Consider the following 144,179-nt stretch of genomic DNA (forward strand, 5'->3'; position numbering starts at 1 on the left):
CGGGGAATCTTTGTAAAGGCTACGTAGTGATGCCCTGCTGGACCACCTATGTGGCGGAACCGCCCGAATTATTCCAGCTTAAGTGCCCAAGTCGCACCCTTAAGGGCAGCAACACACTTAAACAGGAATAACCCGTCAGTCCCTCGGATCTAGTCCGATAAAGCCACTTACCAGGATCGAATACCACTAGCTCACACGAAGGTGAGGCACAGAGAAATACAATAAAACATAATACCACAAATTTAATAAGTATCATTAGTGATTACATTATCGGAGTTTCAGAAATAATAATCATAAATTTTAATGCAGCGGAAATAACTAACGGAGAAAACCGAGTAACATGGCGAAGCCTGGCCACGCTACTCCTCCTGGTCCTCTCCTGCGGAAGCAGTAACCCACTCTACCGTCTATCCCGGTGGCAGGGATAGAGGCCAAGTCACACCATCAACCAAATCAATGAGTACCTGCAAAAATTGTGCCACAAGCAAGGCTGAGTATACTAATACTCAGCTAGACTTACCCGGTGTGAGGAGTCTACTCCTCTACCTTCAGACATGCAGCTGTTTGGCTGAGGGGTTTGGTTTGCCAAAAGCACTAGCTGAGTCTAAAATCAAGTTTTAGCTTTTCAAGTTTTAGTATGATCCTTTTAAACTAAGTGAGTACCTAGCTACTCATACATGATATCAAACATTTTATCAATCAACAACTTTTTGCCAGTCACCTCATTTCCACTTATTACTCAATGTAGCAGCATGGATCAAGCAGTCTCATTAGCTGCGAGAAACAGATGATTTGAATCGAGTTTTTAAACCTTGCAAGGTAAACCTAAACACACGACGTGGCGAGGCACTCCGTCCCCACACACATCAACCGTCCCCATCGATTCCCCGTCAGCAGATCAGGGCTCACCGCCTTGGCGTACAATGCCTCACTGACCCCGACTGCCGTCGTGCAGTGACCGCACTTGTACCCACCATAACCGGAATGGGAGACCACGTCTCAGGTCGCGTGAGGGGTAAAGTCTACTGCCAGGTTCAATCAGGTACTAGGCTTACCGATTTACCATATTTCTCGGCATGTGTTTAGTACGTTCAAACGCTTGACTCACGGTACCACACCATAATCCTTATTCAAATTTTTATCCCGTAGACAACCAATCCCCATGGATTGTTGTCTACATACCAACATCATTATGATATAAAAATGGATACAACCAATTCCTGACCTCGCGCGAGTGCTAGAAAAATCACTCGACTTCTACCGAGATCCCTAATTAGTAAAGCAGCTACTCGACCTAGCATACTAGTATCCATCTCAAAAGGAATCCTGAGTTCATGCAACTAAGGTTCCAGTCAACTCCTACACTTAAGTGCACAGTACAAGCCTACAAACAATAAGTGTAGTAAAATAGCATATATAAACGGTTATGCATAAAACCGGGGCTTGCCTTCAATTTAACACTTAGATAGTGTTTGCTGGGGTGGCACTCGCTTGGCGAGCATCCACTGGTTAAGTCCATCCTTTCCTTAGGTTGTCCACCAACTGCATCTTGTGGTTGACACCACATCACTTGCACGATCACCATCTCTCGGTCCTAAATGAGATGCAGGATGCATATGTATGAATATAATGAAAAATATCACAAGATATACAAATACACGGTAGCGAACTAAATATTTAATTGTAAGACACCGCAAACAACCACATGTTAGCTTTAGTTATCTACACGTCGTCGGGCATACGTAGTTACTACCATTAGAAAGACGACCGATACTTTCTAGACTTAACCAGCGCAATACGACATCACACGTGCAAGCATTTATCACATTCACTTTAATCATTCATTGGTTACTTAACATTAGGTTAGTTAAGTACTTAAGTTTCCTACGACTGATATGTAGACAGACTTAGTTGAAAAGGAACTAGACACTTAATTGGGCTTTACAATTATTTATTAGGCGAACACGTATTAGACCTTAACCAATTTAGTTCCCTAATTTAGCGAGGCATGTACTAGTTACCTACATACTTATGCTCACTTATATTAGTTATATTATCGTTACTGCGTGTTCAACCAAAATCAAAACGAGGAAACGGTCAACTCAAGACATACGCCACAGAGTAGAGCAATCCACAAAACACAACAAAATTAGGACAGCAGCACAGCAGTGGCTTGTTTTAACCATAACTCTTTAAATATTAATCCAAAACTAGCAAACTAAGATTTTCTGGAAAGCTTAGAAGGTGCTCTACAACTTTGGTATTGTCATCACCGCACGATTAAACACTTAGCAAGGTCAAAAGGTGTTAACACAACAGCGCTGTCCAGATTTGGACAGATTCAGACTTGTGACTTTAAAAATTCATAACTGAAGATTCAGATATCCAAACAAAGTGATCTTAGACTTTCTGGAAAGCTAATTAAATGTTCTACAAATTATTTATAAACATCGCTGGCTGGTTTAACATGTATCAAGGGTGAAATACACTATGAAGGCTGTGCTGTCCAAAACTGGACAGATTCAGTCTTCAGACTTTAAACATCCATAACTTAATCTTCAGACCACCAAAAATAGTGATCCAAGACTTTTTGGAAAGCTTGGCAATTGCACTATATAACTTTTATAATCACCAAGAAGTGATTCTGTGCTTAACTGAATCAAACAACACAGTTTTCAAAATCTGTTCTGACAGAGGACAGAACACAACAACCAGTTTGTAAAATTCATAACTCTTAAACCGTCAGGCCTATAGTTATGAAATTTTAACACAAGCACGATAAGAAAAGCATCTACAACTTTCTTATAACAACCATAAACAGATTGCAACATTAAATTAGGCAAACAATGCAGTTTCTGAAATCTGTACAGAATTTGGACAGATTCAGTTACTGAATTTGTAAAAAGCATAACTCCTAAACCGTCAAACCTATGGCTGTCAAATTTTAACACCAGCAAGATAATAGAGTTATCTACCACTTTTCTATAGCACATATCTACAGAAAACATAATTTGGTTCATCAAACATACAACACAACTAAAACAATGCGTGCAGCCCAAAACAGCAATCAATAAATTCCAGCTTCTATATAAGTCAAGAATTGTCATGTTCTAGAGACTTGAATTATTCTAACACTTTACCGTTTGTTAGAGTTAAAACAATCAAATTAGGATCAACAAGTCGACTTACTAATTTTTATACAAGTTATTACGTGCGTTAGGACTACCATACACAATTAATCAACGCATTTACCACAATCATCAAATCCGACATATATGTATATCAAAGTGTTTTTCACCCACTAGTTCGCATTTTAGCTTAGACACCACATGAGCACTACTAATTTTTACCCGCGATCATAACCATGTGCAATTGGGCGACAACATCCCAAACGGGTGCGAGAACACTAGTTTCTAGTTTTAACCCCATGCTTATTATATTAATCATTTTAACTACTTAAGCGGCATCAACAGACTTAACCTTCATCTCGACGGTCCGAGCACCACAATTCTCGAACGTCTACCTAGACATCTAGCATCACATACGGAGCCTACTACTTCACGTTGCAATTCATACAGAACCACAAGGTGACAATAATAACACACAGGCAATCGACCTTTCTCTACGACCTTCAGTTAGGTCACCAACAGACGACATGATGACTACGAAAGGATGTCATCATTTCATCACACCCATTCATCGCCTATATGCGCACTAATTCTTTTCTTGCGACACATGCACTCACAATCAATCCACACTACACAAAATACACTTATTTGCAAATCACAATTTAAGGAACGCCTAACGCGTATAGACTCGACTTATAATTATAGAGGAAGTGATGACTACTTACGGCATGTCATCACCTCTCTACATAAGCCCAAACAATTTCTACTAACGACTAAGAGTTCTAAGTATTAAACATATTATTACTTTCCACGCGCAAATAAACCTCAACTTAACATCAGTGACACCGATGGATTTTTACTAAACGCATCAGGCACCCAACCCTGTCTCGCATGCAACCATATTGTGGCGTGCACTCGAGGCACTTCAATCATCGTAGCGTAACACTAATATATGAACTCCGACACTCATGTCTTAATAATTCATCCTCTACGCAACTAGCATTTTCTAAATTACTCGTCGCATCAACAAATATACTCCTGATATAATCAAGAATCCCATCGCATTGCATAAAAAAATTATACTTTTCACACAAACACATATCAATGCATTTCCCAAAACATAATCCGCATTTTGTAACTTAGTTTTCGCATCAAACAACACATCGCATATTTTCCTATCAAAATAAAAATACCTGAGTTCTTTTCTATTTCATTTTCTTCCCTACACGCGTCCATTCATACAATTATACTTTCACACACATATAACCACATGCACATCATCGACCAAAACATAATTAGACAACTACAAATCGCGCACATCAATTAACCTCTTGTTCTCCAATCGCAAACGCGATCCTACCAACGTGTATAGCTAAAACATATTACACACATTCACATATATACATGCACTGCCCGACATCAATCAAAGCATACGTATTATAAACTATAAATCAATCAACCTGAATGTAACACCCGGCTTTAAGGAACAAAGCCAGGTGCATCTCATACATGCGCCAAGAAGACAACACATATAATAACAGAGTGTATAGAGATAAATGTCATAAATCATCAGAGTATTTATTACATAGCGGAAGACTTATTACAAAGTAAAAGTGTAAACATAAAACGAACTAAGGATCGTCGGCGCCAATGTCGACTGGAAACGCCACCTAGATCAGATCGAACTCCTCAGTGTTAGGCAGCTCCTCCTGAACCACCTGCTCTTCTCCTGTGGGGGGGGTGTGAGACAGCAAGGGTGAGCTCACACATGATCATCGCTCAACAAGTTGTGGGGAATAATGTGACATGAACTCACCAAAGGTGGGAGCTCATGGAGTGTAAGGCTTATCAAAGAGAATGGTTAAAGCTGAGCATTGCTTTTAATGTTGGTCAAACTTTTATTAGCAATTACTAAGTGTAAGTAAATACCAAACCATAAGTAAAGTAATTGAACAAGATTAATAATAAACCCATGCAATGCAAATGACAAAATTGAATTTAAGTTCCATAATTTAAACATCAGAGAGTCCTGAGCTGCTCATGACCGTGAGCTCGGCTAGTATACCAGTTTTACACTCTGCAGAGGTTGTACCCTTTACCCACAAGTCATGTTACCCATCTGCCAAGGGGTCGCGAATCCCATACACCTCTACCTAGGAAGCGCGGCAGGGCAACACTACGAGGCCTTTACAAAGTTCCACTAGCTTCCGAAAACCCGCTACAGTTTATGGGAAGATCCAGTACAGGGTTCCTGGCTGACCGCCATCGCAGCAAAATCAACCAGGGACCTCCCCGCACTGACCTCTCCCCTACTGCCCTTGCCCCTTTCGGGTAAGGTAGTCTTCCACTAGCTTTCCTAGTTAATCAGCCAAGGGCGTCCCATTAAACCCTTGTGGTGGCACGTGGTTCTCAAGTTAAGCTCTATGTTCCAATTAACATTAATGATAACAACATGAACATAAACAGAATAACAACAAGAATTGGAACATAGAGGTAATAAATGATTATCCCAAAACCATTTAAAGCAATAGCAAACTACCCAAGTGATTCAGGGGTAAACAAGGTAATGAGATAAACAATCTAGGGTGACCTATTGGGTCCCATCAAAATTAACCTATGCATGGATAAGTGATATTAAAGAACATTATTGGGTAAAAAGTGGTCAAGGGCACAACTTGCCTTCAATGAGCTCCTGCTCAGCTACTTCAACCTGCTGCTCACCAGGATCCTCAGTCACGGGCTCTTCTACTCGCCACAATACAAACAAGCACAGTGTATATAGAGAAATTAACATCACACCAAACATGTGAACAAAATACACAGTAATAATCTATATATTAAAATAGAATCCTAGGAACAAGAATCATAATTTTTGGAGTTATAGATTTCAAGTTATGAATTTCCTAAGATTTAATGTGCTTGAAATAGGATTAAATGATAAATTAATTTTCTTACTGTTTTCATGTCAAAACAGAGACACTAAATGATGGAGAATAAAATTACAAAATTTTAGGAACTGGAATGGAGTGATTTGGACTAAAAATGGATTTTCTATGGATTAAATAAGTTCTAGGAATTGTTTTTATATTGAAAATCCATTTCTGATTTTATTTATTTGATTTTCATGAGCTCTGGACTGGGCGACAATATCTGAAGAACTCAGGGGCTCTGGCGCAAGATTACTGAGACTCAGAGGGCTGCAACATTGGATGGCGGGTTATTTTCTAAATTCTATAGGGGTCTTTCTGCAAAGTGGTATGGCGAAGAGGTACCGGCCGATTACGGCCGTCCGATTAGAAACGAACGGCGTCGATTAGATCTGGCGCATGCCAAACCTGCGAGTAAATCAAACCGTCTGATCGGAGATCTGCGGCGTGGATTTAATGTGATGCTAATGCCCCAGAGAACGTCCGATCACGGATCAACGGGCCCTATTCTACCGAGCGAAGGGGTATGCTAACTCCTAATCTGCACCGGTTGCTCCAAAATCAACGGCGCGCAATAATTCTGCGTCCAGCCCCGATCCTAGCCGTTGCTTGATAGATCAACGGATTACGATCTATCCCCTACCTCCGAGCACCCGAGACGGCGGCGCCGCACCACGCTTCACTCCCAGCCGAGCCCCGGTGAGGGCACCAAATCGGAGTTTGCCTAGGCGCTAAGCACCCAATTGAACCGAACGACCCAATGCGGATGACAAGATGAACACTAGCGACAGGATTCTTACCGAGGGAACGCAGCACAGGGGTCCGACCACGGTGACACGCGGCTCCACGGCGGTACAACGAATCCGACGAGAAATCGCCGGCCACCCGGTGGTCTTCTCCCTCTGCGAAGGTCGCCGACAGCTCCACTGAGGCTCGGCGAAGCTCCCAGCCCCAAGCGCACCGATCCTTGCACGACGTCTACACCGATTTGGTAGCGGCGGTGGAGAATCTCGTCTGCAACACGCCGGTGGTGGTGGAGGTCGAGCGGGTGTGGGTAGCTGCGCGCTGGCGACGAAGAGAAAGGGAGTGATGGCTGCGGCCCCGCCCTATTTATGGCCGCCCGGGGTCGGTTCGTGGGGGCTTCAACGGATTTCCGAGGAGCGCGCCATGGTTGCGAGCGCACCTCCGAAGCGTACGGCGATGGAAAGGGAAGACTGACGACTCGGTCCCTTTGTCAGCCACGGAAGGAAGGATGCGCGATCCCGGTCCACGCGCCAGCGGTAGGAAGATCGGTGGGCGCGAGAGGGGCAGCTGACCAGTGGGCCCCGCGAGACAGTCAGCCAACCAGGCTCGCGGTTGGGCCGCGCGGTTGGTTTCCATCGGTGGGCCGAATTGAAGTACTGGGGCCCAAGTTCAGTTTTTTTTTCTTTTTCCTTTTTCTTTCTATTTTCTTTTTCCCTTATTTGTTCCCAAATTCCATTTTAACTTCAAATTTAAATTTAAATCTTGTGCCAAATTATACTCAGAGTATATTGTGAAATTAAAAGTACCAATAATTATATTACTTATATTTCCATATCGTTTCTCTCCTTATTTTCAAAACCCTAATTTCAATTTAGGGTTTAATCCAACTTCTAAAATTGTTATCTCATTGTTGTTATCCTTATTATTTTATTTAATGCACAAACATATAACTCCAACATGATGCATATATTTTTTTTATCATTTGTTTTAATTCATTTCTTAATTATATGTATGCTCTTTTTATGATGCAAATATGGCACATAAAATAAGGAGATCTCTCTATATTCCTTGTATACTATTTTTTTGGGTATTACAAATCCTACCCCCCTTAACAAGAATCTCGTCCTCGAGATTTGAGAAGATCTAGGGAAAAGATGGGAAAAATCTATGCGAAGCTATTCTTCTCTTTTCCATGTTGCTTCATCTTCTCATGGTAACTCCATTGTACTCTGCACATCTTTATCACTTTATTTCTTGTAACACGAGTCAATGTATCAAGAATCTTGACGGGATACTCCGTGTAAGTCAAATCACCTTGAACACTGAGCTCTTCCATGGGTAACTGTTCCTGAGGAACACGGAGACACTTCTTGAGTTGAGATACGTGAAACACATTATGCACATCTGATAGACTAGCAGGTAACTCAAGTTGGTATGCCATCTCCCCAACTCGCCTAAAAACTCAGAATGGTCCAATATAGCGAGGGGACAATCTTCCCTTGACTTTAAACCTCCTCATTCCACGAAGTGGTGACACCTTGAGGTACACCCGATTTCTTTCCTCAAATTCCAGTAGCCTTCTTCTATTATCCGCATAGCTCCTTTGTCTGGTCTGAGCTACCCTCCAATTCTCTTGAATTATACGAACTTGTTCTTCTACCTCTTGAATAAGTTCAGGTCCAAAGAACTATCTTCCTCTAGTCTGGTCCAAAAATAGAGGAGTCCTGCACTTCCTCCCATATAAAGCTTCAAAAGGTGACATCTTCAGACTGGCCTGATAACTATTATTATATGAGAACTCAGCATAAGGTAGACTCTTATCCCAACTTCCTCCATGCTGAAGGGCACATGCTCTCAACATATCTTCCAATACTTGATTAGTCCTTTCAGTCTGTCCATCAGTCTGAGGGTGATAAGCTGTGCTAAAATTCAACTTCGTACTCATATTCTCATGAAAGCTTCTCAAAATCTTGAGGTAAACTGCGAACCTCGATCAGACACGATCTTCTTTGGTACTCCATGTAAACACACAATCCGAGCCATATATAACTCTGCTAGCTGAGAACCTTTATAAGTAGTCTTTACAGGAATAAAGTGAGCCACTTTAGTCAATCTATCCACAATCACCCATATAGCATCATATCCTTTCTGGGTGCGAGGCAATCCAGTAATAAAATCCATACCAATCTCTTCCCATTTCCACTCGGGTATCTTCAGTGGATGCAATAGTCCAGCTGGCCTCTGGTGTTCAGCCTTAACTCCTTGACATACATCGCACATAGCCACATGTGCAGCTACATCTCTTTTCAATCCATACCACCAATACTTCCGCTTCAAATCCTGATACATCTTAGTACTACCAGGATGAATAGAATAATCTGAATCATGGGCCTCCTTTAAAATAGTCTCTCGAAGGCTTTTAATATCAGGAACACACATTCTGTCCTTGAACCATACAGTGCCTTGCTCATCTTCCGTAAATTCCGGAACTCGACCTTCAGTAATCAGATCCTTGATCTCTTTGATTTTAGCATCACCAATTTGTCCTTTGCGGATTTCTTGCTCCAAAGTAGGTTCCACATCAATAGTAACTCCTTCAGTATGAGCGACTATCCCCAGGTTAAGTCTCCTGAAATCCTCAACATTCTCATCGGGTAGCTGGGCAACAATAGCTGAATGAACATGCTCCTTGCGACTCAAGGCATCCGCAACCAAATTTGCCTTGCCCGGGTGATAGTGAATCTCCAAGTCGTAATCCTTAATAAGCTCCAACCAACGGCGTTGCCTAAGGTTGAGATTCTTTTGAGTGAATATATACTTCAAACTCTTATGATCCGTGTATACTTGGCACTTGGTCCCCATGATATAATGTCTCCAAATCTTAAGCGCATGCACAACGGCTGCCAATTCCAAGTCATGAGTGGGGTAGTTCAACTCATGTTTGCGTAACTGACGAGAAGCATAGGCAATCACATGTCCTTCCTGCATGAGCACACATCCCAAGCCTTGGCCACATGCTTCGCAATAAATGTCAAATCCTTCGGTAGATCTGGCATAACCAACACTGGTGGCGACATCAACCTCTTCTTTAATTGATCAAAGCCATCTTGGCACTTCTCATCCCACTTAAACTCTCTTCCTTTCTCCAAAAGCGAAGTCATAGGCTTAGCAATCTTAGAAAATCCTTCAATAAATCTCTGATAATAGCCTGCTAATCCCAAGAAACTTCGAATCTCGGTAACTGTAGTGGGTACTCTTCACTCCATTATCTCCTTAACTTTAGCAGGATCCACTGCTATTCCTCCATTAGAAATAATATGACCAAGAAATGGCACCTCGCCAATCCAAAACTCGCACTTGCTGAACTTGGCATATAGCTGGTTATCTCGTAGCTTCTGTAGCACCATCCTTAGATGTTCCTCGTGATCACTATCACTCTTAGAATAGATAAGAATATCGTCGATGAATACCACGACGAATCTGTCCAAATACTCCATAAACACCTTATTCATCAAGTTCATAAAATAAGCTGGTGCATTGGTTAATCCAAACGACATAACAGTAAACTCATATAATCCATATCGAGTCGAGAAAGCCGTCTTGGGAATATCCGATGGTCTAATCCTCATCTGATGGTAACCGGATCGGAGATCAATCTTCGAGAATATCCTAGCACCTCTCATCTGATCAAATAAATCTTCAATGCGGGGTAATGGATACTTGTTCTTCATAGTGACACCATTAAGGGACCTTTAATCCACGCACATCCCTTGCAATCCATCTTTCTTCTGTACAAATAGAACCGGCGCTCCACAAGGTGAAGAATTCGAACGAATGTACCCAGCCTCTTGTAATTCTGTTAATTGCTTCTTAAGTTCCTTTAACTCCTCTACGGACATCCTATATGGCCGTTTAGAAATAGGGGCGGTTCCAGGTAAGAGATCAATAACAAACTCAACTTCTCTATCAGGTGGCATCTCTGGTAACTCCTCTGGAAAGACATCCGGAAAATCTCTAACCACCCGGATGTTGTCACCCAAAAACTTCTCATCTACTAAGATTGCCGCTAATCTGATGGTGGTAGTTACTGCAACTTCAACTTCAAATCTTTGTCCTTTGGAACTGGTGAGTTCTACGGTTCCCTTAGCACAGTGTATATACTGCCTTTGTCTTTCTTAACCATGACATACCAAGGATCAAATCTATACTGCTTTCTTCTAACAGTATAGGGGTAGCCCATCTGGGGTAGAAACACAGGGAAAGAAGGAAGATTTGTAGACAAGGCGAGTAATTACGAGAAATGTTACTGCGAGGGATTTATTAGCTAAGTAGATTAGTGTGTTATCCACTAAAGCTAATACATTACCTTATGGTGGTACATGCTAAGATGTCCATATATAATATACCAATCAATCAAAGAAGCAAATCAAGCATTGATCATCAGAACAATCAACCAACATTTTTTTAATAGAAAAATAATTTTAATTTTTGTCTTAGGTTTCCTATCTCTTAAAATATCATAAATGTAGGATTCCAAGGTGTGAAATCCATCTCGTCTCAGAGTAGAGAAGGTAAGAGTAATCAGAGTAGGAAAGCAAAAGGTGAGACAAGATCAAGATGAGATGAGTATAGAATGAGTCAGAGTAAGGTAAGTAGGAAAGGTTTGTCCATTTCTATCTAGGTTTCGTCCTACAGTCAACATTTCCTCTGATACCACTTCTGTAACACCCGGCTTTAAGGAACAAAGCCAGGTGCATCTCATACATGCGCCAAGAAGACAACACATATAATAACAGAGTGTATAGAGATAAATGTCATAAATCATCAGAGTATTTATTACATAGCGGAAGACTTATTACAAAGTAAAAGTGTAAACATAAAACGAACTAAGGATCGTCGGCGCCAATGTCGACTGGAAACGCCACCTAGATCAGATCGAACTCCTCAGTGTTAGGCAGCTCCTCCTGAACCACCTGCTCTTCTCCTGTGGGGGGGGTGTGAGACAGCAAGGGTGAGCTCACACATGATCATCGCTCAACAAGTTGTGGGGAATAATGTGACATGAACTCACCAAAGGTGGGAGCTCATGGAGTGTAAGGCTTATCAAAGAGAATGGTTAAAGCTGAGCATTGCTTTTAATGTTGGTCAAACTTTTATTAGCAATTACTAAGTGTAAGTAAATACCAAACCATAAGTAAAGTAATTGAACAAGATTAATAATAAACCCATGCAATGCAAATGACAAAATTGAATTTAAGTTCCATAATTTAAACATCAGAGAGTCCTGAGCTGCTCATGACCGTGAGCTCGGCTAGTATACCAGTTTTACACTCTGCAGAGGTTGTACCCTTTACCCACAAGTCATGTTACCCATCTGCCAAGGGGTCGCGAATCCCATACACCTCTACCTAGGAAGCGCGGCAGGGCAACACTACGAGGCCTTTACAAAGTTCCACTAGCTTCCGAAAACCCGCTACAGTTTATGGGAAGATCCAGTACAGGGTTCCTGGCTGACCGCCATCGCAGCAAAATCAACCAGGGACCTCCCCGCACTGACCTCTCCCCTACTGCCCTTGCCCCTTTCGGGTAAGGTAGTCTTCCACTAGCTTTCCTAGTTAATCAGCCAAGGGCGTCCCATTAAACCCTTGTGGTGGCACGTGGTTCTCAAGTTAAGCTCTATGTTCCAATTAACATTAATGATAACAACATGAACATAAACAGAATAACAACAAGAATTGGAACATAGAGGTAATAAATGATTATCCCAAAACCATTTAAAGCAATAGCAAACTACCCAAGTGATTCAGGGGTAAACAAGGTAATGAGATAAACAATCTAGGGTGACCTATTGGGTCCCATCAAAATTAACCTATGCATGGATAAGTGATATTAAAGAACATTATTGGGTAAAAAGTGGTCAAGGGCACAACTTGCCTTCAATGAGCTCCTGCTCAGCTACTTCAACCTGCTGCTCACCAGGATCCTCAGTCACGGGCTCTTCTACTCGCCACAATACAAACAAGCACAGTGTATATAGAGAAATTAACATCACACCAAACATGTGAACAAAATACACAGTAATAATCTATATATTAAAATAGAATCCTAGGAACAAGAATCATAATTTTTGGAGTTATAGATTTCAAGTTATGAATTTCCTAAGATTTAATGTGCTTGAAATAGGATTAAATGATAAATTAATTTTCTTACTGTTTTCATGTCAAAACAGAGACACTAAATGATGGAGAATAAAATTACAAAATTTTAGGAACTGGAATGGAGTGATTTGGACTAAAAATGGATTTTCTATGGATTAAATAAGTTCTAGGAATTGTTTTTATATTGAAAATCCATTTCTGATTTTATTTATTTGATTTTCATGAGCTCTGGACTGGGCGACAATATCTGAAGAACTCAGGGGCTCTGGCGCAAGATTACTGAGACTCAGAGGGCTGCAACATTGGATGGCGGGTTATTTTCTAAATTCTATAGGGGTCTTTCTGCAAAGTGGTATGGCGAAGAGGTACCGGCCGATTACGGCCGTCCGATTAGAAACGAACGGCGTCGATTAGATCTGGCGCATGCCAAACCTGCGAGTAAATCAAACCGTCTGATCGGAGATCTGCGGCGTGGATTTAATGTGATGCTAATGCCCCAGAGAACGTCCGATCACGGATCAACGGGCCCTATTCTACCGAGCGAAGGGGTATGCTAACTCCTAATCTGCACCGGTTGCTCCAAAATCAACGGCGCGCAATAATTCTGCGTCCAGCCCCGATCCTAGCCGTTGCTTGATAGATCAACGGATTACGATCTATCCCCTACCTCCGAGCACCCGAGACGGCGGCGCCGCACCACGCTTCACTCCCAGCCGAGCCCCGGTGAGGGCACCAAATCGGAGTTTGCCCAGGCGCTAAGCACCCAATTGAACCGAACGACCCAATGCGGATGACAAGATGAACACTAGCGACGGGATTCTTACCGAGGGAACGCAGCACAGGGGTCCGACCACGGTGACACGCGGCTCCACGGCGGTACAACGAATCCGACGAGAAATCGCCGGCCACCCGGTGGTCTTCTCCCTCTGCGAAGGTCGCCGACAGCTCCACGGAGGCTCGGCGAAGCTCCCAGCCCCAAGCGCACCGATCCTTGCACGACGTCTACACCGATTTGGTAGCGGCGGTGGAGAATCTCGTCTGCAACACGCCGGTGGTGGTGGAGGTCGAGCGGGTGTGGGTAGCTGCGCGCTGGCGACGAAGAGAAAGGGAGTGATGGCTGCGGCCCCGCCCTATTTATGGCCGCCCGGGGTCGGTTCGTGGGGGCTTCAACGGATTTCCGAGGAGCGCGCCATGGTTGCGAGCGCACCTCCGAAGCGTACGGCGATGGAAAGGGAAGACTGACGACTCGGTCCCTTTGTCAGCCACGGAAGGAAGGATGCGCGATCCCGGTCCACGCGCCAGCGGTAGGAAGATCGGTGGGCGCGAGAGGGGCAGCTGACCAGTGGGCCCCGCGAGACAGTCAGCCAACCAGGCTCGCGGTTGGGCCGCGCGGTTGGTTTCCATCGGTGGGCCGAATTGAAGTACTGGGGCCCAAGTTCAGTTTTTTTTTTCTTTTTCCTTTTTCTTTCTATTTTCTTTTTCCCTTATTTGTTCCCAAATTCCATTTTAACTTCAAATTTAAATTTAAATCTTGTGCCAAATTATACTCAGAGTATATTGTGAAATTAAAAGTACCAATAATTATATTACTTATATTTCCATATCGTTTCTCTCCTTATTTTCAAAACCCTAATTTCAATTTAGGGTTTAATCCAACTTCTAAAATTGTTATCTCATTGTTGTTATCCTTATTATTTTATTTAATGCACAAACATATAACTCCAACATGATGCATATATTTTTTTTATCATTTGTTTTAATTCATTTCTTAATTATATGTATGCTCTTTTTATGATGCAAATATGGCACATAAAATAAGGAGATCTCTCTATATTCCTTGTATACTATTTTTTTGGGTATTACACTGAACGAGTCGTGACTAGGCGTGTGGGCTGTCCACATGGCTCGACATTTCGTCAAACGGCCAAGGCGCGAAGCGCGGCGTCGACCACTAGCTGCGATAACACACAAAAATTTGTTGGCGGCAGTTCATGGAACATCACCCATGTTGGAAAAATAAACAGCAATGATAGCGGGATGTCTCACCGAGGGTCGACGACGTCGCGAGCGGGTCTGCGCCAAAAACAGCAAACACCCGGCGAGCGTCGATGGGGCTGCAACAACACATCTCCTTCGCAGGCATTAAGTCAAACACCCTGCGCACGGCGAAAAGCGAGCAAGGGGAGGGGCTGCAGCAGTGAAGTGGTGAGCTCGGCCATGGAGATGTGGTTGAGGCGAGCAGCGGCTAGGGCGTCCCGCAGCGAGCTCGCGCAGCCAAGCTGAGCAGCGAGAACACCTGGATGCGGTGGGGGCTTGCTGTTTTGGTGGGGAAGATAGGAGGAGCAGGACCATGTGTCGCAGCCGCGCGCAGGGAAATAGCAGGTTCGGCAGAGCTCGCGCAGAGCGCTCATGAGGAGCACGGCCGTCGGAAGGAAGGATCCCGGTGCCATGGGGAAGAAGACCTCGGGCAGGGCGCCGGCAAGGGTCTTCAACAGGGGAGCGCCATGGGAGGATCTCACGCCATGGAAGGAAAACGACGCTGGTTGTGCTCCCTGCTGGACGCCATGGAAAGGGGAGCAGAGGTGCTGCACGTGGGGAGGAATGAGAGCGCCGTGTGAGGGAGAGCAGAGGCACCGCGCCATGGACAGGAAGCTGCTCGCCATGGAAGCCCACGACCATGGCGTGGAGGAGCTTGGGCGTCGGTTGGGCACGAAGGTGCTGCTGCCCCGCGCTCACTTGAGCTTGGGAAGGGAGGCGTCCATTGCAGCTTCTGCTCCTGCGCGAGGGAAGCCAGGGAGGAGGGCGCCATGGAGGGGAGCGCGCAGAGCTGCTGCACGGCTGGGAGATTTTTCTACGCCATGTACAGGGAAGAAGAGAGAGCTGTGCGTGTGGGGGAGAGGAGGAAGAAGGCTGTGGCGGCTAGGGGGGGGGGAATGGAAAATTTCCAATTTGCAAGGGAGAGAGCTCCTATTTATAGAAGGGCACTAGGGTTAGGGTTCCTTAGTGGGCCAAATGGGCTGGGTTGGGCTGGAATGGGCTTGGCCCAAAACACGTACTCGGGTCGCGCTAAATTATTTTTTCGAATAAAAAAAATGCTCCCGCGGAATTCGTTTGTACGCAAAACAACGTGAACTAGCGTTCGAACGAACGGACGATTGAGCGATTAATTCGGCCGAGAGTTGTATTTGACTTCACTCGGAAATAATTCCTCGCGCACTATTTTAGAAATAAAAGTTTCTCTCAGATTTCTGATCGGCTTTGGATTTTTAGTCGGAGAAAGCGAATCGTGATATTTTAAAATCGTTGTCGATGCTGATTTTGAAATCGGATTAGATACAGAGATATTAAGCCGAATCGGATAGAAATTAATTAGAGGACGACATATTGAGTATTCTGTTTGAGAGTACGGATCCGAATAAAATAGTCGAACATAGATCAAGGTTCGAAAATATTAGACTCGGGCTCAGATCAAATAACAGTCGTCGAGAGTTTGATTTAAAGAGCTTCAGATGAGATTTATATTTCGAGAATGATGTTCGAGTCTGCATTTGTTCCGAGAATTAAAAGTTTTTAACACGCTCCAAAATTGGTTGTTTCTCGCGATCGATTAACTCCGAATTCGGTGAACTTCCAAGAGAAAGCCTGATAGACAGAGATAGACACGATCGAGAAATAGAAATTTTCACTGAGCATTCGCGTTAGGGACAAATCTCCCGACATAACACGAAACTGACACCTGGGGTGTCACAACCTAGGCAGTGGTCAATGGGGAGTAGCTCTCTCCAGGCAGAAAGGGAATCGCGGCTTGTGGGTAAAGTGCACAACCTCTGCAGAGTGTTTGAAAACTGATATATCAGCCGTGCTCGCGGTTATGAGCGGCCAAGGGAGCTCCAGTGATTAGTGGTACTTGATCAGAGACATTTTGGTTTATAGGTGGCAATGAGACTGATGGTTTTGGTTATGACTATGGTGCTGGTAAGTGGTATTCTTTCCGTTTGGAAAGGGTACATCGGGCTAATAACTTGGGTTAATGTTAAAACCTGGCTTTCTACTAGTAAATAATAATCTGACCAACTAAAAGCAACTGCTTGACTTATCCTCACATAAAGCTAGTCCACTACAGCCAAACAGGATACTTGCTGAGTATGTTGATGTGTACTCACCCTTGCTCTACACATCAACCCCCCCATCCCCAGGTTGTCAACATTGCAACCACTGCTCAGGAGAAGATGAAGCCGTGAAAGGAGACTTCCAGGAGTTCCAAGACTATGACGAGTTCTAGGCGTGGGTTAGCGGCAACCCCCAGTCGGCTGCCTGTGAAGGCCGCGTTTATCTACGTTTCGTTTTCGCACTTTGATTTATTGTAAAGACTATGTGGATGTCTCAGATATATGATGTAATCGACTATTATTTCCCTTTTTAATACTATTTGAGCACCGTGTGATGATGTCCATGTTATGTAACTGCTGTGTACGTGAATTGCTGATCCTGGCACGTACATGGTTCGCATTCGGTTTGCCTTCTAAAACCGGGTGTGACATAGGTGGTATCAAAGCTGTGCTGACTGTAGGATCGCTAACCTAGAATAGAATGGTCGTTCTAAGGACTATAGACCTCTGTCCCTGCCTTGACTTTGATATCCCTTCAAAAGTTGGTCATATCGACCAAAACCTATGTTCTACTATATATTATACCTTGCTGAAAAATGTGTTTTATTCTAATCCTTCATTTATTTATGGTTCATTACTTGCTGGTCATATTAATTCTGTTCTCACTTTTTTGCTTGCGGTGTCTTTTGTAGATGGCTCGTATTAGACACACTGCACGAAAGTCCATCATCCCCTTCTTACCCTCTCGTCTTGCTGAGCGTCCGCTTCGCCGTCCCGTGGCCGGTCAGTCCAGCCACTTGGAGAGGCTGCACCACCGCCTGCATGAGGAGCAGGAATGTCGACGACAGGAGCAGCAAGGCTCTTCTTTCTCGCTCCAACAGGAGATAGAGTCTGTGAAGAGCTGCTCCCCTGTGCTTCCCCTGGAGGCGCCCCCTGCACCACCACTGGGCGCCCTAGCCTCTGGAGTAGCTGCTGGAGGAGACCCAGACGACGGAGGTGGCGACGACAGCTCGAGCCACGACACCGACTTCTCTGCTGACCAGGAGCCGGAAGGATGGGTTGCTCGACCCATCACTCGCGACGCTGCTCGCAGGTGTCACTTCCATGATGCGCTCGACACCCTGCTACGTCGGGCACTTAACCGGCATACTTGGTCTATCGAGTATCGCTGTGTGGTCTACCAGCATAGTCGCGGGGTCTACCCGGACCGCTGGGAGGCGACCTGCTTGGTACGTCGTCCGGAGAACAGTCTCCAGGGTGCTGAGGTCTGCTCAGAGCACTATTCCATCTCTGAGCGGGACTCAGCTGAGGCAGCCATGCAAGATGCCGCACGACGTGCGCTTTCGCACTACTGCTCGGTTCTCGGTGGGGTAGCTAACGGTCTCGACCTGAAGTATTACCCCAGTCGTCCATCTGGCAGCACAGGAGGCGTGATTGTCTCACCTGTTGGTGAGGACAATCCTAGGTTGAGCAGCACAGTCAACCTAGCCGCCGTGCTAAACACGGAGCTGGACCATGCATTAGACGAGCTGAGTAGGGCTCGTGTTGAGATCGCCCTGCTGCGGGCTGAGCGCGCGGAACGTCGTCACCTGGATGATGGTTCCCCCGCTCCTGTCGGGACTCAGCACCCGTACCGCTCACCTCGGCGTGGACGCCAGTCTTATGGCAATCCCGACTGCAAGACCAAGATAAATCTAGAACCATAGATCGTTAGAGTTGGATCTTGTAATTAATACAAAATATATACGTAGAAGCTACAGTCTTAGCGTTAGTCTCGCTTTCAGTTAGTCTTAGTTAGACAGGGTAGTTTGCTATATCCTGTGCATTTATGTTTGTCATGATGAACTATGTGTGATTTGGATCTTTGTAATGACTGTCACCAGAGTGTGGGTATCCCCTGCATTTTGGTTTACCTGTTCTGTTAAAGGAGTTAGCTATTTAGTTGGGAAGCCTTTTATTCCACTTTCCTCTTTATCTGAGAAGCTGTGTGGTCTGTGTTGGAGATCAGTGAAGATGCTCATCTATTCAGCGTTGTGGGGAATTCTATACTCTCTTCTTATGCTGCAAGATTTGCAAGATCAGTTCTGATGTGTGGTTGCATTCTGCAGATGTCAGAGAACAGGCGCAGAGGAGGAAGGCGTGCTCAGCAGGAGCAAGCCGCTCAACAGGAAGAGGTACCCCAGCAACAGCAGCTGCCGCCCCCGCCCCCGATGTCCATCGAGCAGATGTTCCTGATGCAGACTCAGGCAGTCCAAGCCATTGGTCAGACTCTGGTCGCCATTCAGCAGCAGCAGCAGCAGGCACCACCTCAGCCTCAGATGTCTCAGATGCCCAGGACAAGCGTGCTGAATTCATGAGAGGTCATCCACCAACGTTCGCTCACTCTTCTGACCCCATGGATGCTGAAGACTGGCTGCGCACTGTGGAGCGGGAGTTGCATACCGCTCAGTGTGATGACAGGGAGAAGGTCATGTATGGTCCCCGTATGTTGAGAGGAGCAGCTCAGTCATGGTGGGAGTCTTATCTCGTCACCCATGCCAACCCCGACACCATCACCTGGGAAGAGTTCAAAGGAAACTTTCGTCAGTACCATGTGCCCGCAGGTCTGATGACAGTGAAGAAGGAGGAGTTCGTGGCTCTCAAGCAAGGGTCATCGTCTGTCAGTGAGTACCGAGACAGGTTTCTGCAGTTGTCTCGCTATGCTCCTGAAGATGTCAACACCGATGCCAAGCGACAATACTGTTTCCTGAGAGGCTTGGTTGACCCTCTTCAGTATCAACTGATGAACCACACCTTCCCGACATTCCAGCACTTGATTGACAGATCAATCATGACAGAGAGGAAGCGCAAAGAGATGGAGGATCGTAAGCACAAGATCAGTGGACCCCAGCCTGGAAGCAGCAATTGTCCTTGTTTCTCAGGCAATCAACCTCAGCAGTTCAGACAGAACCAGCGTCCACCTCAGCACCAGCAGTTCCAAAGGCAGTATCCTCAGCACCAGTATCAGAACCGTTAGAGCAATCAGTCAGGAGTTCAGTTTCAGAGGCAGAATCAGTAGGCACCTCGTCTTCCTGCCCCAGCAGCCCAGCAGAACAGTCAGGCAGCACCAGCTCAGGTTGGAAACAGAGCATGTTTCCACTGTGGAGAGCAAGGCCACTGGGTGATGCAATGTTCGAAGAAGGCAGCCCAGCAGCAGTCAGGCCCCAATGCCCCGACAAAGCAGAATGTGTCTCAGCCTGGAGCAGGCAACCGCTCTCAGCCACGCTACAATCATGGAAGACAGAATCACTTGAAGGCTGAAGCAGTTCAGGAGACCCCCGGCATGATAGTAGGTATGTTCCCAGTCGACTCCCATATTGCAGAAGTGTTATTTGATACTGGAGCAACGCATTCTTTCATTACTGCATCATGGGTAGAAGCACATAATCTTCCAATTACTACCATGTCAACCCCATTCAAATTGACTCAGCCGGTGGTAGAATTCGAGTCGATAGCATATGTTTGAATGTATGTGTGGAAATAAGGGAGATAGCGTTTCCCGCTAACCTCATAGTAATGGGTACTCAGGGAATAGATGTCATCCTAGGGATGAATTGGCTAGATAAGTATCAGGCAGTTATTAGTTGTGATAAGAGGACAATCAAGTTGGTGTCCCCACTAGGAGAAGAAGTGGTGACCGAGTTAGTCCCGCCTGAGCCAAAGAAAGGAAGTTGTTATCAGATGGCTGTCGATAGCAGTGAAGCAGACCCAATTGAGAAGATCAAGATTGTGTCTGAGTTCCTAGATGTGTTTCCAAAGGACTTACCGGGTATGCCACCAGAGCGGAAAGTTGAATTTGCCATAGAGCTTCTTCCTGGAACTGTCCCCATCTTTAAGAGAGCTTACTGAATATCCGGACCAGAGTTGGTTGAACTTAAGGAGCAGATTGATGAGCTGTCAGAGAAAGGTTACATCCGGCCAAGCACCTCGCCTTGGGCCGCCCCTGTCCTATTTGTGGAGAAGAAATATGGCACCAAAAGGATGTGTATCGATTACCGAGCTCTGAATGAGGTCACAATCAAGAACAAGTACCCTTTGCCCAGAATAGAAGATCTGTTCGACCAGTTGAGAGGAGCCAGTGTGTTCTCCAAGATTGATCTGAGGTCAGGTTACCATCAGCTCAGGATCCGACCTTCGGATATTCCGAAGACGGCATTCATTACCAAGTATGGTTTGTATGAGTTCACTGTGATGTCTTTTGGTTTGACAAATGCGCCGGCCTTCTTCATGAACTTGATGAACAGTGTATTCATGGATTACCTTGACAAGTTTGTGGTGGTATTCATTGATGACATTCTGATTTATTCTCAAAGCGAAGAAGAGCATGCAGATTGTTGGGGTGAAGGCAAAGACGCCACCCTTCGCTCGAGGCCTTCGCCGTACTCGCTGCACCAACGGTGACAAGACAACGGGCAGACTTACCCTTCGTCTCATGCGCCGCCGAACAAAGACCTGTAACGAGGTCGTCTCACCTCGCGACCTCGTCCAGAATGGAGGCACGCGTGTGATACGACCCATTGTAACAGGCCCTGCGTGGCCGTTGCGCGTTACGGGCCTAATTTGTAAAGGCCTCCCTGTAATTACGGTCTGTAACCCCGCTTTATGGGAATATTCCGGGGATAATCTAGGTGTCTGAGGGCACATGCGTCCTTAACACGGGACACTGGGCACTCAGATACCTATAAATACCCCCGCACAGTGCCCTTGAGAGGCTAGATTAACAGAGCTATTGCCATCTCGTGCAAAAACCCTGTTTGCGTTGCTACACTCCCCCATTGGATCAACTTGCACCAGTGAGCAAGTTCCAACATTTGGCGCCTACCGTTCGTGCTACGAAAAAGACCACCCGCGATGGCACCCAAGAAAGCTAGCTCGAAGGCTGACGAGGCTGCGAAGGCAGCACTGCTGGCTGCAAAAAAGGGCAAGGCCCTCGCCCTCACCCACTCCACCCACCAAGAGGCTACTGAAGACGACGTTCTCCGCACCTGCGAAGACGACGCTCACCGCACCTGCGGCCCTGAAGGACAGTCGCAACCTCCCCCAGGCTTCGCTCCACCAGAGGGCACGGACTTCACCGAGGACAGCGAAGTCATCGGTGTTTCCGCAGAAGAACAGCTACAGCTGCGCGCCCTGCTCATCAAGAACCGCAATCTCCAGAGGCAAAAAGAGATACTTGAGGCCAAGCGCCAACATGTGTCTGCACAAGCCAAGGTGCGGCAAATGATACGAGACGAGGAGCAGAAGGCCCAGGAGCTCAAGCAAGAGATCGCGCTAATGCAGCGCGAAGGCCACTTCGGCCTGCAACAAGGGCCACCCCTGCAACAGCGCGCACAAGTCGAAGACCTGCACTTTCCCCACCGCGACCACACCATCCCACACGCCGTGGCATTCCAAGGTGTCAACTACCTCGACGAGCGAAGTCCCCTGGCGCCACACCTGCAAGTGACACCCTGGCCTGCCAACTTCCGGGCAGGGACCTATCCCAAGTACAACAGCAGCACTGACCCAGCACAGTACATCATGAGTTATCAGGTCGCCGTTGCATCTTCTGGAGGGGACGACGCCACGATGGCCAAGTCTTTCATCATCGCCCTCAAGGGCCTAGCTCTCACCTGGTTCACCAGGTTGCCCCCGCTGTCCATTGACTCCTGGAGAAGCCTCCGGGACAAATTCCTGCTCAACTTCCAAGGGTACCGCCCAGACACCGACGCCTTAGCCGAACTCTCACTCTGCAAGCAGCTGGAAAAGGAGACTCTGCGAGAGTACTACCGCAAGTTTCTGACACTCAAGTCATAGCTACCCTCGGTCGATGACCAAATCGCTATCCACTACGCCATTAGTGGCCTTCGGGCCGGCGTCCTCTACAGCCACTGCATCAGGGATCCACCCAAAAACCTCCAGGAGTTGTACCAACTATTTGAATAATATGCCAAATCCGAAGAACTCCACCAGCGCAAAATTGAGTCTCAGAGGAAACCCAAGATGCTCCACAGTCCAGTCGCACGTGGACGAGGACTCTGCAGCCAGACTCCGGTCGGGACGGCCGCAATCAGCAGCAGGTACACAACATCGCCAACCAGCACCCCGCTGGTGAGGCCCCTCGCCGCCAGGAATATCCCCCCAGGGCTGCGGAAACGGAACTCGCGGACGGGGCCAGGGACGTGCGCAACCGCCGCGCCGATTTTACTGCCTATTTCACCGCAAAGACTGCGCCCACCAAACCAAAGACTGCCCAGAGACGAAGGCCACCAGAGACAGGATGGCACGGGCGCAACCAGCCGACAACCCTAGAGTTGTCGCACACACATATCAGCAGCCCCCTCCACCATACATCCACGCCCCCGCTCCGCATCCACCGCACCACGCATACCAACACCACCAGGAAGTACAAATCGTACCTCCCCCACCCCCTCTTCCACATCAGCAACAACAAAACATCCACCACCCCCATGCCCCAAAACAAGAGGACTTCGCCGATCAGCCGTATCGCGGAGTCATTCATATGATCACTGGGGGGTCCAGCACCGACTTCGACACGAAGCGGCAGAAGCGGGACCACTACCGCAGCATCAACCATGTCGCCATCACCGGTCCGGTCGTGCAGACAAAGTGGTCCCATGTACCGCTGACCTTCGACGCTTGAGACGTTGATCTGCGCAGCGCCCCCCACATCGACGCCATGGTTATCAACTGCAGCGTGGCAGGCTGGGACCTGCACAAAGTCCTAGTCGACAATGGCAGTCAAGCAGACATCATCTTCCTCCATGCCTTTGACCGCATGGGCATAAGCCACAGCCTGCTAAAGCCTTCGGACAACCCGTTGTATGGTTTCGGCGGCAAGGGCACATTTCCCGTCGGCAAAATAGAATTGCCTCTCTCCTTCGGTGTAGCACCCAATGCCCGAAGTGAGCAAGTGACGTTCGATATCGTGGATATGGTATATCCGTACAACGCCATTATGGGTCGGGGCTCCATCAACAAGTTTGAGGCAGCCATTCACGGACTTTACCGGTGCATGAAGATACTAGGTCCGTTAGGCGCCATCACGGTCTACGGCAACCAGCAGACTGCGCGCAACATAGAGTGGGACTTCGTCCCCGGGCAAAGAAATGTGCACTGCCTCACGGCCCAGCGCGAGGTCCCTGCGTCCGCCAGCCCAACCGACAAAGAACACGACAAGGCACAGCTACAGAGCAACGACGGGACCAAGACTGTTCCCCTCGACCAGGCCACGCCCAAGCAGACAATCACCATCAGCGAAGACCTCACTTCGCATGACGAGGAGAAACTCCTCTGCTGCTTGTCCAAGAACAAAGACGTCTTCGGCTGGTCCGCCCTCGACCTGGTCGGGGTCAGCCGATCCATAATTGAGCACAGCTTGGGAATTGACCCTTCGGTGAGACCGAAAAAACAGCGGCTCCGCAAAATGTCCGACGAGAAGACAGAAGCCGCCAAGGCCGAGGTACATCGCCTCCTGGAAGCCAAATTTATCGAGCCAGTGGCTTACCCCACGTGGCTCTCCAACGTTGTGATGGTGCAGAAAAAGAGCGGCAAGTGGCGAATGTGCATCGACTTCACCAGTCTCAACAAGGCCTGCCCAAAGGACAACTTCCCGCTGCCTCGGATCGACAAAATAGTCGATAGCGCGGCCGGGTGCAAAGTCATGTCACTCCTCGACTGCTTCTCCGGTTACCATCAAATATATATGGAGGAAGACAAGGCCAGCACCAGCTTCATAACACCCTTCGGCACATATTGCTTCATCAGAATGCCGGAGGGACTCAAGAACGTCGGGTCCACCTTCTCCCGACTTACCAAAACAGTGCTCGAGGGGCAAGTCGGTAGAAATATATTCACATATGTGGACGACATCGTCATCGCCAGCAGGAGCAAGGAGGACCATCTTGCTAACCTCGCCGAGACATTCGCGAACATGCGGGACGCACGACTTCGCCTAAACCCCGAAAAGTGCGTCTTCGGCGTTCGCCAGGGGAAAATATTGGGCTACCTGGTATCACACCGCGGCATCGAGGCCAACCCAACCAAAATTCAGGCCATCATCAACATGACGCCCCCGCAGTCAGCCAGAGACGTCCAGCGCCTGACGGGCAGATTGGCCGCCCTCAACAGATTCATCTCCAAATCCGCTGAGCGAAGTCTCCCCTTCCTCAAAACACTCTGCGGCGCAAAAGACTTCGCTTGGGGACCAGAGCAGGTAGCGGCCTTCACCTCATTGAAACAGTACCTGTTGGAATTGGCGGTTCTTACAAGCCCCGACTCTTCGCTACCCCTGTTGCTTTACGTTGCGGCCTCGCCGCACGCGGTCAGCGCGACACTGGTTCAGGAGCAGATAGTAGAGGGCGTGATCAGACAGTGCCCAGTTTATTACGTCTCCGAAGTGCTCACACCATCAAAATGTAATATGACGGAACTGGAAAAGATTGCCTATGCAGTTGTTATGTCTTCGCGCAAATTGCGCCACTATTTTGAAGCATTCAAGGTCTGCGTCACCTCAGATAGGGGACTCGGCGAATTATTCAGAAACCCAGAGGCATCGGTACGGATCGCCAAATGGGCAGCCGAACTCTTCGGCTACCACATCACTTTCGAGCCCAGGACAGCCATCAAGTCACAAGTTCTAGCAGACTTCGTCGTCGACTGGACCGAGCCAATAACACAGCCGGACCCGTCCACAAAGAAGGTTTGGACAATCCACTACGACGGCGCATGGTGCCATGCGGGGGCAGGCGCTGCCGCAGTCATCACCTCACCCACCGGGGTCAAGAACAGATACGCGGCACGCTTAAGCTTCGCTCTGGAATCTGACAGATGCACAAACAACATAGCAGAATACGAAGCTATCATCCTCGGCCTCCGCAAGCTAAGAGCCCTTGGTGTCACCACCTGCATTGTCAGAACAGACTCCAAGGTAGTCGCCGGCCAAGTCGAGAAAGACTATGCAGCAAAGGACCCCGCGCTTATGCAATACCTCGTGGCCATCCGAAGTCTCGAGAGATAATTCAAGGGATTCACCTTGCAGCATGTGGACCGGGCCAAGAATGAAGAAGCCGACGCATTGGCCAAGGCTGCCGCCAGAGGCGAGTCCCTGCCCTCCGACGTGTTCTACCATGTTATCGGCACGCCAGCCGTTCGGAGCCCCGAAGGGCTCCAAATAACCAATGACAGCGAGGGCCACCACATAGTCAACCTTATTATGACCAAAGACTGGCGGGCACCAATAACCCTGTTCCTACAGGGGTACTACCACCCAACCGACATCAACGAGGCCAAGCGCCTCAAACATCGAAGCCGGGACTTCGCACTGATTGAGGGCCAGCTCTACAAGAAGGGGGTCAGTCAGCCAATGCTTAAATGTGTCACCGAGACCGAAGGCATCCAAATCCTGCGCGAAGTCCACAGTGGTACTTGCGGCTCTCACGCAGGGCCAAGGGCCCTAGCCGCAAAGGTGATCCGCCAAGGTTTCTACTGGCCCGCAATGATCTGCGCCGCAAATCGGGTCACAAGATCCTTCGAAGCCTGCCAGAAGTTTTCTCCTCGATCAGGCAGCCCTTCGCAACTCACAAAACTGATCGTCCACACATGGCCTCTCCAGCGCTGGGGCCTGGACATCATCGGCCCCTGCCCACGGCTCAGGGGAACCTCAAGTTCACCTTCATCGCTGTCGAGTATTTTACCAAATGGATCGAGGCGAGGGCTGTTTCCACAATAACATCAAAGACTGCACAGAAATTCTTCTGGCAAAACATTGTTTGCCGCTTCGGAGTACCGTCCGAACTCACAGTTGACAACGGCAAGCAGTTTGACAGCCAAGACTTCAAGGATCTCTGCTTCTCCATTGGCACCAAGCTTGCCTTCGCCTCAGTATATCACCCGCAGTCCAACGGAGTTGTGGAACGCGCCAATGGAAAAATTTTCACAGATGTCAAGAAGATGCTCCTCGACGAAAAAAGGGCAGGTGGGCCGATTTGTTACCTGAAGTGGTCTGGGCGCTAAACACGACTGAGTGCAGGGCGACTAGGTTCACCCCTTTCCGCCTTCTATATGGATCGGAGGCCATGACCCCACAAGAAATAAAACATGGGTCCCCGCGAACAGTTTCGTCAGTTGTCCCCGACGTGGACGAACCCACTTCGAAGGATCTTATCGATGGAGACCGCGTCTTTGCTCTACAGGCTCTAAATAAATACCAAGCACAAACAAAAGCATGGCGCGACCATGCAGTCATCCCGAGGGAATTCAGCGAAGGGGACCTCGTACTCGTCCGAACAGCTCGGACAGAGTCTAGGGGCAAGCTGGAGCCCAAGTGGGAGGGCCCTTTCATTGTCAAGACGAAGGCATCCCCCAGCGCATACAGGCTCGCAACGCCAAACGGTGAAGACTTGGAGCACTCCTGGAACATCGATAATCTCCGCAAATTTTTTGTTTGACTCATCAGGGCCAGCTCGCCCTTGTAATGCGCAAAAACAATTTTATTCTGGCCCGCACTCTTTTCCTCCCGGGGGGTGAGGTTTTTAACGAGGCAGAGTCATGTAATATACAAGTGAAAAATCCCCCGCAAAAATCTACGTCGAAAAAAGACCGCGCCTACGGTCTTCGACATTCGACCAATACAAAGTCACCGCGAGGCCCAGCGCTAGCTACCCTCGCGTGCGACACTCCACACAAAAGTCGCCTAAGGGTGCAGCCGGACTAGCACAACAAGTGCGAAAAATCGAAGTCTTCCGCGAAGAATATCCGCGCAAAAGTCGCCTGAGGGTGCAGCCGGACTAGCACAACAAGTGCGAAAAATCGAAGTCTTCCTCAAAAAAGACTATCCGCGCAAAAGTCGCCTAAGGGTGCAGCCGGACTAGCACAACAAGTGCGAAAAATCGAAGTCTTCCGCGAAGACTATCCGCGCAAAAGTCGCCTAAGGGTGCAGCCGGACTAGCACAACAAGTGCGAAAAATCGAAGTCTTCCGCGAAGAGTATCCGTGCAAAAGACGCCTAAGGGTGCAGCCGGACCAAGCACAACAAGTGCGAAAAAGACTACACCAAACTGTCCGCGCAAAGACCGACTACATGCGCGCCAGACAGACATAACAAATACACCAAACCAAGTGCGCAACGCCTTCGTGAGCATAGCCGAATGTGCGAAGGCACACAACCTCATCATACAAGCCATTAAATATGTACAACGAGGGCATCACACTTTACATCGGCTCAACCTTCGGAATAATTCCCATCTCCCTATAGTTAAATAGCATTATCCTCAGCTCCTCACCCGCAAAAAGACCTCATAGCTCCCCCTCACCTACACTCGCAACGGCCGGCAAGGACAACAGTTCCTGCCTGCCAGCCCTGCCCACACGAAGCCGACCACCGTCCGCCTCACTCACTCTACGCTTCGCAACCGCCCTTCGCCGCTTACGCCCCGCACTTGGACCAGGCACAACTTCAACATCCACAGCACGCAGCGGAGCCTCCGCCGCTGCCACATCCAAGGCCGCAAAGTAATCCAAGTCCTCATCCGACGACTCTTTAGTCCACTCAACCGAACTCCGAGAGTCACCAAAATCAGAAAACTTAGACGCAGATTCATCCGATTCATTCCCATCATCCACGGTCAAAGCCGCCAAAAAATTAGCAGTAGCGGTTGCGTGCGCAGGCCCAAAATCTTGAACCTGTGCAGCAACCAAGGTTCAGCAACATATGCAAAATTCCCTAACTACCCACACCCACTAAGCCACCTGCGAAGACCCAGCCGTCGCGGGATCCTCCGCTGCCGGCTCCGCCGCCATCTTCACAGGATCCTCAGCCCTCGGCGCAGCAGTTGGCGACGAGCCACCGCCGGCCGCAGTGGCTGCGGGGGCATCAGGGGCGCCTTCGACGGTTTCTGGGGGCGGCGCCGGGGCGACCTCGGACACAGCCGCCACCGGGTTCGACTCCGAATCAGGCTGCGCGCTGTTCAAAGCCCCGAAGTCCTCCACTTTCTTGTTACGCGCCGCCTGAGACACAGCACACAGATTCAGCAAGCCCACATATAACCCACATTTAGCAACACTAAACAAGAGTCAAACATTACCTGACCCCTCGCCGTGTCGGACCGCTCCCTGACCACCTCCCGACCGTGGGGACCCCACATCCGGTCGAAGAGGGCTCCCGCGGATTCCTTCACCACAGGGTCCTCAACCTTGTAAATCTCGCGCTCGAAATCCTCATTAGCTTGGTCGAAGACCTCATAGTGCCGGCACCCTTCGCGGGACAGCGTGTTCATCGCCCCTTCGCAGGTGACCAGAGAGGCATAGCACATAAACCCCTCCACAATGGCGGGGAGCGCCAGCAACTCCTCCTGCAGCCACTCGAGGCAGCAAAGTCCGGGCTCTTGGTCTGGCACTTCGAAGTCAGCGGTCCGTGCGCCCAGCTCGTGGTATGAGTTCATAAGCTGTTTGCGCGTCCGCTCAGCCTCCGAGCGCGTCGAAGCCTCGGCCCTCTCCACACGGGTCTGCAGAGCGTTGAACCGCTCCTCCCATTCCTCGGCGCGCTGTCTGGCAAGGCTACCCTCCACCCGCGCCAAATTGGCCTCCGCCTACGCAGACTGCGCCTTGGCGAGGGCCTCATTAGCCTCCCTTCTCTCCTCCGCCAGTTGGCGCCGGAGGTCAGCCCTCTCGCCCTCCAGCGCGGCCACCTTCTCCGCCAGCTTGTGGCACTTGCTGTCGGCGGCCGACTTTTCCCACACGGCGTCAGCATGTTGCGCCCGAAGTCTCTCGACTTCGGCAGACACAACCGCCGTAAGGGTCCCCGACGCCACACGGTCAGCGAAGTCAGCCGCCTACAAGACACACATAAGACCACAATCCCAACGAAACTGGTAAAAACCGAAGTCTAGCTCAACTTACCTGACTCAATGCCTCCTTTAGCCGGCGGGACACAGCGCCCGCCTCGTCCTTGACGGCAGTGAGCGCCGGAATCTCACCACTGGCGCTGGGAGCGCTACCCCTCGCCCTAGGCACCACGGCAGCCGCCGCGGTCACCACCACAGGCGGAACAACAACAAGATGCCCTTCGCCCAACCCTGCAACGCATCAACAGGTAAAATAAAAAAAACCTCGGGCTAACGACTTACCAACGAGATAATCGTCCACGCTAATCTCGGTGGCGAAGTCGGCAACGCGCTTGCCCGGCGGAGGCAATTCTCGGGACTTCGCAGCTCCGGCCGGGTCAGGCTTGGTTCCGCTGGCGCTGGCCGCCTTCACGGCCTCCGGCACCCTGCTGGACCCAGGGGCAGCAGACTTCACCGCCAGCGTCGGCTGGCTGCCGCCGGGGGCAGCAGCCTTCGCAGTCCCCCGCGACCTCTTCGGCCTAGCCTCAGGCAGCCTGACGACCGCCTGGCGCTTCTGCGCAGCTCCCTGACGATCTTTGTCCATCACTGCTGACACAACAACAGCAATATTCCGTCCATAAGGAAACACTCTCCAGTCACGAACCATGCGAGATGTAAAAAATTCTTCGCCGACCGCGCGGGGGATAGGAACATTCTTAGGCCACCAACCCCCGGTAACCTTCAGCATCCGCGCCGAAGACTCCCGGAGCTCGGGCGAAGACATCCTCCCCCTGGGGGCCGCGCATGTCCTCATCAATTCCCTAGCAAAAACATCGGAAACCCCCAGTCCTCCCGTAGCAGTACCTAGCTTCCTCTTCTTAGAGGATGGTGCGGCCGCCGACGCGGGGTCGTCTCCAGTCTCTGCCGCCGGCTTCTTCCCGCGACGATCCACATCGTCTTGCCAGGGATAACCGCCATACGGCAGACGGTTCAACTCGAAGACCCTGTTCAAGCGGTCGTTGGACCCGCGTATATCCCAGCTATGCTGGCCCTCCGTCTTCGGCACGTATCGACCAACAATCCGCACCGCCCCATCCTTCGCCTCACGCACAAATGCGACAGGATCGCGGTTATGCAGATCCAGTGTGAAGGCGGGACTTCGCACCAGCATCCCACCACGGGAAGGCATCTGGCGAGGGCATACTTCACCCAGCGCCCAGCCATGCGCCAAAGGCCACACCCCATACGCCACAAACTCCTCAACCAAATCGCGCCTGCTACTCAGGCCGACCGCGCACCGCAGGGCCCCTTCGTCTGCATCCTCCTCCGTCACTTCAAACTGCGGGTATGCTGAGTAATAATGCGAGCACATCTCGGCCACGGGGAGCCTCGGATGGTCCTCGACTGTGCCCTCCGCAACGTAGAACCAAAACTCATACCAGTTGCCCCATTTATTGCGGGCGCAAGGAACCAACTCAACGACCTCCATCGAAGTCTTGCCGGTCTTCGGCATAAATGTACAGGACCCAAACTGAGCAATCTTATTTCCGATCATCCTTTTCTGCCAGTGCAGACAATAGTACTTCGCTAAGACTTCGACTGATGGCTGTCCGCCGTACGAAGTCGTCGCCCAGAGTCCCAGACATATTTCGACAGGGCCACCACAGCATTCGGCGTCAGCTGGTGGATCTGGACGTTGAATCTGCGCAGGACTTCTCCCACGAATCGATGCGCAGGCAAGCGAAGACCAGCGGCAAAGAACGCCTCGAAGACAACCAACTCGCCTTCTGGCTCGGGGACCTCCTCCGCCCCCGGGACACGAGCGACTCCGCCACCAAAGTAACCAAGCTGCTGCATATCCTGCACGCGAACCGAGGACATCCGCGACACACCGAAATCCACCGTGTTGTTGGCGCGCAACTCCTCCGCCGCCACAGTGCTCAGCGTCTCCTCAGACGATGCGTCGGCCGGCGGCGTAGCGGCAGCAAAAGAAGAAGAGGTCGGCATCGCTACGTACCGTCGGCGGCGGCGGGCGGTCTGCTTCACACGGGCCAGATCTCCGGTGAACAAGAGCAAGGAGGGCAGACGAGCAACGAGAGGTTTGAGAAGGCGGTTAGGGTTTTCGCGGAGCGTGGAAAGCTAAAGTTCAAAACGCGCCGCCCCCCGTCCCCTTTTATACACAGGGCGCGGCGCTTCGGGAAACCCGCAATCCAACAGTACGGCGTCAATCAACGGTCATGTCAAAAAAACCCGCGGAACCACTTCGAGCGAGGGCAGCGTCTCCGCCATCTAGCGACGTCTTCGGCACCAGATGACTTAGTCGAACTGGTCCCTCGGAGGGCAAATGTTGGGGCGAAGGCGTAGACGCCACCCTTCGCTCGAGGCCTTTGCCGTACTCGCTGCACCAACGGTGACAAGACAACGAGCAGACTTACCCTTCGTCTCATGCGCCGCCGGACGAAGACCTGTAACGAGGTCGTCTAACCTCGCGACCTCGTCCAGAATGGAGGCCCGCGTGTGATCCGACCCACTGTAACAGGCCCTGCGTGGCCGTTGCGCGTTACGGGCCTAATTTGTAAAGGCCTCCCTGTAATTACGGTCTGTAACCCCGCTTTATGGGAATATTCCGGGGATAATCTAGGTGTCTGAGGGCACATGCGTCCTTAACACGGGACGCTGGGCACTCAGATACCTATAAATACCCCCGCACAGTGCCCTTGAGAGGCTAGATTAACAAAGCTATTGCCATCTCGTGCAAAAACCCTATTTGCGTTGCTACACTCCCCCGTTTGATCAACTTGCACCAGTGAGCAAGTTCCAACACAGATCATTTGAGGATGGTATTGCAGAGATTGCGAGAGCACCAATTGTATGCAAAGTTGAGCAAGTGTGAATTCTGGATCAATGAAGTCCTGTTCTTGGGTCACATAATCAACAAAGAAGGATTGGCTGTGGATCCGAAGAAAGTGGCAGACATTCTAAACTGGAAAGCGCCAACAGATGCCCGAGGAATCAAGAGCTTCATTGGAATGGTCGGATATTACCGGCGATTCATTGAAGGGTTTTCGAAGATTGCGAAACCAATGACAGCGTTGCTAGGCAACAAGGTTGAGTTCAAGTGGACCTAGAAATGTCAAGAGGCATTTGAAGCGCTGAAAGAGAAGTTGACTACAACGCCTGTCTTAGTCTTGCCTAATGTGCACAAGCCCTTCTCGGTGTTCTGTGATGCTTGTTACACAGGTTTGGGATGCGTGTTGATGCAAGAGGGAAGAGTTGTGGCTTACTCGTCCCGACAGTTGAAGGTTCATGAGAAGAATTACCCAATCCATGATCTAGAGTTGGCAGCAGTGGTTCACGCACTGAAGACATGGAGGCACTATCTGTATGGACAGAAATGTGATGTTTACACAGACCACAAGAGTCTGAAGTACATATTCACTCAGTCAGAGTTGAATATGAGGCAGCGAAGATGGTTAGAGTTGATCAAAGACTATGAGTTGGAGATTCATTACCATCCAGGTAAAGCGAACGTAGTGGCAGATGCTTTGAGCAGAAAGAGTCAAGTCAATCTGGTGGTCGCTCGTCCGATGCCCTATGAGTTGGCCAAGGAGTTCGACAGGTTGAGTCTCGAATTTCTGAACAACACGCGAGGAGTCACAGTTGAGTTGGAACCTACCTTGGAGCGAGAAATCAAAGAAGCACAGAAGAATGATGAGAAGATCAGTGAGATCCGGCGACTGATTCTAGATGGCAGAGGCAAAGACTTTCGAGAAGATGCAGAGGGTGTGGTATGGTTCAAAGACCGCTTGTGCGTTCCCAATGTCCAGCCTATTCGGGAGTTGATTCTCAAGGAAGCTCATGAGACAGCCTATTCGATTCACCCCGGAAGCGAGAAGATGTATCAGGATCTGAAGAAGAAATTCTGGTGGTACGGAATGAAGAGGGAAATCGCAGAGCATGTGGCTATGTGCGATAGTTGTCGAAGAATTAAGGTAGAGCACCAGAGACCAGCCGGATTGCTGCAACCATTGCAAATTTCCCAGTGGAAATGGGATGAAATCGGTATGGACTTCATAGTCGGATTGCCTCGCACTCGAGCCGGCTACGATAACATTTGGGTAGTGGTGGATCGCTTAACCAAGTCAGCCCACTTCATACCCGTCAAGAACAACTACAGCAGTGCAGTGTTGGCAGAGTTGTACATGTCTCAGATCGTTTGTCTTCACGGTGTGCCAAAGAAGATAGTGTCAGACAGAGGAACGCAGTTCACCTCTCATTTCTAGCAGCAGTTGCATGAAGCCTTGGGCACACATCTGAATTTCAGTTCAGCTTATCATCCGCAGACAGATGGTCAGACCGAGAGAACCAATCAAATTCTTGAAGACATGTTGAGAGCCTGTGCGTTGCAAGATCAGTCCGGATGGGACAAGAGATTGCCTTATGCAGAGTTTTCCTACAACAACAGTTACCAAGCCAGTTTGAAGATGTCACCATTTCAGGCGCTCTATGGAAGGAGTTGTAGAACTCCGTTGCAATGGGATCAGCCTGGAGAAAAGCAGGTGTTTGGGCCAGACATTCTGCTTGAAGCCGAAGAGAACATCAAGATGGTCTGAGAGAATCTGAAGATAGCACAGTCAAGACAGCGAAGCTATGCAGACACAAGAAGAAGAGAGCTGAGTTTCGAAGTCGGAGACTTTGTCTATCTGAAAGTGTCACCGATCAGAGGAGTCAGAAGGTTCGGAGTCAAAGGCAAGCTAGCACCCCGCTACATTGGCCCGTACCAAATTCTCGCAAGGCGTGGAGAAGTGGCCTATCAGCTCAGTCTGCCAGAAAATTTGTCTGTTGTGCATGATGTCTTTCATGTGTCTCAGTTGAAGAAGTGCTTGCGTGTGCCGGAAGAGCAGTTGCCAGTGGAGGGTCTTGAGGTCCAAGAGGACTTGACCTACACAGAGAAACCAGCGCAAATCCTTGAGACGGCAGACAGAGTCACCCGAAGGAAGACCACCAGAATGTGCAAAGTCAGATGGGATCACCACTCTGAGGAAGAAGCAACCTGGGAGCGTGAAGATGATCTGATGGCCAAATACCCTGAGCTCTTTGCTAGCCAACCCTGAATCTCGAGGGCAAGATTCTTTTAAGGGAGATAGGTTTGTAACGCCCTGAATTTGGGGGTAGAATTTTTTTTCTTCTTTTCCCTCACCAAATTCGGGCGTTACTCTCTTTTCTCGTCCGGATTCGCTCTTTCTTCCCAATTTCCAACCAGTATAGTGTTGGGGCGAAGGCGAAGACGCCACCCTTCGCTCGAGGCCTTCGCTGAAGTTGTTGGTCCAACAGAGACAAGACAACGGGCAGGGACACCCTTCGCCCGATACGACATCAGACGAAGACCTGCGATGAGGTCGTCCCACCGTGCGGCCTCGTCGAGCATGGAGGCCCACGTGTGATCCGGCCCATTGTAACGGGCCCTGCGTGGCCGTTGCGTGTTACGGGCCTAACTTGTAAAGGCATCCCTGTAATTACATTCTGTAACCCTGCTTTATGGGAATATTCTGGGGATAACCTAGGTGTCTGAGGGCACATGCGTCCTTAACACAAGACGCTGGGCACTCAGATACCTATAAATACCCCCGCACAGTGCCCGTGAGAGGCCAGATTAACAGAGCATTTACCATCTTCCGCGAGAACCCTGTTAACGTCACTGTTCACCCCCGTTGGATCCCCTTGCAACTGAGAGCAAGCACCAACATTTGGCGCCCACCGTTCGTGCTACGAAAAAAAACACCCGCGATGGCACCCAAGAAAGCTAACTCGAAGGCTGACGAGGCCGCGAAGGCAGCACTACTTGCCGCAAGAAAGGGCAAGGCCCTCGCCCTCACCCAATCCACCCACCAAGAGGCCACTGAAGACGATGTTCTCCGCACCTACGAAGACGACACTCTCCGCACCTGCGGCCCTGAAGGACAATCGCAGCCTCCCCCAGGCTTCGCCCCACCGTAGGGCGCGGACCTCACTGAGGACGGTGAAGTCCTCAGCGTCTCAGCGGAAGAACAGCTACAGCTGCGCGCCCTGCGCCTCAAGAACCGCAATCTACAGAGGCAAAAGGAGATACTGGAGGCCAAGCGCCAGCGCGTGTCCGCACTGGCCAAGGTGCGGCAAATGATACGCGACGAAGAGCAGAAGGCCCAGGACCTCGAGCGGGAGATCACACTGATGCAGCGCGAAGGCCACCTCGGCCTGCAGCACGGGCCACCCCTGCAACAGCGCGCACAACTGGAAGACACGCGTGAAGACCACCTCGGCCTGCAGCATGGGCCACCTCTGCAACAGCGCGCACAACCGGAAGACCCGCGTTTCCCTCAGCGCGACCACACCTTCCCGCACACCGCGCCATTCCAAGGGGTCAACTACCTCGACGAGCGAAGTCCCCTGGCACCACATCTGCAAGTGATGCCTTGGCCCGCCAACTTCCGGACAGGGACCTATCCCAAGTACAACGGCAGCACCGACCCAGCACAATACATAATGAGTTATCAGGTCGCCGTTGCATCTTCCGGAGGGCACGACGCCACAATGGCCAAGTCTTTCATCATCGCCCTCGAAGGCCCAGCTCTCACCCGGTTCACCAGGTTGCCTCCGCTGTCCATTGATTCCTGCAGAAGCCTCCGGGACAAGTTCCTGCTCAACTTCCAAGGGTACCGCCCAGACACCGACGCCTTGGCTGAACTCTCGCTCTGCAAGCAGCTGGAAAAGAAGACCCTGCGGGAGTATTACCACAAATTTTTAACACTCAAGTCACAGCTGCCCTCAATCGATGACCAGATCGCCATCCACTACGCCATCAGTGGCCTTCGCGCCGGCGTCCTCTATAGCCACTGCATCAGAGATCCGCCCAAGAACCTCCAGGAATTATATCAGCTATTTGAGAAATACGCCAAATCCGAAGAGCTCCACCAGCGCAAGGTTGAGTCTCAAAGGAAGCCCAAAGATGCTCCACAGTCCAGCCGCATGTGGACGAGGACTCCGCAGCAAGACTCCGGTCGAGACGGCCACAATCAACAGCAAGTGCACAACATCGCCAACCAGCACCCCGCTGCTGACGCCCCTCGCCGCCAGGAATATCCCCCCAGGGCCGCGGAAATGGAACTCGCGGCAGGGGTCGGGGGCGTGCGTAGCCGCCACGCCGATTCTACTGTCTCTTCCATGGCGAAGACTGCGCCCACCAAACCAAAGACTGCCCAGAAATGAAGGCCACCAAAGACAGGATGGCAAGGGCGCAGCCAGCCGACAACCCCAGAGTTGTCGCGCACACTTATCAGCAACCCCCTCCACCCTACATCCACGCCCCCGCCCCGCATCCACCGCACCACGCATACCAACACCACCAGGAAGTACAAATCGTACCTCCTCCCCCGCCACCTCCACACCAGCAACATCAGAACATCCCCCACCCCCACGCCTCAAAACAAGAAGACTTCGCCGATCAGCCGTATCGCGGAGTCATTCATATGATCACTGGGGGGTCCAGCACCGACTTCGACACAAAGCGGCAGAAGCGGGACCACTAACGCAGCATCAACCACGTCGCCATCACCGGCCCAGTCGTGCAGACGAAGTGGTCCCACGTACCGCTAACCTTCGACGCACGAGACGTCGACCTGCGCAGCGCCCCCCACATCGACGCCATGGTTATCAACTGCAGCGTGGCAGGCTGGGATCTGCACAAAGTCCTAGTCGACAATGGCAGTCAAGCAGACATCATTTTCCTCCATGCCTTCGACCGCATGGGCATAAGCCACAGCCTGCTCAAGCCTTCGGACAACCCGTTGTATGGCTTCGGCGGCAAGGGCACCTTTCCTGTCGGCAAAATAGAGCTGCCTCTCTCCTTCGGTGTAGCACCCAATGCCCGAAGTGAGCAAGTGACCTTTGATATTGTGGATATGGTATATCCGTACAACACCATCATGGGCCGGGGCTCCATCAACAAGTTTGAGGCAGCTATTCACGGACTGTACCTGTGCATGAAGATACCAGGTCCGTTAGGCGCCATTGCGGTCTACGGCAATCAACAAACCGCGCGCAACAAAGAGCGGGACTTCGTCCCCGGACAAAGAAACGTGCACTGCCTCACGGCCCAGCGCGAGGTCCCTGCGCCCGTCAGCCCAACCGATAGAGAGCACGACAAGGCACAGCTGCAGAGCAACGACGGGACCAAGACTGTCCCCCTCGACCAGGCCACGCCCAAGCAGACAGTCACTATCAGCGAAGACCTCACTTCGCATGAAGAGGAGAAACTCCTCTGCTGCCTGTCCAAAAACAAAGTTGTCTTCGCCTGGTCAGCCCTCGACCTGGTCGGGGTCAGCTGATCCATAATTGAGCACAGCTTGGGAATTGACCCTTCGGTGAGACCGAAAAAACAGCGGCTTCGCAAAATGTCCGACGAGAAGGCAGAGGCCGCCAAGGCAGAGGTGCACCGCCTCCTGGAAGCCAAATTCATCGAGCCGGTGGCTTACCCCACGTGGCTCTCCAACGTTGTGATGGTGCAGAAAAAGAGCGGGAAGTGGCGAATGTGCATCGACTTCACCAGTCTCAACAAGGCCTGCCCAAAGGACAACTTCTCGTTGCCGCGGATCGACAAGATAGTCGACAGCGCGGCCGGATGCGAAGTCATGTCACTCCTCGACTGCTTCTCCGGTTACCATCAGATATACATGAAGGAGGAAGACAAGGCTAGCACCAGCTTTATAACACCCTTCGGCACATATTGCTTATCAGAATGCCGGAGGGACTCAAGAACGCCGGGTCCACCTTCTCCAGGCTTACCAAGACAGTGCTCGAAGGGCAAGTTGGCAGAAATATATTCACATATGTGGACGACATCGTCGTCGCCAGCAAGAGCAAGGAGGACCATCTCGCTGACCTCGCCGAGACATTCGCAAACATGCGAGACGCACGACTCCGCCTAAACCCGGAAAAGTGCGTCTTCGGCGTTCGCCAAGGCAAAATATTGGGCTACCTGGTATCACACCGCAGCATCGAGGCCAACCCAACTAAAATCCAGGCCATCATAAACATGACGCCTCCGCAGTCCGCCAGAGACGTCCAGCGCCTGACGGGCAGATTGGCCGCCCTCAACAGATTCATCTCCAGATCCGCTGAGCGAAGTCTTCCTTTCCTCAAAACTCTCCGTGGCGCAAAAGACTTCGCTTGGGGACCAGAGCAGGCAGCGGCCTTCGCCTCATTAAAACAGTACCTATCGGAGTTGGCAGTCCTTACAAGCCCCGACTCTTCGCTACCACTGTTGCTCTGTATTGTGGCTTCGCCTCATGCGGTCAGCGCGGCACTGGTGCAGGAGCAGACAGTCGAGGGCGTAATCAGGCAGTGCCCAGTTTATTACGTCTCCGAAGTGCTGACACCATCCAAATGTAACATGACAGAACTAGAGGAGATTGCCTACGCAGTTGTTATGTCTTCGCGCAAATTGCGCCATTATTTTGAAGCATTCAAGGTCCGAGTCACCTCAGACAGGGGACTCGACGAATTGTTCAGAAACCCGGAAGCATCGGTGAGGATTGCCAAGTGGGCGGCCGAACTCTCCGGCTACCACATCAATTTCGAGCCCAGGACAGCCATCAAGTCACAAGTCCTGGCAGACTTGGTCGTCGACTGGACTGGGCCAATAACACAGCCGGACCCGTCCGCAGAGAAGGTTTGGACGATCCACTGCGACGGCGCATGGTGCCATGCGGGGGCAGGCGCCGCTGCAGTCATCACCTCAACAGCCGGGGTCAAGCACAGATATGCAGCACGCCTCAGCTTCGCTCTGGAATCTGACAGATGCACAAATAACATAGCAGAATACGAAGCAGTCATCCTCGGCCTCCGCAAGCTGAGGGCCCTTGGGGTCACCACCTGCATCATCAGAACAGACTCCAAGGTAGTTGCCGGCCAGGTCGAGAAAGACTATGCAGCAAAGGACCCCACACTCATGCAATACCTCGCGGCCATCCGAAGTCTTGAGAGACAATTCAAGGGATTCACCTTGCAGCATGTGGACCGGGCCAAGAATGAAGAGGCCGACGCATTGGCCAAGGCTGCCGCCAGAGGCGAGTCCCTGCCCTCCGACGTGTTCTACCATGTCATTGGCACACCAGCCGTCCGGAGCCTCGAAGGGCTCCAAATAACCAATGACAGCGAGGGCCACCGCATAGTCAACCTTATCATGACCGAAGACTGGCGGGCACCAATAACTCTGTTCCTACAGGGGTACTATCACCCAACCGACATCAACGAGGCCAAGCGCCTCCAATATCAAAGCCGGGACTTCACACTGATAGAGGGCCAACTATACAAGAAGGGGGTCAGTCAGCCAATGCTTAAATGCGTCACCGAAACCGAAGGCGTCCAGATCCTACGCGAAGTCCACAGTGGTACCTGCGGCTCTCACGCAGGGTCAAGGGCCCTGCTGCTAAGGTGATCCGCCAAGGTTTCTACTGTCCCGCAATGATCTGCGCCGCAAATTGGGTCACAAGGTCCTGCGAAGCCTGCCAGAAGTTTTCTCCTCAATCAGGCAGCCCTTCGCAATTTACAAAACTGATCGCCCACACTTGGCCTCTCCAGCGCTGGGGCCTGGACATCGTCGGGCCCCTGCCCACGGCTCAGGGGAACCTTAAGTTCGCCTTCGTCGCTGTCGAATACTTCACCAAATGGATCGAGGCAAGGGCTGTCTCCACAATAACATCAAAGACTGCCCAAAAATTCTTTTGGCAAAACATTGTTTGCCGCTTCAGAGTACCGTCTGAACTAACAGTCGACAACGACAAGCAGTTCGACAGCCAAGACTTCAAGGACTTTTGCTTCTCCATTGGCACCAAGCTTGCCTTCGCCTCGGTATACCACCCGCAGTCCAATGGAGTTGTGGAGCGAGCCAATGGAAAAATTTTCACAGCTGTCAAAAAGATGCTCCTCGACGAAAAAAGGGCAAGTGGGCCGATTTGCTACCTGAGGCGGTCTGGGCGCTAAACACGACTGAGTGCAGGGCGACCGGGTTCACTGCTTTTCGCCTTCTATATGGATCGGAAGCCATGACCCCACAAGAAATAAAACATGGGTCCCCGCGAACAGTTCCGTCAGCCGTCCCCGACGTGGGCGAGCCCACTTCGAAGGATCTCATCGATGGAGACCGAGTCTTCGCTCTACAGGCTCTGAACAAATACCAAGCCCAGACAAAAGCATGGCGCGACCATGCAGTCATCCCGAGAGAGTTCAGCGAAGGGGACCTCGTACTCGTCCAAATAGCTCGGACAGAGTCCAGGGGCAAACTGGAGCCCAAGTGGGAGGGCCCTTTCATTGTCAAGACGAAGGCTTCCCCCAGCGCTTACAGGCTCACAACGCCAAACGGTGAAGACCTGGAGCACTCCTGGAACATCGACAATCTCCGCAAATTTTTTGTTTGACTCATCAGGGCCGATTCGCCCTTGTAATTCGCAAAAACAATGTTATTCTGGCCTCCACTCTTTTCCTCCCGGGGGATGAGGTTTTTAACGAGGCGGAGTCATGTAATATACAAGTGAAAAATCCCCCGCAAAAACACGCGTCGAAAAAAGACCGCGACGACGGTCTTCGACATTCGACTAATACAAAGTCACCGCGAGGCTCAGCGCTAGCCACCCTCGCGTGCGACAAATCCGTGCAGAAGTCGCCTAAGGGTGCAGCCGGACTAGCACAACAAGTGCAAAACATTTAAGTCTACCGCGAAGACTATCCGTGCAGAAGTCGCCTAAGGGTGCAGCCGGACTAGCACAACAAGTGCGAAACATTTAAGTCTACCGCGAAGACTATCCGTGCAGAAGTCGCCTAAGGGTGCAGCCGGACTAGCACAACAAGTGTGAAACATTTAAGTCTACCGCGAAGACTATCCGTGCAGAAGTCGCCTAAGGGTGCAGCCGGACTAGCACAACAAGTGCGAAACATTTAAGTCTACCGCGAAGACTATCCATGCAGAAGTCGCCTAAGGGTGCAGCCGAACTAGCACAACAAGTGCGAAACATTTAAGTCTACAGCGAAGACTATCCGTGCAGAAGTCGCCTAAGGGTGCAGCCGGACTAGTACAACAAGTGCGAAACATTTAAGTCTACCGCGAAGACTATCCGAGCAGAAGTTGCCTACGGGTGCAGCCAGGCTAGCGCAACAAGCGCGAAAAATCGAAGTCCTCCGCGAAGACTATCCGTGCAACAGCTGCCCAAAGGCGCAGCCGGACGAAGCGTAACAAAAGCGAAAACGACTACACCAAACTGCCCGCGCAAAGACCGATCACATGCGCACCAGTCCAGCATAACAAATACACGTGACCAAGTACGTAACGCCTTCGCGAGCATAGCCGAATGTGCGAGGGCACACAACTTCCTCATACAAGACATCACACATGTACAAGCGAGGGCATCACACTCTACATCGGCTCAACCTTCGGAATAATTCCCATCTCCCTATAGTTAAATAACATTATCCTAAGCTCCTCACCCGCAAAAATTGTGACGGAACCTCCCAAGTAATTAGGCCCACCTACAGTTGTCCTTGTCCAACGGACATCAGACAACCCTGTAGGTGCCCCTGAACTACTTGACAAGTTCGGTATCCTTCCTTACCTCACCAGGAACGTCTCACCCATCTTGTAGACATTACAGAACATCGGAGATAAAGAAATGCGGAAGCGAATTACATAATCTTACATTTATTTCAAAAGCAAGCTTGAGTTAGGTTATTACAGACCAGTCTAAAAGTGAGTGCATAGGAGTAATATTATACAAACCAGGGAGGCACAAACTCCTCCCGAGAAGCTAAAAGCAAAAGATTCTTAAGTGGAGGACCGAGTCCTCCCGCACTTCAGTCTTGATTTTCTTCTTTTGGAACCACCTTGGCACAGAAGCAGCAAAAGTCTGCTACTTCCTTACCTAAAAACAACAAAGGGATAAACCCTGAGTATGGAATACTCAGCAAGTCTTACCCGACTAAAGAAAAGACTCTCAAGGGTATGCTGGTTATATGGGAGTCAAGGTAAGGCTTTTCAATATTCAAAGACTCTGTTTTGCAGAAATGCTTACTAAAGTGGATCCTTAAAAATCCAGTTTTAATTTGTCAAGTTAAGTAAAATTACCTGCACTAGAGTTCTTTCTACCCTAGTTCAATCACTGGTCCTGCACTAGCCAATTTCTTAACAAAAACCCATTGTCTTTAGTGGAATGCTACGTGTAGGGCAGTGACCAAGTCTTCATAACCGCGAAGGTACGGCGATCCGAATCGATTATACTCAGCTGAGGATCTCCAATCGCACGACATATGTAGCACTTAACCCTTGCATATGTCAACCCGCCACCGGGGTTCTTAAGACCGGATCAGGTTCACGCAGACCGAGAGCACAGATACACCACCGTCCAGCCTCTTGCCACGGAGGGTACACGCTACTCTCGCCACCGCTCCACGCCCATCTCGTGTTATCTTATTCCGGCCTTAGTCTGCCCGAGGCAAGGCTTACCCATGACGAGGCATGTGACCAGTTAAAGGGTCCTCGATCATCAAGCCTACATCGAGACGGTCCTTAATCGACTCGGACGGAGACACTACACCGAGACTCTCTTCTCGTGCAAGTCACCCGCCCGGTCTCAGCTTAATCATTTCAAACCCAAAGTTGGTACCTGGCAGAGGTACATCTTTTCCGATGTTGAACCTATCAAGGCCTTTGATAGATCCATCATCAAGTTTTATTTTCGAAAACATCCCACCCACTTTTGCCACATCATATTTTGTAAAAACAAAACCTTTTGTTTTTCTAAAGCAAAGCTAAGCATCAAAAGCTTTTGTAAAACAGGTGATCAAGGAAGGTAATCAAATTCAAGGAAGGTAATGCAGGAATGGTTTTATCAAGCAACTCCTATCACCTAATGCAGCAATCAAGTGAGAAAGATTTTGAAATAGCAAGGGAGGTGGCAAATGCATCGGGGCTTGCCTTCGTTTACAGGTGATTCAGGCTCGGATCCACAAATGTCGAGGTAGAAACTATTCCCGGCCTGAGTGTCCAAAGGTGGTTGTACTTGCTCTTCAGTGACTTCTATCTCTTCTTCTCGTTCTAATCATAACCATACATATGTATAAGAATGGATGCCATGGGATGCTCATGAGGATGCAAAGACAACATAAACTTATTATTTATGTCTTGAATACAACTTGCCTTCACGGAGTTCCGGGAACTTAGGGTTTCCGGAGTCGGTAAAGGAGTTCATAGGGCAGGGGGGTGGTTTTGGGGTTTGGTGATCAAACAAGGTCCAAAACAATTCAAACTCTACCCAAGGCTTCTAAATAATGTGGAAAGCTCGCATAAAAAGTTTGGGCAATTTTGGGGTTACCATTTATTTCCTAAAAATCCAGAACTAATGCTTTAAACTACTTTAAATACCTTAAAATTCCTTATTTAACCTAAAAATCATGAAACTATTTTTATTAAATACTATGGAAAATAACAAGCCTAGGAAAATTGGTCTCATAATTTTAGGATTTTTCTACTATTTTCTACCGTTTTTCAAAGTTCTGCTGAAAAAGAAAAAGGAAAAAGAGGAGCAGTACTGGGCCGATTCAGGTCCAGCCGGCCCAAGCCCGAGCGGATTCGCGCGCGCGCGCCCGCGCCCGCGAGGCGACTTTGCGCAGAGGCCCTCGGCTTAACGGCTAAACAGAAATAGGTCCGTTTACTATTGTTTTAAGTCACTGACAGTTCACGAAAAGGTCCCCGGGTTCTTGTCAATTCACAACTCGCAGTCCCCGACGGCGTTCAAGCACGGCCGCGCTCCGGCGAGCAAGCAGTCCGGCCAATTGGGGCAGTGACCGGCGCTCTCGAGCGACATACACGGAATTAAACCCCTAAGGAGCATTTCCCCTAACCTAATTGCCCTAATGGTGGACTAGGGAGCTCCGGCCACGGTGGCCGTAAGCACAACGGCAATGTGATCGTGTTCCCGACGATGGGCGTCGGTCTAGTTCGATTCAATGGTTCGGCAAGCATTACGGAGATGGAAGGGTGCTCAAACGAAATAGCAGAGGACCGGGGCTGACCTGTGGAGGGCTGCCCACGGTGAGCTCGATTCACGGCGGCGGAAAACCGATTTGGGGGCAACGCGAAATTCAGGCGAGCTGGTGGGCGATCGAGTGTGGGGACGGGTGCTAGAGCTTCACAATTTCATGGCGTAACTAGCCCTGCCCTCAATTTATAGGCTCCAAGGACGGTGGCTGGTGAATTTCGAGGAGATGCGCGGCGGTCGGAGGTGACGAAGGTTATCGGCTTCGCGACTACGTGTCTACCGCCGTGGCGGGCTCACCGGCCTTGATGAGACAGCCGTGAGGGGTCACGACGGCACGGAGGAAGAGTTGAGCCACGCGGCACCCGGCCGAGAGGCGGCGGTCGACGGCGAGCGCTTTACCGCGGGCGGTGAGCTAGAGGAGATGTACCGTGGCCGAGCGGGGTGACTTCCAGCTCACCGGTGACGAGGACCTTTACCGCGACAGCCTTATCCGGTGACCGCCGAGCACGAATCTTGGCGAGCGGCGATCGACGGCGGCAGCTACCGGCGACGAGAACGAGTACGATTTCCTTCAGTTAACCGGTCACTGTACCATGGCATTGCCTCATCAGAGCTTCTGGCCGAGCAAGTTTAGCGTCCTTTTTCTCCAGATTTCATGTGACAACAGGTCCAAGTCTCTGCACCAAAGTTGTAGTGCTACATACCAGCTACAACTCAACTATAGGACTTGATCACATTTGAGCACTGGATCCAAATCAAAATCAAGCTCAAAGTTCACCCCATAGCACTGCAACTCTGAAATTCAGCTCCAAACAGTCTGACAGCCAGTTTTGGACTGGGTTTTTCTCCAAATTCTTCATAACAACTATGCTTGCACCCTTTAGCAAAGTTGTTCTCCTATAATGGGTCTTCAACTTTGATGTGGTGACCTAGGGTAAAAACCCTATACTTTGCAAGTTACAAAGCCCCAAAGTTGAGCCCATTCACTGATTTTCAGACTTAGAGCAAAACTCAAATGAGGTCCATTTTGCATTTAAGTCCAAAACTTTGGGTTTTGCTTTCAAGTCCACATTTTTGTGAACCAAAGGACTTAAGAAACCTATTTGGATTGGTTTTTGCACTTTAGCCCAAAAGTGGACTAATTTTGCATATAAGCCCTTGGGGTTTGGTTTTAGGGTTTTCCAGGGTTCCAATTAGGGTTTCTGGTATCTTAGGGGTATAAAAGTGATTCAAGCTTATCCTTAGGGTCATTTTATGACTTTTACCCTAAAGTATTTAGGTTTTCTTAACTTGGGTAAAGTTTTACCCCTATAATCCCCATTTAGGGTTAAGTTCCTTAACCAGGTTCTAGTTGCAAAACACTTAAAACAATACAACTTGTTTGAAATTTTTGCCTAGTGAATGCACCCTAGGTGTGTCAAACATATGCAATGCCAATGCTATGATGCCATGCTCAAGTTTTAGTTACAGTAACACCAGGGGTGTTACATCCTTCCCCCCATAAAAGAATCTCGTCCCGAGATTAAAAATCCTAGGGTAAGTAATGGTAAAGGAAACGCATCACATTTTTATTTCCTTATTTTTGGTACAAGACAGGGGTGATGTGGGGGTTACTTCTTTATTACAACAGCTATACAGGCTTTACAATTTACATGAGGCTAAAAAGCCTGGAAAATTCTTATCTAAGAAGTCTTGGGTTTCCCATGTAGCCTCATCTTCCGAATGTTGGTTCCACTGTATCTTGTAGAACTTGAGAGTCTTTCTTCGAGTGACCCTGTCCTTTTGATCCAGAACTCGAATAGGATGTTCCGAGTATGTTAAATCTGGTTCCAGGACAACATCAGTCACTTCAACGGTTCGATCAGGAACCCGAAGACACTTCTTCAATTGTGACACGTGGAACACATTGTGCACAGCAGACAATGTTTCGGGGAGCTGAAGTCGATACGCCACTGGCCCATATCTTTCTAGAATAAGAAAAGGACCAATATATCGTGGTGCAAGTTTTCCTTTAACTCCGAAACGCGATACGCCCTTCATTGGTGATACCTTCAGGTAGACATAGTCCCCTTCAAGAAAATATAAGGGCATTCGCCGTTTGTCTGCATAACTCTTTTGCCGTGCTTGAGCTTTCTTCATATTATGGATAATTCTATGAACCTTTTCTTCAACCTCTTTCACCATATCAGGTCTAAAGAAGTATCTTTCTCCAGGTTCAGACCAATTTAACGGAGTTCGACACCGACGTCCATATAAAGCTTCAAAGGGTGCCATCTTGATACTTTCTTGGTAGCTATTATTATATGAAAACTCCGCTAAAGGCAGACATTCATCCCATTTCAGTGAGAAATCCAAGACACATGCCCGCAGCATATCTTCAAGTATTTCGTTCACTCTCTCAGTTTGTCCACTGGTTTGAGGATGATAGGCCGAACTGTGGAGCAGTTTAGTACCCAGGGATTTATGAAGTTCTTCCCAAAACTTGGATACGAATTGAGGTCCACGATCCGACACTATGGTCTTTGGAACACCATGCAAACTGAGAATACGGGCAATGTATAACTCCGCAAGGGTAATGACGGGATATTTAACTTTGACAGGGAGGAAATGGGCGATCTTTGTGAGTCGATCAATAATAACCCATATAGAATCATACCCTTTTGCGGTTCTGGGCAATCCCACAACAAAGTCCATACTAATGTCTTCCCATTTCCATGTTGGGATTGGCAAAGATTGCAATGGACCAGCAGTTTTCATGTGTATGGCCTTGACACGTCTGCAAGTGTCACACTTCGCCACATAGCGTGCAATCTCAATCTTCATTTTTGTCCACCAGTAATGTTGCTTTAAATCTTGGTACATCTTAGTGCTTCCGGGGTGAATAGAATAGCGACTAAGATGTGCTTCATCCAGAATTTGCTGGCGGAGCTCTTCGTTCTTTGGCACAACTATGCGGTTTTTAAACCATATCACACCTTGATCGTCTTCTTTGAAACACTTGGCTGTTCCAGCCCTTATCTTTTCTCGTATGTGCTTCATACCCAGATTATCTTTTTGAGCATCAATTATTCTTTGCAAAATGATTGACTCAAGCCTTAACTGATTTAGAGTCCCTTGTTGAATGATCCCCAGGTTTAGCTTTTCCATTTCCTGACACAAAGTGTTCTCGGAAGTCTTCGCCATAAGACAGTGGCAGGCAACCTTACGGCTCAGTGCATCTGCCACCACATTGGCCTTGCCCGGGTGATAATGGATCTCCAGTTCGTAGTCTTTAATGAGCTCAAGCCATCGTCTTTGCCTCATATTTAACTCTGACTGGGTGAAGATGTACTTCAAACTTTTATGATCTGTATATATATGACAGATGTTTCCCAGCAGATAGTGACGCCAAATCTTTAGGGCATGAACCACAGCAGCTAGCTCCAGATCATGAGTTGGATAGTGCTCCTCATGCCGGCGCAACTGCCTTGAAGCATACGCAATCACTCGGCCCTCTTGCATCAGTACACAGCCGAGCCCACTGCCAGATGCATCACAATATATATCAAAAGGTTTAGTGATGTCCGGTTGAGCTAATACCGGAGCAGTGGTCAATAGTGTCTTCAATTGCTCAAAGGCTTCATTGCACTTAGAAGACCAATTGAACTTGATGTCATTTTTCAACAAACTTGTGATTGGCTTCACAAGCTTAGAGAAATCTGGTATGAATCTGCGATAATACCCAGCTAGTCCAAGAAAACTCCGGACTTGGTGAACAGTTGTTGGGGGTTTCCATTCCAGAATATCTTTGACCTTGCTAGGATCTACCGCAATTCCTTTAGCTGATAATACGTGCCCCAAAAATTGAATTTCTTCCAGCCAGAACGCGCACTTGCTGAACTTGGCATATAGCTGATGTTCCCTTAGGCGCGTCAATACAATCCGTAAATGCTGAGCATGGTCTTCTTCATTCTTGGAATATATCAAGATATCATCAATGAAGACTACCACGAACTTGTCCAATTCGGGCATGAATACCGAGTTCATTAGATAAGTGAAATGGGCAGGAGCATTTGTGAGCCCGAACGACATTACCAGGTATTCAAATAATCCATATCGCGTAGTAAACGCGGTCTTCGGTATATCCTCGGGCCGAATACGGATTTGATGATAGCCCGACCTGAGATCAATCTTGGAAAATACCCTCGCCCCAGTCAATTGATCAAATAAGATGTCGATCCGGGGAAGGGGGTACTTATTCTTGATGGTGACCTCATTCAGGGGCCGATAGTCCACGCACATGCGCAAGGTTTGATCCTTCTTCTTCACAAAGATGGCGGGGCAACCCCAAGGGGACGAGCTTGGCCGGATGAATCCTTTATTCAGTAGATCTTGCAATTGAGTCTTCAGTTCCGCCAATTCATTAGGGGGCATGCGGTACGATCTTCGGGAGATGGGAGCCGTACCGAGCTTTAGCTCAATTACGAATTCTACCTCTCTTTCAGGGGGCAGTCCAGGCAAATCTTCCGGAAATACATCTGGAAACTCACGTACTACCGGAATGTTCTTGATCTCCGGTACAATGGCTTCATAGACTCTACCAGAAGCTTTGGCTGGATTGGCTGCGGGGAGAGTCAAGAGAATCTCTTCTTGGTTATAGCTCAACCTGACGGTTCTGAGTTCAGTGTTGAGAATTGCCTTGTGTTGGGTTAGCCAATTCATACCCAAGATTACATCTATATCCTGGCCCTTTAGAACAATCATGTTAGCAGGAAAGTTCCGTCCGGCCATTATTACTGGCACTCCATAGGCCACTTCTTTAGTATAAATGTGTCCCCCAGGTGAATGAATTTTAAATCCCTCCTTTGATTCATGGTATGCAATATGATGTTGTTCCACAAACTTCTTGCTAATAAATGTATGTGAAGCACCAGAATCAAAAAGAATAATTGCTGGGTGACTGGCTACGGGAAACGTACCCATCATCACCGGTTCTCCTTCCGGTGTAGTAGCCACTTGCGTATAATATACTCGCCCCGTTTTCTTGGTATTCTTGCCCGAAGTACTTCCCTTGCCTGGAGCTGAATTTCCCGATCCTTGCTGATTATTAGCCTGATTTTGCCTTGGATAGGGACAATCTTTAATAAAATGCCCAGATTTGCCACAGTTAAAACATCCAGTTGAAGAACTTGGCAGCGCAGGGAATCGAGTGTCTGGGGCACCCGGCTGACTTGAGGCAGTAGGGGCTTTGTTGGAACGAATAATTATAGGCTGCTTGAAAGGGAAAGATGGTGCACTTGCACGGTTCTGGTTAGAGGGCCGGAGAATAAACCGTTGCCTCTTTACCGGGCCCTGATTAGGCCGATCACCACTGAATCCCTTACTTTTCCCAGAATTTGCATATTTGGCCTCCACAGATAAGGCTGTGCTGACAGCCTTTCCATAAGTAAGATCAATACATGCAGCCATTTTTCGCTGCATCCGGTCGTTCAGTCCTCTCATAAAACAATTCTTCTTTTTCAAATCCGTATTCACCTGATCAATTGCGTACTGTGACAGGTGATTGAACTTGTTGAGATACTGATTAACAGTATCTCCCCCTTGCTTCAGTTTCATGAACTCTTCTTGTTTCATGTGCAGCACTCCCTCAGGAATGTAATGCTCGCGGAATGCTGCTTTGAACTCGTTCCATGTAATTTGATGGTTGTCCGGCTGGATGGCCACAAAGTTCCCCCACCAAGTACTGGCAGGTCCTCGGAGTTGCTGTGCTGCAAACAGTGGCTTCTGTACTTCCGAACAGCGTAGAAGGCCAAACTTCTGCTCTATGACCCGTATCCATTCGCCGGCCTCGAGCGGGTCTTCTGCTTTGATGAAGAGAGGCGGACGAGTCTCAGAGAAATCCAGATAAGTGGTCTCACGGGGACCTTGTTGGAATCCTCTTCCTGCTTGTTGTTGAAGCTGTTGCTGACCCGCCATCTCCCTCAGGAAGCGGGTGTTGTCGGCTGTGGCGTTCACCAAGGCAGCAATTGCCTCGGCAAGCGTGGGTGGAACGGGAGGCGGATTCGGGGTAACGTCCCGACCCCCGGATGTTCCGGCTGCATTCTGTGCACGAGTCCTGGTCGGCATCTGAGGCAAAAACATTTGAATAAACATAATATGCCCAAGGAAACCTTCCGTTTTACATTACTATGAAGAGTAATGATACAGACTCAATATTACACAGCAGGATACATTACCCATTTTACAAAAGTTGAACCTATTATACAACAGTACACCCTACAATACACTACTCTACTTCTATTACACCCTTATTCCTGCTTGCCATCAGTCTTGGCGGCTTCATCGTCAGGTGTGGGAGTCCAGACGTCCACCAACCTCAAAGAAGGAGGGGGCTCAAAAAGGTCTAACTCCCCACCCAGCGCACGTCCCGCAACGTGAGATGGTCCAGCTTCTGCCTCAGCAGGTTGTGTAGGCTCACTTGGGTGTAGTTGTGAGTATAGTATATGGACTTCCTCGTGCAATGTATTGCAGTAAACTTGCAGGTCATCGACAGTCGAGCTAAGTTCTTTAATTCGGGCCTGAGCCCTTGCTTCCTTAGCACACATTAGCAAACGAGACTGCACGACCCAGTCAAGAGCTAAGTCTCGATCAGCGAGTTGATCCTGCAAGTGTCGGATGTCCCTTCTCAGTTCGTTGATTCTATCACCGTCAGCGACCCAAGCCTCAGTCCTTTGTTGCAGTGCTGCCTGAAGTCGACTCACACGAGCTTCAAGGTTTCCGATAGGGTCGTTACTTCCACTGCTGCTACTTTCATGTCGGGGAGCCAATTGATGCCGAGGCACCCCAATTGGTCCCGTAGACTTGCGTGCCGTTAGCCTGGTACGTGGCGGCATCTTTTCTAAGGGGGAAAATGCTATTAGTATAGTGCTTAGCATGATGCATGTATAATTACAGAATCAACCTTAGTCGATTCAACCTTCTATACGTTGCACTCTTCCTATCTGGTCTTTAAAATAGACTTCTTCAGAATACTTAGGTAAGAAGAGAAAAGAATTTCTAGGTAAGACTTTTGAAAATTCTTTTGAAGATGCTTCATAATATCTGCCAAGAAGGGCTACGCTCCGATACCAGCTGTGACGGAACCTCCCAAGTAATTAGGCCCACCTACAGTTGTCCTTGTCCAACGGACATCAGACAACCCTGTAGGTGCCCCTGAACTACTTGACAAGTTCGGTATCCTTCCTTACCTCACCAGGAACGTCTCACCCATCTTGTAGACATTACAGAACATCGGAGATAAAGAAATGCGGAAGCGAATTACATAATCTTACATTTATTTCAAAAGCAAGCTTGAGTTAGGTTATTACAGACCAGTCTAAAAGTGAGTGCATAGGAGTAATATTATACAAACCAGGGAGGCACAAACTCCTCCCGAGAAGCTAAAAGCAAAAGATTCTTAAGTGGAGGACCGAGTCCTCCCGCACTTCAGTCTTGATTTTCTTCTTTTGGAACCACCTTGGCACAGAAGCAGCAAAAGTCTGCTACTTCCTTACCTAAAAACAACAAAGGGATAAACCCTGAGTATGGAATACTCAGCAAGTCTTACCCGACTAAAGAAAAGACTCTCAAGGGTATGCTGGTTATATGGGAGTCAAGGTAAGGCTTTTCAATATTCAAAGACTCTGTTTTGCAGAAATGCTTACTAAAGTGGATCCTTAAAAATCCAGTTTTAATTTGTCAAGTTAAGTAAAATTACCTGCACTAGAGTTCTTTCTACCCTAGTTCAATCACTGGTCCTGCACTAGCCAATTTCTTAACAAAAACCCATTGTCTTTAGTGGAATGCTACGTGTAGGGCAGTGACCAAGTCTTCATAACCGCGAAGGTACGGCGATCCGAATCGATTATACTCAGCTGAGGATCTCCAATCACACGACATATGTAGCACTTAACCCTTGCATATGTCAACCCGCCACCGGGGTTCTTAAGACCGGATCAGGTTCACGCAGACCGAGAGCACAGATACACCACCGTCCAGCCTCTTGCCACGGAGGGTACACGCTACTCTCGCCACCGCTCCACGCCCATCTCGTGTTATCTTATTCCGGCCTTAGTCTGCCCGAGGCAAGGCTTACCCATGACGAGGCATGTGACCAGTTAAAGGGTCCTCGATCATCAAGCCTACATCGAGACGGTCCTTAATCGACTCGGACGGAGACACTACACCGAGACTCTCTTCTCGTGCAAGTCACCCGCCCGGTCTCAGCTTAATCATTTCAAACCCAAAGTTGGTACCTGGCAGAGGTACATCTTTTCCGATGTTGAACCTATCAAGGCCTTTGATAGATCCATCATCAAGTTTTATTTTCGAAAACATCCCACCCACTTTTGCCACATCATATTTTGTAAAAACAAAACCTTTTGTTTTTCTAAAGCAAAGCTAAGCATCAAAAGCTTTTGTAAAACAGGTGATCAAGGAAGGTAATCAAATTCAAGGAAGGTAATGCAGGAATGGTTTTATCAAGCAACTCCTATCACCTAATGCAGCAATCAAGTGAGAAAGATTTTGAAATAGCAAGGGAGGTGGCAAATGCACCGGGGCTTGCCTTCGTTTACAGGTGATTCAGGCTCGGATCCACAAATGTCGAAGTAGAAACTATTCCCGGCCTGAGTGTCCAAAGGTGGTTGTACTTGCTCTTCAGTGACTTCTATCTCTTCTTCTCGTTCTAATCATAACCATACATATGTATAAGAATGGATGCCATGGGATGCTCATGAGGATGCAAAGACAACATAAACTTATTATTTATGTCTTGAATACAACTTGCCTTCACGGAGTTCCGGGAACTTAGGGTTTCCGGAGTCGGTAAAGGAGTTCATAGGGCAGGGGGGGTGGTTTTGGGGTTTGGTGATCAAACAAGGTCCAAAACAATTCAAACTCTACCCAAGGCTTCTAAATAATGTGGAAAGCTCGCATAAAAAGTTTGGGCAATTTTGGGGTTACCATTTATTTCCTAAAAATCCAGAACTAATGCTTTAAACTACTTTAAATACCTTAAAATTCCTTATTTAACCTAAAAATCATGAAACTATTTTTATTAAATACTATGGAAAATAACAAGCCTAGGAAAATTGGTCTCATAATTTTAGGATTTTTCTACTATTTTCTACCGTTTTTCAAAGTTCTGCTGAAAAAGAAAAAGGAAAAAGAGGAGCAGTACTGGGCCGATTCAGGTCCAGCCGGCCCAAGCCCGAGCGGATTCGCGCGCGCGCCCGCGCCCGCGAGGCGACTTTGCGCAGAGGCCCTCGGCTTAACGGCTAAACAGAAATAGGTCCGTTTACTATTGTTTTAAGTCACTGACAGTTCACGAAAAGGTCCCCGGGTTCTTGTCAATTCACAACTCGCAGTCCCCGACGGCGTTCAAGCACGGCCGCGCTCCGGCGAGCAAGCAGTCCGGCCAATTGGGGCAGTGACCGGCGCTCTCGAGCGACATACACGGAATTAAACCCCTAAGGAGCATTTCCCCTAACCTAATTGCCCTAATGGTGGACTAGGGAGCTCCGGCCACGGTGGCCGTAAGCACAACGGCAATGTGATCGTGTTCCCGACGATGGGCGTCGGTCTAGTTCGATTCAATGGTTCGGCAAGCATTACGGAGATGGAAGGGTGCTCAAACGAAATAGCAGAGGACCGGGGCTGACCTGTGGAGGGCTGCCCACGGTGAGCTCGATTCACGGCGGCGGAAAACCGATTTGGGGGCAACGCGAAATTCAGGCGAGCTGGTGGGCGATCGAGTGTGGGGACGGGTGCTAGAGCTTCACAATTTCATGGCGTAACTAGCCCTGCCCTCAATTTATAGGCTCCAAGGACGGTGGCTGGTGAATTTCGAGGAGATGCGCGGCGGTCGGAGGTGACGAAGGTTATCGGCTTCGCGACTACGTGTCTACCGCCGTGGCGGGCTCACCGGCCTTGATGAGACAGCCGTGAGGGGTCACGACGGCACGGAGGAAGAGTTGAGCCACGCGGCACCCGGCCGAGAGGCGGCGGTCGACGGCGAGCGCTTTACCGCGGGCGGTGAGCTAGAGGAGATGTACCGTGGCCGAGCGGGGTGACTTCCAGCTCACCGGTGACGAGGACCTTTACCGCGACAGCCTTATCCGGTGACCGCCGAGCACGAATCTTGGCGAGCGGCGATCGACGGCGGCAGCTACCGGCGACGAGAACGAGTACGATTTCCTTCAGTTAACCGGTCACTGTACCATGGCATTGCCTCATCAGAGCTTCTGGCCGAGCAAGTTTAGCGTCCTTTTTCTCCAGATTTCATGTGACAACAGGTCCAAGTCTCTGCACCAAAGTTGTAGTGCTACATACCAGCTACAACTCAACTATAGGACTTGATCACATTTGAGCACTGGATCCAAATCAAAATCAAGCTCAAAGTTCACCCCATAGCACTGCAACTCTGAAATTCAGCTCCAAACAGTCTGACAGCCAGTTTTGGACTGGGTTTTTCTCCAAATTCTTCATAACAACTATGCTTGCACCCTTTAGCAAAGTTGTTCTCCTATAATGGGTCTTCAACTTTGATGTGGTGACCTAGGGTAAAAACCCTATACTTTGCAAGTTACAAAGCCCCAAAGTTGAGCCCATTCACTGATTTTCAGACTTAGAGCAAAACTCAAATGAGGTCCATTTTGCATTTAAGTCCAAAACTTTGGGTTTTGCTTTCAAGTCCACATTTTTGTGAACCAAAGGACTTAAGAAACCTATTTGGCTTGGTTTTTGCACTTTAGCCCAAAAGTGGACTAATTTTGCATATAAGCCCTTGGGGTTTGGTTTTAGGGTTTTCCAGGGTTCCAATTAGGGTTTCTGGTATCTCAGGGGTATAAAAGTGATTCAAGCTTATCCTTAGGGTCATTTTATGACTTTTACCCTAAAATATTTAGGTTTTCTTAACTTGGGTAAAGTTTTACCCCTATAATCCCCATTTAGGGTTAAGTTCCTTAACCAGGGTTCTAGTTGCAAAACACTTAAAACAATACAACTTGTTTGAAATTTTTGCCTAGTGAATGCACCCTAGGTGTGTCAAACATATGCAATGCCAATGCTATGATGCCATGCTCAAGTTTTAGTTACAGTAACACCAGGGGTGTTACAAAAATACTTCGCAATTCCCCCTCACCTGCACTCACGGCGGTCGGCAAGGTCAATAGTTCCTGCCGGCCAGCCCTACTCACACGAAGCCGACCGCCGTCCGCCCCACTCACCCTACGCTTCGCAACTGCCCTTCGCCGCCTACGCCCAGCACTCGGACCAGGCACAGCTTCAGCATCCGCAGCGTGCGGCGAAGCCTCCACCGCTGCCACATCCAAGGCCGCAAAGTAGTCCAAGTCCTCATCCGACGACTCCTCAGTCCACTCAACCGAGCTCCCAGAGTCACCAAAATCAGAAAACTTAGACGCAGACCCATCCGATTTATCACCATCATCCACGGTCGAAGCCGCCAAAAAATTAGTAGTAGCGGTTGCGTGCGCAGGCCCAAAATCTTGAACCTACGCAGCAACCAAAATTCAGCAACATATCCAAAATTCCCTAACTACCCACACCCGCTACGCCACCTGCGAGGACCCAGCCGTCGCGGGAGCCTCCGCTGTCGCCTCCGCCGCCACCATCACAGGATCCTCAGCCCTCGGCGCAGCGGCTGCGGGGGCATCAGGAGTGCCTTCGGCGGTTTCCGGGGGCGGGCCTCCACCGGTCGCAGCGGCCGCGGGGGCATCAGGAGCGCCTTCGGCGGTTTCCGGGGGCGGCCCTAGGGCGGCCTCGGACACAGCCTCCGCTGGGTTCTACTCCGGGTCAGGCAGCGCGCTGTTCAAAGCCCCGAAGTCATCCACCCTCTCGCCACGCGCCGCCTGAGACACAGCACACAAATTCAGCAAACCCATACATAGCCCACATCCAAACAAGCATCAAACAAAAGCCAAACATTACCTGACCCCTCGCCGTCTCAGCCCGCTCCCTGACCACCTCTCGACCGTGTGGGCCCCACATCCGGTCGTAGATGGCTCCGACGGATTCCTTCACTATAGGGTCCTCAACCTTGTAAATATCACGCTCGAAATCCTCATCAGCTTGGTCGAAGACCTAATAGTGCCGGCACCCTTCGCGAGAGAGCGCGTTCATCGCCCCCTCGCAGGTGACCAGGGATGCATAAGACATGAACCCCTCCACGATAGTGGGGAGTGCCTGCAACTCCTTCTGTACCCACTCCAGGCAGCGAAGTCTGGGCTCCCGGTCCGGCACTTCGAAGTCAGCGGTCCGCGCGCCCAGCTCATGGTATGAATCCATAAGCTGTTTGCGCGTCCGCTCAGCCTCCGTGCGCGTCGCGGCCTCGGCCCTCTCCACACGGCTCTACAGGGCGCTGAGCCGCTCCTCCAACTGCTCGGCGCGCTCCCTGGCAAGACTGCCCTCCACCCGTGCCAAATTGGCCACCGCCAGCGCAGCCTGCGCCTTGGCGAGGGCCTCATTGGCCTCCCTCCTCTCCTCCGCCAGTTGGTGCCGGAGGTCAGTCTTCTCCCCCTCCAGCGCGGCCACCTTGTCCGCCAGCTTGCGGCACTTACTTTCGGCGGCCGAGTTTTCCCGGACGGCGTCAGCATGTTGCGTCCGAAGTCTCTCGACTTTGGCAGACACAACTGTCGTAAGGGCCCCCGACGCTGCGCGGTCTGCGAAGTCAGCCGCCTGCAAAACACACGTAAGACCACAGCCCCAACGAAGTCGATAAAAAAAACGAAGCCTAGCCCAATGTACCTGACTTAGTGCCTCCATCACCTCCTTCAGCCGGCGGGACACTTCGCCCGCCTTGTCCCTGACAGCAGCGAGTGTCGGCATCTCGCCGCCGGCACTAAGAGCACCCCCCTCGCGTTTGGCACTACGGCAACCGCCGCGGTCGCCGCGGCAGGCGGAACAACGACAAGTTGGCCTTCGCCCGACCCTGCGACGTATCAACAAATTACAAAAAAAATCGAGCCAACGGCTTACCAACAAAATAGTTGTCCACGCTAATGTCGGTGGCGAAGTCGGCGACGCGCTTGCCCGCCGGCGGCAACTCTCGGGCCTCCTTCGCGACCTCCGGCACCCTGCTGGATGTCGGGGCAGCCTTCGCAGATTTGGAACCACCGATGGCAGCCGCAGCCTCCGGCGCCTTGCCGGATGCAGGGACGGCCGACTTCGCCGCCAGCGGCGGCTTGCCTCCGCCGGGGGCAGTAGCCTTTGTAGCCCCCCGCTGCCTCTTCGGTCTGGCTTCATGAAGCCTGACGACCGCTTGACGCTTCTGTGCGGCTCCCTGGCGATCCTTGTCCATCACTGCCGACACAACAGCAGCAATATTCCGCCCGTAAGGAAACACTTTCCATTCACGAACCATGCGAGATGTAAAAAGGTCTTCGCCGGCCGCGCGGGGGATATGAACATTCTTAGGCCACCAACCCCCGGTAACCCTCAGCATACGCGCCGAAGACTCCCGGAGCTCGGGCGAAGACATCCTTCCCCCCGGGGCCGCGCATGTCCTCATCAATTCTCTAGCAAAACCATCGGGAACCCCAAGTCCCCCTATAGCAGTACCTAGTTTCCTCTTCTTAGAGGACGGGGCGGCCGCCGGCGTGAGGTCGTCTCCAGACTCTACCACCGGTTTCTTCCCGCGACGATCCACATCGTCTTGGCCGGGATAACCCCCATATGGCAGGCGATTCAACTCAAAAACTCTGTTCAAGCAGTCATTCGACCCGCGAATATCCCAGCTACGCTGGCCCTCTGTCCTCGGCACGTACCGACCAACGATCCGCACCGCCCCATCCTCCACCTCACGCACAAAGGCGGCCGGATCACGGCTATGCAGATCAAGCGCGAAGGGTGGACTTCGCACCAGCTTCCCACCATGGGAAGGCATCTGGCGAGGGCACACTTCGCCCAACGCCCAGCCATGCGCCAAAGGCCATACCTCGTACGCCACAAATTCCTCAACCAAATGCGCTCGCTGCTCAGGCCGGCGGCGCACCGAAGGGCCCCTTCGTCCGCATCATCCTCCGCCACTTCAAAAGGCGGGTATGCTGAGTAAAGATGCGAACACATCTCGGACACAAGGAGCCCCGGATGGTCTTCGACGGTACCCTCCGCGACGTAGAACCAAAACTCATTCCAATTGCCCCACTTGTTGCGGGCGCAAGGAACCAACTCAACTACCTCCATCGTGGTCTTGCCGGTCTTCGGCGTAAATGTACAGGACCCAAACTGGGTAACTTCATCTCCAATCATCCTCTTCTGCCAGTGCAGGCAATAGTACTTCGCAAAGACTTCGACTGATGGCTGTCCGCCGTATGAAGTCGTCGCCCAGACATACTTCGACAGAGACACCACGGCATTCGGAGTCAGCTGATGGATCTGAACGTTAAATCTACGCAGGACTTCTCCAACAAATCGGTGCGCAGGCAGGCGAAGACCGGCGGCGAAGAACGCCTCGAACACAACCAACTCGCCTTCCGGCTCGGGGACTTCCTTCGTCCTCGGGACATGAGCGACTCCGCCGCCAAAGTAACCCAGCCGTTGCATATCTTGCACGCGGACCGACGACATCCGCGACACACCAAAATCCACCGTATCGCCGGCGCGCAACTCCTCTGCCGCCAAAGTACTCAGCGTTTCCTCAGACGACGCGTCGGCCGGCGGTGTAGCGACAGCAGAAGAAGAAGAGGTCGGCATCGCTACGTACCGTCGGCGGCGGCGGGCGGTCTGCTTCACTCGAGCCAGATCTCCGGCGAACAAGAGCAAGGAGGGCAGACGAGCAGCAAGACAGTGGAAAAAGCGGCTAGGGTTTTCACGGAGCGCGGAAAGTGAAGTTCAAAACGCGCCGACCCCGCCCCCTTTTATACACAGGGCGCGGCGCTTCGGGAAACCTGCAGTCCAACAGTACGGTGTCAATCAACGGTCATGTCAAAAAACCCCCGCGGAACCACTTCGAGCGAGGGCAGAGTCTCCGCCATCTAGCGACGTCTTCGGCACCAGATGACTTAGTCGAACTGGTCCCTCGATGTTGGGGCGAAGGCGAAGACGCCACCCTTCGCTCGAGGCCTTCGTTGAAGTCGTTGGTCCAACAGAGACAAGACAACGGGCAGGGACACCCTTCGCCCGATACGACATCAGACGAAGACCTGCGACGAGGTCGTCCCACCGTGCGGCCTCGTCGAGCATGGAGGCCCACGTGTGATCCGGCCCATTGTAACGGGCCCTGCGTGGCCGCTGCGTGTTACGGGCCTAACTTGTAAAGGCATCCCTGTAATTACAGTCTGTAACCCTGCTTTATGGGAATATTCTGGGGATAACCTAGGTGTCTGAGGGCACATGCGTCCTTAACACAAGACGCTGGGCACTCAGATACCTATAAATACCCCCGCACAGTGCCCGTGAGAGGCCAGATTAACAGAGCTTTTGCCATCTTCCGCGAGAACCCTGTTAATGTCACTGTTCACCCCCATTGGATCCCCTTGCAACTGAGAGCAAGCACCAACATATAGTGACAAGTGTGTGTGTCGTGTATGAACCAAAACCTAAGTGCCATGGGTGTTGCATCATGCCGACGCACATTTTTTTGTCTGACATTGCGTGTTTGTCTCGTTCTGTCTCGGTTTTCGGTTCGCGATTGGAGCCCGTGTCGTGCGTCTCGGATTGGGTCGTGCGTGTCGTGGGTTTCGATTCGCGAAGTGGCCCGGCCCAACCCAGCCCGGCCCGGTCCGGCCCGCCCCGGCCCCTAGCACCCCCACCCTCCCACACGCCCCCTCCTCCTCTCCCTCTCTCATTTGGATCTCCCGCGCAACAACCTCCCTCTCCCTCTTCCACCTCTCTCTCCCCGTGGTGCCCTAGGGATTGGAGACGGCGATCACCGGAATTTGGACCCCGAGGTGAGCTCCCCTCCCCTTCCCTCCTCCTCTCTCTCCCTCTCCCTCCCCTTCCCTTCCCTACGCGCCCCCTCTCTCTCCCCTACGCGCGGCGCTCGCCCGCCCTTCCCCTGCGCGCGGCGGCGCTCGCCCGCCTCCCCGCCCGGCGGCGGCGCCCGCCCCTGCCCCATCCCGGCGCGGCGGCGGCGCTCGCCCCCACACCGGCCCCTCGCGGCGGCGGCGCCCGCCCCCCACCCCGACCCCGCGCGGCGACGCCCGCCCCGTGCCCTCCCGGCGCGGCGGCACCCGCCCCCCACCCTGGCCCCCCGGTGTGGCCCGCCCGCCCCTGCCCCCGGCGCGGCCCGGCCCCCGGCGCGCAGCTCTCGGCGCGCGGCCTCGGCCCCTGCGCGCGGCGTCCCGACCCTCGACGTGGCTCGCGTGGCCTCGCGTTCCCCGTTTACCCCTAGCGCGTTCCTGCGTGCGCAACCCCACACGCGCGGTGATTATTCTTGTTTTTTTTGTTAGTTTCAAAACTCCGTTAGTTAGCGTGCTGCGTCGAGCGACGATTCCTTTAGTTTATATTTATTAAAGTGATCTATTTTAATTTCAGGTTGTTTAAGGTGCGATGTCGCACGTCCAGACGTGAGACGTTCCACTTTAAACCCAGCTCTGTTGGAGTATGTCGTCGTGCGCTTCGTCGCACGATGCTTACCGTCTATTTATAATTAGTGCAAGCGTCTCGTTGGGCGCTTTGTCGTGCAGCGAGTCGTTTACTTGTTAATGCAATCTAAATGTCGTGTCGTACGTCTCGACGTGCGGCCACTCCCTTTCATTCATCTTCAATTGTTTATAATGATTAAATGTGGAACTTGACTTTACTTTATGCCAAACGTAACATCCAAATTAATTCCTTTCCATTAAGCGAGTAGTTTGATTTACAACCTTGTAACGTGATCGTTTCTCGACTGTCTTTTTCTTTTTCTCTCCTAGCCTTAAGTGCGAACCCGCGTGGAACGTCTGTTTACTTACTACATTCTATTGTATGGTGTACTGTTCTTTTATATTAAATATGTGGATGTATGTATGTTTGTGCTCGCATAGAGAACGATTCGGTCGAGGAGCCCGAAGAACTCGCAGGAGAAGCCCCTGAGCAGCAGTCGGTTGGTGGAGGCAAGTGTCCCTTGACCTATATCTGTCCTATTCATTCTTTAATTCACCTCCCGCATTACACATTTATGCCTAAGGATTGACTAGTTTTGTTATCCATAACCTTGCTTACCTATTTGGGTTGGATTATTATTGTTTAGCTTTATGCTATTGCTCAACTATAATCAATGAACATGATGAGATTATCTATGATACGCTGTTTTCCCTCTTCTTATTATGATGTTCTCCTTGTGGCCTTTAAGGGGGCTCGAGCGGTTTCTCGAGTGCCTCTCCGTAAGGACCTGTTCTTTGGATGACCGCCCGGGAAAACAGTGCAACCATGAGGGTGGAATGGGGTGCCCTTAGCTAAATAATTAGAGGATCCGGGGTGTAGTTCGCTTAGCCATTGTGCCGTCAATGGGGCTCGGTGTATGCGGCTCGCTCTGCCAAGTTTGGGTTCGCCCCTTGGGGAGGAGTGCGGTGCATTTAGGAAACCTAACAGGCGGCTACAGCCCCAGGGAATCTTTGTAAAGGCTACGTAGTGATGCCCTGCTGGACCACCTAGGCAGTGGTCAATGGGGAGTAGCTCTCTCCGGGCAGAAAGGGAATCACGGCTTGTGGGTAAAGTGCACAACCTCTGCAGAGTGTTTGAAAACTGATATATCAGCCGTGCTCGCGGTTATGAGCGGCCAAGGGAGCTCCAGTGATTAGTGGTACTTGATCAGAGACATTTTGGTTTACAGGTGGCAATGAGACTGATGGTTTTGGTTATGACTATGGTGCTGGTAAGTGGTATTCTTTCCGTTTGGAAAGGGTACATCGGGCTGATAACTTGGGTTAATGTTAAAACCTGGCTTTCTACTAGTAAATAATAATCTGACCAACTAAAAGCAACTGCTTGACTTATCCCCACATAAAGCTAGTCCACTACAGCCAAACAGGATACTTGCTGAGTATGTTGATCTGTACTCACCCTTGCTCTACACACCAAACCCCCCCCCCCCATCCCCAGGTTGTCAACATTGCAACCACTGCTCAGGAGAAGATGAAGCCGTGAAAGGAGACTTCCAGGAGTTCCAAGACTATGACGAGTTCTAGGCGTGGGTTAGCGGCAACCCCCAGTCGACTGCCTGTGAAGGCCGCGTTTATCTACGTTTCGTTTTCGCACTTTGATTTATTGTAAAGACTATGTGGATGTCTCAGATATATGATGTAATCGACTATTATTTCCCTTTTTAATACTATTCGAGCACTGTGTGATGATGTCCATGTTATGTAACTGCTGTGTACGTGAATTGCTGATCCTGGCACGTACATGGTTCGCATTTGGTTTGCCTTCTAAAACCGGGTGTGACAGTAGCGCATGTCAGGCAGGGAAGCAAGTTGGTGTTCATCATCCACACAAGAACATCATGACGACTGACAGGCCACTTGAGCTCCTACACATGGACCTATTCAGACCGATAGCTTACATAAGCATCGGCGGGAGTAAGTACTGTCTAGTTATTGTGGATGATTATTCTCGCTTCACTTGGGTGTTCTTTTTGCAGGAAAAATCTCATACCCAAGAGACCTTAAAGGGATTCTTCAGACTGTCACACCCGGTTTTACAAGGCAAACCGAATGCGAACCATGTACGTGCCAGGATCAGTTATTCACGTACACAGCAGTTACATAATATGGACATCATCACACAGTGCTCAAAATAGTATTAATAAGGGAAATAGTCGATTACATCATACGTCTGCGACGTCCATATAGTTCTTACAATAAATCAAAGTGCGGAAAAGAAACGTAGATAACCGCGGCCTTCACAGGCAGCCGACTGGGGGTTGCCGCTAACCCACACCTAGAACTCGTCGTAATCTTGGAACTCCTGGAAGTCTTCTTCCACGGCTTCATCTTCGCCTGAGCAGTGGTTGCAATGCTGACAACCTGGGGATGGGGGGGGAGGTTTGGTGTGTAGAGCAAGGGTGAGTACACATCAACATACTCAGCAAGTATCCTGTTTGGCTGTGGTGGACTAGCTGTATGTGGGGATAAGTCAAGCAGTTGCTTTTAGTTGGTCAAATTATTACTTACTAGTAGAAAGCCAAGTTTTAGCATTAACCCAAGTTATTAACCCAAACGTACTCCTTTCCAAACGGAAAGAGTACCACTTACCAGTACCATAGTCATAACCAGAATCATCGATCTCATAACCACCTGTACCAAAGTATCTCTGATCAAGTACCACTAATCACTGGAGCTCCCTTGGCCGCTCATAACCGTGAGCACGGCTGATATATCAGTTTTTCAAACACTCTGCAGAGGTTGTGCACTTTACCCACAAGCCGTGATTCCCATTCTGCCCGGAGATCATGACTCTCCATTGATCACTACCAAGGTGACCCAGCAGGGCATCACTACGTAGCCTTTACAAAGATTCCCCGGGGCTGTAGCCACCCGTTAGGTTTCCTAAATGCACCGCACTCCTCCCCAAGGGGCGAACCCAAACTTGGCAGAGCGAGCCGCATACACCGAGCCCCATTGACGGCACGACGGCTAAGTGAACTACACCCCGGATCCTCTAATTATTCAGCTAAGGGCATCCCATTCCACCCTCATGGTTGCACTGTTTTCCCGGGCGGTCATCCATAGAACAGGTCCTTACGGAGAGGCACTCGAGAAACCGCTCGAGCCCCCTTGATGACCACAAGCATAACATCGTAATAAGAGAAGGAAAAACAGCGTATCATAGATATTCTCATCATGTTCATTGATTAGAGTTAGGCAATAGCATAAAGCTAAACAGTAATAATCCAACCCAGATAGGTAAACAAGGACATGGATAACAAAAGCTAGTCAATCCTTAGGCATAAATGTGTAAAGCGGGAGGTGAATTAAATAATGAATAGGACATAGATAGGTCAAAGGACACTTGCCTCCACCAACCGACTGCTGCTCAGGGGCTTCTCCTGCGAGTTCCTCGGGCTCTTCAACCGGATCGTTCTCTAAGCGGGTGCAAACATACATACATCCATCCATCGAAATTAGGAAACCAACAGTACACCATACAAGAGAACAAGTAAAGCAAATATGCATAGAATACCACATACGATAATGAATTTACCTTGGTTAGAAAGAAACGAGGGAAAGTTTCGCAGGGGTTGAGGCTTATGCTCGAGGGACACTACGGGTAGACGAAAGACTAGACGTCACGTGCTCTAGTTTTAATTAGTTCTAACAAAAGAATTAGCTACATGCACTAATGTAATCGCAACCACTTTTAGTAGATTAACATTGAACGAGATAGATGATTAGTTATACGAATTAACTAACGTAACCAATTTCCAAATTGAGACTCCTATCTTATTAATATAAACGACGTGATTAGCGCATACAGGAGACGGGGGGGGGGGGTAGACGAGGGGTTAGGGGGGTAGACGAGGCACGACGAGTCGTGCCAAGGCGCGCGCACTACGCGGGCACGCACGCGAGGCCGCACGCACACGCCGCGGACTAACCGTACGCACGTCGGAGCCGTGCGCTAGCCGAGCTCAAAGTCGCGCGCCATAGGCACGCTGGGCCAAGCTCGAGGCCACGCAGGGGCCGACACGACGCGAGCAAGGCACGGCGGGGCGAGCGGGCAAGCACGCCGGGGCCAGCGAGCGCGAGCGAGCGAGGATACGGCCGGACGAGGCCGAACGCGGGGATGGGCGACCGAGCCGGGGCACGGGGGCGGTTGAACCGGGGGGCGGCCGAGCTCGCCGGGAGGCGGCCGAGCTCGCCGGGAGGGGCGGTTGGGCCGGGCCGGGGCGCGAGCGGCCGAGCCGAGGCCGGGGCAGCCGAGGCCGGGTAGGGGCGGGACGCCGGGGGCGCGGGCGGCCGAGCTCGCCGGGCGCGGGGAAGGGCGGGGCGCGGCCGGGCGGGACGCCGGGGGAGCGGGCCGAGGCGGGGTCGCCGGAGCGGGGCCGAGGCGGGGTCACCGGAGCGGGGCCGAGGCGGGGTCGCCGGAGCGGGGCCGAGGCGGGGTCGCCGGAGCGGGCGAGGGCGCGGCTTGGCGGCCGAGCTCGGGGCGCGGGCACCGGGGCGGGCGGGGAGGGCGCGGTCGGGCGGCTCGCCGGCGCGCGCGCGGACGCGGGGCCGGGGACGGGGAGCGCGGGGCCGGGCGCCATGGCTGCGAGCGCCATGGCCGCGAGCGGCCGGGCCGAGCCGAGCGGCGGGGGCGCGACCGGCCGAGCCGGGGGCCAAGGCGGGCGGCGCGGGGAAGGGCGCCGGGGAGAGGAGAGGGAGGAGGGAGAGGGAGGAGGAGGGAGGGGCCTCACCGGAGGGGAGAACGGCGGCGGCGGCGGGGAGCGGCGGCGGCGCGGGACGCGGGGGAGGGCGCGGGGGAGGGCGCCGGTTAGGGTTTGGGGAGAGAGAGGGAGAGGGAATGACGGGCGGGGCCCGCGGGAGGATTTTTGGAAAAAAGAAAAGAGGTGGGGGGCGGCTGGGCCGGCTGGGCCCAAAGGGGGGAGGGAGGGGGGCGCGCGGGTGGGCCGGCCGGGAGGCCCACGCGGGAGGGGAGGGGGGAGGCGGCTTGGGCCGGCCAGGAGGCCCACGCGGGGGGAGAGGGGGCGGCTTGGGCCGAAATGGGAAAGGGAGAGAGAGAAAAAAAGAAAAGGATTTTTCTTTTTCTAAAATCTAAATTTTTGGATGAATGCTTTCACATTTTAATCAATCAAAAAAAAATGCATGGTTCGGCATGGTGCATCACAGAAAATAAAGTGTTTTAAGGTTTTGCTTCACACGAGGTCTAAAGCCAAAACCCGCTGCGACTTTGGAAAAGATCAAGGCTTAGCGAGAAGAAAAGGGAAAATGAAAGAGTAACGCCTGAATTTGGTGACAGAAAAGAAGAAAAAAATCTACCCCCAAATTCAGGGCGTTACAAACCTATCCCCCTTAAAAGAATCTCGCCCTCGAGATTTAGGGTTGGCTAGCAAAGAGCTCAGGGTATTTGGCCATCAGATCATCTTCACGCTCCCAGGTTGCTTCTTCCTCAGAGTGATGATCCCATCTGACTTTGCACATTCTGATGGTCTTCCTTCGGGTGACTCGGTCTGCAACCTCAAGGATTTGCACTGGCTTCTCAACGTAGGTCAAGTCCTCCTGGACTTCAAGACCTTCCACTGGCAACTGCTCTTCTGGCACACGCAAGCACTTCTTCAACTGAGACACGTGAAAGACATCATGCACAGCTGACAAATTCTCGGGCAAACTGAGCTGATAAGCCACTTCTCCACGTCTTGCAAGAACCTGATACGGACCAATGTAGCGGGGTGCTAGCTTGCCTTTCACTCCGAATCTTTTGACTCCTCTGATTGGTGACACTTTCAGATAGACAAAGTCTCCGACTTCGAAACTCAGCTCTCTTCTTCTTGTGTCTGCATAGCTTCGCTGCCTCGATTGCGCTATCTTCAGATTTTCTCGGACCATCTTGATGTTCTCTTCGGCTTCAAGCAAAATGTCTGGCCCAAACACTTGCTTTTCTCCAGGCTGATCCCATTGCAACGGAGTTCTACAACTCTTTCCATAAAGCGCCTGAAATGGTGACATCTTCAAACTGGCCTGGTAACTGTTGTTATAGGAAAACTCTGCATAAGGCAATCTCTTATCCCATCCGGACTGATCTTGCAACGCACAGGCTCTCAACATGTCTTCAAGAATTTGGTTGGTCCTTTCGGTCTGGCCATCTGTCCGCGGGTGATAAGCTGAACTGAAATTCAGATGCGTGCCCAAAGCTTCATGCAACTACTGCCAGAAATGAGAGGTGAACTGCGTTCCTCTGTCTGACACTATCTTCTTTGGCACACCATGAAGACAAACGATCCGAGACATATACAATTCTGCCAATACTGCACTGCTATAGTTGGTCTTGACAGGTATGAAGTGGGCTGACTTGGTCAAGCGGTCCACTACTACCCAAATGGAATCGTAGCCGGCTCGAGTGCGAGGCAATCCGACTATGAAATCCATACCAATTTCATCCCATTTCCACTGAGGGATCTGCAACGGTTGCAACAATCCAGCAGGTCTCTGGTGCTCTGCCTTAATTCTTCGACAACTATCACACATAGCCACATGCTCTGCGATCTCCCTTTTCATTCCGTACCACCAGAATTTCTTCTTCAGATCCTGATACATCTTCTCACTGCCAGGGTGAATCGAATAAGCTGTCTCATGAGCTTCCTTAAGGATCAACTCCCGAATAGACTGGACATTGGGAACACACAAGCGGTCTCTGAACCATATCACGCCTTCTGCGTCTTTTCGAAAATCTTTGCCTTTGCCTTCTAGAATCAGTCGCCGGATCTCACTGATTTTCTCATCATTCTTCTGCGCTTCTTTGATTTCGCGCTCCAAGGTAGGTTCCAACTCGACTGTGACTCCTCGCGAATTGTTCAAGAATCCGAGACTCAACCTGTCAAACTCCTTGGCCAACTCATAAGGCATCGGACGAGCAACCATCAGATTGACTTGACTCTTTCTGCTCAAAGCATCTGCCACTACGTTTGCTTTGCCTGGATGGTAATGAATCTCCAACTCATAATCTTTGATCAACTCTAACCATCTTCGTTGCCTCATGTTCAACTCTGACTGAGTGAATATGTACTTCAGACTCTTATGGTCTGTGTAAACATCGCATCTCTGTCCATACAGATAGTGCCTCCATGTCTTCAGTGCGTGAACCACTGCTGCCAACTCTAGATCGTGGATTGGGTAATTCTTCTCATGAACCTTCAACTGTCGGGACGAGTAAGCCACAACTCTTCCCTCTTGCATCAACACGCATCCCAAACCTGTGTAACAAGCATCGCAATACACCGAAAAGGGCTTGTGCACATCAGGCAAGACTAGGACAGGCGCTGTAGTCAACTTCTCTTGCAGCGCTTCAAAGGCCTCTTGGCATTTCTGGGTCCACTTGAACTCAACTTTGTTGCCTAGCAACGCTGTCATTGGTTTCACAATCTTCGAAAACCCTTCAATGAATCGCCGATAATATCCGGCCATTCCAATGAAACTCTTGATTCCTCTAGCATCTGTTGGCGCTTTCCAGTTCAGAATGTCTGCCACTTTCTTCGGATCCACAGCCAATCCTTCCTTGTTGATTATGTGACCCAAGAACAGGACTTCACTGATCCAAAACTCACACTTGCTCAACTTTGCATACAACTGGTGCTCTCGCAATCTCTGCAATACCATCCTCAAATGATCTGCGTGCTCTTCTTCGCTTTGAGAATAAACCAGAATATCATCAATGAATACCACCACAAACTTATCAAGGTAATCCATGAATACACTGTTCATCAAGTTCATGAAGAATGCTGGTGCATTGGTCAAACCAAAAGACATCACTGTGAACTCATACAAACCATACTTGGAAATGAATGCCGTCTTCGGAATGTCCGAAGGTCGGATCCTGAGCTGATGATAACCTGACCTCAGATCAATCTTGGAGAACACACTGGCTCCTCTCAACTGGTCGAACAGATCTTCTATTCTGGGCAAAGGATACTTGTTCTTGATCGTGACCTCATTCAAAGCTCGATAATCAATACACATCCTCTTGGTGCCATCTTTCTTTTCCACAAATAGGACAGGGGCGGCCCAAGGCGAGGTGCTTGGCCGAATGTAACCTTTCTCTGACAGCTCATCAATTTGCTTCTTAAGTTCAACCAACTCTGGTCCAGATATTCTATAAGCTCTCTTAGAGATAGGGGCGGTTCCAGGAAGAAGCTCTATGGCAAACTCAACTTTTCGCTCTGGTGGCATACCCGGTAAGTCCTTTGGAAACACATCTGGGAACTCAGACACAACCTTGATACTCTCGATTGGGTCTGCTTCACTGCTATCAACAGCAAGCTGATAACAACTTCCTTTCTTTGGCTCAAGCGGGACTAACTCGGTCACCACTTCCTCTCCTAGTGGAGACACCAACTTGATTGTCCGCTTATCACAGCTGATAACTGCCTGATACTTATCTAACCAATTCATCCCTAGGATGACATCTATTCCCTGAGTACCCATTACTATAAGGTTGGCGGGAAACGCTATCCCCCTTATTTCCACACTTATATTCAAACAAATGCTATCGGCTCGAATTCTACCACCGGCTGAGTCGATTTGAATGGGGGTTGACATGGTAGTAATTGGAAGATTATGTGCTTCTACCCATGATGAAGTAATGAAAGAATGCGTTGCTCCGGTATCAAATAACACTTCTGCAATATGGGAGTCGACTGGGAACATACCTACTATCATGTCGGGGGTCTCCTGAATTGCTTCAGCCTCCAAGTGATTCAGCCTTCCATGATTATAGCGCGGCTGAGGGCGATTGCCTGCTCCAGGCTGAGGCACATTCTGCTTTGCTGGGGCATTGGGGCCTGACTGCTGCTGGGCTGCCTTCTTCAGACATTGCATCACCTAGTGGCCTTGCTCTCCACAGTGGAAACACGCTCTGTTTCCAACCTGAGCTGGTGCTGCCTGACTGTTCTGCTGGGCTGCTGGGGCAGGAAGACGAGGCGCCTGCTGATTCTGCCTTTGAAACTGACCTCCTGACTGATTGCTCTGACGGTTCTGATACTGATGCTGAGGATACTGCCTTTGGAAATGCTGATGCTGCTGAGGTGGACGCTGGTTCTGCCTGAACTGCTGAGGTTGATTGCCTGAGAAACGAGGACGATTGCTGCTTCCAGGCTGGGGTCCACTGATCTTGCGCTTACGATCTTCCATCTCCTTACGCTTTCTCTCCGTCATGATTGCTCTGTCAATCAGGTGCTGGAATGTCGGGAAGGTATGATTCATCAGTTGGTACTGCAGAGGGTCAACCAAACCTCTCAGGAAACGGTATTGTCGCTTGGCGTCGATGTTGACATCTTTAGGAGCATAGCGAGACAATTGCAGAAACCTGTCTCGGTACTCACTGACAAACAATGGCCCTTGCTTGAGGGCCAGGAACTCCTCCTTCTTCACTGTCATCAGACCTGCAGGAACATGGTACTGACGAAAGCTACTTCTGAACTCTTCCCAGGTGATGGCGTCAGGATGGGCATGGGTGGCGAGGTAAGACTCCCACCATGACTGGGCTGCTCCTCTCAACAGACGGGGACCATACAGAACTTTCTCCCTGTCATCGCACTGAGCGGTATGCAACTCCTGCTCCACAGTGCGCAGCCAATCTTCAGCATCCATGGGGTCAGAAGAATGAGCAAACGTTGGTGGATGACCTCTCATGAATTCAGCACGCTTGTCTCTGGCATCTGAGGCATCTGAGGCTGAGGTGGGGCCTGCTGCTGTTGCTGCTGCTGCTGCTGAATGGTGGCCAAAGTCTGACCGATGGCTTGAACTGCCTGAGTCTACATCAGGAACATCTGCTCGATCGACATCGGGGGCGGGGGCGGCAGGTGCTGCTGCTGGGGCACCTCCTCCTGTTGAGCGGCTCGCTCCTGTTGAGCACGCCTTCCTCCTCTGCGCCTGTTCTCTGACATTTGCAGAATGCAACCACACATCAGAACTGATCTGGCAAATCTTGCAGCATAAGGAAAGAGAATAGAATTCTTCAACAGCACTGAACAGATGAGCATCTTCACTGATCTCCAACACAGACCACACAGCTGCTCAGAATAAGAGGAAAGTGGAATAAAAGGTTTCCCAACTATGTAACTAACTTTATTAACATAATAGGTAAACCAAAATGCAGGGGATACCCACACTCTGGTGACAATCATTACAAAGATCCAAACCAAACATAGTTCATCATGACAAACATAAATGCACAGGATATAGCAAACTACCCTGTCTAACTAAGACTAACTAAGACCGAAACCAACGCTAAGACTGTAGCTTCTATGTATATATTTCGTATTAATTACAAGATCCAACTCTAACGATCTATGGTTCTAGAGTTATCTTGGTCTTGCAGTCGGGATTGCCATAAGACTGGTGTCCACGCTGAGGTGAGCGGTACGGGTGCTGAGTCCCGACGGGAGCGGGGGAACCACCATCCAAGTGACGACGTTCCGCGCGCTCAGCCCGCAGCAGGGCGATCTCAGCACGAGCCCTACTCAGCTCGTCTAATGCATGGTCCAGCTCCGTGTTTAGCACGGCGGCTAGGTTGACTGTGCTGCTCAACCTAGGATTGCCCTCACCGATAGGTGAGACAATCACGCCTCCTGTGCTGCCAGATGGACGGCGGGGGTAATACTTCAGGTCGAGACCGTCAGCTGCCCCACCGAAAACCGAGCAGTAGTGCGAAAGCGCACGCCGTGCAGCATCTTGCATGGCTGCCTCAGCTGAGTCCCGCTCAGAGATAGAATAGTGCTCTGAGCAGACCTCAGCACCCTGGAGACTGTTCTCCGGATAGCGCACCAAGCAGGTTGCCTCCCAGCGGCCCGGGTGGACCCCGCGACTATGCTGGTAGACCACACAGCGATACTCGACGGACCAAGTATGCCGGTCAAATGCCCGACGTAGCAGGGTGTCGAGCGCATCGTGGAAGTGACACCCGCGAGCAGCGTCGCGAGTGATGGGTCGAGCAACCCATCCTTCCGGCTCAAGGTTAGCAGAGAAGTCGGTGTCGTGGCTCGAGCTGTCGTCGCCATCTCCGTCGTCTGGGTCTCCTCCAGCAGCTACTCCAGAAGCTGGGGCGCCCAGTGGTGGTGCAGGGGGCGGCTCCAGAGGAAGCACAGGGGAGCAGCTCCTCACAGACTCTATCTCCTGGTGGAGTGAGAAGGAAGAGCTCTGTTGCTCCTGTCGTCGACGCTCCTGCTCCTCACGCAGGCGGTGGTGTAGTCTCTCCAAGTGGCTGGACTGTCCGGCCACAGGACGGCGAAGCGGACGCTCAGCATGGCGGGAGGGTAAGAAGGGGATGACTGACTTTCGTGCAGTGTGTCTAAGTCGAGCCATCTACAAAAGACATCGCAAGCAAAAGGGTGAGAACAGAATCAATATGACCAGCAAATAATGAATCATAAGTGAATGAAGGATTAGAATAAAACATGTTTTTCAGCAAGGTATAATATATAGTAGAACATAGGTTTGGTCGGTATGACCAACTTTTGAAGGGATATCAAAGTCAAGGCAGAGACAGAGGTCTATAGTCCTTAGAACGACCATTCTACTCTAGGTTAGCGGTCCTACAGTCAGCACGGCTTTGATACCACTTATGTCACACCCGGTTTTACAAGGCAAACCGAATGCGAACCATGTACGTGTCAGGATCAGTTATTCACGTACACAGCAGTTACATAATATGGACATCATCACACAGTGCTCAAAATAGTATTAATAAGGGAAATAGTCGATTACATCATACGTCTGAGACGTCCATATAGTTCTTACAATAAATCAAAGTGCGGAAAAGAAACGTAGATAACCGCGGCCTTCACAGGCAGCCGACTGGGGGTTGCCGCTAACCCACACCTAGAACTCGTCGTAATCTTGGAACTCCTGGAAGTCTTCTTCCACGGCTTCATCTTCGCCTGAGCAGTGGTTGCAATGCTGACAACCTGGGGATGGGGGGGGGGTTTGGTGTGTAGAGCAAGGGTGAGTACACATCAACATACTCAGCAAGTATCATGTTTGGCTGTGGTGGACTAGCTGTATGTGGGGATAAGTCAAGCAGTTGCTTTTAGTTGGTCAAATTATTACTTACTAGTAGAAAGCCAAGTTTTAGCATTAACCCAAGTTATTAACCCAAACGTACTCCTTTCCAAACGGAAAGAGTACCACTTACCAGTACCATAGTCATAACCAGAATCATTGATCTCATAACCACCTGTACCAAAGTATCTCTGATCAAGTACCACTAATCACTGGAGCTCCCTTGGCCGCTCATAACCGTGAGCACGGCTGATATATCAGTTTTTCAAACACTCTGCAGAGGTTGTGCACTTTACCCACAAGCCGTGATTCCCATTCTGCCCGGAGATCATGACTCTCCATTGATCACTACCAAGGTGACCCAGCAGGGCATCACTACGTAGCCTTTACAAAGATTCCCCGGGGCTGTAGCCACCCGTTAGGTTTCCTAAATGCACCGCACTCCTCCCCAAGGGGCGAACCCAAACTTGGCAGAGCGAGCCGCATACACCGAGCCCCATTGACGGCACGACGGCTAAGTGAACTACACCCCGGATCCTCTAATTATTCAGCTAAGGGCATCCCATTCCACCCTCATGGTTGCACTGTTTTCTCGGGCGGTCATCCATAGAACAGGTCCTTACGGAGAGGCACTCGAGAAACCGCTCGAGCCCCCTTGATGACCACAAGCATAACATCGTAATAAGAGAAGGGAAAACAGCGTATCATAGATATTCTCATCATGTTCATTGATTAGAGTTAGGCAATAGCATAAAGCTAAACAGTAATAATCCAACCCAGATAGGTAAACAAGGACATGGATAACAAAAGCTAGTCAATCCTTAGGCATAAATGTGTAAAGCGGGAGGTGAATTAAATAATGAATAGGACATAGATAGGTCAAAGGACACTTGCCTCCACCAACCGACTGCTGCTCAGGGGCTTCTCCTGCGAGTTCCTCGGGCTCTTCAACCGGATCGTTCTCTAAGCGGGTGCAAACATACATACATCCATCCATCGAAATTAGGAAACCAACAGTACACCATACAAGAGAACAAGTAAAGCAAATATGCATAGAATACCACATACGATAATGAATTTACCTTGGTTAGAAAGAAACGAGGGAAAGTTTCGCAGGGGTTGAGGCTTATGCTCGAGGGACACTACGGGTAGACGAAAGACTAGACGTCACGTGCTCTAGTTTTAATTAGTTCTAACAAAAGAATTAGCTACATGCACTAATGTAATCGCAACCACTTTTAGTAGATTAACATTGAACGAGATAGATGATTAGTTATACGAATTAACTAACGTAACCAATTTCCAAATTGAGACTCCTATCTTATTAATATAAACGACGTGATTAGCGCATACAGGAGACGGGGGGGGGGGGGGTAGACGAGGGGTTAGGGGGGTAGACGAGGCACGACGAGTCGTGCCAAGGCGCGCGCACTACGCGGGCACGCACGCGAGGCCGCACGCACACGCCGCGGACTAACCGTACGCACGTCGGAGCCGTGCGCTAGCCGAGCTCAAAGCCGCGCGCCATAGGCACGCTGGGCCAAGCTCGAGGCCACGCAGGGGCCGACACAACGCGAGCAAGGCACGACGGGGCGAGCGGGCAAGCACGCCGGGGCCAGCGAGCGCGAGCGAGCGAGGATACGGCCGGACGAGGCCGAACGCGGGGATGGGCGGCCGAGCCGGGGCACGGGGGCGGTTGAACCGGGGGGCGGCCGAGCTCGCCGGGAGGTGGCCGAGCTCGCCGGGAGGGGCGGTTGGGCCGGGCCGGGGCGCGAGCGGCCGAGCCGAGGCCGGGGCAGCCGAGGCCGGGTAGGGGCGGGACGCCGGGGGCGCGGGCGGCCGAGCTCGCCGGGCGCGGGCGGCCGAGCTCGCCGGGCGCGGGGAAGGGCGGGGCGCGGCCGGGCGGGACGCCGGGGGAGCGGGCCGAGGCGGGGTCGCCGGAGCGGGGCCGAGGCGGGGTCGCCGGAGCGGGGCCGAGGCAGGGTCGCCGGAGCGGGGCCGAGGCGGGGTCGCCGGAGCGGGCGAGGGCGCGGCTTAGCGGCCGAGCTCGGGGCGCGGGCACCGGGGCGGGGCGGGGAGGGCGCGGTCGGGCGGCTCGCCGGCGCGCGCGCGGACGCGGGGCCGGGGACGGGGAGCGCGGGGCCGGGCGCCATGGCCGCGAGCGCCATGGCCGCGAGCGGCCGGGCCGAGCCGAGCGGCGGGGGCGCGACCGGCCGAGCCGGGGGCCAAGGCGGGCGGCGTGGGGAAGGGCGCCGGGGAGAGGAGAGGGAGGAGGGAGAGGGAGGAGGAGGGAGGGGCCTCACCGGAGGGGAGAACGGCGGCGGCGGCGGGGAGCGGCGGCGGCGCGGGACGCGGGGGAGGGCGCGGGGGAGGGCGCCGGTTAGGGTTTGGGGAGAGAGAGGGAGAGGGAATGACGGGCGGGGCCCGCGGGAGGATTTTTGGAAAAAAGAAAAGAGGTGGGGGGGCGGCTGGGCCGGCTGGGCCCAAAGGGGGGAGGGAGGGGGGCGCGCGGGTGGGCCGGCCGGGAGGCCCACGCGGGAGGGGAGGGGGGAGGCGGCTTGGGCCGGCCAGGAGGCCCACGCGGGGGGAGAGGGGGCGGCTTGGGCCGAAATGGGAAAGGGAGAGAGAGAGAAAAAGAAAAGGATTTTTCTTTTTCTAAAATCTAAATTTTTGGATGAATGCTTTCACATTTTAATCAATCAAAAAAATGCATGGTTCGGCATGGTGCATCACAGAAAATAAAGTGTTTTAAGGTTTTGCTTCACACGAGGTCTAAAGCCAAAACCCGCTGCGACTTTGGAAAAGATCAAGGCTTAGCGAGAAGAAAAGGGAAAAGGAAAGAGTAACGCCTGAATTTGGTGAGAGAAAAGAAGAAAAAAATCTACCCCCAAATTCAGGGCGTTACAGAGACGGGCTCAAAACGAGTTCGGCTTAAGGATCAAGAAAATAAGAAGCGACAACGGAACAAAGTTCAAGAACTCTCAAATAGAAGGCTTCCTTGAGGAGGAGGGCATCAAGCATGAGTTCTCTTCTCCCTACACGCCATAGCAAAATGGTGTAGTGGAGAGGAAGAATAGAACTCTATTGGACATGGCAAGGACCATGATTGATGAGTACAAGACTTCGGATCGGTTTTGGGCGGAGGCGGTCAACACCGCTTGCTACGCCATAAACCGGTTGTATCTACACCGAATCCTCAAGAAGACATCTTATGAACTCCTAACCGGTAAAAAGCCCAATGTTTCATATTTTAGAGTCTTTGGTAGCAAATGCTTTATTCTTGTTAAAAGGGGTAGAAAATCCAAATTTGCTCCTAAGGTTGTAGAAGGCTTTTTACTAGGATATGATTCAAACACAAGGGCATATAGAATCTTTAACAAGTCCTCTGGACAAGTTGAAGTTTCTTGTGACATTGTGTTTGATGAGACTAACGGCTCTCAAGTAGAGCAAGTTGATCTTGATGAGATAGGTGATGAAGAGGCTCCGTGCGTCGCACTAAGAAACATGTCCATTGGGGATGTGTGTCCTAAGGAATCCGAAGAGCCACCACATGCACAAGATCAACCATCTTCCTCCACACAAGCATCTCCACCAACTCAAGATGAGGATAAGGCTCAAAATGATGAAGGAGAAGATCAAGAAGTTGAGCCACCTCAAGAGGAGAGCAATGATCAAGGGGGAGATGCCCATGATCAAGATGAGGAAGATGAACAAGTTCCAAGGCCGCCACACCCAAGAGTCCACCAAGCAATTCAACGAGATCACCCCGTGAACACCATCCTTGGCGATATTCAAAAGGGGCTAACTACTCGATCTCGAGTTGCTCATTTTTGTGAACATTACTCTTTTGTTTCCTCTATTGAGCCACACAGGGTAGAGGAAGCACTACAAGATCCAGATTGGGTGGTGGCGATGCAAGAGGAGCTCAACAACTTCACTAGGAACGAGGTATGGCATTTAGTTCCACATCCTAACCAAAATGTTGTAGGAACCAAGTGGGTTTTCCGCAACAAACAAGATGAGCATGGTGTGGTGACAAGGAACAAAGCCCGACTTGTGGCCAAGGGATATTCACAAGTCAAAGGTTTGGATTTTGGTGAAACCTATGCACCGGTAGCTAGGCTTGAGTCAATTCGCATTCTACTTGCCTATGCTACTTACCATGGCTTTAAGCTTTACCAAATGGACATGAAAAGTGCCTTCCTCAATGGACCAATCAAGGAAGAGGTCTATGTTGAGCAACCTCCCGGCTTTGAAGATAGTGAGTACCCTAACTATGTTTATAAACTCTCTAAGGCACTTTATGGGCTCAAGCAAGCCCCAAGAGCATGGTATGAATGCCTAAGAGATTTTCTTATCACTAATGGCTTCAAAGTCAGAAAGGCTGATCCTACACTCTTTACCAAAACACTTGAAAATGATTTGTTCGTATGCAAAATTTATGTTGATGATATTATAATTGGGTCTACTAACGAATCTACATGTGAAGAGTTCAGTAGGATCATGACACAGAAATTCGAGATGTCTATGATGGGGGAGTTGAAATACTTCTTGGGATTTCAAGTGAGGCAACTCCAAGAGGGCACCTTCATTAGCCAAACAAAGTATATTCAAGACATTCTAAACAAGTTTGGAATGAAGGATGCCAAGCCCATCAAGACACCCATGGGAACCAATGGGCATCTCGACCTCGACACGGGAGGTAAATCCGTAGATCAAAAGGTATACCGATCGATGATAGGTTCTTTACTCTATTTATGTGCTTCACGACCGGATATAATGCTTTCCGTATGCATGTGTGCAAGATTCCAAGCCGACCCTAAGGAAGCTCACCTTACGGCCGTAAAACGAATCTTGAGATATTTAGTTTATACTCCTAAATTTGGGTTTTGGTACCCTCGGGGATCCACATTTGATTTGATTTGTTATTCGGACGCCGATTGGGCGGGGTGTAAAATTAATAGAAAGAGCACATCGGGGACTTGCCAGTTCTTGGGAAGATCCCTGGTGTCTTGGGCTTCAAAGAAGCAAAATTCCATAGCTCTTTCTACCGCCGAAGCCGAGTATATTGCCGTAGGCCATTGTTGCGCGCAATTGCTTTGGATGAGGCAAACCCTTAGGGACTATGGTTACAAATTAACCAAAGTTCCTCTTCTATGTGATAATGAGAGTGCAATCTGCATGGCGGATAATCCCGTTGAACATAGCCGCACTAAACATATAGCCATTCGGTATCATTTTCTAAGGGATCTCCAACAAAAGGGGGATATCGAGATTGCATATATTAACACCAAAGAACAATTAGCTGATATCTTTACCAAGCCATTAGATGAACAAACCTTTAACAAACTTAGGCATGAGCTAAATATTCTTGATTCTTGGAATTTCTTTTGATGTCTTGCATACATAGCTCATTAATATACCTTTGATCATGTCTCTTCTATATGCTATGACTAATGTGTTTTCAAGTGTATCTCAAACCAAGTCATAGATTGAAAGGGAATTGGAGTCTTCGGCGAAGACAAAGGCTTCCACTCAACTCCATCAAAATTACAATCCTTCGCCGTCGCTCCGAGCAACTCACCAACTTTGGTATAATCTTCACACATATTGTGTTCGCCAAAGGGGGAGAAAGTAGATTACTAGGGCTTATATTTCACTCAAAGTATCCGTTTTTGGCGATTCATGCCAAAGGGGGAGAAAGTATTAGCCCAAAGTAAAAGGACCGCACCACCACCAATTTCAAAAATTTAAATTAAGAAAAGGTTTTTCAAAATGGTGATTTTTCCAATTGGTATTTTAAAACCCTCTTGAACTCTAAGAGGAGGATTTTATTGAGGGGAAGTTTTGTTTAAGTCAAAGGAAAAGCATTTGAAACAGGGGAGAAAATTTCAAATCTTGAAAATGCTTCTCAAAATCTTATTCATTTACCTTTGACTATTTGCAAAAGGACTTTGAAAAGAATTTACAAAAGAATTTGCAAAAAAAACATGTGGTGCAATCGTGGTCCAAAATGTTAAAAATAAAGAAACAATCCATGCATATCTTATGAAAATATTTATTGGTTCGATTCTAAGTAATCTTTGAACTTACATTATGCAAACTAGTTCAATTACGCACTTCTATACTTGCTTTGGTTTGTGTTGGCATCAATCACCAAAAAGGGGGAGATTGAAAGGGAATTAGGCTTACACCTTTTTCCCTAATTGATTTTGGTGGTTGAATTGCCCAACACAAATAATTGGACTAACTAGTTTGCTCTAGTCTATAAGTTTTACAGGTGCCAAAGGTTCACAACAAACCAATAAAAAGACCAAAGATGGGTTCAAATAAAGAGAGCAAAAGACAACCCAAAGGCACCCTGGTCTGGCGCACCGGACTGTCCGGTGTGCCACCTGTCCGGTGCACCACCAGACAATGTCCGGTGCACCAGGGGACTGGAAGCTGAACTTGCCACCTTCGGGAAAATGGGAGGTCGCTCCACTATAATTCACTAGACTGTCCGGTGAAGCACCGGACAGTGTCCGGTGTCATACCGGACTGTCCGGTGTACCAGCGGAGCAACGGCTACTTCGCGCCAACGGTCGACTGCAAACGCATTCAATGCGCTACAGTGCGCGCTAGAGTCAGAGCAGCGCCAGACGGCGCACCGGACAGTCTACAGGACCTGTCCGGTGCACCACCGGACAGCCCAGAGGCCCCACCAGTCAGAGCTCCAACGGTCAGAACCCAACGGCCGGCTGACGTGGCTGGCGCACCGGATAGTGTCCGGTGGCGCACCGGACTGTCCGGTGCGCCATGCGACAATAGCCTCCCAACGGCCACTTTTGCTGGTTGGGGCTATAAATACCCCAACCACCCCACATTCAATGAAATCCAAGTTTTCCACCTTCAACACATTACAAGAGCTATAGCATTCAATTCTATACACAACCAAAGAGATCAAATCCTCTCCCAAGTTCGGAATCACTCCAAATCAAATAGTGACTAGAGAGAGCGACATTTGTGTTCATTTGAGCTCTTGCGCTTGGATTGCTTCTTTTCTTTCTCATTCTTTCTTGTGATCAAACTCAATTGTAACCGAGGCAAGAGACACCAATTGTGTGGTGGTCCTTGCGGGAACTTTGTGTTCCGTTTGATTGAGAAGAGAAGCTCACTTGGTCTAGGTGACCGTTTGAGAGAGGGAAAGGGTTGAAAGAGACCCGGTCTTTGTGACCACCTCAACGGGGAGTAGGTTTGCAAGAACCGAACCTCGGTAAAACAAATCCTCGTGTCTCACTCTTTATTTGCTTGCGATTTGTTTTCACCCTCTCTCGCGGACTCGTTTATATTTCTAACGCTAACCCGGCTTGTAGTTGTGGTTAAGTTTATAAATTTCAGATTCGCCCTATTCACCCCCCCCCCTCTAGGCGACTTTCAGCCCGGCTGAAGGCTTGCGGACCCGGTGGTTCGGGCGAGGGGCTCCGATCCTCCTCACTGTCGTAGTGTCCCCCACGCCTAGGGTGGTAGCCTCGGCGCACCTTCTCGTCAAGGCAGGCTCGACGGTGGTGCTCGTTTCCGAGGCGATCCGGGGATGCAGGCGTCGCGTCCCGCGTGCACCCGGTGTGGACCGAGGCCTCTCGCATGAGCCGGGAAGTCGTTGCGCGCTGCTCCGGGGGGCACCCTTGCCTTCGGGAGGCAGAGCTTTCGGCCCGCCGAACCGCAACATCCTCCAGGAGATTCTTGAGTTCTCCCTGGATACGCCGCCCCTCGGTGGTGGATGGCTCCGGCATTGCTCGGAGTAGTATTGCCGCTGCAGCCAAATTCTGGCCGACCCCGCTGGAGGCCGGGGGCAGCCTTGCCCTGGCATCGTCAACGATACGGCGCTGGACGTCCCGGGCCCGATGACACGCTTCTCCAGTGAGTGCTCGGCCTGCCCACTCCTGCTCGATGTTTTGCCGGAGCTGCACAAGTTGCCCTGCTTCCTCGTTGAGCTTGGCCCGCATCTCGCGGATTTGCTCGAGTTGTGTGTCCTGACCCCCCGCAGGGACTGGGACCACAGCTAGCTCCCGCGGGATGTCAACGCGAGAAGCAGGCACAGGGGGGTCGTCATCCTCCGGCATACCGAGGTGGTTGCCTTCGTTGTGACCCCCCAGATCGACGTGGAAACATTCGCGACTCAGGCCACAACCCTCGTCGTCAAGGATGTGGCCGTCATCAGAGCAACCGGAGAGGTAGTAGTCACATGCGGTCATGAGGTCTCGCATGGCACTGGGATCGCTAAGCCCGGAGAAATCCCAACCGGAGTCGGGGTCGCCTTGTTCCTCGGAACCCGGGGGCCCGTAGGTTGAGACGGCCGTCAGTCGGTCCCAAGATGACCACATATGGTACCTCGAGAGGTTAGGGTATGCCTTTACGAAAGCGCTCACCAAAGCGGGGTCGCTTGGTGGATCGAAGCTAAATCTAAAAGGCACAGGGTAGAAAACGGACGGTACCTCTTGGTCGATGGACGGTGAGGAAGTCGCGTCGGGGGCAGACTGCACCGTCATCTCAGGTACGAGGCTAACACCCAGCAAGTCCTTCGCGAGAGTGCTGGCGTCATCAGTCCGCTTGGGGTTGGCACGTCGCGGGGAAACGACATTCGTCGTTGTCTTAGGTGCAAGGACAATGCCCGACATGTCCCCCGCTGGGGTGCCAGCGTCGTCGACTCGCTCGACAGCCAACGAGGTGCCGCCTCCTGCCTGGCCACGGTTGCCCCATCTCCTCCTCCTGCGGCGAGGAGGGCGGCGAGGCAAACCCGGATGCTGCTCTTCCGCCATGGGGGGAAGACATCATCGAGTTCGCTGTCGCCGGGCGAGCTGACGACCGTCGTTGTTGCGGTCGCGCTGCGGGGGGAGGAGTACCATGTCGTAGCTGTCGTCGAGGGACATGAACTCGAGACTCCCGAAGCGGAGCATCGTCCCAGGCTGAAGAGGTTGCTGAAGACTACCCATCTGGAACTCAACGGGAAGGTGTTCGTTAACACGCAGTAGGCCCCTACCTGGCGCGCCAACTGGCGGCGTTTCGGACCCGGGGGGTCCCTGGACCGACGAGTAAATTTGTCGCTACGTGTCCCAGCCCAGATCGGTTGGCGCAAGATGGAACACAAGAAGGAAACGCGACTCGTGTTATCTCGCACCAGGGGGTGTGCTCGTAGTAGGGGTTACAAGCGTTCGCGAGAGAGGGAGAGTGAGCCTGTTCGTTAGCTCGTCCCTCCGCGCGACCCTCCTGCATGAAGGCCCTGGACCTCCCTTTTATAGATGCAAGGAAAAGGTCCAGGTGTACAATGGGGGTGTAGCTATGCGCTAACGTGTTTGGCAGAGAGGTGCCTGAGCCCTGTGTACATGCCAACGTGGCTGTCGGAGAGGTGCTAGAGCCCTATGTATGCGATAACGTGGTCGTCGGAGAAGTGCCTGAGCCCTGTAGAAGCACAGCTAGCGGTGCTGCTGGGATCTTGCTGACATCTCCTTGCTTCCGTAGGGGGCTGAGAACTACCGTCGCCACGGATGCATGCGAGGAGCCATCATTGCCTGTTTCCGGGACGAGCCAGATGGGACGCCGGTCTTGTTCCCTTGTAGCCTGAGCTAGCTAGGGGTAGAGTAATGATGTATCCCCTATGGCGCGGTCGGTCCGAGCCCAAGGTCGGGCGAGAAGGAGACTTCTCCTGAGGCCGAGGCCGGGATCGGGCGAGGATGTGATTCCTCCTGAGGTCGAGGCCGAGGCCGAGTCTTGGGGGTCGGGCGAGGCAGAGACCTCCTCTCGAGGCCGAGGCCCAAGGTCGGGTGAGGCGAAGCTTCATGTTGCGCCCGAGGCTGAACTTGCTGTTGTAAGCCTTGCCTGGGTGGCTGGCACAGCATTCAGAGCGGGGTGAGCGGCGCTGTTTTCCTGTCAGATCGGTCAGTGGAAGGGCGAAGTGACTGCGGTCACTTCGACCTTGCCGACTGAGGCGCGCGTGTCAGGATAAGGTGTCAGGCTATCCTCGCATTGAATGCGCCTGTGATATGATCGGTTGGTGAGGCGATTTGGCCAAGGTTGCTTCTCGACGAAGCCTGCCTGATCTGGGCCTCGGGCGAGCCGAGGGTGTCACACCCGGTTTTAGAAGGCAAACCGAATGCGAACCATGTACGTGCCAGGATCAGCAATTCACGTACACAGTAGTTACATAACATGGACATCATCACACAGTGCTCAAATAGTATTAAAAGGGAAATATTCGATTACATCATAAGTCTGAGACATCCACATAGTCTTTACAATAAATCAAAGTGTGGAAAAGAAACGTAGATAAACGCGGCCTTCACAGGCAACCGACTGGGGGTTGCTGCTAACCCACGCCTAGAACTCGTCGTAGTCTTGGAACTCCTGGAAGTCTCCTTCCACGGCTTCATCTTCTCCTGAGCAGTGGTTGCAATGCTGACAACCTGGGGATGGGGGGGTTTAGTGTGTAGAGCAAGGGTGAGTACACATCAACATACTCAGCAAGTATCCTGTTTGGCTGTAGTGGACTAGCTTTATGTGGGGGGTAAGTCAAGCAGTTGCTTTTAGTTGGTCAGATTATTATTTACTAGTAGAAAGCCAGGTTTTAGCATTAACCCAAGTTATTAGCCCGATGTACCCTTTCCAAACGGAAAGAATACCACTTACCAGCACCATAGTCATAACCAGAACCATCAATCTCATTGCCACCTGTAAACCAAAATGTCTCTGATCAAGTACCACTAATCACTGGAGCTCCCTTGGCCGCTCATAACCGCGAGCACGGCTGATATATCAGTTTACAAACACTCTGCAGAGGTTGTGCACTTTACCCACAAGCCGTGATTCCTTTTCTTCCCGGAGATCATGACTCTCCATTGATCACTACCAAGGTGACCCAGCAGGGCATCACTACGTAGCCTTTACAAAGATTCCCCGGGGCTGTAGCCGGCCGTTAGGTTTCCTAAATGCACCGCACTCCTCCACAAGGGGCGAACCCAAACTTGGCAGAGCGAGCCGCATACACCGAGCCCCATTGACGGCACGACGGCTAAGCGAACTACACCTCGGATCCTCTAATTATTCAGCTAAGGGCACCCCATTACACCCGTATGGTTGCACTGTTTTCCTGGGCGGTCATCCAAAGAACAGGTCCTTACGGAGAGGCACTCCAGAAACCGCTCGAGCCCCCTTAAAGGCCTCAAGTAGAACATCATAAATAGAAGAGGGAAAACAGCGTATCATTGATCATTCTCATCATGTTCATTGATTAGAGTTGAGCAATAGCATAACACTAAGCAATAATAATCCAACCCAAATAGGTAGACAAGGACATGGATAACAAAAGCTAGTCAATCCTTAGGTATAAATGTGTAATGCGGGAGGTGAATTAAAGAATGTATAGGACAGAGATAGGTCAAGGGACACTTGCCTCCACCAATCGACTGCTGCTCAGGGGCTTCTCCTGCGAGTTCTTCGGGCTCCTCAACCAGATCGTTCTCTATGCGAGCGCAAACATACATATATCCACATATTTAATACAAAAGAACAGTACACCATACAATAGAGTGCAGTAAGTAAACAGACGTTCCACGCGGGTTCGCACTTAAGGCTAAGAGGGAAAGAGAAAAAGACAGTCGAGAAACAATCACGTTACATTATTATGAATTAAACCACTCGCTCAATTGAAAGGTGTTAATGTAGACACTATGTTTAGCATAAAGTAAAGTCATGTTTCATGTCTAATCATTGTAAACAATTGAAGGTGAATGAAAGGGAGGGGTCGCACGTCGAGACGTACGACACGGCATTTAGATTAAAATAGGAGGTAAACGACTCGCCACGCGACAGAGCGCACAACGAGACACTTGCACTAATTTTAAAGAGACGGTAAGCATCGCGCGACGAAGCGCACGACGGCATACGCCAACAGGGTTGGGTTTAAAGTGGAGCGTCGCGCGTCTGGACGCGCGACATCGCACCTTAAACAACCTGAAATTAAAATAGATCGTCGCGCGACGAAGCACGCGACACAACACCTTAATATTTATATATTAAAAGGATCGTCGCGCGACGCAGCACGCTAACTAACGGAGTTTGAAATCAACTACAAACCAGAAATAATCACCGCGCGCGTGGGTTTACGCACGCGGGAACGAGTTAGGGGGTAAACGAGGCCACGCGAGTCACGCCGGGAGCTAGGACGCCACATGCAGGGGGCCGAGGCCGCACGCAGGGAGCTGCGCGCCGGGGGGCAGGGGAGCCGCACCGGGGCCGGGGCCGAGCCGGGGCAGGGGAGGCCACGCCGGGGGCAAGGGCGGGCGGACCACGCCGAGGCCAGGGGCGGGCGCCGCCGCACGTGGGAGGGGCAGGGGCGGGCGAGCGCCGCCGCGAGAGGAGGCCGGGGCGGGCGAGCGCCGCCGCTAGGGGCCAGGGCGGGGGCGGGCGAGCGCCGCCGCGAGGGGCCAGGGCGGGGGCGGGCGAGCGCCGCCGCGGGGGAGGCCGGGGCGGGGCGGGCGAGCGCCGCCACACGCAGGGGAGGGGCGGGGGCGGGCGCCGCCGCGCGCAGGGGAGGGGCGGGGGCGGGCGCGCAGGGAAGGGAAGGGGAGGGAGAGGGAGAGAGAGGAGAAGGGAAGGGGAGGGGAGCTCACCTCGGGGTCCAAATTCCGGTGATCGCCGTCTCCAATCTCTAGGGCACCACGGGGAGAGAGAGGTGGAAGAGGGAGAGGGAGGTTGCTGCGCGGGAAATCCAAATGAGAAAGGGAGGAGAGGAGGGGGCGCATGGGAAGGTGTGGGCGCCAGGGGCACGCAGGGTCAGGCCAGGTTGGGCTGGGTTGGGCCGGGCCACTTCGCGGATCGAAACCCACGACACGCACGACCCAAACCAAGACGCACGACACGGCCCCAATCGCGAACCGAAAACCGAGACGGAACGAGACGACCACACAATATTAGACAAAGAAATGTGCTTCGGCATGATGCAACACCCATGCCACTTAGGTTTTGGTTCATACATGATACGGACACTTGTCACTATACTGGTTTGAAATTGGGAAGAAAGAGCGAATCAGGAAGAGAAAAGAGAGTAACGCCCGAATTTGGTGAGAGAAAAGAAGAAAAAAATTCTACCCCCAAATTCAGGGCGTTACAAACCTATCCCCCCTTAAAAGAATCTCGCCCTCGAGATTCAGGGATGGCTAGCAAAAAGCTCAGGGTATTTAGCCATCAGATCATCTTCGCGCTCCCAGGTTGCTTCTTCCTCAGAGTGGTGATTCCATCTGACTTTGCACATTCTGATGGTCTTCCTTCAGGTGACTCTGTCTACCGTCTCAAGGATTTGCGCTGGTTTTTCTGTGTAGGTCAAGTCCTCCTGAACCTCCAGGCCTTCCACTGGCAACTGCTCTTCTGGCACACGCAAGCACTTCTTCAACTGAGACACATGAAAGACATCATGCACCACAGACAAATTTTCTGGTAGGCTGAGCTGATAGGCCACTTCTCCACGCCTTGCGAGAATCTGATACGGGCCAATGTAACGGGGTGCTAGCTTGCCTTTGACTCCGAACCTTCTGACTCCTCTGATCGGTGACACTTTCAGATAGACAAAGTCTCCGACTTCGAAACTCAGCTCTCTTCTTCTTGTGTCTGCATAGCTTCGCTGCCTCGATTGCGCTCTCTTCAGATTCTCTCGGACCATCTTGATGTTCTCTTCGGCTTCAAGCAGAATGTCTGGCCCAAACACTTGCTTTTCTCCAGGCTGATCCCATCGCAACGGAGTTCTACAACTCCTTCCATAGAGCGCTTGAAATGGTGACATCTTCAAACTGGCCTGGTAACTGTTGTTATAGGAAAACTCTGCATAAGGCAATCGCTTGTCCCATCCGGACTGATCTTGCAACGCATAGGCTCTCAACATATCTTCAAGAATTTGATTGGTCCTTTCGGTCTGACCATCTGTCTGCGGATGATACGCTGAACTGAAATTTAGATGTGTGCCCAAGGCTTCATGCAAATGCTGCCAGAAATGAGAGGTGAACTGTGTTCCTCTATCTGACACTATCTTCTTTGGCACACCGTGAAGACAGACGATCCGAGACATGTACAACTCTGCCAATACTGCACTGCTGTAGTTGGTCTTGACTGGTATGAAGTGGGCTGACTTGGTCAAATGGTCCACTACTACCCAAATAGAATCGTAGCCGGCTCGAGTACAAGGCAATCCGACTATGAAATCCATGCCGATTTCATCCCATTTCCACTGAGGGATTTGCAACGATTGCAACAGTCCAGCTGGTCTCTGGTGCTCTGCCTTGATCCTTTGACAACTATCACACTTAGCCACATGCTCTGCGATTTCCCTCTTCATTCCGTACCACCAGAATTTCTTCTTTAGATCTTGATACATTTTCTCACTTCCGGGGTGAATCGAATAAGCTGTCTCATGAGCTTCCTTGAGGATCAACTCCCGAATAGACAGGACATTGGGAACACACAAGCGGTCTTTGAACCATATCACACCTTCTGCATCTTCCCGAAAATCTTTGCCTCTGCCATCTAGAATCAGTCGCCGGATCTCACTGATCTTCTCATCGTTCTTCTGCGCTTCTTTGATTTCCCGCTCCAGGGTAGGTTCCAACTCAATTGTGACTCCTCGCGTGTTGTTCAGAAATCCGAGACTCAACCTGTCAAACTCTTTGGCCAACTCATAAGGCATCGGACGAGCGACCATCAGATTGACTTGACTCTTTCTGCTCAAAGCATCTGCCACTACGTTCGCTTTGTCTGGATGGTAATGGATCTCCAACTCATAGTCTTTGATCAGCTCTAACCATCTTCGTTGCCTCATATTCAACTTTGACTGAGTGAATATGTACTTCAGACTCTTGTGGTCTGTGTAAACATCGCATTTCTGTCCATACAGATAGTGCCTCCATGTCTTCAGTGCGTGAAGCACTGCTACCAACTCTAGGTCATGGATCGGGTAATTCTTCTCATGAACCTTCAGTTGTCGGGACGAGTAAGCCACAACTCTTCCCTCTTGCATCAACACACATCCCAAACCTGTGTAACAAGCATCACAATACACCGAGAAGGGCTTGTGCACATCAGGTAAGACTAAGACAGGCGCTGTTGTCAACTTCTCTTTCAGCGCTTCGAAGGCCTCTTGGCATTTTTGGGTCCACTTGAACTCCACCTTGTTGCCTAGCAACATTGTCATTGGTTTTGCAATCTTCGAAAACCCTTCAATGAATCGCCGATAATATCCGGCCATTACAATGAAACTCTTGATTCCTCGAGCATCTGTTGGCGCCTTCTAGTTCAGAATGTCTGCCACTTTCTTCGGATCCACAGCCAATCCTTCCTTGTTGATTATGTGACCCAAGAACAGGACTTCACTGATCCAGAACTCGCACTTGCTCAACTTTGCATACAACTGGTGCTCTCGCAATCTCTGCAATACCATCTTCAAATGATCTGCATGCTCTTCTTCGCTTTGAGAATAAATCAGAATGTCATCAATGAATACCACCACAAACTTATCAAGATAATCCATGAATACACTGTTCATCAAGTTCATAAAGAAGGCTGGTGCATTTGTTAGGCCGAAAGACATCATAGTGAACTCATACAACCCATACTTGGTAATGAATGTCGTCTTCGGAATGTCTGAAGGTCGGATCCTGAGCTGATGATAACCTGACCTCAGATCAATCTTGGAGAACACACTGGCTCCTCTCAACTGGTCGAACAGATCTTCTATTCTGGGCAAGGGGTACTTGTTCTTGATTGTGACTTCATTCAGAGCTCGATAATCGATACACATCCTTCTGGTGCCATCTTTCTTTTCCACAAATAGGACAGGGGCGACCCAAGGTGAGGTGCTTGGCCGGATGTAACCTTTCTCCGACAGCTCATCGATCTGCTTTTTAAGTTCAACCAACTCCGGTCCTGATACTCTGTAAGCTCTCTTAAAGATGGGGGTGGTTCCAGGAAGAAGCTCTATGGCAAATTCAACTTTCCGCTCTGGTGGCATACCCGGTAAGTCCTTGGGAAACACATCTGGAAACTCAGACACAATCTTGATCCTCTCAATTGGGTCTGCTTCACTGCTATCGACAGCCATCTGATAACAACTTCCTTTCTTCGGCTCAGGCGGGACTAACTCGGTCACCACTTCCTCTCCTAGTGGGGACACCAACTTGATTGTCCTCTTATCACAACTGATAGCTGCCTGATACTTATCTAGTCAATTCATCCCTAGGATGACATCTATTCCCTGAGTACCCATTACTATAAGGTTAGCGGGAAACGTTATCTCCCTTATTTCCACACTTACATTCAAACAAATGCTATCGGCTCGAATTCTACCACCGGCTGAGTCAATTTGAATGGGGGTTGACATGGTAGTAATTGGAAGATTATGTGCTTCTACCCATGATGCAGTAATGAAAGAATGTGTTGCTCCAGTATCAAATAACACCTCTGCAATATGAGAGTCGACTGGGAACATACCTACTATCATGCCGGGGGTCTCCTGAACTGCTTTAGCCTCCAAGTGGTTCAGTCTCCCATGATTATAGCGCGGCTGAGAGCGGTTGCCTGCTCCAGGCTGAGACACGTTCTGCTTTGCTGGGGCATTGGGGCCTGACTACTGCTGGGCTGCCTTCTTCGGACATTGCATCACCCAGTGGCCTTGCTCTCCACAGTGGAAACATGCCCTGTTTCCAACCTGAGCTGGTGCTGCCTGACTGTTCTGCTGGGTTGCTGGGGCAGGAAGACGAGGTGTCTGCTGATTCTGCCTCTGAAACTGGCCTCCTCCTGACTGATTGTTCTGACGATTCTGATACTGGTGCTGAGGATACTGCCTTTGGAACTGCTGATGCTGCTGAGGTGGACGCTAGTACTGCCTGAACTGCTGAGGTTGATTGCTTGAGAAACGAGGCTGATTGTTGCTTCCAGACTAGGGTCCACTGATCTTGCGCTTACGATCCTCCATATCCTTACGCTTCCTCTCTGTCATGATTGCCCTATCAATCAGGTGCTGGAATGTCGGGAAGGTGTGATTTATCAGTTGGTACTGCAGAGGATCAACCAAGCCTCTCAGGAAACGGTACTGTCGCTTGGCGTCGGTGTTGACATCTTCAGGAGCATAACGAGACAACTGCAGAAACCTGTCTCGGTACTCACTGACAGACGATGACCCTTGCTTGAGGGCCAGGAACTCCTCCTTCTTTACTGTCATCACACCTGCAGGAACATGGTACTGACGAAAGCTACCTCTAAACTCTTCCCAGGTGATGGTGTCGGGGTTGGCATGGGTGGTGAGATAAGACTCCCACCATGACTGAGTTGCTCCTCTCAACAGACGAGGACCATACAGGACTTTCTCCCTGTCATCGCACTGAGCGGTATGCAACTCCCGCTCCACAGTGCGCAGCCAGTCTTCAGCATCCATGGGGTCAGAAGAATGAGCAAACGTTGGGGGATGACCTCTCATGAATTCAGCACGCTTGTCTCTGGGCATCTGAGGCATCTGAGGCTGAGGTGGTGGTTGTTGCTGTTGCTGCTGAATGGAGGCCAGAGTCTGACCGATGGCTTGAACTGTCTGAGTCTGCATCAGAAACATCTGCTCGATGGACATCGGGGGCGGGGGCGGCAGTTGCTGTTGCTGGGGTACCTCTTCCTGCTGAGCTGGCCGCTCCTGCTGAGCACGCCTTCCTCCTCTGCGCCTGTTCTCTGACATCTGCAGAATACAACCACACATCAGAACTGATCTTGCAAATCTTGCAGCATAAGAAAAGAGTATAGAATTCTCCACCACACTGAACAGATGAGCATCTTCACTGATCTCCAACACAGACCAACACAGCTTCTTAGATAAAGAGGAAAGTGGAACAAAAGGTTTTTCCCAACTAGATAACTAACTCTATTAATATAATAGGTAAACCAAAATGCAGGGGATACCCACATTCTGGTGACAGTCATTACAAATATCCAAATCAAACATAGTTCATCATGACAAACATAAATGCACAGGATATAGCAAACTACCCTGTCTAACTAAGACTAACTAAGAGCGAGACTAACGCTAAGACTGTAGCTTCTACGTATATATTTTGTATAAATTACAAGATCCGACTCTAGCGATCTATGGTTCTAGATTTATCTTGGTCTTGTAGTCGGGATTGCCATAAGACTGGCGTCCACGCCGAGGTGAGCGGTACGGGTGCTGAGTCCCAACGGGAGCGGGGGAACCATCATCTAGGTGACGACGCTCCGCGCGCTCAGCCCGCAGCAGGGCGATCTCAGCACGAGCCCTACTCAGCTCGTCTAGCGCATGGTCCAGCTCCGTGTTTAGCACGGCGGCTAGGTTGACTGTGCCGCTCAACCTAGGATTGTCCTCACCGACAGGTGAAACAATCACGCCTCCTGTGCTGCTAGATGGACGGCGGGGGTAATACTTCAGGTCGAGACCGTCAGCTACCCCACCGAGAACCGAGCAGTAGTGCGAAAGCGCACGCCGTGTGGCATCTTGCATGGCCGCCTCAACTGAGTCCCGCTCAGAGATAGAATAGTGCTCTGAGCAGGCCTCCGCACCCTGGAGACTGTTCTCCAGACGGCGCACCAAGCAGGTCGCCTCCCAGCGGTCCGGGTAGACCCCGCGACTATGCTGGTAGACCACACAGCGATACTCGATAGACCAAGTACGCCGGTTAAGTGCCCGACGTAGCAGGGTGTCGAGCACATCGTGGAAGTGACACCCGCGAGCAGCGTCGCGAGTGATGGGTCGAGCAACCCATCCTTTCGGCTCCTGGTCAGCAGAGAAGTCGATGTCGTGGCTCGAGCTGTCGTCGCCACCTCCGTCGTCTGGGTCTCCTCCAGCAGCTACTCCAGAGGCTGGGGCATCCGGTGGTGGTGCAGGGGGCGCCTCCAGAGGAAGCACAGGGGAGCAGCTCCTCACAGACTCTATCTCCTGTTGGAGCGAGAAAGAAGAGCCCTGCTGCTCCTGTCGTCGACGTTCCTGCTCCTCATGCAGGCGGTGGTGCAGCCTCTCCAAGCGACTGGACTGACCGGCCACGGGACGGCGAAGCGGACGCTCAGCAAGGCGGGAGGGTAAGAAGGGGATGACGGACTTTCGTGCAGTGTGCCTAAGACGAGCCATCTACAAAAGACACCGCAAGCAAAAGAGTGAGAACATAATTAATATGACCAGCAAATAATGAACCATAAATAAATGAAGGATTAGAATAAAAACATAATTTTCAGCAAGGTATAATATATAGTAGAACATAGGTTTGGTCGGTATGACCAACTTTTGAAGGGATATCAAAGTCAAGCCAGGGACAGAGGTCTATAGTCCTTAGAACGACCATTCTACTCTAGGTTAGCGGTCCTACAGTCAGCATAGCTTTGATACCACTTATGTCACACCCGGTTTTAGAAGGCAAACCGAATGCGACCCATGTACGTGCCAGGATCAGCAATTCACGTACACAGCAGTTACATAACATGGACATCATCACACAGTGCTCAAATAGTATTAAAAGGGAAATATTCGATTACATCATAAGTCTGAGACATCCACATAGTCTTTACAATAAATCAAAGTGCGGAAAAGAAACGTAGATAAACGCGGCCTTCAAAGGCAGCCGACTGGGGGTTGCCGCTAACCCACGCCTAGAACTCGTCGTAGTCTTGGAACTCCTGGAAGTCTCCTTCCACGGCTTCATCTTCTCCTGAGCAGTGGTTGCAATGCTGACAGCCTGGGGATGGGGGGGTTTGGTGTGTAGAGCAAGGGTGAGTACACATCAACATACTCAGCAAGTATCTTGTTTGGCTGTAGTGGACTAGCTTTATGTGGGGGGTAAGTCAAGCAGTTGCTTTTAGTTGGTCAGATTATTATTTACTAGTAGAAAGCCAGGTTTTAGCATTAACCCAAGTTATTAGCCCGATGTACCCTTTCCAAACGGAAAGAATACCACTTACCAGCACCATAGTCATAACCAGAACCATCAATCTCATTGCCACCTGTAAACCAAAATGTCTCTGATCAAGTACCACTAATCACTGGAGCTCCCTTGGCCACTCATAACCGCGAGCATGGCTGATATATCAGTTTTCAAACACTCTTCAGAGGTTGTGCACTTTACCCACAAGCCGTGATTCCCTTTCTGCCCGGAGATCATGACTCTCCATTGATCACTACCAAGGTGACCCAGCAGGGCATCACTACGTAGCCTTTACAAAGATTCCCCAGGGCTATAGTCGGCCGTTAGGTTTCCTAAATGCACCGCACTCCTCCACAAGGGGCGAACCCAAAATTGGCAGAGCGAGCCGCATACACCGAGCCCCATTGACGGCACGACGGCTAAGCGAACTACACCTCGGATCCTCTAATTATTCAGCTAAGGGCACCCCATTCCACCCTCATGGTTGCACTGTTTTCCCGGGCGGTCATCCAAAGAACAGGTCCTTACGGAGAGGCACTCGAGAAACCGCTCGAGCCCCCTTAAAGGCCTCAAGTAGAACATCATAAATAGAAGAGGGAAAACAGCGTATCATTGATCATTCTCATCATATTCATTGATTAGAGTTGAGCAATAGCATAAGACTAAGCAATAATAATCCAACCCAAATAGGTAAACAAGGACATGGATAACAAAAGCTAGTCAATCCTTAGGTATAAATGTGTAATGCGGGAGGTGAATTAAAGAATGTATAGGACAGAGATAGGTCAAGGGACACTTGCCTCCACCAACCGACTGCTGCTCAGGGGCTTCTCCTGCGAGTTCTTCGGGCTCCTCAACCAGATCGTTCTCTATGCGAGCGCAAACATACATACATCCACATATTTAATACAAAAGAACAGTACACCATACAATAGAGTGCAGTAAGTAAACAGACGTTCCACGCGGGTTCGCACTTAAGGCTAAGAGGGAAAGAGAAAAAGACAGTCGAGAAACGATCACGTTACATTATTATGAATTAAACCACTCGCTCAATTGAAAGGCGTTAATGTAGACACTATGTTTAGCATAAAGTAAAGTCATGTTTCATGTCTAATCATTGTAAACAATTGAAGGTGAATGAAAGGGAGGGGTCGCACGTCGAGACGTACGACACGACATTTAGATTAAAATAGGAGGTAAACGACTCGCCACGCGACAGAGCGCACAACGAGACACTTGCACTAATTTTAAAGAGACGGTAAGCATCGCGTGACGAAGCGCACGACGGCATACGCCAACAAGGTTGGGTTTAAAGTGTAGCGTCGCGCGTCTAGACGCGCGACATCGCACCTTAAACAACCTGAAATTAAAATAGATCGTCGAGCGACGAAGCACGCGACACAACAGCTTAATATTTATAGATTAAAAGGATCGTCGCGCGATGAAGCGCGCGACACAGCACGCTAACTAACGGAGTTTGAAATCAACTACAAACCAGAAATAATCTCCGCGCGCGTGGGTTTACGCACGCGGGAACGCGTTAGGGGGTAAACGAGGCCACGCGAGTCACGCCGGGAGCTGGGACGCCACACGCAGGGAGCTGCGTGCCGGGGGGCAGGGGAGCCACGCCGGGGCCGGGGAGGCCGCGCCGGGGGCCGGCCGCGCCGGGGGCAAGTGCAGGCGGACCACGCCGGGGGCGGGCGCCGCCGCGCGGGGGAGGTGCAGGGGCGGGCGAGCGTCGCCGCGAGGGGCCAGGGCGGGGGCGGGCGAGCGCCGCCGTGGGGGAGGTCGGGGCAGGGGCGGGCGCCGCCGCGGAGGGAGGCGGGGGCGGGGCGGGCGCCGCCGCGCGCAGGGGAGAGAGAGGGGGCGCACAGGGAAGGGAAGGGGAGGGAGAGGGAGAGAGAGGAGAAGGGAAGGGGAGGGGAGCTCACCTCGGGGTCCAAATTCCGGTGATCGCCGTCTCCAATCTCTAGGGCACCACGGGGAGAGAGAGGTGGAAGAGGGAGAGGGAGGTTGCTGCGCGGGAAATCCAAATGAGAGAGGGAGGAGAGGAAGGGGCGCATGGGAAGGTGTGGGCGCCAGGGGCGCGCAGGGCCGGGCCGGGTTGGGCTGGGTTGGGCCGGGCCACTTCGCGGATTGAAACCCACGACACGCACGACCCAAACCGAGACGCACGACACGGCCCCAATCGCGAACCGAAAACTGAGACGGAACGAGACGACCATGCAATATTAGACAAAGAAATGTGCTTCGGCATGATGCAACACCCATGACACTTAGGTTTTGGTTCATACATGACACGGACACTTGTCACTATACTGGTTTGAAATTGGGAAGAAAGAGCGAATCAGGGAGAGAAAAGAGAGTAACGCCCGAATTTGGTGAGAGAAAAGAAGAAAAAAAATTTACCCCCAAATTCAGGGCGTTACAGAGGGTGCGCCCGCTGCCTGAAGAGACCCTCGGGCGAGGCGTGAATTCGTCCGGGACTACTGTTCCCGCCCGAGGCTAGGGTCGGGCGAGGCGAGATTGCGTCCCTTGGTAGGCGAGGTCTTGACCTAAACCGTGCCCATCAGTCTCTGCAGCTTGTGCTGATGGTGGTTACCAGCCGTGTTTAGAAGTGTTGGGAGTACCCCTAATTACGGTACCCGACAACAAGTTTGACAAATTTGTGACTACAATTTAGTAATTAACACAAGTCGGCTAGTTGTAACAACATAAAATTCCAGCTACTATCAAATTTTGTACATAATTATATAGAAATATTATCATCTACTATCGGCTTTGTCATACTAAGCTACTATCAAGCTACTCACTGCAGTGTACAAATTTGAGGGCTACTACAGTACTATCAATTTGACAGAGATAGTAGTAATACAGTACTAACAGTTTGACATATATAATAGTAACAGCTACAGTGTACACAATTTACACTTGTTTCTTTGATCCAGCAAACAAAATTAGCCTCAGCTTTCATTGACCACTATCTTTGCATACCAGGTTAGCATCATAGTCACATATCAAACTCGTTAATTATTGTAAGAACAAGAGTATAATATCAGTTCTTAATCATCAATAAGGAAATGCATATAACTCAGGTTAATCTAACTCAGGAAAACATCATTATTCTATACAAGTGTAGCATATATGTTCTCAAATAAGGAAATGCATAGAACTCAGGTTAATCTAACTCAGGAAAACATCATTGTTCTATTCAAGTGTAGCATATCTGTTCTCAAATAAGAAAATACATAGAACTCAGGGAAACATCATTATTCTATAAAAATATAGCATATCTGTTCTTAAGTACCATATAGGATATAGAGAATACAGCAAGTGTAGTACATTTGTTCTTAAACAGCATAAAAGGACGTACATATAGATTCGAGCAAGTGTAGCTTATCTGTTCTTAAGCATTATATAGGATAGGATAGACAAATCAGATCAGATATGGTAGTGTTTGGCTAGAAAAGTCTTGAGCCATAGGTCACGATCATCACGAGTCATGTCCAGGAACACTTGGGATGTGGTCTTGTGCCCCATCATGTGGTTAAAGACATACATGAGAGCCTCCCTAGAGAACCTAGGACAGTTGATTAAAACATTATAGATCTCAGGTGCTACTTCAGCATGGATGTTTTCACGGACGTCTGTTTTTTCAACCCGTCCTTCATCCCCGCGTCCGGCGTCCCTGTCGCCTCGTCTCCCGCACTCGCGTCGCCGTTGTTTCCTTTTCTATCTGGAATCGCAATGTTAGCAAGTCTCTATGTGGTAGTACGAAACTGTGTTTAACAGAAATAAAAATTTCGGCCATATGCCGCCTGGAGCACGTGCGCTAGCTTTGGCACGGCTGCCGTTGCCGTGTGCCCGTGCAGTGCAGCCCGACAACTTAGATGTCTCCACAAATATATCTCTAACGCTTAGATGTCTTCACAATGTCACCGCCCGACAACTTCTTGTGTTGAGACACCATGAGAGTCATGTACTGCCTTCACGCCGTCTCCACGATCGTCTGATCTTCTATCGATAACTCCAACCTCCCAAGACTCTAGAGAAGATTGTGATACCGATTTCTGTCAGTTCAATAAAAAAATATAAAGTAGACCTACTTTTTTTACATACAACTTTAAAAATTAATAACCAACAAACAGAGAATTATTGCGGCGCAAGTTTTTTAATCCTTAAAGTGTTTTAGCAACTTACTAAATCTAAAATTTAAGGTGCTAAATTTACATACTTATTGAAGATGCTCTAATAAATATATCTGAGTTGCCAAGCTATTTTCTACCTGACTCCACACTAACGGGTGGTGGACCGGTTCCGAGTGTCTCATTTTCACCTGGGATTATATTTTGGTTTTGTTGACTAAAATTTAACTTACATATCTTTACATTCTAAACCAAAAAATACATCTTTAAATTCTAAGCCAAAATACACTAAAAATCAGATCGGTTTTTGTTTCCCGGTCAGTAACGAGAATGTAATAATTTTCTGAAAACCGATAAATCCCAAGCGAGAAATTCATCTATGGTTTTCCCATACAAAGATAGAGATGGTAATAGATCATGATCCAAATATTTCTTCACTATTTGTTTAAGTCCTTAAATAGTTTTAGTTAAAAATAAATAGATATAAAGTCTGATCCTAATTTAATCCGATCCTTAAATTTTATGGAGCCTGGGCGTGTTCGGCTGGCTACAAGCCGACACTGTTGCAGTTGTTTGGATTGCTGCAGCTGCAATCCATAGAGAGAAAAATACTGTAGAAGCCGCAGCCGCAGCCGGATTGCAGCCGCAGCAAGCTGCAGCGAACAAGCTGCCTGTTATCACCCTTACACCCAGGTCCAATAGAAATATGTTAAAACGACGCACGTGTGAGGACAATAAGTAGTGATGGTGAACAAAGGCGCTGCGGTATAGTCTCTGCTGGTATGGTATGGCTGATCTATCTAACCCTCTGTTCTTCTATTCAACTCTTAATACCGATCCACGGGCTCACGGGGACCACCGACTATCTCGATGCTGCCTTCAGCGCCAAGGCTGGATGGAATGGACCGCTTCGCTGCTCCACGTCATGTTGGCATGTTCCATTCAGGCAGCTGCGAGCTTCTTCCTTCTTGGCTTCGTCGTCTTACCATTTGCCATGTGTGAAGTATACTTTTAATTTATGCCTTTCTGGTAGATTATAGCACTACTGATTGCAAGTGCCAAATACCCTGCAAAGTGTAAACGGTAGTAGTAGACACCGTCGTCTACAGATAGAGACGCCGTTTTATCTAATCCGTGTCAGTAAAAAAAAAGCAATCAATTTCCTTAGGAGCCAAGCAGAAGTTGAAAATCGACAGCAATCAATAGCTGTCTTAACCCGTCAAAAACTGCCCTCAAACCCTCGAATGAAAGGGATCTAGTACGACCATTTTTGTTCTCAAACCGCTTCTCTTTCCTCCTGTGGCTCGCTGAAGCGTGGGTTCAGTGGAGGTCGTGGTGCTCTGGACAGCCCTTGAGTCGCCGCCGTGCCCGCCGGGCTAGCAGCCGCCACAGGGAGTCGTACCCCACGTCGCACTTGCATTCTCTGTCCGCACACAGGAGAAGATGGGAGTCACGGGAGGGAGAGTGCATAGAAGGAAGAGAGACTTCTTTGTCAATAACACATGGGCCCCAACACATGTGGCCCTGTTTGTTTGAGATTATAATCTATATAGATTATATAATCCAATATAAATAAGCTAGTGAGGAAACAAACAAGCAATTTATCTGATAAGATTATATAATCTAGCACTTGAGATTATGATAATTCTATAAGCTCATCAAAGAATGCTTATTTTAGCTTATTTTTGATGAAAGACCTACTATCCATGACAAGTTGATTAAAATTACTTTCAATTGACATCCACCTGTTCATAGGCGTTCTCACCCACCAGACAAGTAAAACATCTAAGGGTATTGTTGTATTTATATGCATATGAATAATAAGCCGAGTCCAAATAATCTCAGCTAACAAACAGCAGCACCTAGCTTATTTAATCCAGAGCAAATAATCCAGATTATATAATCTAGATTATAATTTAGATTATATAATCTATAAGTTGAAACAAACAGGGGACAGAAACTTCTCCAATCTGGTGGAGCACTTGTCCTCTATAATTATACTAGTAGTCTATAATCTACTAGTATAATTCAGTTTATCTTTTTAGTTGTGTCATGGGGTCTAGCAGCGATGCCTGGGCACTGCAGCTGCAGCTCAAACAGCAGTGGTGGTGTCCATTGAACAAACGTAGCTCTAAGTCCTTCCACAGCGTGGTGGCTGCGCGGTGCGGTGCTACGTCCACATAGCGTGCACGAAAGATGCTTGGAGTGAGATCGATAGGTGTTTTAGACACAAACCCAGTCGATCCACGCAACAAACAAAGAAGAAACGTTACTAAAGGTCGATGGACTTTAATCCCTGCAACACAGAGTCATTAGTTATGAGTCATTAGTTATGCAAGTATGAAGATCGGTGCACTCCCGTGAATAAATTTGTTTAGTAGACGCAAACTCACTGCACATATATATATACACCTGTTGCATTTGATAAGACCAGCCCATCAATATGCTCTATTGCACAATGGCGCATGTGTACCAATGCACCACGCACTGCTAAAGCTGGGGACGGTAGCAACAGGGGCACGTGAAAGAAGATGAAGGTGCGTGCATGATACGGTGGTCAATGGCTCTGGCCGACGACTCGCGGTCTGCTCTCATGCACGTTTCCTAAAGCGTCAGCCCGCACGTCACGGCCGGACCCGGTACCCGTTTCTGCTTCTTCTAGATGTGGACCCGTCTTCCTGGTGCTCCTGCTGGCCCGCTAGCTCTGCTTAGTGCTTGCTTACTGGCAAAACCGAGCTAGCAAATCAGTGAAGTCCAAGACGAAGGAAGCAAGTGGTTAGCTGAAGCTCCAGATCACTGGCGACACTAACACTCTGCTTTCTCCCAGCAGGGAGCACAACCGACAAAAGCGAGGTGGACGTGTTTAGAAACCAGAACCAGGTCCTTAACGTAGATGAATGTAATGCCTGTTACTGTGTTCCAAAACGTTTGCATACTGGCGGTTTGATTCTCTTTTTTTTTTTTGAAGTACCTTGACGAGTTTATTAATTAGCACAGCACGCTTCGGGGTTGTATGTCTCGTTTTTATATAACAGCACGTGCAACGTATCGTCCAGGCATATGTCGACACTTCTGAATGTGTCCGCCGCCACCTTGTCAACAAGACGTGCGTCACTGCGTGCATACGAAGTCACGAAGATATATTTGTCCGGCTAAGACAGTATTATCGTCGTTGATTCCATAACAAAAATCTATTTAGATACTGAGGATTAATTGTTTAGTAGCTAAAAATTAGTTTGCTAGCTAACCGGTAAGGTATTTTTAGCTAAATCTTAGCCCGCCTAAACTAGTTAGGCCTATCTGATTCAGACAACGTCTAAGAAAATTCTAAAGAAATTTTTTCTGGAGAAAACTTTTGTTCACTTGGTTTAGAGGATCTTCAGGAGACTAATCAAATAATTTATCAAGCCAAATTTTAGCTACTTAATAGCAAAATGACTCTCCAAAAAACTAGTCATCCAACTCGTCAAGCTTTTGTCTCTCTAAATTTACCCTATCACTAGCCAAACTAACTTGCATGTTGAAGAGTGTGTTGAAATAAGATAATATATATATATATATATATAAATGAATTATAGTTTAATTCTTATGAAGAGGTAAATAGAGAGTTATAAATGAATTATCCATGCTCACCAGCCTTTGTTGAGGCCTCCATGTATTCAGCTTCAGCCTGGTGGGTCTCAGCTTGACTTGTAGTTGGACATGCATGATGCAAGGCCCTAGCTATAGGCTCCTGGCTAGCATAGGTCAGTTCACCTATTATTTGGCATGTTGACCAGAAAGATGTTTCTCGAGTCATCGGAGTTATTAAAACCTGAAGCCGTTTGGAGCTCTCCCCGCGTTTCGCGGTCGCAGTTTTGCACAAAGATCCTCTGTCTTTTCGCGATTTAGCTCGTGCTCCTCCCTCGACGTGGTCTCCGGAATCCAGGTGCAAATCCCTCCCTCCCTCCCAGTCCCCCTCCCCACCTCCCTCTCCGCGCGGCGGCTGCCGTCAAAGCCGCCGGGGCTGTCCCTCCCTCCCTCCCAGCCCCCCTCCCCACCTCCCTCTCCGCGCGGCGGCTGCCGTCGAAGCCGCCGGGGCCGTCCACCACCAACCCCTACCCGCTCTTCGCCAACCCTCGCCTCCTGCGCCGCCGCCTGGCGCTCTCCGGCGCTGGCGCCGACCAAGCCCCGCGCCGCGCCGCGCCGACCCCAGCCGCCGCGGGTGAGGGCCCCTCCGCCCTCCTCCACCGAGGACCCGGTCCTTGTCCGCGTCGCCGACGAAGGCGTGCCGCTCGAGGGCGTCATCCAGATTGAGAAGCTCGGGGATGCGGCCGCCGAGTCCAAGCTCGTCTCCTACGGGTACGTGCAGCTGGCCGACTCGAAGATCGTAGAGATCTGGTCACAATGGGCGACGAGCAGGCTTGAGATGGGGACGGAGGTTCTTGTCGCGATCACCTCTCGTCGCGTCCCCATCTCCCCACCAACCCCAAATCCCAAGATCTGGTTATCTCCGTCGTCGCCCTCTCGAGGAGGCGACGAGCAGGCTTCTCTCCCCGCACGGCCTCCTCCCCACTAGGCAGCCGGATCCCCACGTGTGGTGCCGCGATTCTGCTTGCGCGTTGAAGCAACAGTTGCCTCCTCCCCACTAGCGCTCGTTCTATGTTCGGTAAATTGTGCAGTGCAGGTCGTAGCATTCAAGTGAAAGTTCCCTTGCATGAGCAACCGTAGCTGCAGTATATGTAGAAATTCCTTGTTTGTACAATCATGATTGCACAATATGGAGATGTTGTATCATCACATTCATATACACAAGAGTTTTGGCAACAGCATGAATCCAAGCATATTAGTTTACCTTGTTATTAAGGTAGGAACTTGGGAAAACAAGATATATAACATTCCTGTGATCTTAAAATGTTTGTTGAGAAGCCTCACTCGCGAACACTTGCCATGATCCAACAATACCATTTTTTCATTTCAACCTTAAAACCTTGTCCCCTCTTTTTCTTTTTTTCTTTTGTTTTGCAATAATCTTGTTCACATTTTGAACCCAAACTGTACCTATATTCAGCTTATCCTGTATCTTGGATTGCAGATCTGTATCACGGGAAGCACATCTGCTGGCCTACACCAGATTCTTCCATGGTTGTATTATCACAATGTCATTGGTGTTTCACATTTCTTTCTATTAGTTGAAGGAGAGGCTGCAAAGCCAGCTGTCACCTCTGTTCTTGAATCTATTCAGGTAAACAAGTAATTTCTATCCCATATCATGTCTTATTTCTTTGCATTATCTAAGCACTGACTTTCTGTGTCTTTAGGGGGTAAAAATTATTTACAGAACTAAAGAACTGAAAGAGAAACAGGATAGAAAGTATGTCGATGACACAACAGTTCCATGAGAACCTTTTCAACCTTAAAATACCCGTTCCAAGCTAAAAATAATTTAACTGAAAATTTGGTTTTCAGCTATTGTTTGATAGTTCTGATTTTGGTAAGCTATGTAACTAAAATGTGTTGATGAGTGCTAAATCATGATAGTACTTGCTTCAAACTATATGGTAGTGGTATGACAAGTTACTTGCTTTCATCGCAACACTGCCATTGAACAATTCTGAATATTGGTTCTGAAGTGTTGCTGATTGGATCATGTATCTCCATGTTCCTGACTTATGTATTTCTGAAGTATCGTGTTAATTGTTCTGTTGTTCACTTGTTCTAAAGCTTCTGTTGCAACCATTTTATAATTTCAGCCGCATTTGGAATGAGACTTGGCTAGCAGGTTTCTTTTACAAGCCGTGTAATTACGAACTATTTGTCAAGCAATCACTAAACATGGAAATGGCTATTATTATGGCAAGGGTATGAACTGTTCCTTCCATATGTTTTTAGCATAGATTTAAACAGTAATCTTGACTTCCATAGCCCTTTCCTAAGTGTTGTAATTGTTGTCCACGCCTATATTCGCAGATACATTGCTCTTCATATTATTTAATTTTCAGCATCGTTTTCCTCACTATTGGGAATTATATTATAATTATGTAGCAGTCTTGTTTCGAGCTCTGCTGTGCAGAAATTGATATATGAAAACAACACTGGAATTCAACATGTTGAGTTATTGATTGTGCGTAGCAGTGTATCTATACAGTTTATAGCAATGAAAGGGGGAGGCTATAATAAAAATAATGTCAAGTTCCGAGCAGTTTATCAACATTTTCCTGCCCCACATCCTTTTCTTACTTCCCTAACACAACTTTTAGGATACAACCTTTTGTATTTAGGGGTGACATTGATGTGAATGTCCCCCGTTTGATTGTCACAGGATGCTAGAATGGATTGGATCATTCACCTCGATACTGATGAGTTGATTCATCCAGCTGGTGCCCGAGAGTACTCCCTGAGGCGATTGCTTTTAGATGTTCCTGACAACGTTGACATGGTTATCTTCCCCAATTATGTGAGTCACAGAAGCAACATTTTGTTGAATATCGTAACGTGTTTCACGTCTGATTATTGTGTATATATTTCTTTTTTTCCAGGAAAGCAGCATTGACTGTATGACATTAAGGATCCTTTTACTGAGGTATAGAACTACTGTTATCTGTAACATATATTCAAAAGAAAGGGAAAAATGCTCTGTATCCTATTGATGATCCACTGGCTTGAGAAACAAAGTGCCACCTGTACGTAACTGGATATAGTTTCACTGTCTAGAAAAAAACTATAGTTTAGCAAACACTACACATAACTACTCTCATTAATGCATTGCAGGAATTGATAGGATTGGTCGGATTATCGTTGGCTGTGTTTGATAGGTTGCATGTTTTATAAATTCTTTTGTGCCTGCAGGTTTCCATGTTTAAGAAATATCTTTACGATTTCATTTTTCACAATATGCATATGGTATCATAACTCTCGAAATGCTCACGGAAATTGTCATGAGTGGAAACGATTTCATTTTTCGCATATGCATGTAGTATCTTTTTTTTAACTGAAATTGTATGACAGGATGTAGTTATGTCTGAATCAGATACAATATTTTACCTTCTTCATGTGCCTTGTACTCATCACAGAAATGTTTCCTCATGGTCCATTCTCCAGCATACAATGTATAGCCAGCCATGCCAGAGAACCATATAGGTGTCTTTTGAATGGCCCCTTTCTTACTGTGCATTGGTGGCTAACTGGATAACTGACTCGGAGAGCTAATGAGTAATGAATCCTCCCGTGTATTGTGTCATGGCAGGCCTTTATAATTGCATCGACAGCAACTGAGGAGGAGATGGGGAACTGGTAACACCCTTAGCCCTCCGTGTACCAAGCATCGACCATTCCTCCCTATCCTACCTGAATTAAGAGAGATCATCACATTGGTCTGATGATTACCTTTGTTCAGGTACCGGGAACATAACTATGCCCCATGGTTAGTCCTGATCTCAATCTTGTAGGCGTGAAAGCTGTTTTTCTTATTGCTGCTACATTTTATGCCCCAAAACTCTGCAGGCTATCATTCGTGGCCTCAAGGAACCCGACGTCTTTACCAATGCAGTAACATCAGCGAAAGCACAGTCGAAAACGAAGCCGTCAAACATGGGTCTCGGAAACAAGGAGGCTATGGCCATCCAACCGAACGTAACTGCTGGTCAGTCCACACTGGAAGGTGGTCACGAGAGGTTACAGGCAACCGTAAGAAAGATCTTGGAAATGGTGGACGCCCAGGAACAGGAAGAAGCAATGCCGCCGAGGCCGTCCCCTGGTTTGCTCGAGCTCTCGGAACGCGCCACTGCTTTGTCATGACGACTTGACGACGCTGTGAGGTTCTGGAGGCGTTATTAAGCATGGACTCGGGTTGTTTAACCATGCTAGGTGATACAGCGCCCGATAGGGCGCTATTTTTTCTAGTTTCTTTAATGTAGCCTGCAGTCTGCACGCTGTGCCATTGTGGATAGATCGATCGAGCCTGGTGCATATGCCCCACCATATATATGTTTAATTAACCTTGCACGTTAAAGAGTCCCTTTCCATAATCAAGGGAAAAAACTTAAAAAATGACGGTCAAATTTTCTACTATTGAGCGTGGGTTTAACTCTGACGGATCTAGAATGTCACATGCCAACGGTGTTTTTTTTTTGAAGTGGTCTAAGAGTTGATAGATTTTATATGTATCCACGATGGCTTTGCCAATCTAAAAAATCTGACGATTCAGTCTATCGGGGTTAATATGCACAAATGTATGTTAGGGCTATATATTCTTTTAGTAAATGGATATCAAGCTCACAATAAGCTGGTCTATTAAGGGCTTGTTTGATTAGCTCTCAATCTATATAGATTGAGTGAGTTTAAATATCAAGTAAGTCAAAAATTTTCTTAATTTTTTTCCAATTCTATTTAATCTATGTGTAATAAGAATAACCGAACAAGACATAAATAGATCTGATTTAGAGCTGTGCAGTGCAGCTAATCTTTATCCTAACTAGGTGGACGTGGATCCAAGCACATCCACCAAGCGGGTCAGTATCGCTACGACAGCTGGGCGATCATGGAATTAGAAAGTTCAACGCCACGAGCGCACCCCACAGCGCGCGGCAAGTGTCCATCGACCGGGGTAATAATGTTTATTAGAGGAGCATGAGACCCGTCGACCGGGGTAATGTAAACACGATCTCCGAGGTGGATCCTGAGAGCGACATGTCCATCGGCCGGTCTCCCCAGAAATGGCATGTGCTGAATTCACCGTCGCCGCTCGATTCTTCCAACCGGACGGACACACACCGACGGAATCGCCGGCGTCCGCCTCCATCCTCCGGCAGTGCGTTGCGTTGCGTTGCGTGGCCCTCAATCTCTTCCGTGGCTTCCGCTGAAGCTTCGTTAACTGCAGGTGCAGCACAAGCTTAGTGCTGGGTTGATCGGATCCGCCGCCGGCTGCCCGCCTCCACATGCTGCGGCTGCGCGGGAGAAAAGACCAGCGTCGCGCGCACGCACGCACGCGAACCGGACGGCCGCATGGGTATTGGGTGGGATGCAATGCGACGCCATGCGGCAGCCGAAATCCCCATCCAGAATCAAGACGCATCGACGTGCTGCAGAGCGACGTGACAGCCCGATGGAGCTGCGGGCCCGGCTGGCTGCCAACCCCGAGCCGAGCACCCGGCGACGACGACGACGCCGCGGCGGTCCCGGAAGGCCGCAGCACAGTGGCGCGGGCCCCACGTGCCCGCTGGTGTGTGGGCCGCCAGTCCACCACCTGTCCCGCGCGCGGGGGAGCGGAGCGGATCAGCGACGCTTCTCGGAAGGTGGGGGGAGCAGATGGGCTACGCTAGGCAGGACCGCGACACGTTGGCCAATCTCGGGCGTTGGCTAGAGGAGCACGTCGATCCGACGGATGGCACAGCCTGGTGGACCGCTGGCTGGGTCACTATAAATGGCCAGGCCCCGCGGCCGTGTCCAACTCCTCTTCCGACACACACACTCGTCGACGAACGACGACGACGAGCACGAGCACGAGCAGCGCCTGACGCTCGGCTCCGACCCGCGCGCGTCGATGGCGATGAGTGACACAGGCTCGAGCTTCGCGCAGTGGGCCGCGCTCTACCACCACCACCACCACGACGCCGGGCCGGTCCTGCTGCCCCCCGACGACGACGCCGGCACCACCGCTGCGGCCGCCGCCGTAGCGAGCCCGACGTCGGGCGGGTCCAGCGGAGGAAGCCCCACCAAGGCCGGGGCCCATCTGCTGCACGGGGTAGAGGGGCCGCGGATCGGGAAGCCGGCGGCGCGGCGGCGGTCCCGCGCGTCGCGGCGCGCGCCCGTGACGCTGCTGAACACGGACACGGCCAACTTCCGTGCCATGGTGCAGCAGTTCACGGGCATCCCCGCGCCCCCCGCGGGGGCGTTCGGGGCCCCGGTCATCAACTTCGCCGCCGACTACGGCTTCCCGCCGTCCTCGGCCGCCGTCATGTCCTTCGACCACCAGCTGCACCGGAGCCAGCACCCCGCGCCGCTCCAGGAGCAGCTCCGCAGGCAGCAGCAGCAGCAGCAGTACGCCGGCGCGGCGTCGCCATTCGGCTATAGCAACGGCGGCGGCGGCGGCCTGCTGCAAGACGGCGGCGACGTCTTCGCCCCCGCCGCCTCCCACGGGTTCGCCGCGTCGGCGGAGGAGAGGATGTTCCTGCAGAGCATCCAGGCGGCCCAGATGCCGCACATGCCCGCCGCTAACACTAGCACTAATGGCTTCTTTGCTTGACCAAGGCTCGACGGGCATCCACGCCACGTGCATGGAATGGAAGCTTGGGAAGGGGAAGCGAAGATTAGCAGCAGCCAAAAAAAAAAGGGTAATCAGAGTCAGTTAAGTTTCTCCTGGTTGTGTGTAGTTAGTTTGCTCCTCCGCTTGCTTAATTCGCGCAGCCTTGTTTCTCCGCTGGCTGCAGAGACGATGTAAATATCTTGTGTTTCTGATGATGTGGTAGTCTGTGTCCTAGCAGCAGCTCATCTAGTCACTTTCACGGAGGTTAATTGCCTGCTACTACTCAGCTCCGATCCTCCGAGATTTAAACGTAGCTTTCGTACGTGTGTCGATCCTTCGGTGTGACGATGTCGATCCTTCGGTGGCGGCGAGGCGAACATATCTACGTCTTGATTGCGCTCGGTTGCCCGGGTCCGGAAGCAAAGGCCGTGGCGGCCGCCACACCCATGGATCACATGTTGTTTTCGCGCGCGTTTCCATTCCATCCGCTGCGCCGTCGTGTTCCTGAGCCGCAGGGGCCCGCGGGGACCCGAGGTGCAAGTGCAACGCACCTCGCAGGCGTGACGTGCGGCTGACCCGAGCGAGGTCAAGGTCAGAGATGTCATGCTGAGGGTTTGTTGCGACACCAGTTAACTAGCATAGTTCGATCTGGATTATGGACTGTGAGAGGTCTGAAACTCTGTGATATGATATCAGCAGGGTTGGTTTGGTTCGTTTCTTACGGTGTTTCTATAATTTCTATGGACTTTGATCAGCTAGAATTATTTCGGATACAATCCCACGCAAACGAAAAAGGCATTCACGTTCTAAGGACATGTCTAACAATAACGTGCATATGGACGTGTTGTTGGCTTCGATCTGGTACCAAACACTAGAATAGAATAAACTATATGGTCGTGATCTCTGCGAGGACGAGAACGGTCCGCGACCTCGTTGTAGGAGCGACTTCTCCATGTGTGCTTGTCGGGCGGTCTGCGCTCTAGCTAGGACGGTTCACGCGTGCACAAAGGTCTTCTTCTCCGCGAAGAAACTGAATCTCGCCTCTCGTGATAGCTCCCATCGGGGAGGAGAAATCCTAGGGTTGTCTTGAGGTCAACAGGCCATCCAAAACGTCTCTAGACAACGTCGAGCCGAAGATGTTGGGGCGAAGGCAAAGACGCCACCCTTCGCTCGAGGCCTTCGCTGCAGTCGCTGGTCTGACAGAGACAAAACGGGCAGAGACACCCTTCGCTCGATTCGGCACCAGACGAAGGCCTGCGACGGCGTCATCCCGCAGTGCGGCCTCGTCCAGCTCAGAGGCCCACGTGTGATCCGACCCATTGTGACGGGCCATGCGTGGCCGCCGCGTGTTACGGGCCTAATTTGTAAAGGCATCCCTGTAATTACAGTCTGTAACCCTGCTTTATGGGAATATTCTGGGATAACCTAGTTAGCTGAGGGCACATGCGTCCTTAGCTCAAGGCGCTGGGCACTCAGGTACCTATAAATACCCCCGCACAGTGCCCGTGGGAGGCCAGATTAACAGAGCTATTGCCATCTAGCGCGTAACCCTGTTAACGTCACTGTTCACCCTTGTTGGCTCCCCTTGCGAGTGAGAGCAAGTTCCAACATTTGGCGCCCACCGTTCGTGCTACGAGAAAACCACCCGCGATGGCACCCAAGAGAGCTAACCCGAAGGCTGACGAGGCTGCGAAGGCAGCACTGCTTGCCGCAAGAAAGGGCAAGGCCCTCGCCCTCACCCAATCCACCCACCAAGAGGCCACTGAAGACAACGTTCCCCGCACCTGCGAAGACGACACTCTCAGCACCTGCGGCCCTGAAGGACAATCGCAGCCACCCTCAGGCTTCGCCCCACTGGAGGGCGCGGACCTCACCGAAGACGGTGAAGCCCTCGGCGTCTCAGCGGAAGAACAGCTACAGCTGCGCGCCCTGCGCCTCAAGAACCGCAATCTCCAGAGGCAGAAAGAGATACTGGAGGCCAAGCGCCAGCGCGTGTCCGCACTAGCCAAAGTGCGGCAAATGATACGCGACGAAGAGCAGAAGGCCCAGGACCTTGAGCGAGAGATCGCGCAGATGCAGCACGAAGGCCACCTTGGCCTGTAGCACGGGCCACCCCTCCAGCAGCAAACACAACTGGAAGACACGCGCGAAGGGCACCTCGGCCTGCAGCATGGGCCACCCCTACAACACCGCGCGCAACCGGAAGACCCACGTTTCCCCAGCGCGACCACACCTTTCCGCACGCCGCACCATTCCAAGGGGTCAACTATCTCGACGAGCGAAGTCCCCTGGCGCCACACCTGCAAGTGACGCCTTAGCCAGCTAACTTCCGGGCAGGGACCTATTCCAAGTACAACGGCAGCACCGACCCGGCACAATACATAATGAGTTATCAGGTCGCTGTTGCATCTTCCGGAGGGGACGACGCCACAATGGCGAAGTCTTTCATCATCGCCCTAGAGGGCCCAGCTCTCACCTGGTTCACCAGGTTGCCTCCGCTGTCCATTGATTCCTGGAGAAGCCTCCGGGACAAGTTCCTGCTCAACTTCCAAGGGTACCGCCCAGACACCGACGCATTGGCCGAACTCTCGCTCTGCAAGCAGCTGGAAAAGGAGACTCTGCGAGAGTATTACCGCAAATTTTTAACACTCAAGTCACAGCTGCCTTCAGTCGATGACCAGATCGCCATCCACTACGCTATCAGTGGTCTTCGCGCCGGCGTCCTTTACAGCCACTGCATCAGAGATCCGCCCAAGAACCTCCAGGAATTATATCAGCTGTTTGAAAAGTACGCCAAATCCGAAGAGCTACACCAGCGCAAGGTTGAGTCCCAAAGGAAGCCAAAAGATGCTCCACAGTCCAGCCGCACGTGGACGAGGACTCCGCAGCCGGACTCTGGTCGAGACGGCCGCAATCAACAGCAAGTGCATAACATCGCCAACCAGCATCCCGCTGCTGACGCCCCTCGTCGCCAGGAGTATCCTCCCCAGGGCCGCAGAAATGGTACTCGCGGTAGGGGTCGGGGGCGGGCGCAGCCGCCGTGCCGATTCTACTGCCTCTTCCATGGCGAAGACTGCGCCCACCAAACCAAAGACTGCCCAGAAACGAAGGCCACCAGAGACAGGATGGCACGGGCGCAGCCTACCGACAACCCCCGAGTTGTCGCACACACTTACCAGCAACCCCCTCCACCATATATCCACGCCCCCGCCCCGCATCCACCGCACCACGCTTACCAACACCATCCGGAAGTACAAATCGTACCTCCCCCACCCCCACCACCACACCAACAACATCAAAACATCCCCCATGCTCCAAAGCAGGAAGACTTCGCCGATCAGCCATATCGCGGAGTCATTCACATGATAACTGGGGGGTCCAGCACTGACTTCGACACAAAGCGGCAGAAGCGGGACCACTACCGCAGCATCAACCACGTCGCCGTCACCGGCCCAGTCGTGCAGACAAAGTGGTCCCACATACCGTTAACCTTCGACGCACGAGACGTCGACCTACGCAGCGCCCCCCACTGCGACGCCATGGTTATCAATTGCAGCGTGGCAGGCTGGGACCTGCACAAAGTTCTAGTGGACAATGGCAGTCAGGCGGACATCATCTTCCTCCACGCCTTTGATCGCATGGGCATAAGTCACAGCCTGCTCAAGCCTTCGGATAACCCGTTGTATGGCTTCGGCGGCAAGGGCACCTTTCCTGTCGGTAAAATAGAGCTGCCTCTCTCCTTCGGTGTAGCACCCAATGCCCGAAGTGAGCAAGTAACCTTTGATATCGTGGACATGGTATATCCATACAATGCCATCATGGGCCGGGGCTCCATCAATAAGTTCGAAGCAGCCATTCACGGACTGTACCTATGTATGAAGATACCAGGTCCGTTAGGCGTCATTACGGTCTACGGCAATCAACAGACTGCGCGCAACATAGAGCGGGACTTCGTGCCCGGTCAGAGAAACGTGCACTGCCTCACGGCACAGCGCGAGGTCCCCGCGCCCGCCAGCCCAACCAATAAGCAGCACGACAAGGCACAGCTGCAGAGCAACGACGGGACCAAGACTGTCCCCCTCGATTAGGCCACGCCCAAGCAGACAGTCACTATCAGCGAAGACCTCACTTCGCATGAAGAGGAGAAACTCCTCTGCTGCCTAACCAAGAATAAGGATGTCTTCGCCTGGTCTGCCCTCGATCTGGTCGGAGTCAGCCGATCCATAATTGAGCACAACTTGGGAATTGACCCTTCGGTGCGACCAAAAAAGCAGAGGCTTCGCAAAATGTCCGACGAGAAGACAGAGGCCGCCAAGGCGGAGGTGCACCGCCTCCTGGAAGCCAAATTCATCGAGCCCGTGGCTTATCCTACGTGGCTCTCCAATGTTGTAATGGTACAGAAAAAAGCGGGAAGTGGCGAATGTGCATCGACTTCACCAGTCTCAACAAGGCCTGCCCAAAGGACAATTTCCCGTTGCCACGGATCGACAAAATAGTCGATAGCGCGGCCGGATGCGAGGTCATGTCTCTCCTCGACTGCTTCTCCGGTTACCTCCAGATATACATGAAAGAGGAAGACAAGGCTAGCACCAGCTTTATAACACCCTTCGGCACATATTGCTTCATCAGAATGCCGGAGGGACTCAAGAACGCCGGGTCCACCTTCTCCAGGCTTACCAAAACAGTGCTTGAAGGGCAAGTTGGCAGAAATATATTCACATATGTGGACGACATTGTCGTCGCCAGCAGGAGCAAGGAGGACCATCTCGCCGACCTCGCCGAGACATTCGCGAACATGCGAGATGCACGACTCCGCCTTAACCCGGAAAAGTGCGTCTTCGGTGTTCGCCAAGGCAAAATATTGGGCTACCTGGTATCACACCGTGGCATCGAGGCCAACCCAACCAAGATTCAGGCCATCATAAGCATGACACCTCCGCAGTCCGCCAGAGACGTCCAGCGCCTGACAGGCAGATTGGCCGCTCTCAACAGATTCATCTCCAGGTCCGCCGAGCGAAGTCTCCCCTTCCTCAAAACACTCTGTGGTGCAAAAGACTTCGCCTGGGGACCAGAGCAGGCGGCGGCCTTCGCCTCATTAAAACAGTACCTGACAGAGTTGGCCGTCCTCACAAGCCCCGACTCCTCGCTCCTCCTGTTGCTCTACGTCGCGGCTTCGCCGCATGCGGTCAGCGCGACACTAGTGCAGGAGCAGACAGTTGAGGGCGTGGTCAGGCAGTGCCCTGTTTACTATGTCTCCGAAGTGCTGACACCGTCCAAGTGCAACATGACAGAGCTGGAGAAGATTGCCTACGCAGTCGTCATGTCTTCGCGCAAATTGCGCCATTACTTCGAAGCATTCAAGGTCCGAGTCACCTCAGACAGGGGACTCGGCGAATTGTTCAGAAACCCGGAGGCATCGGTGAGGATTGCCAAGTGGGCGGCCGAACTCTCCGGCTACCACATCAGCTTCGAGCCCAGGACAGCCATCAAGTCACAAGTCCTGGCAGACTTCATCGTCGACTGGACTGGGCCAACAACACAGCCAGACCCGTCCGCAGAGAAGGTTTGGACGATCCATTGCGACGACGCATGGTGCCATGCGGGGGCAGGCGCCGCTGCAGTCATCACCTCACCAGTCGGGGTCAAGCACAGATATGCAGCACGCCTCAGCTTCAATCTGGAATCCGACAGATGCACAAATAATATAGCAGAATACGAAGCAGTCATCCTCGGCCTCCGCAAGCTAAGGGCCCTCGGAGTCACCACCTGCATCATCAAAACAGACTCCAAGGTAGTTGCCGGCCAAGTCGAGAAAGACTATGCAGCAAAGGACCCCGCGCTCATGCAGTACCTCGCGGCCATCCGAAGTCTCGAGAGACAATTCAAGGGATTCACCTTGCAGCATGTGGATCGGGCCAAGAATGAAGAGACCGATGCATTGGCCAAGGCTGCCGCTAGGGGCGAATCTTTGCCCTCCGACGTGTTCTTTCATGTCATCGGCACACCAGCCGTCCGGAGCCCCGAAGGGCTCCAAATAACCAATGACAGCGAGGGCCACCGCATAGTCAACCTTATCATGAGCGAAGACTGGCGGGCACCAATAACCCTGTTCCTACAGGGGTACTATCATCCAGCCGACATCAGTGAGGCCAAGCGTCTCAGACATCGAAGCCGAGACTTCGCACTGATTGAAGGCCAACTCTACAAAAAAGGGGTCAGTCAGCCAATGCTTAAGTGCGTCACCGAAAAGGAAGGCATTCAGATCCTACGCGAAGTCCACAGTGGCACGTGCGGCTCACACGCAGGGCCAAGGGCCCTAGCTGCTAAGGTGATTCGCCAAGGTTTTTACTGGCCCGCAATGATCTGCGCCCCAAATCGGGTCACAAGGTCCTGCGAAGCCTGCCAGAAGTTTTCTCCTCGGTCAGGCAGCCCCTCGCAGTATACAAAGCTGATCGCCCACACATGGCCTCTCTAGCGCTGGGGCCTGGACATTGTCGGGCCCCTGCCCACCGCTCAGGGGAACCTTAAGTTCGCCTTCGTCGCTGTCGAGTACTTCACCAAATGGATCGAGGCAAGGGCTGTTTCCACAATAACATCAAAAACTGCCCAAAGGTTCTTTTGGCAAAACATTGTTTGCCGCTTCGGAGTACCGTCCGAACTAACAGTTGACAACGACAAGCAGTTTGACAGCCAAGACTTCAAGGATTTCTGCTTCTCCATTGGCACCAAGCTTGCCTTCGCTTCAGTCTATCATCCGCAGTCCAACGGAGTTGTGGAACACGCCAATGGAAAAATCTTCACAGCTGTCAAAAAGATGCTCCTCGATGAAAAAAGGGCAGATGGACCGATTTGTTACCCGAGGCGGTCTGGGCACTAAACACGACTGAGTGCAGGGCGACCGGGTTTACTCCTTTCCGCCTTCTATACGGATCGGAGGCCATGACCCCGCAAGAAATAAAACATGGGTCCCCGCGAACAGTTCCGTCAGCCGTCCCCGACGTGGATGAGCCAACTTCAAAGGATCTCATTGACGGAGACCGAGTCTTCGCCCTGCAGGCCCTAAACAAATACCAAAACCAGACAAAAGCATGGCGCGACCACGCCGTCATCCCGAGGGAATTCAGCGAAGGGGACCTCGTACTCGTCCGAACAACTCGGACAGAGTCTAGGAGCAAGCTGGAGCCCAAGTGGGAGGGCCCCTTTATAGTCAAGACGAAAGCTTCCCCCAGCGCTTACAGGCTCACAACGCCAAACGGCGAAGACCTGGAGCACTCCTGGAACATCGACAACCTCCGCAAATTTTTTGTTTGACTCATCAGGGCTGATTTCGCCCTTGTAATTCGCAAAAACAATCTTATACCGGCCCGCACTCTTTTCCTCCCGGGGGTGAGGTTTTTAACGAGGCGGAGCCATGTAATATATGTGTGAAAAATCCCCCGCAAAAACATGCGTCGAAAAAAGACCGCGACGACGGTCTTCGACATTCGACCAATACGAGGTCACCGCGAGGCTAAGCGCTAGCCACCCTCGCGTGCGACAAATTCGCGCAGAAGTCGCCTAAGGGTGCAGCCGGATTAGCACAACAAGTGCGAAAAAACCGAAGTCTACCGCGAAGACCATCCGCGCAGAAGTCGCCTAAGGGTGCAGCCGGACTAGCACAACAAGTGCGAAAAAACCGAAGTCTACCGCGAAGACTATCCGCGCAGAAGTCGCCTTATCCGCGCAGAAGTCGCCTAAGGGTGCAGCCGGACTAGCACAACAAGTGCGAAAAAACCAAAGTCTACCGCGAAGACTATCCGTGCAGAAGTCGCCTAAGGGTGCAGCCGGACTAGCACAACAAGTGCGAAAAAACCGAAGTCTACCGCGAAGACTATCCGCGCAGAAGTCGCCTAAGGGTGCAGCCGGACTAGCACAACAAGTGCAAAGAAACCGAAGTCTACCGCGTAGACTATCCGTGCAGAAGACGCCTAAGGGTGCAGCCGGACTAGCACAACAAAAGCAAAAATGACAACACCAAACTGTCCACTCCAAGACCGACTATACGCGCACCAGCACAGCATAACAAAACACACCAGACCAAGTACACAACGCCTTCGCAGGCATAGACAAACGAGGGCGCACAACCTCATCAAACAAGCCTTTACACATATACAAGCGAGGGCACCACACTCTACATCGGCTCAACCTTAGGAATAATTCTCATCTCCCTATAATTAAATAACATTATCCTAAGCTCCTCACCCGCAAAAAGACTTCGCAGTTCCCCTTCACCTGTACTCACGGCGGCCGGCAAAGACAACAGTTCCTGCCGGCCAGCCTTGCTCACACGAAGCCGACCTCCCTCCGTCCCACTAACTCTACGCTTCGCAACCGCCCTTCGCCGCCGGCGCCCGGTGCTAGGACCAGGCACATCTTCTGTGTCCGCGGCGTGCGGTGAAGCCTCCGCCGCAGCCACATCCAAGGCCGCAAAGTAGTCCAAGTCCTCCTCCTCCGACTCCTCAGTCCACTCAACCGAGCTCCCAGAGTCAGCAAAATCAGAAAACTCAGATGCAGACCCATCACATTCATTACCACCATCCATGGTCGAAGCCGCCAAAAATTTAGTAGTGGCGGTTGCGTGCGCAGGCCCAAAATCTTGAACCTGCACAGCAACCAAAATTCAGCAACATATCCAAAATTCCCTATCTATCTACACCCACTACGCCACCTGCGGAGCCTCCGCCGTTGCCTCTGCCGTTGCCTCCGCTGTCGCCTCCGCCGCCACCGTCGCAGGATCTGCAGCACTCGGCGCAGCGGCATCAGGCGCGCCTTCGACGGTCTCTGGGGGCAGGTCTCCGCCGGCCGCAGCGGATGCGGAGGTATCCGGTGCGCCTTCTGCGGTCTCCGGGGGCGGCTCCAGGGCGGCCCCGAACACGGCCTCCGCCGGGGTCGGCTCCAGGTCAGGCAGCACGCTGTTCAACGCCCCGAAGTCATCCACCCTCTCGCCACGCGCCGCCTAAGTCACAGCACGCAAATTCAGCAAAAACCACATATAGCCCACATCCAGAAAACTCCAAACAAACGCCAAACGTTACCTGAGCCCTCGCCGTCTCGGCCCGCTCCCTAACCACCTCGCGACCGTGCGGACCCCACATCCGGTCGTAGATGGCTCCGGCGGATTCCTTCACTATGGGGTCCTCAACCTTGTAGATATCTCGCTCAAAGTCTTCGTCAGCTTGGTCGAAGACCTCGAAGTGCCGGCACCCTTCGCGAGAGAGCGCGTTCATCGCCCCCTCGCAGGTGACCAGGGAGGCATACGACATAAACCCCTCCACGATAGTGGGGAGTGCCTGCAACTCCTCCTGTACCCACTCCAGGCAGCGAAGTCCGGATTCTCGGTCCGGCACTTCGAAGTCACCGGTCCGCGCGCCCAGCTTATGGTACGAGTCCATAAGTTGTTTGCGCGTCCGCTCGGCCTCCGCGCGCGTCGTGGCCTCGGCCCTCTCCACGCGGCTCTCCAGGGCGATGAGCCGCTCCTGCAGCTGCTCGGCGCGCTCCCTGGCAAGATTGCCCTCCGCCCGCGCCAGATTGGCCTCCACCTGCGCAGCCTGCGCCTTGGCGAGGGCCTCGTTGGTCTCCCTCCTGTCCCCCGCCAATTGGCGCCGGAGGTCAGCCTTCTCCCCCTCCAGCGCGACCACCTTGTCCGCCAGCTTGCGACACTTACTGTCGGCGGCCGATTTTTCACGGACGGCGTCCACATGTTGCGTCCGAAGTCTCTCGACTTCGGCAGACACAACTGCCGTGAGGGCCCCCGACGCCGTATGGTTGGCGAAGAAGCCACCTGCAGAACACACGTAAGACCGCGAAAAAAAACGGAGTCTAACTCAACGGACCTGACTTAGTGCCTCCGTCACCTCCTTCAGCCGGCGGGACGCAGCGCCCGCCTCATCCCTGACGGCCGCTAGTGCCGACATCTCGCCTCCGGCACTAAGAGCACCGCCCTTCGCCTTCGGCACTACGGCAGCCGCCATGGTCGCCGCGGCAGGCGCAACAATAGCAAGCTGGCCCTCGTCCGACCCTGCAACGTTTCAACAAATTAAAAAAAAACGAGCCAAGGGCTTACCACCAAGATAGTCCTCCACACTAATATCGATGGCGAAGTCGGCGACGCGCTTGCCCGACGACGGCAACTCTCGGGCCGCCTTCGCGACCTCCAACACCCTGCCGGACGGCGGCACAGCCTTCGTCGATTTGGAGCCTCCGGCGCCTGCCCCTGCCTCCAGCGCCTTGCTAGATGCAGGAACGCCCGACTTCGCCGCTAGCGGCGGCTTGCCTCCGCCGGGGGCCGCAGCCTTCGCAGCCCCCCGCTGCCTCTTCGGCCTGGCTTCATGAAGCCTGACAACCGCCTGGCGCTTTTGTGCAGCTCCCTGGCGATCCTTGTCCATCACTGCTGACACAACAGCAGCAATATTCCGCCCGTAAGGAAAAACTCTCCATTCACGAACCATGCGAGATGTAAAAAAGTCTTCGCCGGCCGCGCGGGGGATAGGAACATTCCTAGGCCAACAACCCCCGGTAACCCTCAGCATCCGAGCCGAAGACTCCCGGAGCTCGGGCGAAGACATCCTTCCCCCCGGGGCCGCGCATGTCCTCATCAACTCTCTAGCAAAACCATCGGAAACCCCAAGTCCTCCCATAGCAGTACCTAATTTCCTCTTTTTAGAGGATGGGGCGGCCGCCGGCGCAGGGTCGTCTCTAGTCTCCACCACCGGTTTCTTCCCACGGCGGTCCACATCGTTTTGACCAGGATAGCCATCATACGGCAATTGATTCAATTCAAAAATCCTGTTCAAACGGTCATTCGACCCGCGGATATACCAGCTGCGCTGGCCCTCTGTCCTCGGCACGTAACGACCAACGAGCCGCACCGCCCCATCCTCTGCCTCACGCACAAAGGCGACCGGATCGCGGCTTTGCAGGTTCAGCGCGAAGGCGGGACTTCGCACCACCCTTCCACCATGGAAAGACATCTGGCGAGGGCACACTTCGCCCAACGCCCAGCCATGCGCCAAGGGCCATACCCCGTACGCCACAAAGTCTTCAACCAAATCGCGCCCACTGCTTAGGCCGGCGGCGCACCGAAGGGCCCCTTCGTCCGCATCCTCCTCCGCCACTTCAAAGGGCGGGTACGCTGAGTAAAAATGAGAACACATCTCGGACACGGGGAGTCCCTCATGGTTTTCGACGGTACCCTCAGCAACGTAAAACCAAAACTCATTCCAGTTGCCCCACTTGTTGCGGGCGCAAGGAACCAACTCGACTACCTGCATCGTGGTCTTGCCGGTCTTCGGCGTAAACGTGCAGGACCCAAACTGAGCAACTTCATCTCCAATCATCCTCTTCTGCCAGTGCAAACAATAATACTTCGCAAAGACTTCGACCGATGGCTGTCCGCCGACTTCGCCAACAAATCGGTGCGCAGGCAGGCGGAGACCGACGGCGAAGAACGCCTTGAACACAACCAACTCGCCCTCCGGCTCGGGGACTTCCTCCGTCCCTGGGACACGAGCAACGCCGCCGCCGAAGTAACCCAACCGCTGCATATCTTGCACGCGGACCGACGACATCCGCGACACGCCAAAATTAACAGAATCGCCGGCGCGCAACTCCTCCGCCATCAAACTACTCATCGTCTCCTCAGACGAGGCGTCGGCCGGCGGCGAGGGGTCGGCCGACGGCGTAGCGGCAGCGGAAGAAGAGGAGGTCGGCATCGCTACGTACCGTCGGCGGCGGCGGGCGGTCTACTTCACTCGAGCCAGATCTCCGGTGAACAAGAGCACGGCGGGCAGACGAGCAGCAAGACGGTGAAAAAGGCGGCTAGGGTTTTCACGGAGCGCGGAAAGTGAAGTTTAAAAAGCGCCGACCCCCGCCCCCTTTTATAGACAGGGCGCGGCTCTTCGGGAAACCCGCAATCCAACAGGGCGCAGCGCTTCGGGAAACCCGCAATCCAACAGTACGCTGTCAATCAACGGTCATGTCAAAAACCTCCGCGGAACCACTTCGAGCGAGGGCAGCGTCTTCGCCATCTAGCGACGTCTTCGGCACCAGGTGACTTTGTCGAACTGGTCCCTCGGAGGGCAAATGTTGGGGCGAAGGCAAAGACGCCACCCTTCGCTCGAGGCCTTCGCTGCAGTCGCTGGTCTGACAGAGACAAAATGGGCAGGGACACCCTTCGCTCGATTCGGCACCAGACGAAGGCCTGCGACGGTGTCATCCCACAGTGCGGCCTCGTCCAGCTCAGAGGCCCACGTGTGATCCGGCCCATTGTGACGGGCCCTGCGTGGCCGCCGCGTGTTACAGGCCTAATTTGTAAAGGCATCCCTGTAATTACAGTCTGTAACCCTGCTTTATGGGAATATTCTGGGGATAACCTAGGTAGCTGAGGGCACATGCGTCCTTAGCTCAAGGCGCTGGGCGCTCAGGTACCTATAAATACCCCCGCACAGTGCCCGTGGGAGGCCAGATTAACAGAGCTATTGCCATCTAGCGCGTAACCCTGTTAACGTCACTGTTCACCCTTGTTGGCTCCCCTTGCGAGTGAGAGCAAGTTCCAACAGAAGAGATGTGAAGAAAATAGATCGACGAAGATTAATACTAGGGCTAAACTAAGGCTAGATTAGTCCTCCTAAGGAATGGAAAGAACAATTCAAATAAGGTAAATATAATAAATAGGTTTTATTGGATCCATTGTGTGGGAGTCAATTGGTTGTACCCCTTTGTATATATAAGGGGGTATGGACCCGTTACAAGTCGGTTCCCAAACAAATCCCGCAAGAAAAAAGGAACCCTAACAGATTCTGTTCACGCGCAGACCGACCGCGCCAAAACCACGGACTGTCTGGCTGCACATTTTAGTGCTCAACACATGCCCCCTGCCTTTTGGTGAATGTTGACGAACCAAAAGCATATGTACTGGCCTTCGAGAAACAATAGATCTCACAAGTCACCTTGTTCCCGAAGTAAGAACTAAGAATGATGTAAGTCACCGACTTTTCAATCTAATAAAGTGATTATTCAATAGAGTTCTAATGCATAAAGGTTGTTTAGAATTGCATCTTTCTCGATCCTTACTACTTGATCAATGGATCAATAAGTACAAATTTGTGGTGCCCCAACCTGAATAAGCAAAGAGATAAACATGTAGTACGAGTTCATCACCGCACTACTCCATGTTTGAACTAGAAAATATATCGGTGATGAATAGGCTGGTGAAAAGCACCATGTCATCACTGGATAAATAGGCAACACTTGTTGTGTCGCCTTTTGGGCCGTTTTATTCGGCCATGTTTGCCTTTGAGGGTAACCGGAGTTGTTTTGTTGGAAGACCGCAAGGGATAACCTTTTCAAAAGCAGGGACGACTTGAACCAGCCGACTAGAAGTTTTAGATGAATTATGCTTCGACGTACCTGTTTCTAGTTGTCGATGCTTGAAGGCGCGTGGACGCTACGACCTCTGGTTGCTGCCGAACCGTCTAGCAAAATGAGCCAGACTATCCGTGCGGGTTCCGGATCATCCGCGCGTAGGCGCCAGACCGTCTGCGATGCACGGGATAGGTAGTTTTAATCGGTTGGCCGATCTCGCTTGCCCCCTGTGCCTCGGGTCTTGTTAGTCCTTTTGTCCGTAGCATTCTAAGTAATAACTCCTGCGATGTTTTTGACGCGCGAGGATTAGCAACTATAATATTTTTTGCCTTTGTTTTTATCGGCCACATCAGGCCAAACCAAGACTTTTTTATCCATCAATTCTATTACATTGATAGGAAATGGCCGCTTATCAATTTGCATCTCCTGTAAACTCAACCCGTCCTCATTTATGGCCATTTGTACCTGCCGACAGAAAACATTACAATCATTAGTGGTATGAAAAAGATTTGTGTCACTTGCAATAAGCACGTCTCCATAGTTCATCCAGAGAAAGAATAATATGAGTTATTTTAATGTTACCACTTATAATAGCTCATCAAATATTCTGTTACACTTCGCAACATTAAAGGTAAATTTAACTTCTTGCCATTTATTTTGAACTTTCTGTAAAGAAGAGCAAGCAGAAGGTTTGGTCTGCATTGTTCAAACAAGTTCGACGATATATACATCTCGGAATTCATCATCCGAACTACCGTGCTCCACTAGATGCACATTATGGCTAGCTGATTTTGATGTCTCTTTTATTCAGCTTTCATAAGCCAATGTTCCCTGGGGCAGCTGTACTAATGAAAAGAACTGGGTGCCATCTAATTTTTCTTTTAGATAAGATCACAACTCATTAAAAGCTAGCCCTGCGAGCTATTTGTCTGTGACATGGATTTGGAAGTATCGGTTTCTAGTGTCTCAAAATCTTCGGATAAACTCATTAACTGATTCTCCGTTCCCCTATCTGACTGAAGTTAAATTAGCTAATTTTAACTCATGCACTCCTGAGAAAAAAATGTTCATGAAATTTCTGATATAATTCCCCCAAGAGTTGATAAAGTTATGAGGCAAGGCTGCGTACCATGCGACTGCGGTACCAAAAAGGAACATTGACAATAAACGAACATGGTAGGCTTCCTTATCAGCCAATTATTCTAGGTACACTAAGAACTGGCTTACATGCTCGTGCGTGGTTTTCTCGCCTTCACCGAAAAATTTACAAAAATCTGGCATACTAGTCCCTTGCGGATATGGCACGACGTCAAATCGGTGATTATAAGGTTTCCGATAAGATTGCCCCATGCTTGACACACTAACACCGAACTTGTGTCTGAATAATCTGGCTACCTCATCCCTAATTTTTTCACCACGTCTGGCGACCATCCATTAAGTTTGGGGGGAAACCTTATGATGCCTGACACACTAACACTCTAGACGATGTTGATCCGAAGAGAGATGAAGGAAATAGGTCGAGGAAGATTAATACTAGTGCTAAACTAAAACTAGATTACTCCTGCTCCTAAGGAGTGGAAAGAACTATGCAAATAAGGTTAATATGATAAATAAGTTTGATTGGATCGATTGTGTGAGAGTTAATCGGTCGTATCCCTTAATATATATTTAACGAGGAGGTCTAGATCCATTACAAGTCGGTTGCCGAATAAATCCCGTAAGAAAATAGAAATCCTAACCGTCCGCGCCGCCACCGCAGATCATCCAGCTATCCATTTTGTATTCAACACGCGCATAACTAAATGCACGGTTTGCAGTGTAGAGTTTGAAATGAGAAGTGAAAATGTGGGATAGGGACGCCGTTGGAGATAGTATACATGTACATGTGGGCCGGCCTGGCCCGGCACGGCACGGCACAGGCCCACAAAAGCACGGCCCACAAAGGCACGGCCCACAAAAGCACATATCTAATTATGGGTCGTGCCGTGCCAGCACGTGTGCCCAGTCATCGGCCCACGGCACGGCCCATAATTAGTTATGTGTGTCAGGCCGGCCCAAATAGCCCAAAATGTCTTAATGTGCTAGACCGACCCATATACATACAACAATAATACATCAACAAAAAGTATAAAATATATATATGACCAAAATAAAACTAAGATGTTTTGTGGATGCACATTATAAACCTTTGGTCAGAAAGAAAAAAATATTACAATTAGCTCACAAATAATATTCAGTTCTCTGTTTAGTGTTTAATTGAGTACTATACATCCATACAGAATACATATACAATGATCATCATCACTATTCACTATCAATATCTAGGTATTGGTTCTCGATGGCTTATTGAAGCTCTAGATTCTCCAAGTTATGCTAGTCATGTGGGCTTTGACGGATCTTAGTTAAATACTAAGTCTATATTTAGTGGGCCTCGGTGGACCTTAGTTAAATGGGTCGTACCAGGCCAGCCCGTGGGCTTGACTTGAGGCCCAGGCACGGCCCACAATGTGGGCCGTGCCGGCCCAGGCCCACAATTAGGTTGGGCCGTGCCAGATATGGGTCGTGCCAGAAATTGTGTGCTTTGGGCCAACCTATTAGACACAACACAAATGTACACCTATAGAGATAGCTAGTTTTTAAAACGTGTCTAAACATTCACACGATCTGATAAATAGAGAGAGATGAAGGAAATGTGTCTCGTTGGCCACGTTTTTGCTGTTATTGATCGAGTGGGCAGTATCGTCGGCCCATCAAAAGTCATAGCTAGGTACAACGTCCGAGAGGGAAAAATGCTTTTTCTAATTACATCTGACATCAATATATTTTATAGTTTTAAATTCAACTTTCAACTATTAAATGTGTGAAGGTTAGTTGGCTTCATTTTGCTGTAGCAGTGACACGGGCATGTAATAGATATACTCCCTCCGGTGCAGTAAAGATAGTCGTTTAAGACATGATTGTGCATACCAAGGAGTGATTAATTATCATGAGTTTTCCCTGTTTGCCCTTATTAAATAGGGATATGAGTGCATTAACGTCACCAAAACAATCAAGCTCGATTGGTTGCTGCAACACCTCCTGAGGCATTCTAGACTGGAGGTCTCAAGCTCAATTCCTCCGACTTCTTTTGTGCACGCTCGGTCACGCGCAGGATGACTTCCTTTACTGCACCGGAGGGAGTATATGCTTAAGGATATCTTTAGGGCCTTTTCTTCTAATGTTGTAGTGGATAAATTGTAAACATGTAGAGGGGTACTTATATTTTGTTTTTTTTCTCCAATTCGTGTGATATTTTCTAGGCCTTAAGAATCGACATGAATGCTTATTTTGTTAGCTCATACCCAGTACGAAATGAAACTGTTAGCATGGACTTCATACGATGAACAAGACCCCCACGGGGCTATATACACACACGCATGAATGCACACGTTCAACCAGATTCGAAAGGAAATCGATACGCCCATCATCACATAGCAATATGCTTATCAAGTCATCGTCACATAATATGAATATGATGGCTTCAAATCGACTTCTTCGACCCTGTTCACCGTATATGCTTGTGCTATTCCGAATTTTGGGAAGGGGCCATCAAAGATTGCAGCCTTCTCATCGATCCGATACACAGTACACTGTCAAGGCATCATCGTTTGTACTCCCCCCGTTTCTTTTTATTTGTCGCTGGATAGTGTAAAATTGCACTATCCAGCGACAAATAAAAAGAAACGGAGGGAGTAATTGACAAGAGCCAGGTGACCGATCAGATCCAGGACCTGGTTGCCGCAGCAAATTAAAACAGAAGCATACTCCCCGCTTGTTGTCGTACAAAGACACGAGCTTCACGAAACAAGAGCTCCGACCAAGACCAGCTTAGCATAGCATCAAAAGTGCCAGACCCAACATCTCCGCCACAACCTCACCATTGACACGGATAGAACCAACCAATGACTGTCAGCAGAGCCTCATTTGAAAGTCTACTCAGTACTTTTTCTGATGGTTTGGAAACTCAAATCCCCTTCGGATTGAAGTGAATTAAAGTATAAATGAACTAATTTCTCCTTCAATTCCCTCCACCCCAAAGAGGAGTTTCCAAACTACCCTGATTTTTTTACTCTTCTCTTAGCACAAAACCCGGGGGAAGTTGTCTGAAAAAAACCGAGGAAGTTTTTTTTAATCATGTGTACTCATAAGACATATGAAAACATTTGGTTTATGTACATACCATTTTCTCTGCTTTGCCATCAAACAACATTATTTATGTCAAACAAATTGCACCTCACCTAATTCTTACAATTAGCAAAGCTGAATTTATTGGTACCGTGAAGTTTGTTAGTTTCACTGATTGCATAGCTAATCCTGATGGATAAAAAGGCTTCTAATGGCACAGTAGAGTGGCACACAAGTACAACCAAACTTGGTTAAGAATGTAGCAAAGTCATGCTGTTCAAATAAAAAGTGTAATCGGCAATTAAGGGGGTGTTTAGTTTGAGAAATCACTCCATCCAATATGAGGTGGTGCATAATGGGGCTATTTCTCAAATTTGGTGGGATAACCTCATTTCTCATGTTAGTACTAAATAACTAACTATGAGGAATGAGGTGGTGATGGATCAACTCATTCCATTCCACAAACCAAACAAAAAAAGAGTGAGAATGTGATGTGCTAGTTTATTCCTCAAACCAAACACTTTATAAGTATCGCAAGGTGCAAACACAAATAAATTCAGTTTGCATACTTGAAAGTTGCTTTCCCATCTTCATAGGAAGCGCTTCTCTCAATCCGACGGGTCAAGTCGATGACAATTGCATTTGCTGTTGGCACTCATAAGGCCATATCAATGGGTTTTCCATTTAAGGGCTTGTTCGGTTAGAGCATGTTTGTTTACTCTAGAACGAGGTTTCATTAGGATTGTTCTAGCGGGAATGATAAGTTTATTTATACAGCTGAAACAGTTTCTGCCCTTAATCAAACCTATCCGAATAGAGCTTTAGGGCTGAATTGAGGGGTTGGAGAGAATTAAATTTGTCGGCGACCATAATTAGGGGTACCCCCAAGACTCCTAATCTCAGCTGGTAACCCCCATCAGCACAAAGCTGCAAAGGCCTGATGGGTACGATTAAGTCAAGGCTCGGTCCACTCAAGGGACACGATCTCGCCTCACCCGAGCCCAGCCTCGGGCAAGGGCAGCCGACCCTAGAGGATTCACGTCTCGCCCGAGGGCCCCCTCAAGCAACGGACACACCTTCGGCTCGCCCGAGGCCCAGTCTTCGCCAAGAAGCAACCTTGGCCAGATCGCCACACCGACCGACCGCACCGCAGAAGCATTTAATGCAAGGATGGCCTGACACCTTATCCTGAGGCGCGCCCTCCAGTCGACAGAGCCGAAGTGACCGCAGTCACTTCGCCGCTCCACTGACCGGCCTGACAAGAGGACAGCGCCGCCTGCGCCGCTCCGACTGCTGTGCCACTCGACAGAGTGAGGCTGACAGCAGCCAAGTCCGGCTTCGGGCGCCATAGAAAGCTCCGCCTCGCCCGACCCCAGGGCTCAGACTCGGCCCCAGAAGACGACGAACTCCGCCTCGCCCGACCCCAGGGCTCGGACTCGGCCTCGGCCCCGGAAGACGACGAACTCCGCCTCGCCCGACCCCAGGGCTCGGACTCGGCCTCGGCCCCGGAAGACGACGAACTCCGCCTCGCCTGACCCCAGGGCTCGGACTTGGCCTCGACTCCAGAAGACGACGAACTCCGCCTCGCCCGACCCCAGGGCTCGGACTCAGCCCTGGCCTCAGTCGACGGTCTCCGCCTCGCCCGACCCGGGGCTCGGACTCGACCTCGACCTCGGAAGATAGACTCGACCTCGACCTCGGAGGAGCCTCCGCCTCGCCCGACCCAGGGCTCGGACCGACCACGTCACAGGGGGGCCATCATTACCCTACCCCTAGCTAGCTCAGGCTACGGGGAACAAGACCGGCGTCCCATCTGGCTCGCCCCGGTAAACAAGTAATGATGGCACCCCGCGTGCTCCATGACGACGACGGCTCTCAGCCCCTTACGGAAGCAAGGAGACGTCAGCAAGGACTCGACAGCCCCGACAGCTGTCCTTCCACCAGGCTCCAGCGCTCCTCCGACGGCCACGACATCTCATGAACAGGGTGCCAAAACCTCTCCGGCTGCCACGACGACATGTACTTAGGGCGCTAGCTCCTCTCTGCTAGACACCTTAGCACAATGCTACACCTCCCATTGTACACCTGGGCCCTCTCCTTACGCCTATAAAAGGAAGGCCCAGAGCACTCGTACGAGGGGTTGGCCGCGCGGGGAGGACGGGACGGCGCGTGCAGGCCTCTTGCTCCCTCCCACGCGGACGCTTGTAACCCCCTACTGCAAGCGCACCCGACCTGGGCGCGGGACAACACGAAGGTCGCGGGTTTCCCCTTTATGCCTGTCTCCCTCTGGTTTCCCCCCTTCGCGCTCCGTCTCGCGCCGACCCATCTGGGCTGGGGCACGCGGCGACAATTTACTCATCGGTCCAGGGACCCCCCGAGGTCGAAACGCCGACAGTTGGCGCGCTAGGTAGGGGCCTGCTGCGTGTTGGCGAACAGCTTCCCGTCAAGCTCCAGATGGGTAGTCTCCAGCAACCTTTCCAGCCCAGGACGGTGCTCCGTTTCGGGAGTCTTGAGTTCATGTCCCTCGACGGCAACTACGACATGATACTCCTTCCCCCGCCACGCGACAGCGACAATGGCGGCCGACAACCTGCCTCCCGGCGGCGGAATCGACGACATCTTCCCCACGTGGCGGAAGAGCAACATTCGGGTTTGTCCCGTCGCCTCCCCCGCCGACGGAGGAGGAGGCGGGGCAACCAAGGCCAAGCAGGAGGCGACACCTCGTCGACTGTCGAGCGAGTCGACGGCGTCGGCGCCCCAACGGGGGACACGTCGGGCATCGACCTCGCGTCTGAGACGAAGACGAGCGCCGTTTCCCCGCAACACGCCAACTCCAAGCGGACGGACGACGCCAGCACGCTCGCAAAGGACTTGCTGGGCGTCACCCTCGTACCTGAGACGACGGTGCAGTCTGCCCCTGACGTGACTTCGTCACCGCCCGTCGACCAAGAGGTACCGACCGATTCCCATCTCGTGCCTTTTGGATTCAGCCTCGACCCACCAAGAGACTTCGCTTCGGTGGAAGCTTTCATAGAGGCGTGTCCAAACCCTCCGGGGTACGGTATGCGGTCACCCTGGGACCGGCTGACAGCCGTCTCGACCTACGGGCCCTCGGGTTCCGAGGAAGATGACGAGCCCGACTTTTGTTGGAATTTCTCCGGACTTGGTAACCCTAGTGCCATGCGGGACTTCATGACCGCATGCGACTACTGCCTTTCCGATTGTTCCGACGGTAGCCGCAGCTTCGGCGACGAGGACTGCGGCCCAAGTCGTGAATGTTTCCACGTCAATCTAGGGGGTCCCGGCGAAGGCAACCATCTTGGTATACCGGAAAACGGTGATCCCCCTAGGCCTGTGCCTCGCGTTGACATCCTTCAGGAGCTAGCTGTGGTCCCAGTCCCTACGGGGGGTCAGGACTCACAGCTCGAGCAAATCCGCGAGATGCAGGCCAAGCTCGACGAGGGAGCAGGAACACTTGAGCCGTTCCGCCGGGACATCGGGCAGGAATGGGCAGGCCAACCTCCGGCCGGGGAAGCGCGTCATCTACCCCAGGGCATCCAGCATCGCATCGCCGACGATGTCAGGGCAAGGCCGCCATCGGCTTCCAGTGGGGTCGGCCAGAACCTGGCTGCAGCGGCAATACTTCTCCGCGCGATGCCGGAGCCATCAACCACCGAAGGGCGGCGTATCCAGGGAGAGCTCAAGAATCTCCTGGAGGATGCCGCGGTCCGACGGGCTGAAAGCTCTGCCTCCCGAAGGCAGGGATACCCCTCGGAGCATCGCGCCGTGACTTCCCGATTCATGCGGGAAGCCTCGGTCCACACCGGGCGCACGCGCAACACAGCGCCTGCGCCCCCGGGTCGCCTCGGCAACGAGCACCATCACCGCAACCGTCGAACCCACCTCGACGAGAGGGTGCACCGAGGCTACCACCCCAGGCGTGGGGGACGCTACGACAGCGGGGAGGATCGGAGTCCCTCGCCCGAACCACCCGGTCCGCAGGCTTTCAGCCGGGCCATACGACGGGCGCCGTTCCCGACCCGGTTTCGAACCCCGACTACTATCACAAAGTACTCGGGGGAGACGAGGCCGGAACTGTGGCTCGCGGACTACCGGCTGGCCTGCCACCTGGGTGGAACGGACGACGACAACCTCATCATCCGCAACCTCCCCCTGTTCCTCTCCGACACCGCTCGGGCCTGGCTGGAGCATTTGCCTCCGGGGCAGATCTCCAACTTGGATGACCTGGTCCAAGCCTTCGCCGGCAACTTCCAGAGCACGTACGTGCGCCCTGGGAACTCCTGGGATCTCCAAAGCTGCCGCCAGCAGCCGGGAGAGTCTCTCCGGGACTACATCCGGCAATTCTCGAAGCAGCGCACTGAGCTACCCAACGTCACCGACTCGGATGTCATCGGCGTGTTCCTCACCGGCACCACCTGCCGCGACCTGGTGAGCAAGCTGGGTCGCAAGACCCCCACCAGGGCGAGCGAGCTGATGGACATCGCCACCAAGTTCGCCTCTGGCGAGGAGGCGGTTGAGGCCATCTTCCGGAAGGACAAGCAGCCCTAGGGCCGCCAGCTGGAAGATGTCCCCGAGGCGTCCACTCAGCGCGGCACCAAGAAGGAAGGCAAGAAGAAGTCGCAAGCGAAACGCGACGCCGCCGACGCGGACCTTGTCGCCGCCGCTGAGTAAAAAAACCCTCGGAAACCTCCCAGAGGCGCCAATCTCTTCGACAAGATGCTCAAGGAGCCGTGCCCCTATCATCAGGGGCCCGTCAAGCACACCCTTGAGGAGTGCGCCATGCTTCGGCGCCATTTTCACAAGGCCGGGCCACCTGCGGAAGGTGGCAGGGCCTGCAACGACGATAAGGAGGATCACAAGGCAGGAGAGTTCCCCGAGGTCCACGACTGCTTCATGATCTACGGTGGGCAAGTGGCGAACGCCTCGGCTCGGCACCGCAAGCAAGAGCGTCGGGAGGTCTGCTCGATAAAGGTGGCGACGCCAGTCTACCTAGACTGGTCCGACAAGCCCATCACCTTTGACCAGGGCGACCACCCCGACCGCGTGCCGAGCCCAGGGAAATATCCGCTCGTTGTTGACCCTGTCATCGGCAATGTTAGGCTCACCAAGATCCTCATGGACGGAGGCAGCAGCCTCAACATCATCTACGCTGAGACCCTCGGGCTCCTGCGGATCGATCTGTCCTCGGTCCGGGCGGGCGCGACGCCTTTTCATGGGCTCATCCCCAGGAAACGCGTCCAGCCCCTCGGACAACTCGATCTACCCGTCTGCTTTGGGACTCCCTCCAACTTCCGAAGGGAAACCCTCACGTTCGAGGTGGTCGGGTTCCGAGGAACCTACCACGCAGTGCTCGGGAGGCCATGCTACGCCAAGTTCATGGCCGTCCCCAACTACACCTACCTCAAGCTCAAGATGTCGGGCCCCAACGGGGTCATCACCGTCGGCCCCACGTATCGACACGCGTACGAATGCGACGTGGAGTGCGTGGAGTACGCCGAGGCCCTCGCCGAATCCGAGGCCCTTATCGCCGACCTGGAGAGCCTCTCCAAGGAGGCACCAGACGTGAAGCGCCATGCCGGCAACTTCGAGCCAGCGGAGACGGTCAAATCCGTCCCTCTCGATCCCAGCAACGACGCCTCCAAGCAGATCCGGATCGGCTCCGAGCTCGACCCCAAATAGGAAGCAGTGCTCGTCGACTTTCTCCGCGCAAACGCCGACGTTTTCGCGTGGAGTCCCTCGGACATGCCCGGCATACCGAGGGATGTCGCCGAGCACTCGCTGGATATCCGAGCCGGAGCCCGACCCGTGAAGCAGCCTCTGCGCCGATTCGACGAAGAAAAGCGCAGAGCCATAGGCGAGGAGATCCACAAGCTAATGGCGGCAGGGTTCATCAAAGAGGTATTCCATCCCGAATGGCTTGCCAACCCTGTGCTTGTGAGAAAGAAAGGAGGGAAATGGCGGATGTGTGTAGACTACACTGGTCTAAACAAAGCATGCCCGAAGGTTCCCTACCCTCTGCCTCGCATCGATCAAATCGTGGATTCCACTGCTGGGTGCGAAACCCTGTCTTTCCTCAATGCCTACTTAGGGTATCACCAAATCAGGATGAAAGAGTCCGACCAGCTCGCGACTTCTTTCATCACACCTTTCGGCATGTACTGCTATGTTACCATGCCGTTTGGTTTGAGGAATGCGGGTGCGACATACCAAAGGTGCATGAACCACGTGTTCGGCGAACACATTGGTCGAACGGTCGAGGCTTACGTCGATGACATCATAGTCAAGATGCGGAAAGCCTCCGACCTCCTTTCCGACCTTGAAGCGACATTCCGGTGTCTCAAGGCGAAAGGCGTAAAACTCAATCCTGAGAAGTGCGTCTTCGGAGTCCCCAGAGGTATGCTCTTGGGGTTCATCGTCTCCGAGCGGGGCATCAAGGCCAACCCGGAGAAAATCGCGGCCATCACCAACATGGGGCCCATCAAGGACTTGAAAGGCGTACAGAGGGTCATGGGATGCCTTGCGGCTCTGAGCCGCTTCATCTCGCGCCTCGGCGAAAGAGGTCTACCCCTGTACCGCCTCTTAAGAAAGGCCGAGTGCTTCACTTGGACCCCTTAGGCCGAGGAAGCCCTCGGAAACCTGAAGGCGCTCCTCACAAACGCGCCTATCTTGGTGCCCCCCGCTGCCGGAGAAGCCCTCTTGATCTACGTCGCTGCTACCACTCAGGTGGTCAGCACCGCGATCGTGGTTGATAGACGAGAAGAGGGGCATGCATTGCCCGTCCAGAGGCCGGTCTACTTCATCAGTGAGGTATTGTCCGAGACCAAGATCCGCTACCCACAAATTCATAAGCTGTTGTACACGTTGATCCTGACGCGGCGGAAGTTGCGACACTACTTCGAGTCTCATCCGGTGACTATGGTGTCATCCTTCCCCCTGGGGGAGATCATCCAGTGCCGAGAGGCCTTGGGTAGGATTGCAAAGTGGGCGGTGGAAATCATGGGCAAGACAATCTCGTTCGCCCCTCGGAAGGCCATCAAGTCCCAAGTCTTGGCGGACTTTGTGGCTGAATGGGTCGACACCCAGCTCCCAACAGCTCTGATCCAACCGGAACTCTGGATCATGTTTTTCGATGGGTCGCTGATGAAGACAGGGGCAGGCGCGGGCCTGCTCTTCATCTCGCCCCTCGGGAAGCACCTACGCTACGTGCTGCGCCTCCATTTCCCGGCGTCCAACAATGTGGCCAAGTACGAGGCTCTGGTCAACGGGTTGCGCATCGCCATCGAGCTAGGGGTCCGACGCCTCGACGCTCGCGGTGACTCGCAGCTCGTCATTGACCAAGTCATGAAGAACTCCCACTGCCGCGACCCGAAGATGGAAGCCTACTGCGATGAGGTTTGGCGCCTGGAGGACAAGTTCTACGGGCTCGAGCTCAACCACATCTCCCGACGATACAACGAGACTGCAGACGAGCTGACTAAGATAGCCTCGGGGCGGACAACGGTTCCCCCGGACGTCTTCTCCCGAGACCTACATCAACCCTCCATCAAGACCGACGACACGACCCAGCCCGAGAAGGCCTCGGCCCAGCCCAAGGCACTCTCAGCTCAGCCCGAGGCGCCCTCGGCTCAGCCCGAGGCACCCTCGGCCCCTGAGGTTGAGGCACTGCGCGTCGAGGGAGAGCGGAGCGAGGTCGCGCCTAATCGAAACTGGCAGACCCCGTACCTGCAATATCTCCACCGAGGAGAGCTACCCCTCGACCGAGCCGAAGCTCGGCGATTGGCGCGGCGCGCCAAGTCGTTCGTCTTGCTGGGGGACGGGAAGGAGCTCTACCACCGCAGCCCCTCAGGCATCCTCCAGCGATGCATATCCAACACCGAAGGCCAGGAGCTCTTACAAGAAATACACTCGGGGGCTTGCGGTCATCACGCAGCGCCCCGAGCCCTTGTTGGAAACGCCTTCCGACAAGGTTTCTACTGGCCGACCGCGGTGGCCCACGCCACTAGAATTGTCCGCACCTGCCAAGGGTGTCAATTCTACGCAAGGCAGACCCACCTGCCCGCTCAGGCTCTGCAGACAATACCCATCACCTGACCATTTGCTGTGTGGGGTCTGGACCTCGTCGGTCCCTTGCAGAAGGCACCCGGGGGCTACACGCTCCTGCTAGTCGCCATCGACAAATTCTCCAAGTGGATCGAGGTCCGACCCCTAAATAGCATCAGGTCCGAACAGGCGGTGGCATTCTTCACCAACATCATCCATCGCTTTAGGGTCCCGAACTCCATCATCACCGACAACGGCACCCAGTTCACCGGCAGAAAGTTCCTAGACTTCTGCGAGGATCACCACATCCGGGTGGACTGGGCCGCCGTGGCTCACCCCATGACGAATGGGCAAGTAGAGCGTGCCAATGGCATGATTCTGCAAGGACTCAAGCCACGGATCTACAACGACCTCAACAAGTTCGGCAAGCGATGGATGAAGGAGCTCCCCTCGGTGGTCTGGAGTCTGAGAACAACGCCGAGCCGAGCCACGGGCTTCACACCGTTCTTTCTAGTCTATGGGGCCGAGACCATCTTGCCCATAGACTTAGAATACGGTTCCCCGAGGGCGAGGGCCTACGACGACCAAAGCGATCAAGCTAACCGAGAAGACTCACTGGACCAGCTGGAAGAGGCTCGGGACATGGCCTTACTACACTCGGCGCGGTATCAGCAGTCCCTGCGATGCTACCACGCCCGAGGGGTTCGGTTCCGAGACCTCCAGGTGGGCGACTTGGTGCTTCAGCTGCGACAAGATGCCCGAGGGCGGCACAAGCTCACGCCTCCCTGGGAAGGGCCGTTCGTCATCGCCAAGGTTCTGAAGCCCGGGACGTACAAGCTGGCCAACAGTCAAGGCGAGGTCTACAACAACGCTTGGAACATCCGACAGCTACGTCGCTTCTACCCTTAAGATGCTTTCAAGTCGTTCGTACACCTCGTTCACACACAAAGTCTAACCATCAAGGAAGGGTCAGCCTTGCCTCGGCAAAGCCCGACCCTCCCTCGGGGGCTAGAAGGGGGGAACCCCCTCCGCGTCAAAATTTCCCTCGGAAAAGATCTTTTCTACCAGAACGTCTTTCGTGCTTTTCGACTACTTCGAAAGTGGGATCCTGAAAACGACGGAGTACACGTAAGCAGCCAAGGCTGACCGAGCCGAGGGACTCCTATGCCTCCGGGATATGGATACCTCACTCATCACCTTCTGCGATAAGTAACTCACGCTCGGATAAGTGATTCCGCGGACCGAACAAGTCTTCACGCTCGAAAACTCTTCTGCCGAAATGATTTTTCGGGCCTTCTCGACTATATCGATAGCAGAATCCTACGAACGAGTAAGAGTACACGTAAGCGGCAAGGCCGACCAAGCCGAGGGACTCCCACGCCTCCGGGATACGAATACCTCACTCATCACCTTCCGTGAAAAGTAACTCTCGCTTAGACAAACTATTCTGTTACCGACAAATGAGTTCAGATACTCGAAACAAGAGGAAAAGAAACACAACTTTACAACACGACAGTATGTTTGGGCCTCGGCGACCGCAGAAAACATACGCACACTACAAGATAAACCGATCCTACAGGCTCGGACCTTGACAGAGGGGGAGCAGCAGCACCCTCGGCGTCAACTACACCATCGGCGAAGTCCGACCGAGCCTCGGACGGCAACGCGGTCGGAGGATCTCTGCTCCGAAGGACGACATCAGCACCGCGCCCGGGCCATTGCCGCCAGGGTCTTCTCCAGGAACCCGACCCGAGCAGACGGCTCGGCCGGCCATCCCGAAGCCTCAGCCAGCTGTCCCCCGAGGACATCAGCCCGACTCATGGCCTCGGCAACTCGACTCCGGCGCTGGTCCCTCCAGTGGACGGCCCGACCAGGCTCCGGCCAACGAAGTCTTCTTTTCGAGCCAACTCTGCCTCTGTCCACACTGACACCGCTGCCTTCGGCTTCGGCTCATCGAAGAGCGGCAGAGGGTTCCTTTAACTAAGCAAGAGAAGCCTCGGGTGGCAAGGTTGACCGAGCCGAGGGACTCCTACGCCTCCGGGATACGGATACCTCACTCATCACCTTCGCACGAGGCAACTCACACTTGGTTGAGCGGTTCAGTTAGTCGATAGGCGAGTCCTAGTGCTCGAAATGAGGAAAAAACACGGCTCCATGTTTTTTATATACATACATGTTCAGGCCCCGACAGCCACAATGAACAGACACCGGCACTCAAGGTGCCATTACAAACGGAACTCCGATTCCACCTCCGCAAGTAAGAACAACCCCCCACGATTGGAGGGCCCGCGGAGCAACAGAAGGTCGACGGATGGCTCGCCACCGCCCGCTCCAGCAGCAGCGACAACGACTTCTGCTCCGAGCGGCCGAACAACAGCAGCGATGACCTCAGGACGGACGCTGCTGCCATAAGGCCCTCGCCCACGTCCCCACTCGAGGGGCGAGGACGAGCAGAAGGCCGTAGAGTTGGAGGTCAGTCCGCGGGCGGCACCGACTATCTCGTCGGCGGAGAAACCTCTTCCGGCTGCCGCGGCGGAAGGTGGCACAGGAAGCAGCGCCGAAGCCGCTCGGACCGGAGAGCCGGACACGCGGCAGCTGCCAGCGCCACGAACGGCGAACGCCCTTCCCCCCGATCGCTGAGGGAAGGAGCGGGCCGCTGCCCGCGCGGAGACCGACCCCAACTCGGCGCACTTGAAAGGGAAATGTGCCCTTGGGCCATTTCTAAGTATTTTGGTGATTTAGTGTCCAACACAAGTGCCTAAGTGTAAAAGGTGGACAAAGTACAAATCAAGGATAAAGGTATGTTTCTCAGACCTAGTACATTGTTTTATGGACTAATGTATTGTGTCTAAGTGCTGGAAACAGGAAAAATCCAATTGTAAATGTCTTGGCTCGAGCAGCCAAGACTCTGCTGAGTCTGGGAGCACCGGACTGTCCGGTGGTGCACCGGACAGTGTCCGGTGCGCCAGGATGGCTCGAGCGAAGTGGCCGCTCTCGGGAATTCACCGGCGACGTACGGCTATAATTCACCGGACTGTCCGGTGTGCACCGGACTGTCCGGTGAGCCAACGGTCGGCCGGGCCAACGGTCGGCTGCGCGATCTGCGCGGGACACGTGGCCGAGCCAACGGCTAGAAGAGGGCACCGGACTGTCCGGTGTGCACCGGACATGTCCGGTGCGCCAACGGCTCTCAGGCTGTCAACGGTCGACTGCGCCATTTTTGGAAGGAAATCGGGCACCGGACAGTGTCCGGTGCGCCAGTCGACAGAAGGCAAGATCAGCCTTCCTAGATTGCTCTCAACGGCTCCTAGCTGCCTTGGGGCTATAAAAGGGACCCCTAGGCGCATGGAGGATGACACCAAGCATTCCTACAACATTCCTAAGCACCAAGACATCGATTTCGCGCATTCTTTTCATTGTGATAGCATATAGAGCTCTAGTGGAGTTGTGAACTCATTGAGTTGTGTTGCGAGCTCTTGTTGCGACTTGTGTGCGTGTTGACACTCTGGTTCTTGTGTCTTGTGTGTGTTGCTAATCCCTCCCTTGCTCTGTGATCTTTGTGAATTTCAAGTGTAAGGGCGAGAGGCTCCAAGTTGTGGAGATTCCTCGCAAACGGGATTGAGAAAAAGCAAGCAAAACACCGTGGTATTCAAGTGGGTCTTTGGACCGCTTGAGAGGGGTTGATTGCAACCCTCGTCCGTTGGGACGCCACAACGTGGAGTAGGCAAGCGTTGGTCTTGGCCGAACCACGGGATAACCACCGTGCCATCTCTGTGATTGATCCTTATTGGTTATTGTGTTTTGTTGAGGATTCCTATCTAGCCACTTGGCAATTATTGTGCTAACGATTAACCAAGTTTTGTGGCTTAAGTTTTCAAGTTTCACAGGATCACCTATTCACCCCCCCTCTAGGTGCTCTCAGCACTCCCCTCCCCAGCACTGATGATGAACATCCTTGAAGCTGAGGGAGGGGCAGAGGCCGCAGCCTGGCTTGCTTCTCCCCACCTAGGAGCTGGTGGTCACCGTCTTGGGTGACCACCGGCGAGGGGATGCGGCCTGGCTGGCTGATGAAAATCCTTGAAGCCGAACGATGGCTGAAAGGTACCAACTTCCGCGAAGTTGCGTTCCTCCAACGACAAGGCAGAAGAACTGCGAGTGTTCCCCATCCGGGGGCTCGGAAGGTGGAAAGACGCGATGCATAAGGGGAGCGCGAAGACATGGTTGCCTTCCAAGGGGGTCGCCCTCCTTTTAAAGGCAACTCTCCCCACTTGCGTCCTCTGCCATCGCGGGCTGAGTCTTCTCCAACACGCTCCAAGGTCCTCCCCTACGACACGGGGGCTGGGTCCCACGCGTCATGCAAGCTGGCCCAGGGCAGAAGAAGCCAAACCGCCGCGCGCGGTGCGCGCAACTGCTCAGCGGTTACGAGCATTCCTCCACTTTCGCCCAGACCAGCGGGTGAAAGGGCGGACCGCCATGCAGGCGGCATGCAACCGCACCAAGGGGGCGCACCCTTTCGACTTTGACGCGTCCAGCATGTAGGCCCAGGCCCACACGTCATGTAATCGGCGCGCCGGTTGCTACATGCAAGAAACTGCACCGCCACTCGCGCCACTACCGTGCCTCCTCGACTGTGGAACCAGTACCGCGACTCGAGGCAACCCTGCGCATGACCCAACAGTGCCAACTAGGCACATCGGTCAGCCGCGGGAGAAGGCGCGACAGTCGATACGGCCAGAAATGGGCCGACAGTAATGGCAGTGGCAGGCGGGCGGAAGCAGCGGTCAAGTCGTCAGCCAAGCTCATGTCCCCTCCTGGGACAGCGAGAGAACCCTCTCCCACGGCGTAAAGACGACGCGCCCGTGTTCCGTTCCTCGAACGGCTCGCGCACGAACAACGGCCGCCTCACAAGCCACTCGTCCCGTCGCATTAACTCCGTGGCAGGGCAGGCGACACCTTTGGCAGGCGAAGCAGGCGACGCTTCACCTCCGCCATAATAACCACGTCAAAAAAGGTGTGTCACGTCGTTCGATTTCGTATCCTTTCCCTTTTCCTCTTTCTCTCTCTTGCCACATGGACCGGGAAAGGGGATACCTCGAAAGGGATCCTTCTCCGCGAAGGAAACGAGCCCCGAGCCCCCCTACTGATCAGAGGTTCGAAGGCTGGCCCCTCGGAAGGGTTCAACAGCCGCCTCAGAGCACTCGGGCTCCGCGCCCACTACTGGTCAGAGGTTCGAAGGCTAGCCCCTCGGAAGGGTTCAACGGTCGCCTCAGGCCACTCGGGCTCCGCGCCCACTACTAATCAGGGGTTCATAGGCTGGCCCTCGAAGGGTTCGACAGCCGCCTCAGACGCAGAGCGAGGGATGACCCTGGGTACGTTCGATACATAACTAAGGCTCGGGCTACGCTCCCGAGGTACCCTAGGACATTTCTGAGACCAACGGGAACGATCTTGTAACGGAATCCCATCAGAGGGAGGCATCAAGCCCTCGGACCCCGTCAAAAGGGGACCGGGTCCGGCAAATCACCCGCAGGTACTGTTGGAGCGCGCCTCCGGGCCACTAGCCGACCCCTAACGAATGGGGCACGGGCGTCCACTCGGATTACCCGTTAGCAACTCACTGGAGACACCATGTTCGGCGCCCTCCAAGGGCAACATGGCACTTTCCCCCCCTCCTCCTTGCGGAGAGGCGACGCAGGGGCGTATGTAAAAAAGTCGAGTCTGTCCTTGACCGTCCTCTCGCTCTGTGTGGAGGCTCGGGGGCTGCTCTCGCAAACCTGGCTCCGGCCAAACCGTTGACAGCGTCAACATACCAGCCCGAGAACTTGGGACTCGACTGTGCACCCGGGCTACGGCCAGTTCGCATGAGGGAACAACCAGACCGGCCGAAGCGTCATGAAATGCACTAAGTCCTCGAAGGAGTCAAACCACTCCTCCGAGGCCTCGGGGGCTACACCCGGCGGGTGCGCTCGCGCGCACCCACCAGAACGAAACGCAACCGAGAAAGGCCGGTCCCCTTGCAAAAAAGTGCGACAAAAGCCTCCAAGCGAGTATTAACACTCCCTTTGAGGCTCGGGGGTACTGTCGGGGACCATAATTAGGGGTACCCCCAAGACTCCTAATCTCAGCTGGTAACCCCCATCAGCACAAAGCTGCAAAGGCCTGATGGGTGCGATTAAGTCAAGGTTCGGTCCACTCAAGGGACACGATCTCGCCTCGCCCGAGCCTAGCCTCGGGCAAGGGCAGCCGACCCCGGAGGATTCACGTCTCGCCCGAGGGCCCCCTCAAGCAACGGACACACCTTCGGCTCGCCCGAGGCCCAGTCTTCGCCAAGAAGCAACCTTGGCCAGATCGCCACACCGACCGACCGCACCGCTGAAGCATTTAATGCAAGGATGGCCTGACACCTTATCCTGACGCGCACCCTCCAGTCGACAGAGCCGAAGTGACCGCAGTCACTTCGCTGCTCCACTGACCGGCCTGACAAGAGGACAGTGCTGCCTGCGCCGCTCCGACTGCTGTGCCACTCGACAGAGTGAGGCTAACAGCAGCCAAGTCCGACTTCGGGCGCCATAGGAAGCTCCGCCTCGCCCGACCCCAGGGCTCGGACTCGGCCTCAGCCCCGGAAGACGACGAACTCCGCCTTGCCCGACCCCAGGGCTCGGACTCGGCCTCGGCCCCGGAAGACGACGAACTCCGCCTCGCCCGACCCCAGGGCTCAGACTCGGCCTCGCCCCGGAAGACGACGAACTCCGCCTCGCCCGACCCCAGGGCTCGGACTCGGCCTCGACTCCAGAAGACGACGAACTCCGCCTCGCCCGACCCCAGGGCTCGGACTCAGCCCTGGCCTCAGCCGACGGTCTCCGCCTCGCCCGACCCGGGGCTCGGACTCGACCTCGACCTCGGAAGACAGACTCGACCTCGGAGGAGCCTCCGCCTCGCCCGACCCAGGGCTCGGACCGACCACGTCACAAGGGGGGCCATCATTACCCTACCCCTAGCTAGCTCAGGCTACGGGGAACAAGACCGGCGTCCCATCTGGCTCGCCCCGGTAAACAAGTAATGATGGCGTCCCGCGTGCTCCATGACGATGGCGGCTCTCAGCCCCTTACAGAAGCAAGGAGACGTCAGCAAGGACTCGATAGCCCCGACAGCTGTCCTTCCGCCAGGCTCCAGCGCTCCTCCGACGGCCACGACATCTCATGAACAGGGTGCCAAAACCTCTCCGGCTGCCATGACGGCATGTACTTAGGGCGCTAGCTCCTCTCTGCTAGACACGTTAGCACACTGCTACACCTCCCATTGTACACCTGGGCCCTCTCCTTACGCCTATAAAAGGAAGGCCCAGGGCACTCGTACGAGGGGTTGGCCGCGCGGGGAGGACGGGACGGCGCGTGCAGGCCTCTCGCTCCCTTCCACGCGGACGCTTGTAACCCCTACTGCAAGCGCACCCGACCTGGGCGCGGGACAACACGAAGGCCGCGGGTTTCCCCTTTACGCCTGTCTCCCTCTGGTTTCCCCCCTTCGCGCTCCATCTCGCGCCGACCCATCTGGGCTGGGGCACGCGGCGACAATTTACTCGTCGGTCCAGGGACCCCCGGGGTCGAAACGCCGACAAAATTCCTTCCTATTCAAAATTGATTATGAAAAAAAATTTAATCCTCTTTAATTCTCATGCAACCGAAAAAGGTATAATGCAAGAAGGACCTTCCCAACATCCTCGAACATGGAAAAGAGATAGAACACAAGAAATCCATACAAAAGAAGTTTATGTGGTCTCTTTTTTTTAAGAAAAAAGTTTCTGGTCTCTTCCTTTGAGTAAGGATAAACCTTTGCTTCACCAGTAGAGCAATGGATGTTTTGACCAGTGACACGTCCTCCCCTCCAATCTTTCATGGGTGGTTGACTAGACACAAAACAAAGTTATGGTAATTGTAACTTATAACTCAACAGTCTCCCATGTCTCTATGACAAATCCTGAAGATGAGAAATGCACCTATTGTAGCATGGACAGTCGTCATGAGTCCCTTAACAATGCCAAATTCCTTGTTGGCAACCTTTTTAACATAGGAACATCGACTTATGGAGTAGATATCATCACTTCCTTTGCACCACCTTTTTAATAAACAGTGGGAAACCTTAGAATTGTGATACATGTGAATGAAAATATGTTTGTTAATATAATATGTAATAAAATATGACAACATTTTTTTTGTTTGCGAATGTACCAAAGGAATAAAAATAGTATGCTATGAGTTCCCACCCAAAAAAGAAGTGGAAAAAATCCAGCCCTTTAGTTTGGAGGAACATCCACCGGAAAGCTCGTGGCCCAGCCCAATCAGCAAGCCCGAATGCGATCAAAGAACAAATCTCGATCGCTGCCACGGGTGAGGGTTGACCATGTCCATAACAAGTGTTTTGGAGAATTTACTTGTTGTGTTCTTTAAGATAATAATCAAAGACAAAACCGAACCGAACCAACCGTGCCGAAGCGAATCGTGTGCCCGGATGGATTGCCACTTCCACCTGTGTCTCGAGCCTGTACGTGGAAGTTCTTTTCTGTGGATGTGTTTGGATAAGCTTTCTGAACCAGATTTTAAAAAAAATCGGAACCCTAACCAAGTAGGTACAACAACAGACTAGATTCCTGTAAATCTACAAATTCCTCTAGTTCAATTCAAAACCACCTTCTATTCTAGATTTTCTAGAATCATGTCATTCATATTAAAAGTTGTCGTGTTCTTATATAATCTATAGTTGATAATTGTTTCAACCAAACAAATTCAGTTTTTTCACAATCATTAGCTCACAACAGCTTTCTCATAGCTCACAGCTAAAATCATATTTTAGGAATCTATAGCTGAACCAAACAGATTCACAATTTTTTCTTGTTGTTACAAAGAGTGTATTCGTCTCGTCCAAGCATGTTCTGAGTTAAGAGTATGTTTGGTTGAGTCGTGTCCGTAAAAAAACTATTATGGATTGTGACTTGTGAAAAAAACTATTGTGTGCTTAAACTGTAAAAGGCTAAAAACTGTCTGGTGGAAGTCGCTAAAAGTTCTTTCATATATATTTACATAGTTTCATCCAAAAGTCGCTAAAAACAAGTATAGAAATGCTTTCAATTTTATACTGCGAGAAAGACGGTTTTTAGAAAAGCTGCTTCGTGGTTTTTGTGGTTCACACCCTTTAATTTAGCTTTTATCTTTTAGGAAGCAAAAGTTAAAGTCAAAGGCCAAGATTCCAACCAACGAATATGCTGGTCAAGTCCAAAGCATACTCGGTTGTGTTGAGCTGACCTAATCATTAATGAACCAACTCTATGCCTTATGGGTGTTTGATTCAGTGACTAAAGTTTAGTTCGTGTCACATTAAATATTTAAATATCATTTATGAGTATTAAATATATACTTAATTAGGTTTTAATAAATTTACCTCATCATTTAGTCTTTATCTATGTAATTAAATTTATAATTAGACTATAATTAATATCTGTAATTATTATTTAAAAATTATATTGAAACTAAACACCCCCTTAGCTCAAAATAATACACTCTAGAGGAGTCCAACTCCACTATCAAGTATGCGCAACGACACTTGTGATGCTATTAGGGTGTGTTTGGTTTGGCTTTTGGCTTTGGCTTTTGCCCCCTAAAAGCCAAAAGCCAACCAAATGGTTGGATCCAGGAAGCAGTTTTTTTTCTAAAAACCGACTTTCTTGCAGTGCAAAACTGAAAGCACTCCTGGACCTGCTTTTAGTGGCTTTTGGATGGAACTGTAAAAACATATATCGAAGAACTTTTAATGACTTTTAGTGGTTTCCACCAAATGGTTTTTAGCTTTTTAACAGGTCACAGCCTACAGCAGCTTTTTTCACAGCTCACAGCCCACAACAACTTTTTCCACAGTCACAACCCAACCAAACAGACCCTTAGTCTAGAGCGTTGTGGCACGTCACATGCATATGCGTAGGCGTGGTTTCAGGATGGTGCCTGCAAAAGTGGTAAAGCATAGTACGAGTAACACTCGTAACGTACTATTATATTTTAGTTCAAAAATAAATTAACCGATGATAAATATTCGAGAACGGAGATAATACTAATGTTATACTGAAAAAAGGTTACAAAACACTAGGCATAAGACCATGTTCAGCAACAGTCCATCCATATAGTCACCAAAACACTATTTTACAACGTAGATTGTACTGTTCGTATAGTTGAATTTAAATATTAGTACGAAAATGAGTAAACAGTTGGAGAGTGGAGACAACCTTACTACTCCGAAGCGGTAACAATTCCCTTCTGTTGTATCCGTTGATTTGGCGGAAGACTAATGATCGGGCTTTCTCAAATAACTAGGTGTGTGCCCGTGCGTTGCAACGTGAGTATGCTGGGATGAGCATCGACACATATCTGATCGGATCTTATATTTCCTTAGGGGTCTGGAGAAAGTTTGCTCGGAAGCCAAACATGTTAAGACCTGAGCATGTGTTACCCTTGTGCCCCATCAACATACTGTTTCGCGCTTGTATAAGTCTTGTTAATTTACATACCAGTCTGGAGTGAGAAAAAGCTCAAGAACACGCTCAA

The 144,179-nt window shown here is 51.4% G+C and overlaps 2 protein-coding genes across 2 annotated transcripts; both read left to right on the forward strand.

Annotated features, from left to right (window-relative positions):
* The first annotated feature begins 15,597 nt into the window (after positions 1–15,597).
* Positions 15,598–105,773, forward strand: LOC103638876 (glycosyltransferase-like KOBITO 1). The gene is made up of 7 exons (XM_035962844.1): positions 15,598–15,672; positions 101,566–101,673; positions 102,820–102,969; positions 104,047–104,181; positions 104,264–104,307; positions 104,971–105,120; positions 105,228–105,773. The coding sequence occupies exons 1-6, from the start codon at positions 15,598–15,600 to the stop codon at positions 104,978–104,980; spliced, it is 522 nt and encodes a 173-aa protein (XP_035818737.1). The 3' UTR covers positions 104,981–105,120; positions 105,228–105,773.
* A 1,402-nt stretch (positions 105,774–107,175) lies between these two features.
* On the forward strand, positions 107,176–108,227 carry LOC100283314 (VQ motif family protein). Its single transcript, NM_001156216.2, has one exon. The coding sequence runs from the start codon at positions 107,266–107,268 to the stop codon at positions 107,965–107,967; it is 702 nt and encodes a 233-aa protein (NP_001149688.1). The 5' UTR covers positions 107,176–107,265; the 3' UTR covers positions 107,968–108,227.
* The last annotated feature ends 35,952 nt before the right edge of the window (positions 108,228–144,179 follow it).

The sequence above is a fragment of the Zea mays genome, chromosome 9 (assembly GCF_902167145.1).
Source record: "Zea mays cultivar B73 chromosome 9, Zm-B73-REFERENCE-NAM-5.0, whole genome shotgun sequence".
Taxonomy (NCBI): domain Eukaryota; kingdom Viridiplantae; phylum Streptophyta; class Magnoliopsida; order Poales; family Poaceae; genus Zea; species Zea mays.

Coding starts and splice junctions, on each gene's coding strand:
- LOC103638876 (XM_035962844.1), top strand. CDS start 15,598: ATGGACAGGAAGCTGCTCGCCATGGAAGCCCACGACCATGGCGTGGAG. Junction 101,674..102,819: donor ACGTGGTCTCCGGAATCCAG/GTGCAAATCCCT, acceptor CTTGGATTGCAG/ATCTGTATCACGGGAAGCAC. Junction 102,970..104,046: donor CTGTTCTTGAATCTATTCAG/GTAAACAAGTAA, acceptor TGATTGTCACAG/GATGCTAGAATGGATTGGAT.
- LOC100283314 (NM_001156216.2), top strand. CDS start 107,266: ATGGCGATGAGTGACACAGGCTCGAGCTTCGCGCAGTGGGCCGCGCTC.